Here is a 130,558-nt window from a genome sequence, read left to right on the forward strand (position 1 = left end):
CCAGTGCCGCCCCACGCCTCCCCCCGGCACGCACGGAGGCGAGCGAGAGGGGACGATCCCAGGCAGCGTCGCCGTGGCTGAAGCCGCGCTCTCCCCCAGTATCTTGCTGGAAAACCTCGTGCCAACCCACCAAGAAGGAGCCGGGAGCGCAGCCGTGAGATCACCAAAGCAAGAGGGATTTGGGGAGAAGACAAGAGCTGGCAAGAGACACCTTGGGGAGGTTGGCAGAGACAAGCCAGGGGTTCGGGGTGCGAGTCCAGCCAAGAAACTCGGTGGAAGAAGAGACCACTGGACCAGTTCCCATCTCCTCCCTGATGTTCAGGGTCATTTTGCGACGGGATGTGCTGTGCCCATCACCGCTGCGACTGAGCCCATGGCCAGCAGAGACCTCGCTGGCTTTTTTTCCTATGTGTCATTTCAGTAAACTGAAATAAAGCTGCTGCGAACGGCGAGTTCCTGCCTCGTGTTTTGCATTCGCGTGTGCTCGAGCGGGATGTCGGAGCACACGCAGCACCACGGGCTCCTCCCAGCAGATAATTTGGATCCAGCTCTTCCGTCGGGAACCACGGGCAAAACCTCTCCCCGAAGCACTCGTCTCTGCGTGGCTGTGCCTCTCTGGGGCTGGCAGCAGCACTTCGAATGAGAGGCACTGGAATTTTGACCCAAAAATGGGATTATGAAGGATTTAAATCCTCTCTGACGAGCCAAAGAACAAGCTGACTCTAACGCTTGCTGCAATCGTGGCAACATATGAAGGAGAAACAAACCTGTATCACCTCCAAAAGCAGCCAGGGATCTTGTATTTAAATAAAAAAAAGCTGATTTTCACTAACAAGTCCCTTCATCTGCCATCCTTTGAGCTGCAACCAAGCACCCTGCTCCCGCAGCAGCCTGGACGGTGGGATGAGGTCCTGACCCAGACCCCCAGACCCATCCAAGGGGCTGCTGGGTGCTGCAGACCCCACACGGCCACACATTCCCCCGAGCCCAGCACGCTCCAAGCCAGGATTCCCTCCAGCCCTCGGCCAGGAGCATCCCGGTGGTACCACGGGTCACACACAGGGACCCACCGCAGCCCCTTCCCCTGCTCCCTCGCTGACCCTCGGCTGTTTTCTCCTTGCAGAGGCCGGAGCAGAGTACACGACGGTGTATGCCCAGGTCGGCCCTTACCAGCAGGTGAGTTCGTGCAGGCTCATCCCCATCCTCCCAGTATGTGGCTGCGCGCCCAGGGTGGTCCCTGCATGGGACGGGGATGGTCTGGGGCCACGTGGTGGGATGGGGAGGAAGGACGGCAGCTGGACAGCCCCAGGGTTTGTCTCTTAGATCCTCCTGGGAAGTTGAAGGGGGACGTGGCAGCGCTGGGGCTTGCCCAAGAGCAGCTGGCACAGCCATCTGCCCGCGCTTCCCAGTGCATCACCAGGGTCTCTGTCCCCGCCCCTCCCAAACCTGGGTTCACAGAATCGCAGAATCAATGAGGTTGGAAGAGCCCTCTGGGCTCATCAAGTCCAATCATTGCCCTGACACCACCATGGCAACTAGACCAGGGCACTAAGGGCCATGTCCAGTCTTTTCTTAAACCCCTCCAGAGATGGTGACTCCACCACCTCCCTGGGCAGCCCCTTCCAATGGCTAATGACCCTTGCTGAGAAGAAATGCTTCCTAATGTCCAACCTGACCCTCCCCTGGTGAAGCTTGAGGCTGTGTCCTCTTGTCCTATCGCTGGTTGCCTGGGAGAAGAGGCCGACTCCCACTCCACTACAACCTCCCTTCACGTAGTTGTAGACTTCTTTGGCTCTCCCAGGCTTTGAGATCCCTTTGCCAGCTCCGAGCTCTGAAAACACACTTTAACCACCTTTTCCCCAGGTGCACCCGCAGAGTTTATTGGATGCCCAGCAAGACAAAGCAAAGAAGATGCTGACCCCCAGTGAGGACACCTCTAAAACCATCTATTTCACCATCCAGGCTGTGGCCCAGGTGAGTTGGTGCTCATGGCCACCTCGCCCGGAGGGAGACGAGCAAGACCCCAGGGTGAGAGATGTAACCCTGGAGCAAGGGGCACGGAGAGATGGGGCTTCACTGGCCTTTCTTGGGGTCCAGATCTTCCAGCCAAGCCCACGGGTCCCACTTTCTCACCAAAGGAGGGGTTGGCTCCCTCAAGCCCAAGCAAAGCTTTTGTCCCTTTGCAATTGCAGACGGATGATGAGAAGATGGGCAACTGCGTGCCAGGGCGCCAGGAGCAGGATGAGAAGAGCCTCTACCTGTCGGTCAGCTAGCCAGAGCCTGCTCTGCCCGGCTGTGGCCCGGGGGGCTGCAGCATCCCCCTTCCCTCCCCAGCGCTGCCTCCGGATCCCCGGCCACGGACGCGAGGATGGAAGCGCCCTTAAGCACAGGCTCGGCTGGCACAGGAGCTCTGCCCGTGTTTTGGCATCCACGTGGGGTTTGGACTCCTTTTTCTGCCCTCTCCCACCAGACCAAGGCCATGGGGCTGCAAGTCCAGCCCTCCCAGTGCAAGGACACAAGCTCCTGGGATTCCCCCTGCAGCACGTCCCAGTGTGGAGCCTCAGGATGAGAGGATGGGAAGACTTGAGCAGCCTCTTAAAACCCCCCTTTTTTTTTTTTTTTCTATACTTTTGAACTTGGCAAACCCTTTGCCTGCCTCACTTGGTTGCTAAATGAAGAAAAAGCAAAAAAATAACACTTGATTGTAGAAAGCTGAAGGAGGAAACACGTGCCTTCGCCCGGGTGCACACACCCAGCCTGCTGTGGTTTATGGTGCTGCCGGCTGCTCCCCCAGTGCTCGCTGCTCCCGGGGACCTTCCAAACCTGGCAGCACCCCAACACCGTGCCCAGCTCCGCTTTATGCCACCAGCGAGCTGCCCACGGTCCCCCGAGATGCTGCAGGGCTGTGCCGGGGGCAGGAGGGGGTCCAGGCTTGGGGGAAACCAGGACAAGGAACGTGACTGGTGCTGTTCTGCTCCCTCCTTTGATGTGTTTGTAGATGAACTATTTGTATGTGAAGTGTTGTGTTTCTGGAGTGTTTTTTTGTTTTCCACCAGAGCTTTAGGGAGGAGAGCGGCTCCCCGAGCCATGCAGGGGTGCTGCAGGGGAGGGTAGTGGCTGCATCCCACAGAATCCCAGAATCCCAGCCTGGGTGGGGTTGGAAGGGACCTTCTTCACGGAAAGGGTTGTCAAGCACTGGCACAGGCTGCCCAGGGCAGTGGTGGAGTCCCCATCCCTGGGGGGATTTAAAAGCCGTGTAGATGTGGTGCTGAGGGCCATGGTTAGTGGTGGCCTTGGCAGTGCTGGGTTAACGGTTGGACTCGATGATCTTAAAGGTCCTTCCCAACCAAAACCATTCTGTGATTCTGTGAGATTCCCCCAGCCCACCCCCTGCCCAAGCAGGGTCACCCAGAGCACGTTGCGCAGGGTCAGGCCAGGCGGGTTTGAATATCTCCAGAGAAGGAGACTCCCCCCCTCCCTGGGCAGCCTGTGCCCGGGCTCTGGCACCCTCAAAGTCAAGATGATTTTCCTCATAATCACACGGAACTTCCCATGTTTCAATTTGTGCCCGTTGCCCCTTGTCCTGGCGCTGGGCACCACTGAGAAGAGTCTGGCCCATCCCCTTGACACCCGCCCCGAAGGGATTTGTGAGCATTGAGAAGATCCCCCCTCAGTCTGCTCTTCTCCAGCTGAACAGCCCCAGCTCCCTCAGCCTCTCCTCGCAGCAGAGATGCTCCAGCCCTCTGACCATCTCCGTACCCTCCGCTGGACTCTCCCCAGTAGCTCCTTGTCTTTCTGGAACTGGGGGATGGCACACCGGCACCAATTTCCCGGTGCTGCCGGACGAGCAGCCGCCGCCGGCGCTGGGAAGCCCCTTCCCGTGCGTGCCGCTTCCCCCTGCGCTTTGTCTTGTCTGTGCGGTTAGTAAATTATTCAGGGATGGAACCGGAGAGAGCTTTGAAGTGCCTGGCACGGGGAGCCCTCCGGGAGCTACCGGAATAAAAATGCGAGACGCATCTGAGCTCCGTTTCTGTCTGTGTATTATTTTGGGTGAAAACAGGCCATTACTGAGGAGCCTGTGGAGTCATTTGTTTATTCTCTGCATTCTCACAGTATGTGACAAGCTTGTTTGCGAGTTCCTCAAATTCATGCTGATCAATTAAAAATATAGACCTCAGTGAGGCCACACATTTTATACCAAGGGATTCACAGAATCCCAGAATCAATCAGGTTGGAAGAGCCCTCTGGGATCATCGAGTCCAACCATTGCCCTCACACCACCATGGCAACTAGACCAGGGCACTAAGGGCCATGTCCAGTCTTGTCTTAAACCCCTCCAGAGATGGTGACTCCCCCACCTCCCTGGGCAGCCCCTTCCAATGGCTAATGACCCTTGCTGAGAAGAAATGCTTCCTAATGTCCAACCTGAACCTCCCCTGGCCAAGCTTGAGGCTGTGTCCTCTTGTCCTGTCGCTGGTTGCCTGGGAGAAGAGGCCAACTCCCACCCGCTACACCCTCCCTTCAGGTAGTTGTAGACTGCACTAAGGTCACCTCTGAGCCTCCTCTTCTCCAGGCTAAACACCCCCAGCTCCCTCAGCCGTTCCTCAGAGGTCAGACCCTCCAGACCCTTCACCAGCTTGGTCACCTTCCTCTGGACTCGCTCCAACACCTCAACATCTTCCTTGATGATGCCCAGAACTGGACACAGGATTCAAGGTGCGGCCTCACCAGTGCCGATTCATCTGGTTTTGGCACCAAATCTGTCCTTGTAACTCCAATCCTCAGCCTGGAGAGGGCTTGAAGCAGTGGTGATGGCACCAGGGACTGGCCCGAAGGGCAGTGCTGGAGCATCACCTCCTCCTTCGCCCACGCCGACGGCTGACGGGGCTCCATCCTCGAGGCACAGCCCCCGAAATGACCCCCCGGGAGGGTTTCTGCCCATTAATCACTCTATTTCAGTGCCAACACCTTGGAGCTCACAGGAAGCCGCTGGTAGGGCAGAAAGGGGAAGGAAGACGTTGCAAGAGGGGCAGCGGCGGCGGAAGGCTCGGTGGGGCAGAGGAGGATGGAGGCGAGGGGCGTCGGGACGGGGTGGCTCTGTGTCGCGGTGCTCTGCTCCGGAGCTGGTGAGTGGGGCTGGGTGAGGGGGTCCCTCCATCTGTGGGGCTGCAGGGAGGAGGAGGAAGGGGCGATGTGAAGGCAGTGGGTGCGAGGCCGAGGTGCCTTCCCGGGGGACCCTTTGAGCAGGGCAGGACGCTCCAGGGCTGTTTCACGGGGGACAAGGCTCAGGCCAGCTGCTTTATCTCTTGGCTCGGGGCTGGTTCGGGTGCGGGGGGAGGACTGGGGTTTCCTGGGCTCTCCCAGCACCGAGCTGAGCCACAAACCTGCACCCTGGGCTCCCCGGCTCCTGCGCAGCCCAAGCTGGCCACGCACAGGGATGCTCGCTGGCCACTGGCCCCCTCCCCAGCCGGGAGCGTGGCGGCTCTGGGCTGGTTTGCTCGGGGACCCCGGTTCACCAACGCCCGTCTGCGCTGGCACCGCTGCCCATTGCCCAAGCTCCACGGGGCCACGTCAGCGTGACACAGCGTGCGGCCGGGCACGACTTCCCCCGAGCCGCCTGCTCGGCGTCCCGGCACCCACCACGGCGCTGCCATTAGCACCTTCTTCGTTAGCGGGTGTTCGTCCCAGCAGGATGTGGGATGGCAGCGCCCGCTGTCCCGCTGGCATCCACCAGCCCCCTCAGGCGATGCCCCCCCCAGCCCCACACCTCTGCCCCACGTCACCCGAGGCTGGAGGGATGGGGGTTACCCATTCCTTGCTCCTACCTCACCTTTCCCCGTGCTGAGCTCCCAGTACAGGACCCTGGAGGGGCTGGCGCAGCCCCCAGCTCTGCCCCTCCATCCCCGATCCTGGGGAGCGGTTCTGCTTTGGGGAGGAATTAATTAACAGGAATTAATGACCCTCCTTCCCAGCTCTTGTCCTGGGAGAAGAGGAGCCAGCGCATCAAAGCACCGCGCAGCGTGATGGCATCCCGGAGCCCACGGGAGGCCCCACCACAACCGCTGGGGATGGGGACAAGCTGACGACGTGGCCAACGGCCACCCCAACCCCTCCTTGGACTGGGGACCCCGTCACCACCCCCGTGCTGACACAAGCAGGTGCCGGGGGAAACAAAACCCGTGAGTCCCATGGAGAAAGGATGTGCCACCATCCTTGGCGGGTCCTGCATCCCCCTCAGAGCCCCCCCCCAGTGCCCACCACCCCCTCCCAGTCTGCGGGCAGCACGCCCACCTCTCCTATCTCTTCCCATAGAAAAGGCCTCGGCTGTTCCCATCAGATACTGGTCCCCGGTCATTTTTGTGGTGGTCGCTCTGCTCGTGCTCTTCTTCACCTACCGGCGGACCAAGGGGGAAGGTGAGCTCCCCTCCAGGCACCAGCATCTCCCCGCTTCGCTCGACCACGCGCTGGGGTGGCAGGAAAGGGTGACAGCCATCTCACAGCCCACATCCTCAAAGCACCGAGAAGCGCCACAAAACATCAGTTAGTCTCGAGGTGGGGGGGTCTGGGTTCAAGCTGGGGCAGGGCGACAGGATCAGGCCCTCGCACCACCCAGGGGCTGTCCCCAGAAACCCCTTTGGCCACGGCTTAAACTCACCCCTTGCTCAGATCTTTAAACATCCACCAGTTTAACCCCTAATTCCCTTTTCTGCTCCATTTTGCATCTCTCGGGGCCAGCTCGGCCCTTTTCCCCCCCCACCCTGGGGCTTCTCCTCTGCTTTAACACAAACCTCAAGGATTTTTTTTCCTCCTGCAAAGCAAAACCCCAAAAAAAAAAACCCAAAAAAACAAAGCCAGCTCAGCCCCCCACCACCGCCCTCTCCCAGGGAGGGTTTTTCTCACCCCGCTGGTGTAACCCCTGTGTCTACCCTGGCCCGCAGGGAGCCGGGACCCAGTCGCCTCCACCAGTGACTCTTCAGGTGAGACACGGCCAGCCCGAGCCCTGGGCATCTCCTCGGACCACAGTTGAGCCGGGCTCAGCGCTGTGGCTCACAGCCCGGCTCGTTGCGTTGCAGATTTGGGAGCCCTGGACCACCTCCCCACCCAGGACACCACCCCCATCATCCCCGCTCCCCAGGTGAGCCCAGCTCATGGGGATCCTCATGATGAGCATGAGCTCAGAGCTGCCATCCAGCCCCTGCGTGGCTTTGGGCAAGGCCCAGCCCGTGCCTCAGTTTCCCCATCCCCTGCAGCCGGGGGGTGCAGCGGAGGCAGGTGATGCGGGTGCTCAGTGCAGCTCCTCTTGCAGGAGGAGAGGAAGGGGCCAGAGATGCCCCCAGCCCCGGAGCACACCGAGACCACCTTCTGCGAGCCGAACCCCCCACCCCAGGTATTTCACCCCAACACACTGAGCCCCAGTGCTGGGGGGGTGCTGCCAGCTGAGCCCCAGCCCCTCCAGCCCATGGGGGGCCCTGGGGAGGGTCTGTAGCCCCCCCCCAGCACCTGATTTTGCCTCTCCCCAGCCTAACAGCCCCACAGCCACCGGTGGTCCCCGCTGCTCCGGGGAGCCCGATGCCGACTGAGGGCTCTGGGGGAGCCCAGGGGCTTCCAGACACCCCCAGGCAGCACGAGGCCACGCCAGGGGACAGCGTGGGGACCGAGCCAGGACGATGCTCCTGGGAGGGGCCACACAGTGGCTGGGGGGCCACGAGCATCACGTGCCACCTCGGCCCTTCCTATGGATGCTCGAGCGTGACCCCAAATCCCCGTGGGAACGGGGACCCGCGTGGGACGTGGCCGCGCTGGACTGCTGTGCCCTGGGTGCAAGGACGGGGGCTCGGGGCACCCACGCCGGGCACGGCCGAGCCAATAAAGCAGGATTTCACCCCAAAACCCCTGGCCTTTCTCTGTGGGGACAGGCACCCCCCCTGTTCACCCCACAGCCATCACTTTTTCCCCCGTGGCTCGGAAGGGAGCAGAGGTGGCTCACAGCAGCCCACGGCCGGGGGAAAGAGTTTCTTGTGCTGCTCTGTTACTCACCGAGGGGAAAAAAAACCCCACAGAGGACTGAAATAACCCACCCCCAAAGCCAGCAGCTCGGCAGATGACTGATGAACTCATCACAGGGCAAAGCTGGGGCAAGGGCTGGAAATAAACCCGCCCCAGTGCCCCCGTGGGTTACCACTGGGAGCAGCAAGAATGTCACCAGGGCAACGGGGGGGACCCCGAGCCCCAGCTCAGCTTGGCAGGGGGGTCAGCAACCCCCCCCGGCTCCCCCCATGCAGGGCAGGGACCAGCTCCTGTCCCCGCTGCGGTGGCACTGCCCTGCCTCAGTTTCCCCTCGCCCTGCTCCCCCTGCTCCCAGGTGCACAGAGGGGGGGCACGGGAGGGGGGGGCAGGGCTGAGATGGGGGGAGAAAAGGTGCCAAAGCCAAAGGAAACGCTGACGCTGGGTCCCAGCGTGTCAGCGGGGCCGTTGCTGTGGGGGGGGCACCCACAAGCTGGGCTGTGGGGGGTGCAGGTGGGTGTCGGGGGGGGGGCACAGGTGACGGTGACCGCAGGCAGCAGCCTGGGGCAGGGGGGGAGCAGCCCCGCAGCCCCCCCGGGAGCTGTACGGGGGGGACTCAAACCCCCAGCGAAGGGTCGGGACTCGCCCCCCCCGTCTGCACCGAGGGGAGGCACCGACCCCCGCTGCCCTCTGCTCATGCCAAGTCCGTGGCCCCATAAAACCCCAACCCCTTTGTCCCATAGAGCCCAAATCTTTGGTCCCCATAAACTCCAAGCCTTTGGCCCTATAAACCCCAAAAGCTTGGCCCCACAAATCACAAAGCCTTGGCCCCATTAGACTCCAAGCTGTTCGTCCCATAAATCCCAAAACCTTGGCCCCACAAGCCCCAAACCCTTGGCCTCACAGATCCCAAACCCCTGGCCCTATTGACCCCAAATCCTTGGCCCCATAAACCACAAACTCTTAGCCCTCTAGACCCCAAACCCTTGTCCCGCATAAACCCCAAACCATTGGCCCTATAAAACCCGACTCCTTGACCCCTCAAACCCTAAGCCCTCACCGTTCCAACCCCAAACCCTTGTCCCCCATAAACCCCAACTCCTTGGCCCTATAAACCCCAAACCACTGGCCCCCTAAACCCCAAATCCTTGGCCCTATAAACCCCAAACCACTGGCCCCCTAAACCCCAAATCCTTGGCCTTCAAACCCCAAACCCTTGTCCCCCATAAACCCCAACTCCTTGGCCCCCATAAACCCCAAATCCTTGATCCCTCAACCCCCAAATCCTTGGCCCTATAAACCCCAACTCCTTGGCCCTATAAACCCCAAACCACTGGCCCGCTAAACCCCAAATCCTTGACCCCTCAACCCCCAAACCCTTGGCCCCACAGACCCTAAATCCACAGCCCCCCCACCAGCCCCGAGCCCCCTCCCAGGGCAGTTTCTCTCCGAGCGCTCCCTCGAGGCCGCATCCTGCCACTGCAGCCTCACCCCAGAGCCCCGGGTGTGGGAAGACGAAGGAGGGGGGGGAAAAAAAAAAAGTCAAAATGGGTTTATTTTATAAAAAAAATTTGTACAATTTTAGTTCTATGAAAAAAAAAAAAACAACCAACCAACCGACACAACTTCCTACCACGGCCTCGATCCACCGCAAACGGCCAAAACGAGCTTTTTATATATTAAAAAACAATTTTACACTTTACAGTTTTCTACACGCATGCACAAGGGCTCGGCTCTGCGGGGGGGGAAACAAAACAAAAATCAAAAAAATGAATGAAAAAGGGTTTATTCTTCTTAAACTCCAAGTGGCAAATCCCCCCTCCCCGGCCGACCCTCCGCTCGCCCTCGCCGAAGGCTTTTTTTTGCAGTAAATCACCCCAAAAATGGGCTCCCAGCAGCACTGATGGGGACGGGGGGGTGGAACCCAGGTCCTTCGGCCTCGAGAGGCTGGAAGAGGAGGGGAGCGGCGGGGAGGGGTTAGAAACTCCCCAAAAATGGGGATTTCACAGAAATGGGGAAAGCCGGCCCCGAGATGGGCACAGACCCCACAGGACCCCTCCACAGCATCTTCATTTGGCTACTGGTCCTTACTGGGGAAGCCCCCAGCCCCTGGCCCACGCGGCATCGTTGTCCCCCCACCCCAAACTCACACCCCGTTAGTGCTTAGCACAAAATAAACCCAAACCCGATCCAAACCCCGATGAAATCTTGGCAGCTCCCACGACCAAACCAACCCCACCCTGCCCAGCCACAACCCCCCCGGGCCCTCGGAGCCCCCCGACCCGGCACGGCGTGGCCGGACAACGGGATCCAGAGGGGGAAAAAAAATAATTAAAATAAATCCATGAGGTATTTGTGACCTTAAAACCAAGGGAAGGCAAAAGCTTTTGCGTCCCCGACGAGCCAGCCTGTTTGTGGGACCGCCATGGGCCACCACGGGACGTTAATTAAGGACCTCGCTGAGCCACCAGCCCTCAGCCCCTCGCTTCACTCACCCCGCTGGCTCCGGGTCCAGGATCGGACCCCGAGAGCTATTTGAAGCCGCTCTGCCCGCACGGGGAAGCCCCACGGGGACGAGGGACACGGGCTGCCTCGGGAGCAGGGAAACCACTGAAAAAACCCTTCTGCTTCTCTTAAAAAACAGATTTTTACTCGCTCTTAAGAGCTGAGCACGGAACCAGCAGCAGAGGTGAGGAGGACGTTCCTACAGCCGGGAGCTCGGATGCCGGGGGAGGTTTTCACAGCAGCCACGGATCGCTGAGGTGTTTGCAAAATATTCCTCCCCCCCCCCGCCAAAAAAAAAATCTCACGGATTAAAAACCAGCCCCAGAGGGTGGGCGGTGGTTTAAGGCCAGAGCCAGGACAGTTGCCAGGTAGAAAACGGGCGAGCGCAGAAGGCCCTTGGGACCCGACGGTGCTTGAAGACGCTGGTGAAGAACACGTAGAGTTTAGCCCTTGAGTTACGGCACCCAAACGCCGTCTCCTCTCTGGCCGTGCCGCTGTCCTCCATGGCTGGGAGGATGCTACACGCACCTGGGTTGAGGAGGAGGAGGAGGAGGAGGAAGGGGCTCAGCCCACCCCAACGGGAGCCAACCGAGGCGGAGGGCGAGTGATCACAGGCAGGTGATGGAGCCATGGGTCTGCCCCCCCTGACCCCTCTCCATCCCTCTTCAGCTCACACCGAGGTCTCCGACTGCAGCCTCATGACGAACTTGTGTGACTTGGGGTCCACGAACTCCTCCGAGAGCTTGAAGAAAGGGATCTTCTTGGTGCTCACCACGAGGCTGAAGTCCTGGCGCTTCAGCACAAAGACCACCCCGTCTTTGAGGCCGTTGGTCACCGGCTCCTCGCTCACCAACGTCCACTGCTTGGCCAGCCAGCGGTCCTTGTGGTACTGGATGGTGGGCCCGGCCGTCAGGTACCGCTCAAGGAACGCCTTGGAGGAGGGAAAGGACACGTGAACGTCACCTTCCCATGGCTCAGCCTAATTTTATTTGCAGCCTCAAGCTGCTCGGCAGGTCCTGCAGGAAAAACATCCCCGCGCGGCCGGTTCCCATCGCTGCGTGCAGGTTACACCCGCTTTTCTGGCTCTACCCCCCAACCCCTCATCCTCCCAGGTGGATGCTCTCACACGGTGGGGAAAAAAAACCCACCCAAGCCCTCGGGCCAACCTGAAGAATCCCAGAATCAATCAGGTTGGAAGAGCCCTCTGGGATCATCGAGTACAACCATTGCCCTCACACCACCATGGCAACTAGACCAGGGCACTAAGGGCCATGTCCAGGCTTTTCTTAAACCCCTCAGACATGGTGACTCCACCACCTCCCTGAGCAGCCCCTTCCAATGGCTAATGACCCTTGCTGAGAAGAAATGCTTCCTAATGTCCAACCTGAACCTCCCCTGGCCAAGCTTGAGGCTGTGTCCTCTTGTCCTATTGCTAGTTGCCTGGGAGAAGAGGCCGACTCCCACTGCACTACAACCTCCCTTCACGTAGTTGTAGACTGCACTAAGGTCACCTCTGAGCCTCCTCTTCTCCAGGCTAAACACCCCCAGCTCCCTCAGCCGTTCCTCGGAGGTCAGACCCTCCAGACCCTTCCCCAGCTTGGTCGCCCTCCTCTGCACTCGCTCCAACACCTCAACATCTCTCTTGAAGTGCGGGGCCCAGAACTGGACACAGGATTCAAGGTGCGGCCTCACCAGTGCCGAGTACAGAGGGATGATCCCTTCCCTAGACCAGCTGGCCACACTATTGCTAATAGAGGCCAGGATGCCACTGGCCTTCTTGGCCACCTGGGCACACTGCTGGCTCACGTTTAGCCGGCTGTCCCGTCCCACCTCGCCGTGCCCCCTGCGCACCTTGGGTGTCATGTCGTGGGTGATGCAGAACTCGAGGTGCTGCAGGATGCTCTCCATGGTGTGGTAGGGCTGCTGCTTGGTGGTGCGCAGGTACTTCTGCATGGCCCGGGCCATGGAGGCGAAGATGGCCTGAGCCGCCTCGCGTGGGTCCATGATCTCCCGGGGGTTCTTCTGGTCCTCCTCCTGCAGCCGCTTGATGTGGGTGAAGGCTTCTTCCACTGCCACCACCAGCCTGCCAGGAGGAAGCCATGGAGGAGAGCCTGGCCCTGGGCAGGAGACACCCCCGGAGCCACTCGCAGGAACCCACCTTCCACCCCAAGACAGCTTTGGGGGAGATCTGGCTGTGCCACGCAACAGCCGGGCTGGGGATGCGCCTTCCCAAGAGCAGGGACACCTGCTCTGGGGGGGCTGGAGGTGACCTCAGGAGCCCCCCACCCATCCTCACGGGGGTCCTGGGACAGGCACCCCATGGGGCACAGAGCATTGGGGCACCTGGTGCCCCGTCCCGCCGCCGGCCCCGTACCTGGCGCGGCGTTTCCGCACCCTGCGCTCGTGCTCGGCCTCCTCGTAGTAGTACTCGTTGTGGCTGTTGTCATGCCGGCGGGCGGCCGCCGCGATGACGGCCCGCGACTGGCTCGTGGAGTTGTTGGTGGTGTTTTCTGCGGGGGGGAAAAAGGGGGAGGTTAGAGAGGGGCTGGGGGGGGCCCGCTGCTGCCCCTGCCCCGTGGGGCAGCTCCGGGCTCTGCGGAGCCGAGAGGAGCCTCAACGCAGGGATGGGGAAGGGAAGGAGGAGGGAGAAGGAGAGAAGGGGAGGGCAGGGGGAGCTCACCCTCGCCGAGGGAATAGACCTTAAAGCCGGACATTTTCTTGGACAGGACGGACTTGGGCAGGTTGAGGAGAGCGGGGTTGTAGACCGGGAAATCGTGGTAGTAATTCTCCAGGATCCACACGGCCGCGCGCTGGATGCTGCGGGGAGACACAGGGGGGTACAGGGGGGCACAGGGGGTGGGTGAGCACCATGCCGAGGGCAGGGGGCACACACAGCCGGGTACGGGGTACAGGGGAGTTCAGGGGGGTTCAGGGGGGTGGTGAGCACCGTGCCAAGGGGGGGGGCACACACAGCCAGATACGGGGGTACAGGGGGGCACAGGGAGCCAGTGAGCACATATGCATGTGCACACACATGAATGCCCGTGCACATATGCCCACGCCTGAACGCCCATGCACATACGTACATGCACACGCATCACTGCATGTGCATATATGTGCGCATATGCCTGTGCACACACACAAATGCCCGTGCACATATGCACATGTACCACTGCATGTGCATACATGGATGTGCACATGTATGTGCATATATGTGCACATATACACATGCATGCACCTGAATGCTGTGCACTTATGCACACGCATCACTGTACGTGCATGTATGTGCACATATGCATGTGCACACACACGAATGCCCATGCACCTATGCACATGCACCACTGCATGTGTATATATGTATGTGCACGTGTGTGCACATATGTATGTGCATATATGTATGTGCAAATATGCACGTGCCCACACACGCATGACCATGCACCTATGCACGTGCACCACTGCATGTGCATATATGTATGTGTACGTGTGTGCACATATGTATGTGCATATAGGTATGTGCCTATAGGCATGTGCACATGTGCGGAGATGTATGTATATGCATATATGTATGTGCACGTGTGTATGTGCACGTGTGTGCACATATGCATGTATGTGCAGGTATGTATGCGCATATATGTATGTGCACGTGTGCAGATGTATGTATGTGCATGTATGCATGTGCATATATATGTGCACGTGTGCACGTATGCATGTGCATATATATGTGCACGTGTGTGCACGTATGCATGTGCATATATATGTGCACGTGTGTGCACATATGCATGTGCATATATGTATGTGCACATGTGTATGTGCACGTGTGTGCACATATGTATGTGTGTGCATGCATGTATGTGCACATATGTATGTGCATAGATGTACATGCATATATGTATGTGCTCACACGCACGTGCACACACGCCAATGCCAGCGCACACACGTACACGCACACACGCACACGCACGCCTCGCACACGCCCCCGGCCTGCCCCGTACCTGAGGTGCCCGACGTTGTAGAAGCGGCTGGCGCCGTCGGCCGAGCGCACGGCCTTGAGTGTGAACTGAGGCCGGAGCTGGCGCAGCTCCAGCAGCACCACGGCCAGGTAGTGCACGAAGAGCAGCGCGTCCACCAGCGACACCGCGTACTGCACCACCCCCTGGTAGTTGCGTTCCCGCGAGTCCAGGATCCGCACGCCGTAAAACAGCCAGTAGGAGACGACGAGGAGGAAGACGAGCACCATGAGCAACGCTCGGAAGACGAAGACGCGCGGGAAGAAGGCTTTGGGGCGGCGGAAGAAGAGAGCCCAGCTGCCCAGCAAGAGGATGAGGAGTTTGAAGGCCACCGAGATGAAAAGCCCTTCGCAGGGGGTCCCGCAGGGCTCCAGCTCCTCTCGCCACAGCAGCTGGGGCAGGAGCATGAAGGCGAGGGGGGTGAGGAAGGCGAGCAGGGCCAGCGCCCCGGCCAGCGCAACGCCCAGGTGCCGGGAGCAGTCCAGGTGGGCGCTGTCCTCCATGTCCTTGGTGATGCGGGTGATGTCATCGTGCGAGATGCTGTGCTCCGACGTCCCCGTCACCACCGTCGTGGTCTCGCCCCAGTTGTCATCCTAAGGAGGGTGGATGGGTTACGCAGGGGATGGTTCTGTGTCCCCCCACCCATCCCCAGCGCCCCGGGGGGCTGCCGACCACCCCAGCCCCCCACCCCACCTCCAGTATCTCCCATCCACCAAACCTCCAAGCCCGGCGTGCTGCCCGGCACCATCACCCCCATTTAGACGGCGAAAACCTCAGCCTGGGGTGGGGGAGGACGCAGCGATTTGGCCGGGACCCTCTAAGGAAACCCCCGTCGGCGGCTCCGTGCCGCGCTCCACCTCTCCGGCACCGGCGAGAGCAGCTTTGGAAGTGGGAAGCGTCCTGCTCCCAGGCAAACCCCCTCATTAGCGGGGCCAGAAGGAACATGCCCGGCTGCCGTCCCAACACACCCTCGCCGCCGCCGCTGCCTCCTCCAGCGCCGCGTGGGACAAAGTCCTCCGTGATTTGGCACCTCATTTGGTCTCCCATCACCTCTGAAAATCCCCCTCATCCAGCCAGAGGGGTGAGGAAACGACCCGTTTGATTCCTTCCCAGCTAAATGTGGGGTTTCAGTGGAATGACGTTGCACCAAAGTCTTTTTTTTACAGTAAATCACGCCAAAAATGGGCTCCCAGCAGCACTGATGGGGACGGGGGGGTGGAACCCGGGTCCTTCGGCCTCGAGAGGCTGGAAGAGGAGGGGAGCGGCGGGGAGGGGTTAGAAACTCCCCAAAAATGGGGATTTCACAGAAATGGGGAAAGCCGGCCCTGAGATGGGCACAGACCCCGCAGGACCCCTCCACAGCATCTTCATTTGGCTACTGGTCCTTACTGGGGAAGCCCCCAGCCCCTGGCCCACGTGGCTTCGTCGTCCCCCCACCCCAAACTCACACCCCGTTAGTGCTTAGCACAAAATAAACCCAAACCCGATCCAAACCCCGATGAAATCTGGCAGCTCCCACGACCAAACCAACCCCACCCTGCCCAGCCACAACCCCCCCGGATCCCCCGAGCCCCCCGACCCTGCATGGCCAGCAATGTCATTCCAAACAGCAAACTAAAGCCACAGCCTGGGGCTTTCCAGAGGGATGGGAAGAGGAGGAGGGTCCGGGAGGACCAGTCCATGTCCCAGCCTGTCCCCAGGTGAACCCACGCTGCCCTCGGCTCACTCCGGCCACGGCTGGACCGGGCAGGCTCAGCCGCAAACTCCAGCCTCTGCCGGCGCCGGCTTCTCGGTGGGGGAAGATGAAAAGAACCGGAGCCGCCTGCGTAGGTGGCTGGGAGATGACTAAAGCCAAGGCCCGGGCTCCGCGGCGGCCGGCGGAGCGCTGGCACCCAGAGTGGGGGGCACAGCACCAGGCCTCGGCCCTCACAGCTTTGGCCCTTACAGGCCTCGGCCTTCACAGGCTTCAGGAGCAGGCCTCGGCCCTCACAGGCTTTGGCCCTTACAGGCCTTGGCCCTCACAGGCCTCAGGAGCAGGCCTTGGCCCTCACAGGCTTCGGCCCTCACAGGCCTCAGGAGCAGGGGCTGGGGCAGCCGGCGGAGGGATGTGGCACAGGAGCCGCCGGGAGCCGGGCTGGGGTTATCGCGCCTTGGCACAGCCGAGCTGGCGTCGCCTGCTGGCGCTGATCCCCAGGGAGCGGATCCCCAGGGAGCGCATCCCCAGGGTGTTTTCCAGCCTGGGCACCCCGTGCCCACCCTGGCTGCTTCCCCAGGGTGCAGCGACAGCCGGTTCCCTTTCATTTGCCCCCCCCTCCCCGTGCCACCCGCCCTGCCCGCCGGCGCCGCAGGAGCCCGTCCGCCAGCCCAGGGCCAGCCCAACCGGCCCGACCGCTCCGCCGGGGAGCACCGGGCGTGCCGGGAGCCCCCGCGCTCCCACCATCGGCAGCATCCCGGCGGCGGGGCACAGCTGCCAACCCTCTTCCTCCCCCTGCCCAACTCACCCTCTCATCCCCCCGCGTCGACTCGTTGTCCAACAAGGGCTCGCCCGGCGCTTGGATCGTCACCGACTTGTCCCCACGGCTCCCGTCCCGGCTTTTGGAGCGATGTCGGTCCCGCCGGTCCCTAGAAGGAAAGAGAGAGGAGCAGGGTGGGTGCATTGGGTGGCAGCACCTACTGGGGCCAGGGAACCCCCCCAGGGAACGCACCGACCCCTCACCTGTGCTTGCGGGAGCTGCGGGAGTGCCCGGACTTGTAGGAATATCCCGAGTATTGCGACTCATTGTCCATGGTGTCGGAGCGCCGGGGCTTGTGCCGCTCCACGCCGAGGGGCTTGGCTCTCCCCGGCCCCGGGACAGCGGCCAGGGCCTCCTTCAGAGGGGGCTTCTTCAGGCCCAGGGGCACCTTCAAGAAGTCGACCGTCACCTTGAGGGACTCTATTTTGATCACCTGGTTGGGCTCGTCTCAGGAGAAAACAGCTCGCCCGCCTGCGGAGGCGAAGGGCAGGGTCAGCGGCAGCGGCCCGGCCATCGCCGGGGGGCCCGGCCATCCCCTCGCCCACCAGCCCTGCACCACCACAGCTCCAGCCCTGGTGGCAAACGGGGACGGGACTTCAGCAGCAAAAGGGAATTTGGGTCACTTTGGGGCATCTTCTGCCCTATCCCACAGCCGAGCCAGGTCTGGGACGGCCGCCTTCCCCTTTATTAACGATACTGCAGGATTAGCTTCTGTTTTGGGTGATTTACACTTTAATTAATATCACAATCGTTATTTTAACTGCCAAGAGAGTGCCTAGGGTGGGGGCCACAAAAAAAAAGGAATGAATAATTGGGCGCAGGCAACGTTTCAGGCCCATCTCGCAGCACGGGGCTCTGCCCGGACACGTTTCCCAGCGTGGAGCCGGGATCTCACACCCAGGAGATCGGCGCGGGAGTCCCGGTGTCTCGGGAAGCATCGCTTCGCTCCGGCTCCAGCTCTGAGCCGGGGAGAGCTCGGGGCTGCTGGGGGAATTGGGAGCTCCTGGGCTGCCAGGAGCCGCCACAGTGGCTCCGAGGATGGGACCACTGGCCCCAGAAGGGACCAGTCCACCACGGCAAGGCTGGCTCGGGGCAGATACCATCACCCCGCGTGCTGACTCACGGCTCTCACGTCGTTATTAGCCAACCCCAAACTCCCATTACAGCCATCCTGGTATATAAATATATCCACACCCCCACGTGATCCCCACCTACGCCTGCGTACGGGGTCGGATCTCTGCTGGGGTGGGAAAATAACGCCCAGATCCCAGCCGGGCAGCGCAAGGCACCGGTACATCAGGGAAAGGCTCGGGAGATGCGGGCAGGAGCCAGGGTCTGGTCGGTGGTCTGCCCAGGTCCCAGCCAGGGTCACCCCGCTGGCTTTGGGGACTCCCGAGCTGCTCACAGCCCCGATGCGGGCTCGGTGCTGGCTTGCCTGGCTCTGTGGTGGCACCAGGGAGGGGACCTGGGCACAGATGGGAGCCACTGGGGACATCGCGCTGCCTGACCCATGCCATAGGATGCTGGACCCCGTCAGAGGGGTCGTGCCAAATCCTCCTGCCCTCAACCTAAGGGTGCTGGGGGGCTGTGGGCATCAGGCACCCCGCAGAGCCCCCAAACCCCCAATCCCAGCCAGCATCCACGCACCGGCTGTGTTTGGGGGTGGGCCCGCGCCGGGTTACCACGGAAATGCCATTTCGACCAAATAAAACCCAAATGTCTTTTGGCCTCTTTTCCAAGGACTCGAGGAGGGGGAGATGGGGTCGAGGAGGCAAAAAGTGGGGGCGAGGGGGGGGATCCTTTTGTCCCAGATGCTGGATGCTCCCACATTTATCACTATGGAAACAAAAGCACCCCCCCCATGTCGGTTGTCTAGGAGATGGCAACAGGGCCCGGAGCTCGTCCCGGCATCCCCAGCGAGCGATGGGGGAAGGGGCCGGGAGAGAAAGGACCCCCCTGTGTCCCCCCCACCTCAACCTCCTGCCAGCCCCCCCCTCCCCATCTTCTGGGCTTTGTTTGCAGGCAGGGATCGGGTTTCTGCTGGGAACAATGGTGAGGCCTCGGCCACCGCCTCCACCAGCGCAGGGGGCTGAGGACTGGCTTGTCCCCAGTCTGGCCCATTAACACCATTAGGAGGTTGATAGTGGGGCAGGGGATGGACCCCAGGGACTCACCGGTGGGGCGGCGCGGGAGGTCGGGGCGAGGCGGCTGCAGGCGGACGCTGTCCCCCGTCCCGGCGGTCACCGAGGCACTTGGGGCATCCTGAGCCTCCGGCGGGGACGGCATCCAGCTGGCGGGCGCCGGAGGGGGGCTGCGCATGGGGGGCCGCTCACGGGACGGGCGCCCGTGCCGGGGGTCCGCGGTCGAGCTGGGGGAAGCAAGAGAGAAGGCAATGAGGAGCCAGGCACCCCCGCCGCACACGGATGCTTCACGGCATCCCCTCCCCGGGGAGCGGGACCACGCGTGTGCCGCGGCAGCCACCCGGCCACGTGTTTGGTGTGACGCGGCGCATCACGTCGGGCACCACCAGCCAAAGCCCTTGTCCTGCGGGGCACCCACCCTGGGCCCCTCTGGGGGCACCCACCCTGTGAGAGCTCCTCGCTTGGCCTTGACCCACCATGAGCACCCGAGAAGAGCAATGGGCAGGGGAGGAAAATGAGGGTGGGCTGGGCGTCCCCAGCCCAAAACCTGCCCGGCATCACCTCCACGCCGCATCACACCCTGCCCCGTCCCCCAGCACCGCACAGCTGCCTGCAGCTGGATGAGACCCTCCCCGAGGTACCCAGAGCCAGGCTGAGCACCGCTCCCGCACCTCCCCGCCCCAGCCAGAGCCCGGCGCTCCTGGAGAGGCAAAGCCGGTTTATCAGCCCAAATCAAGCTGGGGTTTTCCAACACATCTCAGCGACTCAAGGCACCAGCCCGTGGATTTAGTGCTCCTTGGCCACCACGGTCCCGTGGCCAGCAGCCACACTTCAGTGTCCCCCAGTCAGTGGTCCCCACGGCTGCACCGGTGGCATGGAGACCCCGGGGCCGTCCAGCTCCAGGAGAGCCGGGAGATGAAGGTGGATCCGTTCAGAGGGAGAACAAGGGGAGCGAGCAAGGAGCCCCGGGAAGGGCTGCAGCGAGCCCAGCCCTTCGGTCACAAGCCGGCGACGGGGCAGAGGGCACGGGCAGAGCCTTTGGGGCCCTTTCCCAGGGCAGAGGAGCGGTGTGGGATGGTTTGCTCCAGCATGATCCAGGGATGAACCACGGGCAATCTCCGCATCCAGACCAGGGTGACTGAGGACCCTCCGTCTTGTCTGTACCAAAACAGCCGAGCGAAGGCTGGTTGGGGGGGAAGAACCCCCAACCCGGCAGGTTTCCAAGGTTAATTTGTAAATCAAGCAGCCACCCCGCAGGTTGCTGGAGCCAGGAGCTCCTCGTCCTCGTGTCCCACGGCTGCTCCAGTGCTGGCGGAGCAACCTGGCTGCTCCAGCGGGGAAGAAAGGAATGATTTTTTTTTTGATGGTTTGCCCAGTAGAGTGGGGAAAGCCGGTTCAGCAGCACGAGGTGCTCAGGTGGAGAGGCTGGAATTGGCTGCCTCGTCTGCGGGAGGAGAAGCGGCTTCGCCTCACGGAGCCCACGGAGACGCCGAGCGAGCGCCAAGGGCTGGGAGCGAGAGCCAGCCGTATGCAAACGAGGAGGGAAACTCACATTTTTAATAGCGAGGTGATTAACCATCAGAACAAACTCCCCAGGGGAGGAGAGGATTTGCCATCTCTTGACATCTTCAAGTCCAGACTGGATGGCTTCTTGGGGTGATGCTGGAGCACATCACAGGGTTCAAAGCAGAGAGGAGCTCGGCTGGGGCTTCGGGGCGGTCAGAAACGCCGCTGCCGCCGTCTCTCCTGCCTTTGAGTCCGTGAACCTCAAACACGAACCACCTTTTGCATTCAAATGCTCAAAAAAACCTAGATCCAAGCATTTCTAGGTGAGAAACCTTTCTTATTTCAAACAGCTCCAGGGCAAATCCCAAGAGGGAAACCCTCTCCTCCCGTCCCCTCGGACCGGGCAGCACAAACCCACGCTGCATCACTCTCTCCCTGCTTTATTCACCTCCAAGAGCCCACGAGAGCCAGACACAACATTTGCTGGAGAAAAACCCGCTTCGAGCAAAGGGCAGAGGGAGAACTCGGCGGCTGAACAACTCCTCTCCTGGCCAAGAGGGCTGAGATGGACCCGGGTGCCTTTGCGTCTGCGCCCGCCTGCTCCCGCGCCACAGCTCAGCCATTTACGCCACCACTGCTCGTTATCCAGCATTTACAAATCAAGATCAATTAAATAAATACCAGCGTTAAGTCAGGATGCTCTAATGTGGTTATGAGAGGGGCGTGACGCAGCCCTTCGCACGCCGGCCATAGCTGGCTTCCCACCGCCGGGGCCAAGCGGGAGCAGAAGGAAACATCAGCCACATCTGGGCAGGTGTTTTCCTCCTAGACCCGACAAGCACCAGGGAAACTGAGTCACGGAGCGAGCCAGGAGGATCCTGGGGTCCTGGATTCCTGGCACATGACTCCACCACTGTTTATCCTCCCAATAAGCCTGGGAGGGTTGGAAGCACGGCTCTGTCTGTGACAGAGCTGGGGAAACTGAGGCACACCACAAGCCGGAGTCCGTAGCTGTTTATGGATGGGCAGAAAACATAACACAAGCCTCAGCCCTGCCTCACCCCATAACTTTTGGGCGGCCCCTCAGCACGCCATCACCAGGGGGGTTGGCCCAGGGACCCCCAAGCAGTGATGCCACCTCCAAAACCAGCCTGGGAACGGGAGGCACCTCCCTGCCCCGGCACACGGGCCTGCCAAGCTGAGCGGCCGGCACGTTCGCTTGCTTGGCTTCACACACACACGCCTTGTTGCCTCCGCACAATGGGCACTGGCCCCCGCTGGCCACCACCGCACTCCTTGGCTGGCCACCACCACGCTCCCCCGCCGGCCACCAGCCCCCCGAGCCCCGTGCTGCCGGGGAAGCAGGAGGTGACACGGAGGGGACAAAGCAATGACCCTATTTCACACACGCACCAAATGTTGGGGAGACGGAGGAGGCTGCCGGCACCAGGAGCAGGGTGCCCATGGGTGACCCGCGAAGAGCAGAAGGTGGGTGCGTGGCTCAGAAAACCCCTGTGGGTGCTGCTGCTTGGATGGGGCGAGACGGGCTCCCAGGCAGGAGCTGGGGGGTCAAAGCAGACCCCTCCCTGCCCCAAGCACTGGCCGTGCATCATGTACCGAGGAGCTGGGGAGAGGCTGCCAAGGCCAGTTGCTGCCCTCCCCCTGTTTGCACCCCCCCCTCCAGCACCACAAACACCAACAATTCTCCTTCCCTTCTCCCCGGGCCGCATCCAGCCCCGAACCTGAGGCCTCTCAGCTGCTCTGCTCCCTTCCACAGCCGTGTCCCCCCGCGTCGGGCTGGGAAAGCGGCCGCCCCAGCCCCAGCGATGCTGTCACTGGGAGGAATCCACAAACTTCCAGCTCTTCGGTCCGTTGGCACGACCGGGCGCTTCAGAGGGACGCGGGAAAGGCCCATGGGAAGCCCGAGTGGCTTAATCCAACTCCCCCGTGGGGTCTCATTCTGCTCTCAAATTGCTCAGCGTCAGCTTGGATGCAGAAGGTTTAATATCCCTTCCAAAGTGCCAGCTTTAATTAGGATCACTCAGGATTGTTACAATATCCACAGGAACGTCCAGTCCCTCCAGCGCTCCAGAGTGTCCTCCAGAGAAGTTCCCACCGTGTGACTACGGGACAAAGCCCAGCCTTTCACCCGGCATTTCAGTCCCGCTGCGACGGGGAGGTCACGGCCGCGTCGGGCGGTGAGGACGCACCAGTTGCCACGACTGCACCAAGATCTAGAACTAGAGGGAGAAAGAAAAAATCTCCGAACCCCAGGGATTTGCATGAGAACGGGGCTGGATGCATGGAGAAAGGCATTTGCATTGCAAAACCCGCCAGCACCGAGGGATCCTAACCCAGCCTAACCCAGCCCTACCCAGCTCCGCTCCCAGACGCCCGCTCACCTGCTCCATTGCTCCCTTCCCAGGGCTCAGCACCCAGCGGAGGGGCTCAGCCCGCACCCCACCTCCTTGCAGCCCCCATCCCAGCTCGCAGGGAGCACTCGGGGCTCCCCGGCAAGACTTTGCCCTCGTGCTTTCTGGTGTCGGGCCCCAGCAGAGGCAGGATGGCACCGTGATGCCCAGCACAGTGAGATGCTCCAGCTGCCAGATCGCCCTCCCGCTGCCCAAATCACACCTCCCCGTCCCCTCCTGCGCCCACCGCTGCCCCAGCCACACCGGTGGCACCTCCGGGTGGGATGTCAGCACGAAGCGACAAACCTACGCTCACCCCAGGGCACCAGAGGATGCAAATGCTGGAGTCCCAGGGCTGCTCCTCTGGCGACCACGAGCACGTGAGCGGTGCCACAGGACACTTGGGCAGGGCGAGCCGAGGAGGTGCAGGGTCTGCGCTCGTGGTTCGGGCCATTACTTTGATTTCAGTGCATTTTCCAAGAGCGTCGTCGGGAGCTCTGTCCCCAAAAGGCAATTTCCTACCCCAAAAGGCCACTTCCTACCCCAAAAAGGCCACTTCCTACCCCAAAAAGGCCACTTCCTACCCCAAACAACTGCGCTTCGAGATGGATTATAGCTCTGCTCCATCAGCTCCAGGTGCCCAGTACTTAACCTTACTAAATCCTGCCCAGCTGTGGTGGGCAGACAGCATTATCCGCACCTCGGAGCCTGGAAAAACAGCGCCGAGACGGGATCTGTCTGGGTCCCGGCAAGGAGCACGGCCACGGCATTCACCCACCGACCGCAGCGTTCACCCACCGACCGCGGCACTTGAGGCAGGGCCGTGCTCAGCCCAAGGCAGCAAACACCTTTGGAGGGCCCAAGGGAATAAAAACCCCTCGTGTGGGGTCCGGCTTTGGTCCTGCCGCCCCGGTGCCACGATGCCCGCGGGTCTGAGCACTCGCTGCTTCATCGCTGGCACGGGGACAGCCAGGGAAGGGCAGCGAAGGCCCCGTGGTTTTCTCCGAGGCTCCCTCCCAAGCATCCTGGCTGGACAATAAAGCCATAAAGCATCTGCCAGCTGCGCCGGCCCGCAGAAAACAGAACCAAAATTGAAAATTAACTCGGACCAAAGACCTGGGGCTGCTTCAGCTCTGCCTGACGCCGGGGTGATGGGCTCCCTGCCTCCCCCCCCCCCCGCCAAGCCCCCTCCGGCCCCATTGTCTGCGAGCTGATGAAAACAAGGAACCACATTTGATTGTTCAAATGGCTGAAGGGATGGCAGAGGAGCACGGGGACGGGCAGCCGGTGTCCCCAGCCCCGGGGCCGTGCCTCCAGGACGGGGGCTGCCCGTGACACCCGGCGACCCGCAACCCTCAACCACCCACCCCACAGTCCAACAGCCAGGCGAGGAGCCATGGCCGGCTCCAATGAAGTCGTCTGCTAATTAAATCACCCGATCTCATCCTGAGCTCGCCCCCCCCAGCACAAAGACGGCGTAAATACCCAGGAGAAGCCCGGCTGAGCAGAGATCGCATCTGACTCAGGCTGCCTCGGAGCCCAGCTCGGTCCCAACACAATCCCGAATTGCTGTGATTAAGCAACAGCCATCCCCAGAGGCTCCGTGGAAGATAATATTTAATTCTTCTTTTCTTTTTTTTTTTTTAAACCTCTGCCTGGGTTATTATACCAAGGCCTGGAGGCGGTGGAGGGGGGGGAACAGACTCTACGCCCTCTCCCAAGGAAATAAAGCCTCTCACCCCAGACAGAGCAGCAGGGCTGATGTCTGTAGCGCGGAGGGAACTCCCTGTTGGTTCAAGGCGCTGTGCCAGGACGGGACCAAGATAAACCGGATCAGAATCCGGCCGGGTCTCTCCCAGGAGCTGGCGAGGGTGCCAGCAGGGCCAGGCGCAGCGGGGCAGAGGGTCCCACATGTCGGGCAGGAGCATCAGCCCTTCTCAGAGGGGCCACCCAGACCTGGCACGGGGCAGGTACCGGGGCGCTCACCCCAGGGGTGCCCACCCACGTCCCCCTGCTCGCAGGGAGAAAGCCCTGCGCTGACACCCACGCCGGGCACAAAGGCCTCGGAGGCCAAGGGGTGGTTGACCGCAGCTTGGCCAGTAAACCCCAGTCCAAGCGTGCCCGCTGCGGAGCGGTGAAGCCCAGGGCAACCCATGCCAGGCTGCGTGCGGCTGGGGGGGGCCCAGCCCCGCTGCATCGCCCACCGGGGAGGATCCCTGCGAAAAGGGAGCGCCCAGCACCCTGGGAGCGGGGGCTCAGCACCCCCCGCATCCTCAGCACCCCCCGTACCCCGGCCCCTGCTCCAGGGCTGGGGGTGGAAATCTGGCAGCCCCGCATCTCCCCCTGCCACGCAGCGAGGCCGCCCCCCCCCCCCGCCCCGGAGCGGGGCTCGCCGAGCAGCCGCTCCCCACCCGGCCGCCGGCCCAGGAAAGTCCCCGGCTTCCCAGGCCCTTCCTGCGGGACGCGCCGAGCCCGGCCCCAGCCCCAGCCCCGCTCCGCACCCCGCTTCTCCCCCGCTTCTCCCCCGCACCCCGCACTCACCATCGCCGCCGCCGCACCTTTGTGCGCGTCGTCCCCCCCCCGCACCAAAATCCCGGGGCTGCTCCTGCTGCTGCTGCGGACGACGAGGAGGAGGAGGAAGAGGAGGAGGAGGAGGCGGAGGAAACCCCGAATCCCAGCGGAGCGGTGCCCCCCCCCCGCTCCGCCGCAGCCCCGCCGAGCCCCGGCCCCGGTCCCCCCCGCCCCGGCCCCGCCGCTCTTCCCGGCCGCTCCCCCCGCGCCCGCCCATTGTCTCCGCTCCGCGCTCCCGGCGCCCCCCGGGGCCATTGTGTGAATGGGGGGGTGAGGGGGGGGGCCCAGCCCTGGCTTCGTCCCCCCCCCCCGGCTTCCTTCCCCCGTACCTGCAGGTGGGCAGGGGGGTCCCGCCCCGGGGGGGTGGTGAGGAGGTCCCCCGGGGGGTCCCTGCTGCTTTGGGGGGGCTCAGGGTTAAGCCCCCCTGGAGCCCCTCTCTGCCCCCCCAGTCACGCAGAGCCCCCCCAGGTGCCCCTCTCTGCCCCCCCAGTGTGAGCGTGGCCAGGCCGGTGTGGGGGGACACGAGCCTTGGCCCTGGCAGAGGTGCCCCCGGAGGGGTCCCAGCTCCTTGGGGTCGTGCTTCTGCTCCCACCTTTGTGCCAGGATGTTTTTTGGGGTGGGGGCAAGGACGTGCGTGTGACTCCCCGTGGCCCTTGGATGCCCCCACCCAGGAAAGCTGGGTCCATTGCCCGGGTCTGTCCCTGTCCCCTCCGTGTGTCTGGGTGGAGGGTCCAGCTGTGACCCCGTGGTGAAGGTGTCCCGTCTTGGCCCAGGGACAGGTCACAGCTCTTGGGAGCCCCAACTCCAGCCAGGCTCCTGCTGCCCTGGGCTGGGGGGGGGGGGGGCACACCTGGGAGACCCCCACCCCAGCTCCGCAGGGCCAAGGGACACACAGGGAGCAAGGAGGGATGGGGGACAGGGGACAGCAGCTCAGCACACACCTGCAGAGCACCTGGTTGTGGAGAGGGAGCCGGGGGGGGCTGGAAAGGATGGAGCTGTGCCCTGTGTGAGCCCCCACACCAGGCGTGGGGGTCCCTTATGAGGGGGGGGTGTCTCATGGCCATCCCCTCACCCAGGGGTGCCCATGGGAAGGAGCCTGGGCACTCCCCAACCACTCGCACCCCCCAGCAGCAGGGGTGCCGTGGGGGACACACTGCTCATGGGGGGGCCCAGCACTCCCTCCTGCTCCAGAGGGAGGGACCCCCCCATCCCTGTCCTCCAGGGACCAGGGACCCCCACGCAGAGCGCCCGCAATGCCAGAGGCCAGCGGGGACCCCACGCGTGGGGGACCCCGCGGCGGGGGCGCGTCCCCTGCCCGGAACAGCCGGGCCGCGCCGCCGCGCGCTTTATATGAATGAGCGAGGCTGGGAGGGGGCGGGGCCCGCCCCGAGGCGCTGCCCAATGGCGAGCGGCGCTCTCCGCCCGGCGCACGCCATTGGCTGGATTTAAATGGCTTGTTTTGCCTTAATGCAGAGGAGGGAGTGGGGTGGGAGGGGGCGATGGGGCAGGGGCAGGGGCAGGGGCAGGGGCAGGGGCAGGGGCAGGGGCAGGGGCAGGGGCATTAGGCTTGGCTTGGCTTGGCTTGGCTTGGCTTGGCTTGGCTAGTCCCAGGCCAGGCTGGAGGGGTCCTGCCCTGTCTGAGCCCTGGCACAGCTCAGCCCATGTGTTTTGCGTCCCTCTGGGTCACCTTCCCCACCGGCATGTGCCCCACAAGCCGAGGCACCGGGCGGGTAGTGTCCGGCAACATCCTCTCCGCAGCATCCAGCAGTGCCCAGTCCAGGCTGAGCTGGGTGAGAGCTGCTGGGTCAGAGGGAAGGGAGGGCAAGGGCAGCCAGAGCTGTCAGCGGGAGGACGGAGCTTGGGGCACCTCGGGAGGGACCCCTGGGGCCTGGTCAGCTTGTCCCTCCTGTCTTGTCGAGGATCGTGGCTCTCATGGAGGAGCCCGTCCAGGAGCCACCACTGCGGCTCCCACCCCGGGGTGTCCCACCAGCTCAGCCGGTGACACCCACCCCACGGTGTATTTCCCACCTCTCCGCTGGGCTCCGCGCTGCAGGTGTCACGGGGAAGCCCAGCTCCAGCCTCTGAGCAGCCTCGGCGCTGCTCCAGGTCTCTTTCTGCCTCCACCTGTGAAATGGCAAGGAGACACGGTGCTGCGTCCTGCACTGGCCGTGGGGACTTGAGGGAGGTGGATCCCAGCCCGTGCTGGTTCCCCAGCTCCTGGCACAGAGCTGGGGGGTCAGTCCCCCCCTGCCTTTCCACATGGTTCAATGGGCTCTGTGAGTCACTGGAGCAGCCTTGAGGTGTAACCTTGGGGGTGCAGGAGCTGCGGCCACGTTTGGGGACCCAGCAGGGCTGGGGGATCGCTGCCGGTTGTGGGCCCCCTCTGGTCTCCCTTCCCCCTGCAGCCAGCTGCCCCGGGCTGTCCTCTCGCTCCCGCTCCGGCTCTGGGAGTGATTAATGGGCCCTTGGAGCTCATGCCTGGCGAGCTGGGGTTGCCGGAGCCTCCCTGCCATCTGGGAAGGGCCGCATTGTTCCACCTTGTGATTTACAGGGACTGTCCCCTCCCTCCGCACCCTGCTCTCAGGACAGAGGAGCCTGCCCGGCTCTGCGAGGTGCCCAGCAGTGCAGAGGGTGCTGGGTGCTTCCCACCCATCTCCTGGGCCGAAGGAGGCCCCAGAACCAGCTCTGTCTCACCTTGGTCTTGGAAATGACCTTCTGCAGAGCAGGGAAGAACCAGGGCCTTTGAGAAGTCCTCATACACACCCCTGAGCAGAGGGGGGGGCAGTTGTGTCCCCTCACACTCCCCAGACACCCCTCCTTGCCCAGAGCTGCCCCACACACGAACAACCGGACCCCAGACAGGTCCAACGCCCGTCGGTCCCAAGGCGTCAGGGCTGAGCTTTCCACCCCGCAGGGATGGGGACAGAGGCTCCAGGCAGGTGACTCCGGAGATTGGGAGTTGCGGAAAGCGGGGTGCAGGGTGGCTGCCCCCTCCCTGCCCCGGGCAGGATCAGCAGCATCTAACCCAGCCCCACAGAGGATTGTCTGACCTGGTTGCAAGTCCTGGGGCCGCAGGCTGCTGGGATCGGGATCGGGTCCCAAACCGCCCCCGCTGCCCCACCACGTGCCCTCGCGCCCGGCTCTTGCAAGCACGAAAGGAGCATTTCATAGAATGAATCATAGAATCACAGACTGGTTTGGGCTGGGAGGGACCTTAAAGCCCAGCCAGTTCCCACCCCCCTGCCACGGGCAGGGACACCTTCCACCAGCCCAGGTTGCTCCAAGCCCCATCCAACCTGGCCTTGAACACTGCCAGGGAGGGGGCAGCCACAGCTGCTCTGGGCAACCTGGGCCAGGCTCTCACCACCCTCACAGGGAAGAATTTACAGCGATGGGTCACGGAGGATGCTCTTGGGAAGGTCCCACACGTGCGTACAGGTGCCATTTGCCTTTGTCCCTTGCTCCAGTCCTGGTCCCAGCCCCTGTGGTGGGTCCCTTCACAGGGGACAGGGCTGCTCCGGGGGTCCCCAGCCTGGGGGGTGACAGGGGTGTGGTGTGAGGGTGCAGGGCCCCGCGGTGGGGACCCAGCAGATGGCAGTGCCGCCTCGCGCAGGCGAGCTGGGGACACAGCTGGGGCCCGCCGTGACATCCCCGAGGGGACCAGGGCACACGCAGGCAGCCTGGCTCTGGGGCAGCAGCCTGAGACAAGGGGCGTCCTTCCCCCTTCCCAAAGCGGGGTGTCACATCCCACCCCAGCTCCTCCTCTTGGGGAGAGGAAGGGATGTGGCCGGGGGCCAGAAGCTGTCCCCACCTCATCATCCCCAGGGCAGGGACACAGAAATGCTGCCGGGGAGAAGCAGCTGAGCAGTTTCATGGTGTTTATCTGCACCTTCAGGACTATTTTCGGGGGGGGGTTTTAAAATGAAAAACGATTGTGAAATGTTCCCCTGCGCACCGGGACCTGCGTCCTCTGGAGGCCGGGGAATGGATGGAGGGATGGAGACGTGTGTGGGGAAGATGGAGATGTGTATGAGGAAGAAGAGGGAAGGAAATAGCTGTGAGAATAGAGAAAGAGTTGGGAAGCATCTAGGAAAGCGCCCAGGGAGGTAGAGGAGGAGCGGAGCTGCCTGTCACCCCGCCTGCCCGCGAGCACAAAGAGCAGGCGAGGGACCCAAGCTGTTGGAGATGACAGCAAGGCCAGAACCAGCATCTGAATTAGCATGAAGTGTTTCCATTGTGCGAGGCACAATGAGGACCATATGTCAGGGCCGGGGCTGGCAGCCGGGAACACCGGGCCCCGCCGAGGTTTGGGAGCCGGTGCTGGAGCTCTCGCTGCCCTAACCCCACCACCACCTCCCGGGTGGGATGGAGACGGCCGTCCCACGTGAACCTCCACGTGTGGAGGCTGGTGCTGGAGAGGTTGGGAGAAGAGCTGGGTGTGGATGCCGGCGGTGGGGATATGGTGCATCCTCAGGGGTGAACGCTGGGGAGAAACCCCCGAGCTGGGACAAAAAGGGGCCCTGGGTGCACCGAGGTCCCCTCCAGTGCCCCACCAGCCGCTGTTGCCCCTGCAGCCCGATGCTGCAGAGTCTCCCCGCTCCCTCCCTCCCGTTTATTATTTCCCCTTTGACGCATCTCCGCCGAGCCGAGCTGCAGCCGAGGCCAATTGATTATATGAAGAAATTTGGAGCAAGGCGGCGAACAGCTGCAACCTGCCCCCGGGGACGCGCGGGATCGGCGCAGACAAAGGAGACGAGGCGCAAACTTGCTTCCCCGCGCAGCCTGGGGTGGGTGAAGGAAGCGGGGAGAGAGCTGGGGGTGAGTGGGACCGGGGAGAGGGGTGGGGGTGTGGGGCAGGGGACCGCGGGGGCTCTGCACGGTCAAGCGATGGGTGACGTTGGGGCCGGGGCCACACTGATTTCCCAGGGTACGCAGGAGAGAGGAGGTGGTTTATTGGGTGTGGTTGGAGATGCTGATGGCTGGACCAGCCGTCCTCATCCCTCTGCTGTCACCAGAGCTACTTGGGGTCTGCTTCTCCCAGCAAACCTGGGCTCAAACGGCGACTGCAGACCTTGGGAAAGCCCAAGACATGGTGTCCACCCCGGCTCCGAGCGAGCCCGAGCCCGGCCGGTGCTGGTAGGGCTCTTCAAGTGCCAAGAGGACACGTTGTGGTCCCTTGGCCGGGGCGGGGGGTGACGGCCACTCTCCCACCATCTCCTTCCCCAGGCACGGCCGCAGACACCAGCTCCTGCGTGGGGAATCTGCCACCACCCAACAGCACAAGGAAGGTTAAAAACAAGATTAAAAGAAAAAAAAAAAAGAAAGAAAAAGGGAAGCCGGGCACTCCAAGTTCAAGATCTCTCTTTTGCTGGCAGTTTAATTCATTTCCCCCTCCCCGACTTCCTTGTGAACTCATAAATAATAAATCCTTGCACAGCCTGAACAGCCAAGACAAACACACGCTGGGGCACACCGCGTACAAGGGTGGGTCGGTCGGTTTTCCGCCGTGGTCGTTATATTTTTCTGTTTGTTTTCTACTTTTCCTTTCCCAAAAGTGCACAACACAGCAAATAAATAATAACATTTATCAATAAATTAATTCAATAAATATCCTCGTGGCACAGAGACGTGGCTGGCGAGTGGAGGGGAAGGGTGGGCTGCCCTGATCTGCTTTGCTCTGCCGCTGCCCTGCTGAGAGCCGGCTGCGGGCTCCGCTGCTCCGGCCCTCGGGGATCCCACACTTACTGGTGAGTCTTTGCCAGACAGAGGTAGTTCTCCCTGCTTTTATGGGGAGGGGGAAAATGAGGTACGGAGCGAGGCGTCGCTGGGAGCTGAAGGCAGAGAGAGGGGTGGGATGGAACCGGGAGGTCTGCGAGGTCCCAGGAACCCTCGGACCCCTGGCACAGGCAGCGGGCACCACCTCGGGAGGGCACAAAGCGGAGGGTGGGACCCCGGAGGGCAGAAGGGGGCAGGTGCCGCTGGGACCCCCTGCTCCAGCTCTGGGGGGTTGCTGGTGTTCGCAGGACACGGCCCTGACCCTCTCACCACGAACGTTTCGTCCCTGGCACACCAAAGTCCATCTCCCCCAGCAGCTATCCCGTGGCGAGGCTCGAGGAGGAGCAGCCCCGACCCGTTCCCCCCGGCCCAGAGCGTCGGCTCTGAGCACAGCTCAGGGGTTTCTGCGCTGTCCTGGTCCTCAGCCTGGGCTCTGCTTGTGCTCTTGCCACTGCCAGTGCAAAATGAACTCTTAAAACAAACAAACACCCATAAAACAAGCTAAAACATTCACTCTTGCAACGAGTTTCCTCCAGCCTCAGCATGCCCTCAGCGTGCCCTCAGCTGCTCGGCTCTGCTTTCCCTTCCCGCTCCCCTCCCTCTCCCAAAGTGCTGATCCATTTTAGGGGGGGCTGGGGAGAGCCCCGGCTGCTGGAAGCTGCTTCCTCCCCTCTCCAACCCCGCTGCTCCGCACCCCGCAGGTAAAGTGCAGTTTACCCCAGCCGAGCGTGTGCTGCAAGAGGTCACGCTGCACCAGTGCCATACTGGTGTAAACGGGCGGGCCCGCAGCACCCCGGGGTGAAGCCTCTTTGCACTGGGACGTGGCCCTGGGGCAGCTGAGCGCTGGTGTCCCCCCGTGCTGGGGCACGTGCCACGCTTGGGACCCCACTCAGGCCTTTTTCCCGAGGGGGAGACAGAGGAAGAGTGGGGAGGGATGAAGTGCTGCATGGGGAGGGCTGGTGCCCCGGGGTGGTCGTGTCTGTCGGTGCAATGGGCCAGGCCAGGGGGGCTTCACGCTCATCCTAGTGCAAAGGAGGGTTGGGCAGCACAGCCCAGGCTGCACGGGTGTGAGGAGCAGAGGGCTGAGCTTTGGGGAGACCAGACGTGCAACGGAGGGGCTTGGAGAGACCCCGGGTGCTGCTCCAGCCTGGCACAGGAGCAGGGCCAGCGCTGCTCCGGGCACCGTGCGGGCAGCATAGCAAAGGAGCACACCTCTCTGCTCCGACTCGAGGGGAACCTGGTCTGCACCACGCTTTGTGCTTCCTTTTGGGGCGTGAAAAGCCAGGGCAAACACAGAGGAGCTGCTCCGTGCCCAAGGATGCTCCTGGGCTGTGCGCCCGCTGTGGAGAGGACGGTCCTGACGTGGGTCTTTAAGTGCCCAGCATGATGCCAGGGGCAGAGCAGCAGCAAACAGAGAAAATGCCCAGACTGGCCGTGCTGGTGGGGCAGCCGGTGGCAGAAGGCGCAGACAGACAGATGGACAAGCCCCCGGGGCTGCTTGGTGCTGCAGTGTTTCACAGGTCCATTTTCTGGTGGCTCTTCTAAACGAGGTGATGCACAGACAGACGTGGGCTCAGGATTGTGTGTGGTGGACAGACTGACAGACGTGGGTTCAGGATCGTGGATGTGGTGGACAGACTGACAGACGTGGGTTCAGGATCCCGTAGGCAGCACCGGTGGGATGTGCAGCAGAAGGACGGACAGAAGCTGGGAGCAGACGCGGCCAGCACAGGCTTCAGGCAGCAGATCCAGCGGGACAGACAGACGGCTGATGGACCAAACGTCCAGCCTGACTCAGGCAGGATGGAAAGACAGACAGACGTGGGCTTGGAGGTGGGGAAATAGAGAACATAGTTCAGACAGGGGGTAGAGCAGACAGCTGGGGACTTGGTCCTTGTAGACAGATGGATGAACACAGGCACAGCATTTTGAATGCCCAACATGTGGTTCAGGTCATAGATGGACAGACGGACTTGAGCCCAGCACGTGTTCAGGTAGGAGACGTGGCAGACAGACAGACGGACGCAGGCCGGGCGGCTCAGACATCCAGCACGTGGTTCAGGTAGGAGATGTAGCAGATGGCCAGGCGAAGGATCTCGATCTTGGAGAGCTTCTTGTCCGGCGGCAGCGTGGGCAGCAGCTTGCGCAGCTCGGCGAAGGCCATGTTGAAGGCTTCGACGCGGATGCGCTCCCGCGTGGCGTGGGCCGTGCGGTATTTGGCCGTGGCGCGCCGCCGGCGCCGCCGCTCCTCCCGGCTCAGGTGCTGCAGGTCTTTCTTCACGGCCTCGCCCGGCTCGGCTACCCGGGACTGAGCGCACAAGCCCACGCCGCCGGCGTCCTCCACGCTGCCCGCGCGGCCGCAGTCGCTGAAGACGGACTCGGACTCGGAGTGCGTCGGGGGCAGGTCGATCTCTGTCTGGTCCGAGTTGAGCATCATCTTCACAGAAGCAGGGTGGACAGACAGACGGATGCTTCAGAGGTGGGGTACGACAGGAGGACGGACTGACCCGGGCACGACTGTTGAAGCAAAACCGCTCTGCTTTAAGGAGAAGGTCTCTGGATCACAGCAAGCCCCTGGTGATTCTCTTCCTCTTCCTCCTCATCACACACCGTCTCCGCAAGGGAATTTCAAAATTTTCCCTTTTCCCCGGAGGACTCGTTGGGCGGGCGGCAGCTTTCACAATAAATAATGTAAGAAAGGTGGCAGGATGCATATAAATAAAAGAAATAAAGGAATATCCTCCGCGCGGGCGCAGAGACCGCGGGCTCTTGCGTGCGGCCGTGGCAGGACCCAGCTTCGGAGCCGTCAGGTGTCAGAGCCGAACTCCTCCCGCGGGCTCTAGAAAACACAAGCACAGGGGCTCTCAGCATCGCCCGGCTCGTGGTGGACACGAGAGACGGAGGGAGAGAGCACGGCTGTTTGCTCCACCCGCCCCGTGGCGTTGGCCCCAGCCGGAGCAGGGGACAGCCCGTCCCCACCGGGCTGGGATGGGGGTCACGGGCAGCGGCGCGGGAGCCGGTGGGGTGGCTCTGGGAGAAGGTGGAAGCCATTTCTCCTGGCTCTCCGAAGAGATGACAGGTGGTGGATGAGCGAAGGGGAAAAACAGACCGCGGGGGGTGAGAGGAAGGGGGGCTCATTGTATACTAAATGAGCCCGTATGTCATGGATCCTGGCACCCCCGACATATGGAACCCAACACAGCTGCTTTGCTTGATGTGTCCAAATAGACGCTGGCTCCCCGCTCCCTCCGGGACGCCGCCGGCCGGGAAAGCTGCCTCTCCTCTCCCTTCTCCCCCTGCTCCAGCCCCGCACAGATGCCTCCGGCACCCCGGGAGCAGGGCTGGGAAAGGCAGGTCTTGCCGCAGGCACTTCTTTCCCCCCCGCCAGGCAGGGACGGGCTGGGGTGGAGCAGGGGAAGGGGAACAAACTTCAGATGGTGCTGCTGGAAGAGCCGCAGCCCGGCCGGGAAGGCAGCCAGGCAGAGATGTACAACATATTACCTCTCTCAGGCCTGACAAGCTTGTAATGAGCCATATGACTGAGAAATGGAAACTAAATGAATATGGACAGGCGGTGACTGGGAAGAAATAGTCCACATCCCGTTATAAAAGCCTGGTGGGGAGCAGAGCCCTTGATGTGTGTTTCCACAAGAAACACAGGGAACCCCATAAGTGTGTCCAGAAATGTCTGCACAGCCCCTCTGCGCCCCCCCAAACCCATGTGGTTGCTTCTTTGCACGCTTATACATGTGCACACACATGTACATATACACACAGACACATTTCCCAGCACATACATGCAAATGCTCCCTGTCAAAAACTCCTCTGCGAGAATCCTACGTCCATTTATGCACAATATTTACACCCACGCTCATAAATCTACCCCAAGTCAGGCATCTCTGTGCACACACACACACACACACAGTGATATTCAGATTTCACTAAATAAATTAACCTGGACTTTTTTTTCTATAACACAAAACCTTTCAGCTATGTGTGAGGGTACAAGTAAACCACCCAAATCCTAAATAAAAAGTTACTCTTGCGAAGCCCTTAGCCTGGAGATGACAGAAGGGCTGATGGAAACGTGGCTTTTGGGATCCACGGAGATGCCCTCTCATGGCTTTGACCTTGCAATAAACTAGAGCACGGCTGAGTTTGGGTTTGGGTTTAACTTGCTCTCCCTGCCATCAGCTTCAGAGACAAACCAGCCCGGGACCAACGCAGCAGCGCGTACCCCAAGTTCCTGCATTAGCCAGGTCTGCCGTAGCCATCCACTACAGCCGCAACTCCTGCACCGTGTTTAACCTTCTCCATTCCCCTCCCACTTTAATTTCTTTTCTCCTTCTGCTCTTGTCCCCTTCTTGTAGACCCAGGACCTCTCTTCTGGTGCTGGGTGGTGGATGGAGCACTCCTGCCCTGCCCTCGGGAGCAGGGTGTCCGTGGGTGACCACCACCCCACGCAAGCCCGTGCCTGGCCACCGAGCAGCCCGCCGTGGCCAGCTCGAGGCTCGTCGCCACGGCCAGGTTTCCCTGCGTGCTGGCAGTGCCACCCGCTCCCACTCACAACAGCCGTCCCCGGAGCATCGCTCTCAGCCGCGGCGGCTCCAGCAGCGGGGCAGGGCGGCTGCTCCAGCCGTGAGTGCGAGCTCCGGAGGGGCTGGAGCCGGGCCGGGACAAGGAGGGAAGGTCGGCCCTGGGGTTGGACACGTGCCACGGCAGCTCTGCACTTACAGCTCCCGGGCCGTGGCAAGGAGTCGGTGCGGGGACATCCAGGATCACACCCACGTGTGCAGCTCCGCGCCTGTGTGCGCAGCTTCGCTTTAAATACTCTCTCCTCAGCTCTTGGGGACGGGGAACTGCACCTGATCTCTCGCACTAGCTTCACCGCTCTGCTGCCTCCCTCTTGCCCCACCGCTGCTGCTCTGAAAGCAACAGGCCTGTTTCTCCTCTTGCTCTGCAAACTCAGGTGCTGCCTCACCTGGAGGTGCAGCCCACATCCAGGTGAGCCACCCCAGCAAGAAACTGTGGAGAAGCCCACCTGCCTCCTGGCCCCATCTCTTCAGCACAGGGAAGGAGACAAACCGCCACCTCCTGTCCCCTCCTTGGACACCAGCACCAAGGCACGAGCGTGTCGCTTCATCCTGCAGTAGGGGAGGCTGCAAAACCTCCTTCTCCTCGGGCAGACAGGGATGACGACCTGGCCCAGGAGCAGCCCGGGAACAACTCACCGCTCCGCCGTGGCCCGCAGAGGGCACAGGCTGTGGGACACATTGTTGTCACTGTCTCAGCATCCTTGCAAGTGAATTTGAAGTGTGTCAAACATGGGAGGCAGGAGCCCTGCACGGGGATCTCGGTCGCAGAAGGATGTCAGCAGGAGACGCTGGACCATTTGCACGAAGACAGGTTTGAGTACTGGACCCAAATAAACTCCTTATCCCACTCCTCCTTCGCTGGGTTAATCCAGTCCTCAAGAACTTTTTTCACTCTTTCCTTCAGATGAACCGTAACTGCCATCTTCCTAAACTCACCTATTGCAAGAACCTCTTTTAAACCTACACTTGCCCCAGTCCTGCCTTCAGCAAAACCCCAGTAACGCTTAAACCCCCGACGGGAAGCAACGCTTCCCACCTCCTCGCTTGCCCTTTTCCTCGCTCTCCAGCCCAGCAGTGTAACAATTTTTGAAGGCTCCCCGGCCACGCAAAGTGTGTCTGGGACCCACCTTCAGGCCTGGAGGTTCCTTTTCTTTTTCCTGATCAGAAATCCCCCGTGCCACCGCCAAGCCCAAAGCAAAGGTGGGTTTGGACATTAAAACCTTGCAGCGAGGTCAAGCCCCCGTCCCGAGAGAGCCCGTGGCTTTGTGCCGAGGGCCACCTCCCCGCACAGCCCACGCTGCTTATCTGCTGTCCCTCTCCCCACCTGCCACGCTGCCATTTCAGCAGCACCAGACCTCACAGCAACATCCAGGAGTGCTCGTCCCCCACCCCAGGACAGCCTCCTTACCCCCAAGCCGATGACCATTCCCGAGCTCCAGCTTTTCTCTTCCAGCAGGACGAAGCTCAAAGTAATCCAGGGCTGGAGGAACCGCTTGGCTCATCCATCCATTGAGGAGGCAGAAAGTTTCCCTGCTCGGCGGGATGGACCTGGGGGGGTCAGGGGGACCCCCGGTAGCCTTGGGACCCAGGCATGCTACTCCTTGGGCAGGAGTGCGAGCGGGCCACCACGCCTTGAGATGGACACCCCGAGGAGGCATGTGCCCCAGACGCTATATATACACCCCAGCCTCGCACGCCGGGTCCGACCCCGGCCGCCTCATTGGCCGCTCCGGTGCTCCCCCCCTCATAAATATTAAAGTCAAGAGAGGGGATGCCATTGGCTGTGTGGGAGGTTGGAGCCCCCGGGAGAGGAGGGAGGTGGAGGTTGGATGTGGTCCTGGAGGGTGGATGGAGGTGGTGGGCTGGGAGGGAGGGAGGGAGGAGGGTGGGGGTGCTCCGGGAGAAGGCAACATCTGTTCTCCATGCATATTTCATAAAGGAGAAATAGAGAGATGGGAGCGAGCGTGGAAAGGGGAGAGGGAGAGAGAGCCAGGCAAGCAAGTCCCTGCGCCGGGGTGGGACGAGGAGCAGCGTCTGCAGAAGAAGCTGGACCACAGGCACAGCCTTCCCGGTGGCTCCCACCGGCGCGCAGCCCCCGCGGCGTGGGTGCGTGTGTGAGCTGGGCTGCGTGTCCGGGCCGTGTCCGTGTGCACGCAGCTGCGTGATGCACGGGTCTGGGGGTGCACGTGTGGGGCAGGCGATCACTGGTGGGTGCCTGGACCATGGACAGTCTCTCCCAGACAGGCTCTACCAGCAGCAACAACTACCCCACAGGTCCTGCCTGTGAGCTGCTGTAAAATTCACCTGTAGTAAAGTTTGGTGAGGAAAGAGAAAGAAAGTGAAAGAGGCACCCAGAACACCCAGGTATTGCTTTGAAACACTGATCCTCTAACCCTGAAACAATGATCTCTTTTGTGGGTTAGACTTGGTCTCTGCCTCTCACCCTTCTCCGATTTCAGATTCTCAAACTCTGCCTTGAGAAAATCTGCTCTAGTTCATCCTCATCATCAGGAAACTCCCTGCTCTGAAACCCCCGTGTCCCCCATCCCACACTTACACATCTGCGTGCGTTCTCCCATCTTCATCCTCTCCCTCCTCCAAGTGCTGAAGGTTACGGCCCCCCCTCGCCTCCCTCCCAGGCCCTGGGGGCTGGTGCCCCCTCCCCTGCCCGGCAGGCAAAGCCCAGGTGATGGGCACTGGCACCTGGGCAGCCTCCAGCCCGTGGCACGGATCAGCAGATGGTCTCGGGAGTTTGCAGGGCGAGCGGCGGCCGAGGCAGAGGGATCAGGTGGCAGCGAGGAGCTGCCTCCCCATTGCTATGGCACCGATTAGAAAACAATATTCGCCTAATGAGCTCATGGCAATCGCCACATCCGCCCCGAGACGAACACGCGCGGTGCACAGCGCGCGCGGGACGCGACGCACGCCGTGCAGCTCCCGCACGCTTCTCACACGCACCGATCGCTCCTCTCACGTGCGAACACACGAGCAGCACGTCCACAGGGGTGTGCACCCCTTTCACCAGCCCCATCGCACACCCCGTATCCCCCTGCACACGCGTCCCCCTCCTCTCCGCCTGGGCCCCCCATCTCCCCTGAGGAGCTGCTTGTGTTTATTCCTCGCTCTGTGCTCCCCGTCCCTCCTCTGTTCCCACCCCCGGGCCAGCTCCTCTCCCCCTGCCAGGACGCCAGCAGGGTCCCACCTCTCTGCGCAGCTGATGCCGGGCTGCTCCGGGCATCCTGCCGGGCTGGGCTCGGGGAGGAGGCGAGGGAAGGAGCGGAGCTGGCTGCCGCGGCCGCCCCGCTGGGGACGCCAGGCCCGGTCTGTGCTGGCCTTGTGGCCACCGCAGCGTGCAGCATCCAGGCGAGCGGGCAGGTTTCAGGCCCCGCTCAAGTTTTAATCCTAAATTGAGGCATTGGCAGACCCATCCTCCCACCCCAGATCCCCACGAGGGAGCGATGCACAGTGCTCTGTGGGGACACGGACTGCTCGTCTTGTCCCCAAGGCAGGTCACGCTAACCCGGGACAACCCTCTCTGCCTGGCTGCAGTGCCACAAGCACAGCGCCTGCTCCCAGCAGCCGAGGGCCCCTTCCCATAACGCAGTCACCTTAACTCTGCCCTGGGATGATGCAGAGTGAGAAACGCCAGACCTTTCTCCTGCAATCCAAGCCAATATTTCCCCCCCTCCATGGCTGAAATCCTCCCTGGTCCCTGCTCAGAACCTCCAGCCCATGGGAGCTGCCGTGGTCCCTGGGATTTTGGCTGCTGCCTCATTCTCTACCTCCTCAGCAAGAACTTCTGAGCTTCAAACATCCTAATGCTGGCCAAAACCTGATGAGATTTGGGGGAAGGAGAACAAGAGACCCTTGGCTTTGTTTTTCACTTCTGAGTTTCCCGACTTCCTGGCTGGCACAAACTGGTCTTCCTTGTCAAAACCAACCAGGTTTCTTAATCGCAGGAGCCCACAAGCCCGAGCCTGCAGAAACCCCTCGTTACCTCTGAATTCCTGGGCCTCCCTTTCAACACAGCTCTGGTGGGAGCACAGCCAGCTTTTAAAAATCTCTCCCTACCTTTGGCTTGACCTGTGAGGTTGATGGACCCAGATGGATCTATTGTGGTGTTTCCATCTGAGGGGATGAAGTCCTCCAGGACTTGCCCACCTCAACCCACAAGGTTCAGGGATCAGCTGCAGAGAGAGGAGCCGTGGATGGGGCCAGGGGGACCCGAGCTGGGCTCATTGCTCCAGGCCTCCTGCGTGCATGCAGGGAGGGCACGGTGAGGTAGGAAAAGGGAGTAGAAGAGGCAGTGTTTGGCAGGAGATGAGGCGACATATTGTACAAAGCCACTGGGGACCACACTGGCCTGGGCTTGTCAGGGAAAACAGGCAGCCTTAACCCTTGTGCTGCTGGAGCAGATCCAGCCCGAGTTTTGTAACTTTTATACAGCGAGGGGCTGCACGTCCAAACAACTAGTGGGAGACCTGGAAGGAGATCCCTGCCACAACTCACAGACACTGGGAAGACAGAGTCCCTGGGGGGCATTACTACTCCTGCTCATCAACTGGTACCTTCATGCACACGGTGGGACTGTGCTCCATCTCTCCAGCAAGGACCCTCTGCAGAAGAAAAGCTGCTGGGCTCCGCTGTGTGCCTGTGACCACCCAGCTGCTCATTCATGGTGAAGTCTTCTATGGCAGCCCTGTCTTTTTGGAGCCTTCCCTGCAGCCAAGCCACCAGAGATCCCGTAGCATCCACAGCATCATGTTTGATGCCGTTATACTTCATCCAGACATACACAAGTGCAGTTTGTGGAGGGGGAAGCTGCCAGCTCCATCACATCTGGCTTGCAGCACGCTCTTGCAACCATCAGCTGCAGCCTGCGCTGGCTGTGAAGGTTCAGACACTGCACAGACAGCGCAAGGCCTTGCTGACCACGCTGTGATGCTCATCTGGGTGATGCTCCAGCTACCAGACTCTTCACAGCGTGCGGGAAGTGAGTCCAGAGGAGGGCGACCAAGCTGGGGAAGGGTCTGGAGGGTCTGACCTACGAGGAACGGCTGAGGGAGCTGGGGGTGTTTAGCCTGGAGAAGAGGAGGCTCAGAGGTGACCTTAGTGCAGTCTACAACTACCTGAAGGGAGGTTGTAGCGCAGTGGGAGTCGGCCTCTCCTCCCAGGCAACTAGCGATAGGACAAGAGGACACAGCCTCAAGCTTGGCCAGGGGAGGTTCAGGTTGGACATTAGGAAGCATTTCTTCTCAGCAAGGGTCATTAGCCATTGGAAGGGGCTGCCCAGGGAGGTGGGGGAGTCACCATCTCTGGAGGGGTTTAAGAAAAGACTGGACATGGCCCTTAGTGCCCTGGTCTAGTTGCCATGGTGGTGTCAGGGCAATGGTTGGACTCGATGATCCCAGAGGGCTCTTCCAACCTCACTGATTCTGGGATTCTGTGAAGCAGAGCTGTTTGGCTCGACGCTGGAGAAGCACCTGGGCAGCCTGTTACTCTTCACTCAGGGTGACGATGACCTGCAAAGCCAGGGCTCAAGGCCTTTTTGGGCAAGTTTGTTAGAGCACACAGATGTGTGCGCATGTGCAGGCTGTCTGTTTGCACACACGTGCACACTTGGGCTGCAGAGCACACGTGGGCAGGTGGCTGAGCAAGGCCCAGCACCCCTCAGCACACGTGTCTGCGCGCACACCCGTGTTCACTTGTGCGTGTGCCTAACTAATAACAGAAGGCCCCTGATCTGCAGGGCTCTCCCCACGCCCTGGGCACGCTTGCCTGGCTAGTGACAGAAGCTCTCGGCTCCGATAGCCCCTCTCCTCTCCTCGCCTTTGTCTCCCTGGCTTTTATTGAGTGCAGGTTTTGTGAGCGGTCGGTGACAGACGGCCCCGGTGCTCGATAACTAGACAATCTGTCACCACCACCACTGACAGCTTTCACAAGGAGCCCCTTTCCTTTCATCCTTCCCGGTTCCCTTCGCCTCTGCTCGTCCCCCTTCCACACGTGCTCTCTGGCTTTGTTCCCCCCTAAAAGCCAAATAGCGACAGAAGCTCCTGATCATAATATTGCTCTAATCGAGTCTGTCATAATCGGATCCAATCTAATTACGTTCAGATCCCTCTCTTCTCCTGACTCTCTCTATTGCCTGTCCATCTGTCCCTCTCTTCCCTTCCAGTCTTTGTGTCCATCCATCTGTTATCTTCAGGCCTTTCTCCCTTCCCATCATCTCCCTGGGCCCCTGCCCCATTCGCAGCGTGGCCGCCCCGGCCCTTTCCTCCAGCGGCTCCCTCTCCAATCCATCTCTCTTAAAGGCCTCTCCATCAATCCATTTAGCAGCAGCTCCCTGCCTCCTCTAGCCCATCTGCTTCTCCCTTTCTGCTGGCTGCGAGATGCAGAGATGCTGTTTTGTTTGTGTGTCGATCTTGATTAGCCCCAGAAACCTCACTGTTAAAGCTGTGCTGGCACTGGGGAAAGATCACCTGGGTAGCAGAGAGCTGTAGGTCCTAAGCAGCATCCTGCATCCCTCATCCTCTACCTCCTCTGAGCAACTGCACCACACACAAGCGCTTGGGCTGGACACGCAGGCAAAAGAGGCTGGAGATAAAAGGACGGGGCCCCAGGAGCACAGGGCTGCACAAGGCAGGCTGGAGAAGAGCAAGCTTGAATCAGTAACTCCCTAAATTACCTTCCTTTTCCTCTAGCTCTGGTATTTTCCTCCAGGAATGCACACAACTGGCTGGATGACGGACAGACAGAAGAACAGACGTGGTGGTGGTGACATCTGACTGGATGTTCTCGCTGCACGCAGAGAGAGGACAAGGTAGAGCAGAGCCGGGGCGCATGGCTGCAATGGTACCCAGTGTGGGAAGGAGGTGCCCAGGTACCATCAGGGCGTCGTGGATTTGGGGCGCGGGGTCACTCCAGGGTCTTCTGTGCCTTTCCCAGCAGCAGTGGGTGCTGGTCGCTGTCGGAGACAGGGCAGCAGCAGAGACGGACCCTGGGCATGATCCAGTCTGGCAGTTCCTACACTCCTATTTGTAGTAGTCAGACCCTGATTTTAAACACATGCTGGACTCAGATGTCTGCTGGGTGCCAGCCAAAGGCCCTTGCTTCCTGCAATAGTTATCCTGAGCTACGCTGCCTTCGTTCCTTCAGCTGGAGCTCGTTGCTGCTCATGGGTAGGACACAGAAAGCAGTTGCCAATGATCATGGCAGCAGGACTACTGGGGAGTGACCATAGGATACTGGACAGAGCAACAGGACTTGATGTATCCTTTAGACAGCAGCATCACACAAAGGCTCCATGAAGTCTGTAGCTACCTTGTTGGTCCACGGACCAAAGACCTGCCAGTCTACGTTGGCAAAGGATGGGCTCAGGCCCACTTCAGAGAGACTCGAGGCACAGGCCACGCAGAGCTCAGAGGTCTTTAAAGTATTCAGCACAGACAGATCTAGAGCAGCTTCAAAGGCACGCAGAGGAGCAGCTCTTGTGGCAGGTAGCAGGTTTTCTCCATATATTTATTTGGAGTTAAAGCTAAATGCTCTCCTTTGAACAACCCATGCCTAAGCAGTTGTCACTTGTGAAAACTGGGTCTGGTTGTCTGTATATGCCTTCACAGAATCACAGAATCAACCAGGTTGGAAGAGCCCTCTGGGCTCATCGAGTCCAACCATTGCCCTCACACCACCATGGCAACTAGACCATGGCACTAAGGGCCATGTCCAGGCTTTTAAACACATCCAGAGATGGTGACTCCACCACCTCCCTGGGCAGCCCCTTCCAATGTCTAATGACCCTTTCTGTAAAGAAATTCTTCCTAATGTCCAACCTGAACCTCCCCTGGCGAAGCTTGAGGCTGTGTCCTTAAAGTGGTACACAGAGCAACACCTCAGCCTCTCTAAATCCTGAGCTAGATGTCAGGCAGGCAAGAGCCCAACTGGGAGCTGAACGCAGCCACACTGCAACACTGACCATCAGGGAAGAGTGAAGGGGGTGAAGGACAGTCCCAGCAAGGCCATCTGCGGGACAGCTCGACTCCAGCCAGCTGCAGCCACTGCTGCCCAAAGCACAGACGCTGGGCTCCAGCGCCGGGGACAGGAGAGGCAGCAGAAGCTGGGCAGACTGGAGAGGAAGGATGCTAAGAGAAATGGTGACTTCTTAGAGAAGTGACAGAGAGCACGGTCCTACGAAGACTGCTCTGCGACGTCCCAAGCTGTCTCCAGCTTGAACAAGGCAACACTAGCTGTTCCTATAGCTCACCCAGCAAACTCTCCTGCCCTTGGTCAGAACATCTCTCTCTTTGGTCTCCAAAAACGAATCCCTTCACCCCCGCAGTGGGCTTCATTTCTATTTTAGCTGCTGATAAAACAGAGAAAACAAATTATTTAAGAAGACACCAATTTTTTTCTTCCTGTCTCCACTGCTTCCTTCTCCCAGAAGCCAAACAGCTCCGGCTTTGTTCTGAGTATTAATTAACTTTCCTGCCTCTTAATATTCCAGAGCCATAAAGTTCCCAGGAGCTGGGAGGCCGGGCGCTAAGAAAACACACATTTCCTCTCCTTTCTCCTTGTCTCATTGACTGTCACCCCCATATGTCTCCCCCCTCAGGGCACAAGGGCAGCTGCAAACCCGCCTCGCTGGGCTCAGCCCCAGCCCTCTGCCTCCCGGGAGGCAGCTGAGTTCAGAGGTCAAGAGAGTCAGTGGCATCTTCTTTTTGTGCAGAAATCCCTGGTAGAGTTGCGTGGGGAGAGAGAGGAGAGGAAATTGATGCTTGCAAATGATGTGTGTGCATGAAGGGGGGAGTGTGTGGCTCAGCAAGATGCCTGGGGGCTCTATGGCAGAGCCAGCATGTGCCAGCTGCCCTCCTCAGCTGCCCAAAAAACCTAGTCTGGGCTTTGATGGAGCTGGAGGTGGTTTGGGGTAATCCAAGCACTATCTCATACCAGAGGCATGAGTGGGAGTTCCATGTGGTTATCAGGAAGGACAGGACTTCTCATGGATCCATGCAAGGCAAGGCACAGGGATGAAGCTAATTTTGGAGGACAGTCAGGAGAAAGGCGAGACAGAGAGATCCCTGGGTTTCTACTCCTGGCCTGGCACCTTGCAGCAAAAAGAGCTGGCAGCAGGTAGTGAATTACTTCTCTCCAAGTACCAACAGTGGTTCCCGTGGCCAGTTGCTCTTCTCCAGGGCTGTCCTGCCAGCACCAGACTCACTGGAGCTGGGTGCAGGGAGGAGATGGGAACAGGCGCAGAGCTGCAGCCTTTACCTTCAAGAGCAAAACAGAGCCCAAGGGGCAGACAGGGAACTGCCCCTGGGAGCAGCTGCCCCAGCCTTCGCTGGCATCAACAGCCTGTTTATTTTGAGGAGCAGTTCAGCAAGACTTGCTAGAAGTTGCATCACTTCTTTTTCCCCTGGTAGACGGCTGCAAAACTTGCTTCTTCCAGGCTCCATCTCTTGAGGGCGAATGTGCCCTTAGCTGCTCAGCTGCTCTCTCCTTAGTTCCCTGTTTCTTTGGTCAAGCATTGAGCAGGGCAGAGAGTTTGCAGACCCCCGTCCCACTAAACCAGAATAACTGAGCAGCTGAACTCAGTGCCTAAAAGATACCAAAGATGCCAAGTGCTTGGACAGAACTCAAAGCTGTCCAGCATCTGTAAGCATCAAGAAGAACCGGTTAGACCAGGAATGATGTAAAACCACCTCAAAATGTACTAGTTCTGGAAGAAATTCAAGTACTCATGCTTTGGAGCAACAAGCCAAAGTCTTCGGAGTCAGAGGAGAGCATTTTCCCAGTACCTGAACTTGATTGTGAGGCTGAACCGAAATCGAGTGAGCTTTTGTCTCCTTTGCTGACTGTGCTAGAGAGATGGTAACCTTTGTCAGCCGGGAGGATATCTTAAATCACTGCAGCAAGGTTTGCCAGGAGAAATCTGTCGAAGCCAGAAAACAGCTCGGTATCTCTAGAGCGTTCCTGTGAATCGTTTCCCAGCTGACTACGTCCTCCTGGACCAGCTATGACAGACGTGGTGGCCCTTGCTGCATCCCTCCCCTAGACCAAGAAGCAGCCAGGGGTACTCTGCTGTGAGCCGCTGCTTCAAAGACAACCACGGAGCAGGAAAGTTGTTTGCTTTCCATATGTTTTGCATAATTTCCCATGCAAACTTTTCTAATTATCAAAGCAAATAGGCTTTGAACGGGGGAATTATCTCGTTCACGTCAGCCCACCTCAAAGAAGGCCACACCACCAGCTTTGCACTGTGACCCAGCACAATTTAGACTCTACCTTATTTAACCAGCACACATCAAAATACACGTAGCTGCTCCTCCAAACTCAGCAATTTTGTTTCTATCGCAAAGATAAAAATAAATCTACGTATATGCCAGTACTGGAACTACTTTCCACATTAATTGACTGAGAGGGCACTTATTCCCCATTGCTTATTAGCATTAGGGATGCTCTAATTAATGCACATAATCTCAGGAGTGATGGTGAAAAGTCTATCAGGGGAGTTATCAAGTTTAAGGTTCGCGCAGCTGAGGACAGCTGCTGTTAGACCAGGGTGGGCAGGAGGAAGCAGAGACACAGCTCAGCCCCAAACCAAATTTGAACATTACAAAGGAAGACACACGAGGGGTCAAGCCTGTTTCATTTTTAACCTGGGGATGTGTATCTGCTGCAGATAACTGTACTCAGACTGAAGGCATGGAAAGGCTGGCTTAAGAGGGAGCCTTTCCAGGGCTAAGACACTAACTCCGGGCTTAAAGCAGCCGACAGCAATTCCCTACGGGGCAGCGATTTAGCAGCCGTACACAAAAGCAGCAAAGGCTTTCCAGGTCCCAGCGGAGGGGAATGAGCACTCCCAAATCCACTGGCAGCTCTTTGTTTGAAGATCAGGAGTGAGACTAAACGACTGAATAGGTCAGAGACATCGCAGTTCCTCCCACCTTGCCCCATTTACGATCTGGAGAGGGATGCAGGTGAACATGAGACCTTTTTGCATGGTCTTGTTTCCCTATACAAAGGGATTTAATTCTCCACGACACACAAAGCAGTTCCTTTCACCAACATTAGCTTTACTTTAACAAAACACCTTTGTATTTCAAGTACTGTCCGCCTCAAGGTCTCAAGAGCATCCCCTCACCCCTGTGAAACAGGGTCCGTGTCACCGGTGAGAGAAGGGCACTGCGAGGGGAAGGGACGCGGCCACAGCCAGTCTGGGGAAGGACAGGGAAGAGAAACCTCGCGACTAGGACTCACCCTCGTAGCTCATTTACTTCCTAGACGAATCCTGCCTATTTCTTCCCCACCCCCTTTCATCCACCACTCAGCCCAATTCCCCCGAGGAGGGAAGGCTCAGATCTGCACGGCGCAAACCTCATCATCTAAAGCCAGCTGAGCAAAACGCACTCACTGACCATGGCAAAACACAGCGAGGAGGGCTGGAAACACCCACGGCTACTGCCTTGCCTTTCACCCCTCCGCACAGCGACGCTGCTGGCACCAAGAGGGTTTGAGGGACGCGCAAAACCCCCAGCTCAGGGTAAATTTTGGGCTGACATTCAAGCGAAGACTTGTGGTGTTCTCCAGCGTTGGCAGAGGGAGGGAAAATGTGTCTCTGCTGCAGCGCCTGCCAGCCTAACCCCCTTGCTTCTCCCTTCCTTTTGTCAGCCACTGATAGGAGGGCTGCTCATCGCGCTGTCCGCAGGGGAGACCTGTTGGCCATCCAAGGAGCGGCGTAGGCACAGACAAGGGAGACAGCTGTTTGTTCCCCTTGCCAGAGAGCAGCTCTGAACAAAAAGCTGGGAGTGGAAAATGGGGCTGGGAGTGGTAAAAGGGTTTGTTTTCTGTTTGTGTGGGGAAAACAAGGAGGAAAAAAAAATTCCAACCAGAACCCTTTGGGGGGAAATAAGAAAAAAAGCCCAAAGCCAAGCACAGAAACTCCATTTGAAAGACAGGAGGGAGAGCAGTATGGGAAGGACGCATTTTTAATTTGAAAATTATCAAGAACCCTGTGTATATTCACCCAATTTGCTGATTAGCCATCACCGATTCCACCATCTCCCCACACAGCACTGCTCCACCATGAATTAAGCATTTGCATTTTGAGATGTAAAAATATACAATAAACTTACCTTAGGGAAGGAAAAATATTCTACAAAACTGTCTGCCAGACCACGTGCTATCTTGAGGTCCTCCATCTCACCCAAAATACTTTCCTGCACAGAAATAGCCTACTTGGCTAATTTTGGGGAACTGATTTTGTCCTGACAAAGTTGGAATGATTCCAAAGATTAGGAGCTGGAGGCTATGAAAATCCTTATTGTAAAAACAAGTATCTCCATGTAAATTGAGATATGAGTTTCTTCATCATTGCCAGGACAAATGAAATCAGGCACAGAAACATTCCACCAAGTATCAGGAGCAGTTTCCTGATTGCAGGATGCATGAGCAAGCGGAAGAAGTCTCCCTCAGGGTAGCACTGAAAATACAAGGTCTGAATTACTTTAGAACTCCAGAGTGTGTCTAGTTGAGAAAAAGACTTAAACACAATAAGCCTTCACTGTCCCCTAGGGAAGAGAAAGCGATGTCTGCTTTAGTGCTACTCAGCTCTGATTTCTGGAATTAATCCTCTCTACCTATTTTTGAGCTCCTCGCTTTGGACACCAGCACTATCGCACCTTCAAATCACAATTGCTGAAGAACAAGTGAATTTTCATACAAAAGAAACAACCAGGAATATCCAAGCGCCTGGTCAGTCACAGCCACTGACCCCGAGAGCCCAGTCTTGGTGGGCACTAAGCCAGAGCATCAAAGGAAACAAAGTGTGTGAGCACGCTCGTGAAAATCCACATTTATGATACGGGCGCCCAGAGATCGATCGAGATCAAGGTACCATGTACAAAGCCCTGTTTGGAGTGATCAGCCACCCCTGCCTTGGAGTTAATTCCCTGTCCTGTCTGAGAGCACAACGTCTTTGTTTTGTCCAGCTGTAGAAAGAATTCAAAGTTTCAATGCCAGTCAAAAACCAAATCAGACAAACTCTTTCTCCCCAGACCAAAACATTTTGCAACACCCAGTGGTTTGGGTCCTTTTGGCAGCAACTAAGACAAAACAGGCAATGGGTTGATTTGGAAGTGGAGATTTTTTTAATTAAACGGAACTATTTATATATATACAAACCCCAGAAAATATTGCACCATTAAAAAAAGGACATTTTACATCTAATCATGTTAAACACACCTTGAGCTCCCTGCGTTGTAGCATACACAGATTCACAGCAACTGTTGGACATGAACAGGCAACCTGTGCTGTCAGACACCACGGAAATCTGCTGGTCCACGGACATCCCAGAGATAACACCTTTACCCTTTCCACCCTTGCCTTCGTTTAGGGAACACATCCATTACATTGTTGTCTCAGTGGCATTCAGGACCAATCCTCTCAAGTCGCTCAGAAATAAGGACAAATTAAAAAGAAAGGCTTTGGGAACTTCTCAGTCAACAGTTTCTTTAGGGCTTGGTCGGCACAGTTTTCTGGGAAAGTCTCTTACGTTTTAGGGCTCAGTCCCCAGAACCTGAGCATGGAAGCTCTGGAGAGAGCCATCTGCGTCCCTATCCAGAGAGAGGGGCATTCCAGTGTAGTTTTCTCTTTGACAATTGTAATCCAAGGGCTAAGACTTCTCAATCCCCGAGAGCATCTTCAGTAAGCCACAGCCCCAGGGTCCCGCGGGGTGCTAAAAAGTATATCCGCTTTGGCGTTGATAAAATAGGTGGCGAGGAGAGAGAAGACCAGAATGGCAATGCCCACAACCAAAGTGATTATCTAGGAAGGGATGAGAAACACTCAGCATTGTTGTTACACACACAGACCTGCAGCACCTCACAGAGTTTGCATCGAACGGGGGGGTCTCTGCCAGAAAGCTACAGAGAGCAGCTCCCTGCTGAGGCACTATGTGCACTGAAATAAAAAGATGCTCTGAGGACCTTACAAAAGCGACTGCCAGGCAGGCTCAGGTCAGCTTTCATTATAATTATCAACAGCACCTTTTAAACATTGGTTTGTGTGTAAGAAAGTCCTATCACAGATAAAGAACATCGCGTTTCAGAGTGGTTGATGCAGTTCACAAAGATTTTTAGCAAGTATTTAAGGTAACACTGGCTACTCCTGCACGAACTGTCATCTCCTCCAGCAAGGAACTGTAAATGCTTTCAACAAGCACAGTTGCTGGCAGGATCAACATCTGTCAGTAGCCTTTGCATAACTGAGATTACCTCCTGCTCAGCACCTTTCCTGAAGCCCAAGAGCCAGACCAGTCTAAGGCCTTGTATAGATTCCTTCCTGCCAGCCCTTCTCCTTGCATGGCAGGACTGCAGCTCCCAGTCTCCCCTGGATACCTCAGAACATGGATACCTCAGTCCCCGTGCAGTGGCCAGACACTCATGCACCACTACAACTCTCTCAGTACGTTTTCTATCGGGTCAACGCTTCAGGGACAGCTGGGCTCAAACTGTGCATCTCCAGGGCACCAGTATCTCCCAGGCTGTGACAGGCTGAGAGACAGAGGCAGGGCATTGTGCTGCTTGACAGTGTTAAAAAGGCCCAGTGCCACACAAATAAATTGCTCAGATTTCAAACCACCATCTGAAAGATGCAACAATTGCCTGGGCTTGCATGGCCTTTGGGTGGCTTACCACTAGCACATGATGACGACAGTGCTGTGCACTCCTGAGTCTGTCCTGACAGGGTATGACATCATTAACAGCCAACCAGAGGGCATCAAGACAGCCACAGAGTCCCAAAGTGACTGGCCACTTAACCCTTATTCTGCTGGCACTTGAGCCACATCACAGCCAGCTCAGGGCTGCTTAGAATTGGAGACACTGAACCAACAGCAGCTTTTGTTTGTGAAGGTTTGTGCAAAAGTTACTTCTGCGCTGTTGGGAGGGGATTCAAACTGCAGAAGGAAGATCTGGGTTGTGCCATCAAGCAAAACACCTTAAGAGCCAGATTCACTGGTTTGGCTCCCTGTGCTTGGGGAAGGGGTTAAGACTCCTGTCACTTCTATCTTTTATTCACAGAGCTCAGCCTGCTCATGGGACTCTTGATTATTCTGCACTGTCTCGGCCTCAGCGACGAGGTTATTAACCCACAAATGGCTGGAGGTGGCAGGGTTATCACCAGGGATGCATTCTTGGTTACCTCACTCTCAGGGATCAAAGCCTGGCTGTTCTGAACTGGGGAGCTCACACAGGATGATGGCACAAGATCTTGTAACAAACTCTGAACTGTTTCTCCAGCTGTCAGGAGATGTTATTCAAAGCTAGCCACGTTTTTTTCTCTACTTGCTTCTTTAGACATGTACAAACTCACCTCTAGCTCCTTGCTGGCTACCAGAAATATTCGGGCACGGATCTCTTTCCACCGACTCTCTGTCCACGTGGAGTACTCTGTAGATCCCCACTGCCTCAGCTCAAAGGCAGGAGAGAGTGCTTTGCTTAGGTGAACAGTTGAGCGAACACAGTAGGGGACTCGTGATGTTGAGTTAGGGTCCAGGGAACCCTGCACCCAGGCATATTCATACATCTGCAAAGAAAATGGGACAGTAAGAGACAGCAAACAGCCACTAGCAAATACCCAGACTATCCCCTTGTTCTGGAACCTTACCCGTGTCTCTGGGAAGAAAGAGAGGGGCTTTACTGATTGTTCTAACCTTAAGGGGATCCTTTTGCCCACTCCTCCCCTGCCCTTGGGCATTAAGATGTCTCCCTGTTGGAGGAGTTCCCCAGTGCTCCCATGTGTTATTACGAGCAATAGAAAGCATTCCTAACCAGCCTTCCTCAAGAGCAGAAACCAGCAAAGTGGACACAGATCTGTCCTTACCCATCACCCCACTCTAATGGATACTTACCTCTTTCTCACTGTCGGGTGTTTTCTCAGGGTTCAGGCACTCTTCCTTGGTGAAGTTAACAACAGTGCCAGTGAGGTTGGCCAGAACATACTGCACAAGGTAGGTAGTGTTCACAGGGCTGGAAACAGCGACGTAGTGTTGGGGAACATCACCTGGAACAGTCAGAGAAATGGGATTGGCAGGGAGACAGCCAGAAGCAGACAATGTTAGTGTGGCACTTCAGAGAGCTGCCAGGGAACACACGGGGTCAAACCCATTCCTGGGCTCTTCTTCCCTATGTCGCTCTTACCCAGAATTCCTTTTATGTCTGGTTTAATGATGGACTGAAACCAGGAATTGTTCATTTTAATCAGAAACCCATACAGCATTCGAGTGACCTGGAAAGAGATGGAAATTGGTTTATACAAAGAGGAGAGAAAACAGCATCTTAACAGCTACACCTCTCAAGGGGCCAAGAGCACAGCAAAGGAGAGGTTATATGTCACAACTGTATATAACTCAGGAGCCAGCTGTGAAAATTTGGTTTAGATTCCAGCTCCACTGGACTCCTTAGCTGATCCCTGTGGCACACATTGCCATTTCACCTCAGCTTCCTCTTCTGCTTTGTGGAAAGAGGATAAAGGAGCTCTGTTTTGTAGAGGGCTCATGAATCGATCATGAAAGAGGGTCCTGAGATTGAGAGGCAAGGACCTCGAGAAGGGTGAAGGGTTTTTCATTCAGCTGTGGTGGGGAAAGAGAGAAGGGGAGGAGGCAAAGCCCTCACGGAGACAGACAGGACAGCATGCTGTGTAAACACATATAAACAGAGACAGAAGGGAAGTACGTGAGGGCTCATCAGAGATGCCAAGGACTCAATTCCATCTGCTCGTACCGTTTTTGGATCTGCCTGAATAGCAGAGGTGTTGTTGGCTCCCCCCGCAAGCCGGTAGAGAGCACGGGCGACCACTGTGGCAACTTCTGCCAGGGACTGCAAAAGAAGAGTGCTCCGTGTTAATCAAGATAGGCAGATCCAGCAAAACAAGCAAGGAGAGCAAGCCAGAATCTACACATCCATCAAAACGCTTACATCGTGCCAGCGTTTGAGCACCTATTGCCTTTGTCACAGTCCAAAGCACTCCCACCTTCTTTCTGCCCTTTTCAGAAACAGCTTTTCTCCTCTCCCCATGCCCCTGCTTCCTATCTGCCCCTACCCAAAGCCCCATCCACCCCACATACAGCAGCTAAAGAAAATGCAAAGCAGGAACCTTGGCTGTGTCTGTGACATACTCCAAGGTCTCCTCAGGGCTGAGCCCCTCAGGGTATTGCATCTGGATGTTCTCTGGAGTGTCGTACATGCTCTGGTAGTATCTGAAAAGAAGAAGGCAAATAGAGGTTGGGGAGAGGCAGAAAGAAACCACAGGGCATGGAATTCATTTCAGAGTGTGCCTAAAGCAAACAGTGGGAGCAGTCTCCTGGGAGCAGAGATGCAGCCCTGCCAAAGCACTGCCCTGCCACACGCTCCTTAAACCATTTAATGAGGCTTTATAATTAACTTGGCCCTTCCACAGCTTCTCCCATCTGAGGATCTCCAAGCAATTTACAAGCTGTGATTAGCTTTCAGGTGGGCAACAGCCCAATCTATTAAATGGGTAGAGAAACTGAGGCAAGGACAGCCCATGCAGAAGGTCTCCTGAGAAGAGGGTTTTTGATGCAAATCGTGCCAGTGGATTTTATTAATGCCTTATCTTGAAGGCAGCGAGGAATTCTGAGTGAACTCTATGACAGATTTACACCAAGGCATCTGCAGCACACGCAGCTGAACTGGGAATTGGGCTGAAAGCCCACTGCATGGTCTATGCACCTGACATTCCCAGTCAACCTGGGACTGATCCCCTCAGACTAAAGATGGGTCACAAGCAGTGAGTTGCACTTTCCTCCACCCCAGATCTTCCCACCCCTTTAGAGCAGTGCAGATTTAGAGGTGAAAGGGGAGCTACTTCCCCTTGATGGCTACAGAGATTCTTAGAAACAGCAGAGAAGGATAGAAGATGAAGGGACAATTTGAAGAGTTTAGGGGAGAGGCATCTGTCTGTCCTCTACCCCACACTTCCACTTCCAAATTTGAGGAGGAGCAAGGGATCCCCAAGGAACACACTGTCGTAGGGTCATGTGGGGTGAATGAAAGTGCCCTTTCCAACGCCTGGGGCTTTCTGCCATCACAAATAGAAAGCTATATTAAAAAAAAAAAAAAGGCAGCTAGCTTCTGGAAGAACAGATGAGGCTTAGGCACGCTCAGTTGCCATTTGCTCACCTCTGGCTTCCAGCCAGCTGTGGGGAACATTTTCTGTACAAAACTGGATTTCTTTCGGTTGTCAGAATAATTACGTTGCGCTCGTTCAACTACATGGCACATGTCTGCTCCTCCGCTCCCCCCGGGCTGCAGCTCTACATGTATGTTAGGCTGCACACCCCTGGCAGAGGCGTTGCAGGAGCTCAGATGCCCTCTGCCGGCTTTGCTGCCTCTGGCCCCGGGCCAGCCCGTGCCCATTGACCCCGGAGAGGCACCTGTTCTGGAAGGCAGTCCTGTGGTCAGTCAGGACCACTCCGGGGATGTGGCGGGCCCGAAGGAAGCGCTGGAAGGAAGATGGGGGAAGAGGCTGCGAAAATCCAGCTTCCTGCAAAGTCACGTTTGCTCCCACGCTGCTGTTACTCAGAATACCCAGCAAGTTGCTAACCTGAAAGAGGAGAAAACAGCACTATTCTGCTGTTCTCTGGATGTATAATTTCTCTGGAAAGGTTAATATACTGATCATCTGCAGTGTGCTAAAGATCCCACAGCATTTTGGTTAGATGAGTGACTACAGATTGCTTTTATTACCTGTGCTTCAACAGATTCATTCATCCGAGAGACGGGGTCTGTATGCATCCATAAAATGGAGTCATTCCTTAGAGCCACCTTCAAGAACAAAACAAACAAATCACCCTAAGTACATGATCAGACATCACTGAGTCCTGCAGAGCAGCGAAGTCCAGTCCAGGGAAAAAAATCAAAACCAATGAAAGGCTGGCTGAGAAAGCCACAGCTAAATTATCACGGATAAAGAGGGAATAAAAAGGTCCACTAACTTATCCCACACCTGATTCAACTCCACAAATGAATGAATGTTGTCCAAGCGGAGAGGGAACTTGTCTTTTTCCATATCATACACCATTCGTGAGCTGCCAATGTAATCAAAGGTCTCCTGCAACAGACAAAAAAAAAATCATACATGAATCACATACAGATAGCTGCCTGGCACAACTCACAGCAGTATTTGAGAGGCTGAGGTGGAACAAAACCAAGAGTTCGAGGGCCAACTACTACACCAAGTATTTCTGAAGGTGCACATAGCCTGGCACACATGAGAAGAACAAAGTAAATATTACATTGTGCCTGGCACAAGATACAAGATACTATCTAGCAAGATACTGTTACTGTGGGTAACAGCACAGAGGCATTAATACAGCCTTTACTCTGGCATAAGTCATCCTCTTTTTGTTTTTTGGTAAGGAGAACACCAAGTCAGGGAAAAGGGCAATTCTCCATTCCAGGAATTAAACATGTGAAGCTTTCCTGAAAGGAGGGGTGTCTGCTTCCCTAGAAAAAAAGGGAGAGAAGGCTAGATGACAGAAATGAGCTTGTCAAGGGAGCTGCAAGAAGCTGAGCGTTGCCTGGGGAAGGATAGGGGAGAAACCCCACCCCAGAGAAGGGCAATGAGATCAGCCAGCCACCAGACTTCCCCCTTGACTAATTTACAGCCAAGCCTTATCATTCCTCCTCCATCCCGGGAGCACGACAGAGAACACCCACTCCACAGCGCTGTACGCCTGTCTTCCCCAGGGAGATTCTGACTAGGGATGGATGTGCTGAGGGGGGTGAATGAAGGGAATCACATGGCTGCAGCATGGGGCTGTGGGAGCCAGCTTCATAAAGCTGCACAAAAGAAGCCATCGCTGTAGATGCCTTGAGGGGAACATCAGCTGTTGGCCATCAGTTCCTCCTCCACAAGCTTGTTCTGCTTTTCCACAGCTGCCAACTCCAGTGCTGGGCTCTCAGAAATGAGCTACATTTCACCGCTGTCAACACATATATTTTTAATCTAGCCCTTTCTGGGCTTCATGTCAGAATTTAAAGCTTGGCCATTGCAGTCCATCCTGAATGGGGGTGAGGCAGAGAACAGACATACAGACAGGCACATTGGGAGGAGACAGGAGGGAAAGCAAAGTTTGAGTCATTCATCCAGAATGAACTGTGGGGCAGAATATGGGTTGCCCCAGTGGAAGCTCCATCTGCTGTTGTTATCCCAGTGCAATTAAGATCCTGTTCTCACTGGGGGAGCAGAAAGAACCATGGTGTGGGGATGCAGACAAATGACTCCGCATAAAGAGTAGGGAAAAGGTTCATTTGCAGGGAGCCAAGGGCTGATTTGCTATCTTAGAACGAGCCAAATGGTGGAGCGATGCCGCTGCTCTTACCCCTTGGAAGAAGGTGAACATTATATTCCTTTGCAGCAAATGAACATCTGACGCTTTATGAAGGGCTTCAGCAGCAGCCAAGTGGGTGACAAAAGAAGAGACAGCACTCTCTGCCCCAGGTGCAATGTTCCAGAAGAAGGAATGGCTGTCAATCTGTACACACGAACAGGAGGGGTAAGAAATGTGCACACAGACAGAGGAATACTGCATTGGGAAAGCAAATCTATCACCTCTCTCCTATCTCACTCATCCTACTGATAAGGGAAGAACCAAACACTTCACCTAATGAAACTTAAAATACCAACTGCATTGCTGTGGCAGTCCTGAGGTCTCGGAGCCCTGACACTGCCACCACCCCTCAGCCCTCACCAGAGAACCAAGATTACCAAGCGTGCCATAATTTTAATGCCACCATCACTGCTCAGTGTGGGCCTCTGAGGTAGTGACAAAACAGTTTTGAACTTGCATCACTGGAGGGTGTAAAGTGACTCTAAACTAGACTGCTAGACAGGGAAGTGAACTTCTTTCTCAGCTCTGAAACCGACTCACTGCTTGACACACAACAAAATCTCCACGTGATTCAGTCTCCCCCCACCCCAAAAAATACAACCATGCTGTCTCCCCCTGCAACACATTTTAAGGATATGAAATAGCTTAGGAAAGCATAACAGACACACTAACTATTTCTACTTGTCTGGTTCCGTCAGTGAAGAAAATGCTGAAAAAAGTCTACTGTAACAAGACAGAAAAAGAAAATGCAGACTCCTTACATTGAAACAATAGATAAACCCACCAACTAAAAGGCTCATACTTGCAGAAACACAACAGCCAGTCAGATCTAAAAGGTTTGGAACATGGAAAGAAATGAAAATAGACGAGAAGTGTACTCCCATGGGACTCAAAGCCCACATCTTCCCAGAATCCTGCCAGTCCACGCTCTACAAAGCAAGACTAAGAGGTACCTACTCGTGTAGCGACAATAATAACTTCCTTCTCAGGATCGACTTTTCCAGAGGAATTGATCGGTTGCAAGGTGCTCCACACATTGTAATCAAGAAGAGGATCACATACAACCTCTAGGAAGCAGAAACAACATTGCTTGAGTTGAGACCACAGCAGTGACAAGCGAGAAATGAGCGTTCTGGTCAGCTGTAGCTCACCAGTGGGTCTACCACAGGAGCAAACTTCTGCTCAGCAGGGGTGAAGTCCTGGCCCCAGGAAATTCACTGGCAAAACATTCACCAGGACCAGGATTTCAATTCATGTACACAGAGTCTAATGGAGCAGTAACCTCAGAGCCATTCTTGATGACCTACGTAGCAGGTATTAGGTATTAGCAGCATCCCTTCTACATATTATTTTCTAAACTGATGACAAACATGGCCCAAAATTTCTTACCACTTCAACAATTTATTTGGAAAAGGCTCAGTTGGCAAGCAAGCCTTTAGGGAAACTCTAAAATCCTCCTTCTTTTGCACAACTGTATTCCACTGGGATTTTTACCACCAGCCTTATCCCACATCATGACAAGGAAAGAGCAACCTGCTCACCTGGGTTAATGCTGAAGGTGCTCTGGAGGGAGCTGCGTCTCATGCAGGTGACAGTGCTGGTGACAGCGTGCATGTGGGAAAAAAGCTGCATGGCACAGAGAGGGTACTCGGGGCCAGACCCATCACGAGGGACATTATGGTCTTGATAACACTGGATGGAAATAAAAATCATTATAAAACTTAGCCTTGCTGTAATAGCATTGTGTATAAAACCAGACCATATATTTTTACTGTAGATTTCAACATCTAAGGTGAGAGAAAACAAAACTTCTGCCCTCTTTCCTGAACTTTGCAGCAGTTCCCCTCTCCTGCTCATCGAGGAAGTGCAATACCTGCTTAATAACTTGTGTCTCGTTGGCATCTTCAAGGAGAAAAATAGGGAAGTCAAAATCCTCATAGGAAAGCCCACTCCCCACAGGATTCCACACAGTCTTATTGCAGTGCGCAAACTGCGGGCCATAATCTTTGGAATAGACACCTGGAAACAGAAAGAAATGGGCAAATTTGAGCCTGCAAGAGAGTAACAGGCTGCAGGAGAGGTAGGGCCTGCAGAGAAAATAGCAGCAAATACAGAATGAGCACCATTATGGGCTGAGGAACCGGCTGACAACAGCTTGGAGAGATGGAGCTGGTCACTGCGTGCGGCAGAGCGCTGTGCCACGCAGAGAGATGAGAAACATGCGTGCTCGAAGCCATCACATGCCAGGAGGCTGGCACGAGCACTCAGCGAGCATTTATCACATGCTGAGAGAGTGGAGGAGGCACACAGAGAAACATTATACTTCAAAATGAGGATCATACAAACCCACATTTTCTGAGCTCATCACATGCTGGAAGCACCCCTAAGACATCCGTAATGTGCCAGTCATTTTAACACCAAGATACTGAGCAAACAGCACGAAGGCAGAGACACAACAAATGCCAGCACCCCAAACTCATCTCAGGAGCCTACGTGGCATCCTTCAAAGCAGAAAGCTTTGTGCAAGCCACAGAAGGTGTAACAATTTCTCCCCTCAGAATGCAATACAGTAAATTTGCTGCATGAAAGGATAAAGACCTCACATTTCCTTACCAAACCCATCATTGGGGCACTTCAAACCAGGAGAGAATCCCTGGGGAGGGTTAGGTTTGGCAACGGCCACAGCAAGGCCTGACACTCGTGAGGTTCCTTTCAGCTGCAGCATTACCCCCCTGGAAGAGAGAAAATACCATTGAAATTATGAATAATGAAGAGTTACAACCCAAGACGTGCTGATGCTGACGTATTGCAGCCGAGCACGGGATGATGCTTTTGATCAAAATAACCAAAATGTCACTTTATCTTCTCAGAACTCCATAAGCTCACGCATACAGCAACAAGCAGAAAACTTCAGCCACTGCCCTGCCCAGGAAGAGACGTGACCAATCTTAATCACATTGTTTAATGAACTTTAGTAACTGCTACAGAACATGGCATGAGAATTCACACAGAGCAGAGCTCTTCTAACAGCAAAGCAGCCTATTTAAGAAGAAATAAATTCAGGCACTAAAACACAGTAAAACCACAAATGTTTCAACCTCTCTTAAACTTCAGTGAAGTCAGGGCTGATTCTGTCATCTGTTACTTGAAAAATGACATTGTCATCACCAGATTAGGGATCCATATTGGTCTTTGGGGCTCCAGACACCCTGGGAAGAGAAAAACTGATGATGACTGACCTGTTGAAGAGGTTCCCATCCAGCAGTATCATGTAGGGTGGGTGTGGGCCATCAGCAAGCACCCACTTCAGGTCCTCCTCCTTCTCAACCACATGGATCACCCCCGTGTCTCCGCTGATGGAGGCTGTGGAAAGAGAGTGTGCCCTTCACGTCTCACGGTGATCTACTCCATTCACACCCCTAAACCACCCTGGAACAGCAGGGCAGTATGGTACTGAGGGCTTCAGGGAAGAACAGCTCATGGGATTAGAGGGCTGGAGGAAGGAATTTGGTGAAGTGGCACCATTTAGCTACAGCAGGACGGAAAAGGGAACAGAGGCTTTCAGTAGGGGAAAAAAAAAAGCTGCACAGCATAGATTAAGAGATAAGCACTCATGCTTTGAAAGCATCTTTTGTTTAAGCACATGAAAGCACTTAAGGACCTTCAGCTAACTAAGCACTGTGAGTCTCCTGTGACTGAAGAGAATAAGGAAGGACAGCAGGAAACAGGCTCTGAGACAGAGGAGACAGGACCTGCCTCAAGGACCCCAGTCACAGAAGCAGTTTAGTGCTGCCCTTCAGCAAAGAGTAAAGATTGCAAACAGAGAGCTCAAAGACAGCTCAGCATGAGGCCTGGAGGAGCACAAGGGGCAAAAGATTGTGACAGCAAAGGGGACTAGCAACAAAGCAGGACCACAGCCTGTCATTTCACCCCATCCCAAAGAAAACAGACGACGGACAAAGCACTTTCACAAGAAGCTACTGATAAAAACAAGCACTTTGTTGACTCCAGTTACTAACTGCTGTCATTGTTGGACACAGCCTGGGACCGGGAAGGCAGGACTGTGTACGGCTGTCTGCCTGAACGCTGGGCTCACACAGAGGGTGGGAAAGGAGTCAGAGAACCTTGTACCCTCAGTTATCTGACAGACCAAGCGCAGCTGTGCTGCCCTGTAGTGGCAGCTGACAACCTCCCCTGCAGGGAGTGGCTCGCTGGGGAAGCGAAACTGAACTGGAAATGAGCAAAACACTGACTCACATTAACTTCAGGAATATTGCCTGAACGGGGTTCCCTTATCTATCTTTTAAGTCATGCAGTCCTACCTCCCGCATTTCAATATGAAAAAAAACCCTTATAACGTTAACAAGCACTGCAGAAGCAGCTCAGCCAAACACTTCGCTCCCTTCAGATGCCACCTTCTCACTTCTTCACTCCCTGCTCCCTCTCCCTCGTACCTTATTAACCCCTAACGCATTCTGCCACGCTCACAGCTCTGCCTTGTACCCCTAGAAGCTGTGGCTTGGTTTTGTCCTGTGCGTGCACTGACTGTACCAGCTCAAAATGCTGCTCTCTGCCTTGGCAGGGATTTTCGAGGTCTGTAGGAACAGTCTCTCTGAGGTCTCCACCCCTTAGTTTAGCAGAAAAAGGCTGGCTTATTCAGCACTACTAGAGCAGGATTGGAAAAGAGGGCAAACAGCGCTGAGAACAAGGGCAATACTGATCCAGGCAAGCGCAACAGGAGAGCTGCGTTACACCCCATCACCCAGGGCATGCCCAGCCCCAGGAGCTGCTGTGGGGCCCCGCGGCTGTACTCACACTGGCAGCCGATCTGGTGGGTGGCATTCAGGAGGCGAACGCACGGTGCCGTTTTGTTCAGGGGGATGTAGATCTTCCTCTCCACAGAGTTCCCCTGGCAGGAGCCTGGGGAGAAGACACAGCCCCACCTCAGAGAGGGACAAACTAGGGGCTCCCCGCGGCTCTCCCCACCTCGGGGAGGAAAGACGAGCTTCTCCCCGACTCAGAGTGGGCCAGGCGAGGGCTCCCAGTGCCGCCGTCTCGAAGCGGGCCAGGCGAGGCCCTCCCTACCTCCACCTCAGTCGCGGAGCGGCCCCAAACCGGGGCCCGCCGGGCCCGCCCCTCTCCCAACCAGCCTCACCCGCTGCCAGCACGGCGAGAAGCAGCCCCCGGAGCAGCCCCCACCAGGCCGGGAGCAGAGCCCAGCAGCTCCCCGCAGCGCCCTCCATCCCCGGGCTGCCGCAGGCTCTCCCCGCCGCCGCCATCTTCCCAACGCTTCCGCTTCCGCCGCCGCCGGAAGCCACTCTGCGCCGCCGGGAGGACCGACACTCTATGGTCGGGGCGGGGGCGGAAGCGGAAGTGAGCGGGGGGCACTTCCGGGGCGCCGACGTGGAGGGCCGGGGCGGCGGCGGAGGGCGATGCTGACCAAGTTCGAGACTAAGTCGGCCCGGGTGAAAGGTAATGGTGGGACCGCGCTGGGCCCGTGCCGGGAGCCTCTGGGGACCGGGGGAGGCCGTGCCGGGAGCTCCCACACCCGTCCCTGGGGTCCCTGAGCGGGGCCCCCCCAGGGCTGCTCCGGGCCTGTGGGCTCCCAGGGGCGCGGAGGCCCCGCTGTCACGTCTCTGTGTGCCTTGGCAGGGCTCAGCTTTCACCCCAAGCGGCCGTGGATCCTCACCAGCCTGCACAATGGCGTCATCCAGCTGTGGGATTATCGGATGTGCACCCTTATCGACAAATTCGATGAGCACGACGGTCAGTGGGGGGGGGGGGGGTGTTGGGACCTGCTTGTGGAGGGAGGCTGGGGTGCGAGAGGAGGAAGGGAGGCTCTGCTGAAGTGTTACTGAGGCCTCTGACTTCAGAGCCTCGCAGTTTTAGCCTGTGTCTCTTTGTGGTTAATTTGCTGGCTCTGAACGTTGCTTGCACGAGCGTAAAGCTGGGTCGTAGTTTTGTTTCTGGCATGAAAATGAGCCTGTAAATACAGATCTGAAGAGCCTGGGTGTTTTGTGATGGGTTGCTGCAGGCATCTGGATGGAAAGGAACAGGTTTGGGAATGGGATCTCAGCCTGTTACATGACTTTTTAGTGCTGCTTTGAAGCTTTTCATTTATCAATAGCAACAGGAGGGAGGAGGAATGCAAACTGGAGTGTTTAAGTGGTACAAGGGACTGCTCTAGCTGTCAGCCATCTCGCTGTGTCCAACCTGCTCTTCCTGTTCGCAGGACCCGTTCGAGGTATTGATTTCCACAAACAGCAGCCGCTGTTTGTTTCTGGAGGTGATGATTACAAAATAAAGGTAAAAATTTTATCCCTTTTAGCTCTTGTTCTCTAGAAGGTATCGTCCAGGGAAGAGAATATGCAAAGAAACTGATTAAAAGATGAGAGAGTGTGATAGGGTGGTGATCCTGTTTCGGGGACATGAGAGTTAACTGCAGCAAGTTGGAGTCTCTTTGTAGCTTGAGTTAGAAAAATATTTGAAAATGGAAGAGAGAGGCTTGTAGGTGAACTGACACATGAGAATGCACACAAAAAATCTAGCAGGTGGTGGAACATCATTGTTCTGCTTCTGTGTTGTGCAGGTCTGGAATTACAAATTGCGCCGTTGTCTCTTCACTCTGCTGGGGCACTTGGATTATATTCGCACGACCTTCTTCCACCACGTAAGCTCCTCTCGTACTTACCCCCGTGGTGGGTGCCTGCTCCCTTTGTGTGTGAAAGGGAATCTGCCTTTTACTTCCCTGGATGGGAATCTTTGCTAAAGAAATTGTGCTGGACTTGCTGATCTGAGGGTGCTCCAGACACGGTGGCCTTCTGTAGAGGTGTAAGAGGCATAAATTCTGCCTTCAAGCTCTTAAATAAGATTTAAAAGGGTTATTTCTGGGGATGGTTGGAAGATGCCGTGTGGGGAGGGAATGTCTGGGGTGTGTATTACTTCATGTACAGAATACTTTGTCTTTTTAGGAATATCCCTGGATCTTGAGTGCTTCTGATGACCAGACCATTCGGGTTTGGAACTGGCAGTCCAGAACCTGTGTTTGGTAAAATCAACGAGTGCTTTAAAAAATAACGGCACTGTTTGGGGGCGAGTTGTCTTCATTTGTTGTTTTCAAGTGGAAGCTGTGCTTAGTTGAAGGAATAGAACTGACAAAGAGAAGTGATCAGTTATGAATATTTTCATCAGTCTTGTCTTTTGCTCGTTTCTTCTGATGCTGCTAGACTTGTATTCGTAAATGCACATGACTGAAAATTTTTTGGGGGGTTAAAATAATACATTTTAGTGCTGAAGCCTGTGAAGTTATTGATATCAGAAAGTCAACCCTTGAATGCTCTCTGTGAGAACAGATGCGCTCAGTGTTCAGTCATGAGGAGTAGCATTTAGTGGTGCCATATCCCTCATCATCCCTCCTCAGACTGAGCTTATTGGTGTTGGTGCAAATTGGAATGTGTATTAATACATCTTATGTTTAAATGGTATTTTCTGTGCTTTTTGTTGTAGCGTGCTGACAGGACACAACCACTATGTGATGTGTGCCCAGTTTCACCCCTCTGAGGACCTGGTAGTGTCAGCCAGCTTGGATCAGACTGTGCGCGTGTGGGATATTTCTGGTGAGCTGCCCAGATCAAGGGGGTGCCCAGTGGTGAAGCCCACTTCAAAACTGCAATTGCTGAAAGCCACACGAGGCAGGAGAGAGTGGTTTGGATCTCAGAGCAGGAAGAGTAGCTTGTTGACTGCAGGAGCCTCAGGCAGAAAATTAAAAATTCTCTATTGATGGGGACCTGTTCCCCTCAGTTTCCATGAAGTCGTAGGACGTTGGCTGGAAGGGACCTCTGGGCATCATCTAGGCCACCCTTGTGCTTGAAAGCCTGTCTTCTGCGACAGTAGATGAGGTGAACTGTAGCTTTGTGCAGCCAAATAATACCTCTAAAGACAGAGATTCTGCAGCCTAATCTCCCAGTCTAATTTTATAGCCAATGTAGGCAACGAGTATTGGTGTCAGAAGGGACATAGTGCTGTCAGTTGATCTGCTTTGCAGACGTGCCAGACTTGGAGGAGGATTGTAGAAATTTTTTGGGTCACCTTTATCCCCTTGAAGAACTCTTGGAGGCAGCAATAAGTCATTCATTCAGAGAGAAAGATAAAAGGGCCTCTATGGATTGCAAAAAGGGTAGGATTTTGGGTTTTGGGTGGGTTTTTTTTCATAGCCTAGTTGTGGGTGGTGACAGGAAGGTAATATTATGAGGAATTCATCAACTTTTTCAGTCTGCTTGTCTGTTTTATAAAATGAAATGTGGCCTAAAGACCAGAGCAGGAGGTGCAAGTCAAAGCTCCAAAGTACTTTGCTGATATCTGAGCTGTTTCTTAGTTATGGGCCACAAGGTGACTTAATGGAATGAAAGATGATCCTTAAATGAAAAGCTAGAATAAAAGGAAATATTAGATGGAGATAAGGGGCTGGTGGGAGGTGGGTGGGGGCAGTGCTGGTGCTGTTACAACATAAACTACTCTAGAGACAGACTCCATCCCTCCTGCCGCTCTCGCCATTGCAGTTTTGGTTGGGCACGCTGCGTTGTTTGCAGTGCACGCTCAGACACGGCCAGCTGTGTCAACAGCAGGGGCGAGGGACAGGATATCCTGGTTATTTAAAACCTGTCCCCCTCTCTGTACTGCCAGCATGGGGAGTTTAACAGCTATTCTGCCAGTAAGCTTTGCTGCTGCATTCTCCCACAAACACTCTCTCTCAGCAGAGTTCCAGCTGCCAAATTGGTTTGGAGATAGTACAGACCTTTTTTTCTCGGCTGATCTGTGATGAGGGGTTTGAGAGACATGCTGAATTATTGACTCAGCTGTCGCTCCAGTCAGACACGACACTGCGAGAATACAAGTGCGTGGAAAAACCTACAGAGAGATGAGAAATGGATCCAAAATACAATTCAACTCCCCAATTTTTCCCCCAAATGACTTATGTCCTTAGCAGGATTCTGTTCTGGCTCCAGTCTCCTGGGAAGGGCTGTTTCCCCATTTTGTCTGATGTCTGTTGTGCACATAATCCTAGTCATAGAGACCATCGTTTGGTGTCGAGCTTTAACTCCACTTCTGAGTGCTGCTGTTAACTTGCAGCTTCTGCTGACATCAGTGGGAATCATTTTCAGCAGGTTTGGGGATTATGAGTTCGTTGATGCCATCAGCTAAATGAGTTTAAAGGTCACGTTCCAAAATCCTCCTCCCAAAACTGTCAGTCTCAGCAGAGAGTGTGAGGGACGAGGAGCATGACCCAGACTGGGCACCAGAAGGTGAAGGTGGCCCTGTTGTTTTGAATTCCTGTGCAGATAGTGCTCCTTGGTTTGAAACCTGCTGATAAAGGGTCTTCAGTGTGAGACGAGTAAGCTCAGGGTTAAAGGGTCTGTTAACTGCTGATCTCCTGAGAGAGACTGTGTGAATGCAGTCAGAGAAGCTTATTTATATATATTAAAATGCATGAACGTTTGTGTTGTATCATTCACCTGTGCTGTGGAATGAAGTCCTTGCTCATGACACTGATATTAACCTGCAGAAACTACAAAATAATCTTCTGTTTTTCTCTGTCTCTATAAGTATTAACCGCCAAGGAGGATGTTAGTGGTCTTACCCTGACCAGAGTGCTTTTGTGTGTGCTCTAACATCATGCACCAACTCTTATTTATATGGTTGGCAAATGGTGATGTCTGATGCTTGGCAGGAAACTTCCTTATTCTGTCAGGGCTCTGTTTTGTCAATCTGGTTGACCAGCTTCAGTGAGGATCCCTTGGGGGTTTGGGCTGGCAATGTTGAGAAGCCCTGGGACTGGGAGGACCTGAGCTAAGAGTCCCCAGATAGCGTCTGTAGACCTAGACTGCCTTTCCCTGAGCACCCTCAGTGGCTGTATGTTGATGGCTGGCAAAACCTTTGGTACAACTTCAGCCTCCACTGCACTTCTCTAATTGCTCACTGACTGTGGATGGATTACAGGGACAGGAAGGAACCTGAGCCCAGCAATGAAAGAATCTGTACCCAAGAGCCTTCCTTAGAGAATAGAGCAAAACAAATTTGCAAAGGACCATCTGTCTTCTTCCTTCTGTCCTAACTTGACTCATCATTCACAGTCAGCATGTTGCCCCTTTACTCTGGATATTTTAATACCTGTTCTCCTGAGTGCTTGTGTGCATGTTGAGCTGAGTCTCCTTCTCAGTTTTTTTTTTAGCAGCTCTCCTCAGAATGCCTAATATCTGCCTTTCTGCTGCGAGTCCCTTTTCTGTCCCTGCTCCCTCCCCAGAGCAACACAGGAGCTGGTGTGTTCTGCGAGTGTCCTGCCTTGCCTCTTGATTTGTGCAGTTACGCCAGAAATTTTCCACTTGTCTCCCAGTCCTGTTTCCCTGGCTCATCAAAGGCTCAAGTATTTCCTCTTCCAAAAGTCTTGTGTTTCTTCATTCATCTTTCTTGGATTATGTATGTTTTATTCCTCCTTTCTGGGGTACTTTGTGTCAGCTTTGTAGAAGTATCTACTCAGCCATTCGAGTCCTTCACTGTTACCTGGACCATCTGTGTGTGCACCTCAGTGTGCTGAGCATTTGTGCTTTGTCGTGAGACACCGCTTGACCTGTTGGTTTAAATAGACTAACTTTGCCAGAGAGGTTGTTGAGATGTTGAGCTCCATGAGGAGTTTGGGAATCAGAATTACAACCAGAAAATAATAATTCTTGTCTTCAGTATTGTTTGTTTTCTTCTTACACTTCCCTCTCTGTTGGCATCCATACCAGGGCAATTCTGCTTTTATCCTAGGCAGTTTTTTCTTATCCTTGGTAAATTTCACAATAGCATCCTTGGGCCAAGTACTTTTCCATGGAAAAGCATATTTTCTAAGCTTTAGAGTGTTATATGTACAGTCTTTTCCCTGTGCACTCTTCCAGGAGAAGCTTTTTTCCATTCTCAGTTTCCCTACTGTGTTCCGTTGGGTTTTAATGAAGGATGGCAGACACAGGTCTGTGTTAACGTGGGTGACTTTGGAATCGAGAACAGGCTTTATTTCATATAATTTTAGCTCCTGAAAATATTTTGTGTCCTGGCAGATTGTCCGAATCCATAACCAAGAGGTCATCAAAGTGGCGTGGGTGAAAGTCCCCTGAAAGGTGCCAAGCTCAGTTAGCAAAGGGGTGAGAGGGGGAGAAATCGGGATGTGTCAGTCCTTCTTTGCTGAGGTGCTGCTGTCTGCGTCCCAGTGAGCTGAGCTGATCCTGTACCATTTGCTGCATTGCAGACTTCCCTTTTGGTGTGTCTGAGCTGAGCTTGTGCTTTTGGAGCAAGTGGAAGGGAGTCCTGGGTGTTTCTCACCCTCTTTCAAGTTATCAGTTTCCACCTGAAGATGTGTGTAAACAGTGCAGGAGAGCGCTCAACTCGTTAAATTAGAAACATTGTCTTGATAATATAATTTTTGCTTTCTCCACCCCTGCCTCTCCTTCCTCTTTGTTCCACAAGGCCTAAGGAAGAAGAACCTGTCCCCTGGAGCTGTGGAATCGGATGTCAGGGGAATAACGGGGGTGGATTTGTTTGGGACAACAGATGCAGTTGTGAAGCACGTTCTTGAGGTACAGTGTCAACGTGTTTGTGCAGTAGAACCTTTTCAGATTTATTTAATGAAATCTCTGTGACTCAAATGATCCTCTAAAAGCCCAGAAGAATAGCAGAGGAAAAAGAGTTGAAATACCTGACTCAGCTCTATAGAGTTATATGCTCTTGTAGATTATGGCATTACTTTTTCTGAGTTTAAAATCTGAAATCTGGAGATGTTTGCGCTGTAACCAAACAGAGATGATTTTCTCTGTACAGCCAAAAGCTCAGTTAAATAGCAGATGGTATTGCCTTGTGTTTACTGGAAGCAACAAAGGAGATTAGGGTAGAGGCAACCTTCTGTAGTGGCTTGTTAAAGCTCGGAAGTGGTGCTGCTCTGCTGCTGAGCCCCAGAGCTTTGCTCTACTGGTGAAGAATGGCATCCACAAAGCTTATTATTGCGGGCATCTATAATCTTACTCTCTGTAAGCATTCAGTGTGAGCAGCATGGTGTATAAAAACAGTGAAAGCTGTGTCTTGGCAAGCCTGTCTGCAGTCTTTGTTGCTTCATCCTTCCTTTGCTTATTCCATTCAGTCACCAAATTGCTTCAAGTGCCTGTTTTCTTTTTGCCTGTAGGGCCACGATCGTGGGGTGAACTGGGCTGCCTTCCACCCCACAATGCCACTGATTGTGTCGGGAGCTGATGATCGGCAAGTGAAGATCTGGCGGATGAATGGTAAGAGGATTCTGCAGGGGGAGCCCGCAGGGAGAGGGGGGTTAAGAATTGAAATTTGCATTTGAACATCGAGATAATTTACACTTTGCAAACATCTGTATGATAGAGTGGTAAATAATCCCAAGCAGCTTTGGCTTTTGCAATTTGAGTGGAGCTCAGTTCTCTAGCAAACACTTCTGGCTTCTTTTGATTTGCACACGCTGCTGAGCAGAAGCTTGTAGGAGTAGAAAAACTTGACTCTGAAGCTTTTTGAATATGCACCGATGGAATAAGAAGGGGAGGTGATGTGAGAGGCAGAAGCCCTCCATCAGGAATGGTTGTGCTTTTGGCAGCTCAGTCCAGCTAAACTATATACAGTTCTTAGCACCTCTTTGGTAATCTGGCTTAGCTGTTTCTCTTAGGTGAGCCGTGCTAGTGGTTAGAGAGAGATCACAAATATAAATTGCAGAGAATGGTATAGTAACTAGTGGCCCATGCAGTTTGCTTTATACTAAAGTGCTTGCTGTGCTTCTGCTATGGCAGAGTTTAAGTGTTATTTTCCTCATTCCTTTCCACTTCTGGTTAGAATCAAAGGCCTGGGAGGTTGACACTTGCCGGGGGCATTACAACAACGTCTCGTGCGCTGTCTTTCACCCGCGGCAGGAGCTAATCCTCAGCAATTCGGAAGACAAGAGCATCCGTGTCTGGGATATGTCTAAACGGTTAGTGTTTGTCAAGCATCAGACTCAATCTTTCTTAGTACGAAAGTTTTTACACGTATGAAAGACCTACAGTTATTCTTAGAGCAACTGAACACTAGCAGTTCTTAAAACATCAGTGCTGGTGTTTGATAATCCTTGAGTGAGAAGTCATGTTTGTCACATTTGCTGTCCCTTTGAGACACACGTTAAAGGCAAGGCTTGTAATTGTCTGAAAACAAGTGGAAGAGGGCTGACTTGTCTGGTGATACTGCTGAAAAGATGTTAAATGAGAATATATTATTGAACAGAAGGCTTTAAATACAGTGTTTTGAACTCTCAGTGGGCTCCTCATGCAGAATGCTGGAGATGGTCTGTATGGCAAAGCTTAGGATCTTCATTTTGGGAACTGAAGTTTACACCAAGGTTTCCATTTTGTTTATATTCCTTCTTCCTTCTGTTGCACGTGTAGCACGGGTGTCCAGACCTTCCGGCGTGATCACGATCGCTTTTGGGTATTGGCTGCTCATCCCAACCTCAACCTCTTTGCTGCAGGTAAAAAAAGGACCTGTCAGTGTCTGACAGGTTGCTGTGAAGAGAAAATGTGTTCCATATAGGACATCCATACAGGATTTGCTTTTCTTTAGCAGACTTTGCAGAACATACTGACTTGCTGATGCTTTTATTAAATGTATTGTTGGGAAAAGATCCTTTCTTAACTTCCTGCAGCGTCTGAGAGCTGTGTGTGGAACACAGTCTCATCGTATCAGCTGCAGTTCAAAGCTAGAGCAAGACAGCCTCTGCATTAACTAGCTAAATGCTCTAAGGCTGAGAAGGGATGGGACAGATCCTAGGGGAACCCACGCTGGACTATTAGCACTTAAAGAAATGCGTGACAGCAAGGCGAAGTGTTTCTAGAAGAGTGTCAGATCTTAGAATTATTAGGAAACCTAAAGCAGGGTGGGCCCTTAGGAAAGAAGCAGAATCACTTAATTCAGTCAGGCTGAGGAGTAGCAGACGTGGCTGGTGGTCATTGGTTATGATTTTTGTTGGCTCTTTCTTGGTTTGAAGGGCTTGGTAGTGTCGTCTTCATAATGAGAAAAAACACAGGGTTTAATTCACCTGTTTGAATTCTCACATGCCTTTTCTCAGGCCATGACGGTGGCATGATTGTGTTCAAACTGGAGCGTGAGCGGCCTGCTTACGCCGTGCACGGGAACATGCTGTATTACGTGAAGGACCGTTTCCTCCGCCAGCTTGATTTCAACAGTTCAAAAGACGTTGCTGTCATGCAGCTGCGAAGGTAGGAGATGGGTGCTCAGCGTGTTGCAAGAGGTGTTGCCAGGATCCTGAGTCCCTTGTTAGTTTCTCGCTTATTGTTGTATTCACATACCTCAGTTTCAACTGACTCTTCTGTCAGATGAACTTAGAAAGCCTACAAGAAGGTTTTTAGGTCAATTTTTATCTGTGCATAGATATAATTTATTTTTTTTAACTAGTTTTATGTTTCATACTGAAATGCTAGCTCTTTCATTTATGAAACACTGATGTTCTTACAGTGTTTCCAAGTGGTTTTCATTCAGGAAATTCATCAAAACTGAGCTTTTCTGGTACTTGGTATCTTTCAGAAAATGCAGAGCATTTATCAGAAGGTGACTTTGGTAGAAATAATCTTGGTCCACTCTAACTTTCTCTTTTCTTCATGACTCTTCTTCAGTGGTTCCAAGTTCCCTGTGTTCAACATGTCGTACAACCCGGCTGAGAACGCCGTCCTTCTCTGCACAGTAAGTCAGTTTTGCTGCATAATGTGCTAAAGAACTTTCCACGAGGCTGTAACTGTCAGTTCTGTGAAATCCTATCTCAAAATGGGTTTCTCCCCCCCTCTCTGCAGAGAGCCAGCAACTTAGAGAACAGTACTTATGACCTGTACACCATTCCCAAGGACGCCGACTCCCAGAATCCGGATGGTAGGCATTTCTCATTTCACATTAATCCTTGTGAGTGTTTATTACTCTGTAGCTGTCCCCTCCTCCGCTCTCCAACTGTGTGTGTGTTATATATAAAAAAGCTTCATTTCTCTAAGCCTCTCTTGTTGGACTCTTTCTCCATATTTCCCAGTGTCCCTGCAGCACACATCGTTTGGCAGGCTTCCTGCTCACTATATCACGCTACACTGACTTGAAAAATTCATGTTCATCCCAAACTTTTACTGCTACAAATATATATTTTATAATTTTGTTATTAGGAACTTTCCATTTTCCCTTTCGACACAGCAGGCAGCCTTCCTGGCTTGTCAACAGAGATGGATTTTAACCAGATCTAAGAGGTTTTATACTCTGAAAAGTGGCTGTAAAAGTGACAGTGCCAGGGTGCCAGTAGTCATTCTTCCTCTCGGCAAAATCCAAATCAGTTTTGTGCAATTTACAAGTCAAAACATGATTTAGGGAAAAAAAAAAAAGAATACTTTCTCCTAACTATGAATTCCATTTAGGATCTGAAACTCCAGCTGGTTCCTCCTGCCTCTGTCGTCACGGCAGTAAAGATTTTGAAATGAGTGGGAGCGATGAATGAGTTAGACTGGAATCCGGCTCACTTGTTCATGGATTTATTGGTTTCTGCAGGTCTAATGAAGGGAGTTCTTTGCTGAGTGCAGTCAGCGGGTGTATTTGGAGAGAGAAAGAGAAACGGAGCTTTTTAGTAACTTTATATAGATTAAGTGTTACTGAATGTATATCAAATATTTAGTTTGAGATGTTCAAAGCTGGCTTGTCTAGGGATGCCCAGCTTGTGACCGTTTAAATGAGGAAAGGGGCTATTCTTCTAGAGAAATAAATGTCTAGGCCTCGTGGAAACGATGCACTTTTAATGCATTTTCAAGAATAGCTGAAAATTCTACTGGTTGATAAGTATCTTCTCCAACAAGCTGCTATATATGCAACCTATAGTCCCTACAAAACATGTAGGTATTTAACATGTGCCTTGGAGTTGTCATCCTCGTGTCCTTCAGCTAATTTACCTGAAGTACAAGGGAAGCTAAGCTTTCGTATCAGTCTTTAACAGTCTTCTGGGTAATATATTTCAATCCTTTTCTGCCTGATCTGCAGTCAGTGTTAAAGACTTAAAGCCAGTAAAAACGCTGAGTTGTGGAGATTGAGAAAAACAGGTGAAGTTGCCATCAGAAAACCCCAAGCGGAGCTGGGAATTGAATTTGGATGAGTCTTTCTTGTGCTGGGTAGTAAACAGGGGCTGAGGCAGTCAGGTTTAAGTCATCATTTGTGAGGATGTAGGTCTGCCTCAGATGGCACCACGCTTGGTGAGATAGCACTCCAGAAACGAGTCTCCAGAAACGCTCGTGTTGAGCAGCAGGACTGGTGAGAAAAGAGGCTGAGAACTAAAGAAAATTTTATTTTACCGCAACAGCAGCAGCTTTCTCACTTCTTCATTCCTTTCCACTGCTGCAAAAAGCCTTCTCCACATCTGAAGTGCATCCTGCAGTCCTTTCTGTGCGGTCTGACGTGCAGAGTGCTGTGTTTGTATTAGCGTTTTAAAACTGGGAGAACAGCTGCGTGCTGGGGAGAGCGCAGCCTTTCTCCTCCAGCTCGTTATATATCAGTTTGCAGGGGGGAGAGAGAGGGAGGCTTACACTGAAGCCGGGACCCTCGCTGCTCGGTTCGTTTGGCCAGCGAGGCTCTGCTCGTTAGCTTGACAGACGGTGCTGTCGCCCAGGATGGCCCGCCTCAGCGCCAAGCAGTGGTCCAGCCAGCCACTCGTCTTGTGCCTTGGCTGGAGAGAAGGGCTGGCGCTGGCCACGCTGAGATCTGAAAGGACATTGGGGGAGGAAATGAGTCTTGTGAATAGCCCCAGGTTAAACATGAATTAGTAGGAAGCAGCTACAACAGCCAAGATGGGATCAAACAAGACTGAGTAATGTGTTGCTGTAAGAGCCTGCCAGAGGTTTTATTCACTGCCTGCGTTTTGCTCTCCCTAGCCCCCGAAGGGAAGCGTTCCTCCGGGCTAACAGCTGTGTGGGTAGCTCGGAACCGCTTCGCCGTCCTGGATCGCATGCATTCGGTAAGGGGACAAGCTTAATAGGGTCATCTTTTTAACGGGGTATGTTGTCATTTGGAAGCGTGCAGATGGAGATTGGGTTAACAGAATTATGGGAGATCCAAGTACACTGGCAAAGCGTTGTCAGTAGAGAGCGGGCTGCAGATATACCCGAAAAAATATAGTGAAAATGTAATGAGCTGAAATATTATTTAACTTCTTTTGTGGTAAATGTTAGCCCAGTTGCTTGAAGCCTGCTAAAGCAGGTGAGCTCAGGAATGAAGGCTGACCAGAACAGGACTGCGAAGCCACACAGGTCGCTTTCATAGCATGAAAGTAATGGGGAGATGGTGAAAATATGGGTTAGATTTGTATAAAGCTCTTTATTCTCACTTGTGCAGTGCAATAGGGGAAAGAAAGGGGACAGTCATGGAGAGTTTTCCCTGGTTTAATTTACGTGATGTGAAGGCAAAGAAAATCGTTGCTCTTTGCCCCATGCAGGATATTGTATTTTTTCTTTTGTCTTTTTTTAAAAAATTCAAGGTGTTTTTTTGCTTAGTAAATTCAAGTTTATTTCATACCTCTTCTGTTACTCCTCCCTGCCTTCCCCTTCTCCACTTGCTGTTCTCCCCTCTCAACTTCCTCATTGCCTTTTTCTGTCTACACTTTGTTCTCTCTCACTTCCCTCTCATATTTCCTTTGCTCATATACTCATTGTAGAGAGGGCTTGCAAACTATCAGCCAGCTAGGGATGACAGCAGTGGGGCTGAAAAGAAAGGATACACCATGTCTGCACCCTGGCAAACTTGTGGTTGGGTTTTCTAGCAGGATAAAGTCTGATCCTGCTTCGAGAAAGGCTGCAGCTCTTATTTTGGCCTCTTGTCACTGAGGTTCAGCTGTACCAAAATTCTGAGTGAAAATAATCCTAAATTTCTTTGTAGAATCTACCTAATTGTCCTGTGCTGTTACATTTCCTCTCATCAAATGGCAGATCCTCATCAAAAACCTGAAGAATGAGATCACAAAGAAGGTGCAGGTGCCGAACTGTGATGAGATTTTCTATGCTGGCACAGGGAACCTGTTACTGAGGGATGCAGACTCCATCACCCTCTTTGACGTGCAGCAGAAGCGGTAAGATCCAGTCTGCTGGGAGAAGTTTGAATATTGTAATCCTGCTGGCGTGTGCCCTCTGGGGACAAGTAATAGCTATTAATGCACTCCAGAATTTAGCATCAGCTGCAGACTGCGTCAGACTGATCCAAACCACGGCTAACAACTGTTACGAAGAGCAGAGTGTAAACATAGCCAAGGTGCAATTTATGCTGCAGGCATCGTGCCATCGATCACAGGGAGATGTGTGCCATACCCTGGTAAATCCTGTGACTGCAGAATCGGGTGCTGTAAAAGAGGAGAGAAACCAAAAAACCCAAACTCAGTCAAGCTAAGCTTGTCCTTTAGGTTTTATATCATTTGGCAGCATGTTTGTGCTGGTATACGTGTTGCTAGCCACAAAGAAACAGGCAAGGAGTTAGTGCTTTTGGCCATCTTTGTAGACTTGAGAAGGTTCTGGATTATCTGCAGATAAATATGGTGTATGTTGATCACTTATGTCCCAGAACTTGCCTCATTTCCTTATTTGTGTGCCTTTTCTTTCTAGTATTGTTGGGAAAGTTACAAGTAAATTAAACAATATAAATCCTGCTTGGAAATACCTTATTTCCCTCGTTCTGTTAAGTGTCTCCCTAAAACACCCTCAGAAATCTGGGTTTTGAAGTCAATTGTTACTCAAATGCATTTGTTATTGCACAGGTATGGAGGGAGGTTTGTTTTGCTGTACTGGACTGCAGAGACACTCAGTTCTGCTGCATATTTTTATAGCTCCAGAATGGCAAAAAGGGGCTTCAGAGCATCTGCAAACTGGGTTCAGGCTGTGGGGTACTGGTAGTTATCCTACAGAGCTTGCTGTGGAGGGGTATTGTTCAACTCTCTGATGTCAGTGCTGTCCTTTCCCAGAACTCTGGCCTCAGTGAAGATCTCGAAGGTGAAATATGTCATCTGGTCAGCTGACATGTCCCATGTAGCTCTGCTGGCTAAGCATGGTAAGTGGCAGGGGGGGTGCAGTGTTTCACCTGGATCCTGGTGCCCACTAGCTCCTTCCTTGGTTGGGAGCAGAGCCCCTGCTGGCATGGCCTGCCAGAGAAACCATCCAGTGCCATGGCTAGCAGTGAAGGTGCAGCTGAAGACATTCACAAGTGTGAGCCCTGCCACTTTGTCTCTTCAGCAAAACCTTTCTGTAAGCTTGTAAAACAGAGGGCTTGGACTCCTTAAAATGATCCAGCTAATCTCTTTCATAAAACCAAGGCAGATGATGACAATTTAGTTGTGGTTGCCATCATCTCCTTAGTGTCTGACACTGAATGTAGTCTCTATTGCTGGGACTGTGGAAGAGAGAAGCCGTAATTCAGAGGCAGATTTTAACAGGAGAGGGTTCCCTAGCCTTACTTCTTTTGGCTTTCCTCTGCAGCCATCATGATCTGCAACAGAAAGCTGGAGTCGCTGTGTAATATCCATGAAAACATCCGTGTCAAGAGCGGTGCCTGGGATGAAAGCGGTGTTTTCATCTATACCACCAGCAATCACATCAAATACGCTGTCACCACAGGGTGAGTCTGCGAGTTGTGTGCTGAGTCCTGGAACTGGCAGGCCTTGTGCAGCCTACCATAGGGTTTTTTTGGCAGACACCAAAGGTGGTGCTTGTGAAACGGCACTTTTGTTACAGCATGGACCTACCCAAAGGCAGGTAGAGCTAAATATCCATGTTTGGTTGCTTACCCTGTACACTGGTGTTTTATCGCTGGGCTGGGTGGCTGCACTGTTCCTCTGACTGGGGCTTGCTTTGATAATGCAGCCTAAAATAACATGTTGAGCCTCATTTGAGGTAGGGAATGTGGTCATACAGATGTGTTGGCATGCACATCACGCGTGTGCTGTGTGTTGGCATAGGGATCATGGGATTATCCGCACCCTGGACCTGCCTATCTACGTTACCCGCGTGAAGGGGAACAATGTGTACTGCCTGGACAGAGAGTGCCGCCCCAGGGTCCTCACCATCGATCCCACAGAATTCAAATTCAAGCTGGCATTGATCAACAGAAAGTATGATGAGGTGAGGAGACATGAGAAACCCCACAGTCTTCCTTGACCTACACCTGAGGGTAAAGAGAAATCCCTCACAAGTGGTGTCGACAGCTTCAGTGCCTGGGCCTTCTGTTCGCAGGTGCTGCACATGGTGAGGAATGCTAAGCTTGTGGGCCAGTCCATCATTGCCTACCTGCAGAAAAAGGGCTACCCAGAGGTGGCCCTGCACTTTGTCAAGGATGAGAAGACCCGTTTCAGCCTGGCGCTGGAGTGTGGCAACATTGAGGTGAGGTGGGAGGTGGTGCTGTGAGAAAAGCACATCCTTTGGGGCATCGCTTGCAAGCCTTACTCCTCCTTGCAGCAAAAAGTATTGGGAAGAAGAAGTATTAGTTGAGAGTGATAAGAGTTGAGGATGCTGGTGGCCTTACTAAGGTGCAGGCCTTCAGCTAGGGCCGTGATTTAGTGCAGTGATCCTTGTAATCCCGTGCTTTCCATCATGGGCATTATCAACAGAAGCCTGCAGAGAAAACTGCTTTCTGCAGAGCCTTCGTAACCTGTCAGTTCTCTTGTTAGATTGCTCTGGAAGCAGCCAAAGCTCTGGATGACAAGAATTGCTGGGAGAAACTGGGAGAAGTGGCGTTGCTGCAGGGAAATCACCAGATTGTGGAGATGTGCTACCAGCGCACCAAGAACTTTGATAGGCTCTCTTTCCTCTATCTCATCACTGGCAATCTGGAGAAGCTTCGGAAGATGATGAAGATAGGTGAGTGCCAGGGTGGTGGCAAAGAAGAATGAGCTAAGAGTCCAAGAACAGCAAAGCTATCATGACTCTTTTTTTCTTTTGGTTTAGCTGAGATCCGTAAAGATATGAGTGGCCACTACCAGAATGCCTTGTACCTAGGAGACGTGGCAGAGAGAGTGAGGATCCTGAAGAACTGTGGGCAAAGTGAGTAATACCAGCCTAACATATGTCCTTGTGGGCTGGGGAGAAGCTGGAGAGGTTGTTGGGATGAACAGTAATTTTTGGAGGCAGATCAGCATAATCCCTTCCCTGAGAAACTGAATCAGATGAGCTGGAAGTAACCTGAGAGCTAGAATGTCACCCAGGAGACCTGGATCAACTGTAGAGCATGTTCAAATAGTCAATTGCCTTCACATTCTAGTCCTAAATCCAGTGACACCCCCAAAAGGGTGATTCTACGTCTTGGTATGCTGCTGATGTTTCCTTTGTGACAGTGTGGCCACGCGTGCTGGCGTGAGAAGTTTTCTTTCTCTAGGAAATGAAGGCCACACACTCATGCTAGTTACATCTCATTTCAGAGTCCCTGGCCTATCTCACAGCTGCAACTCATGGTCTGGATGAGGAAGCTGAAAGCCTGAAGGAAACATTTGATCCTGAAAAGGAGACGGTTAGCAAACTGACCAGTGCTTCCTGCTTCATTACAAGAGCGCTAGAGTTTGGGAAGAAGATGGCAGTGGGATTTGGTTTAGTGTGACTGGCTAGGCAGCTCCTTTCTGGGAGGGAGGAACCATTTCCAGCTTATCAGGCTTGAGACTGTCTGTGCTGCTTGGAGACAGGTAGGTCAAAGAATAGGATTTTCCTTATGTGGCCTTGAACTGTTTTCTGCTCCTCTCTGCTCAGATTCCAGACATCGATCACAATGCAAAGCTGCTGCAGCCTCCTGCTCCCGTCATGCCTCTGGATACCAACTGGCCGTTGCTGACTGTCTCCAAGGGGTTCTTTGAAGGAACAATTGCTAGCAAAGGTATTGCTTCGTGCTTGGAAAGCTGCATTAAGCTGGGATATGCAGAATGGAGATGTTTGTCTCTGTGGCTCCTGAACTGTTGCTGTTAACCTCAGATTTGTTGTGTGTTACTAGCAGAGGCCAATCCAGCTTGGCATTTACAGAGTCTTTGGCAAATCTCTCAAATCTTTGGTCTTTTAGCACAAGGTGGGACTTGACAATTGGAGGCGAAGGTGCTGGCCTAACATAATCCTTTGCTTAACACCTGACCTGCTCTGAGATGAGTAAATGAAGGATCCTGCCCTTTTTGTAGGCAAAGGGGGTGCCTTGGCTGCTGATATTGATATCGACACTGTTGGCACCGAAGGCTGGGGAGAAGATGCAGAGTTGCAGCTGGATGAAGGTGGGTGAATCCAAGAGTTTTTCTTGCAGAAGTGTAAGTATGGGCCTCTGTAAGAGCTCTGACTATTTCCCCCCTCTGTGCAGATGGCTTTGTGGATGCTGGAGAGGGCTTTGGAGAGGAAGCTCTAGGTAAAGGACAGGAAGAAGGAGGTGGATGGGAAGTCGAAGAAGATTTGGATCTTCCCCCTGAACTGGTAGGAGGCTTCTGGGAGACTTCTTAAGTAGCCCAGTGGTAGTTACTTGGGAAGGCAATGACAACTTGTGGTGGTGTGGGGGGGGAGATGTTTTCTGGGCTTCCTCAGAGACTGGTCACCATAGCTGTGGCCAGCTCTGTTTTTGTCTGGGTGCTGGAAACTTCCACACTAATCACTGCTCTGTGTGTTCTCCCAGGATGTTCCTGCTGGTGCAGCAGGAACAGCAGAGGATGGATTCTTTGTGCCACCCACCAAGGGCACCAGCCCAGCTCAGGTAGTGGCACAAGTCTTTGTCTTTCTCAGAAACTCTACTTTGGTGCTTGTTTTTTTGGGTTCATACACAATTCTTCTTGTATATGTTTCCTTCTGTTCTTGTAGGTGTGGTGTAACAATTCTCAGCTTCCTGTTGACCACATCCTGGCAGGCTCCTTTGAGACAGCAATGAGAGTAAGTTTCCCCTGGAGTTTTTAGGAAGAAGTTTGTGCCCTTGACCCTGTGTATTTTGTCTCTGATCCAGTCTGAAGCTTCCTTTTGTGTCCTTTTGTGAATCATTTTGTGCCTTGTTTTCTCTGGGTATAAAATAAGAGGTGCTGTGAGCCTGAGTGATACCTGTGCGGCCTTTGTACAGCCTTGGACAACTTTTACTCAACAGATCAATGTTTCTCTTTCAGCTGCTCCATGACCAGGTAGGAGTAACAAACTTTGGACCCTACAAGCAGCTTTTCCTGCAGACCTATGCCCGTGGCCGTACTACCTACCAAGCCCTGCCATGTCTCCCTACCATGTATGGTTACCCACATCGCAACTGGTAAGCAGTCGGGTTAGCTCCTCTTTCTGTGCTCTTTTCCTCTGTCTCCTGTTTTTACAGTGGTGTTTGAAAGCCATTGTAGAAAAATGAGCCAGACTTTCCAGTCTGTGCTAATGCAGAGAGAGCTGGGCATTGTGGGTGGCAGAATTATGGAAGCACAGATGTCTTCTGTGCTAAGCTAATGGCCAAGAACAGCGTGGCCCTGGGTCAAAACATTTCTGACGAGTTGCAGTCGAGCTGACAATGTGTGTTCCCGCTGGCCTCTGCAGTGGTCCCGTTTGTACCCCCAACCCCTCTTTGGTGCCCCCAGGAAAGAAGCTGGCTTGAAGAACGCCCTCCCTGCCGTTGGGCTGAAACTCAATGACCTGATCCAGCGCCTGCAGCTGTGCTACCAGCTCACTACGGCTGGCAAATTTGAAGAGGCCGTAGAGAAGTTCCGCTCCATCTTGCTCAGCGTGCCCTTGCTGGTGGTGGACAACAAGCAGGAGATTGCTGAGGTGAGAGGCAGACTCTTCTGTCTGTTATCTGCGTGCCGGTGGGGCAGGAGGCCAAAGGCCTGACTCTGTTTCCCTCTCTGAAAGGCCCAGCAGCTGATAGCCATTTGCCGGGAGTATATCGTAGGACTCTCCATGGAGATTGAGCGGAAGAAGCTGCCCAAAGAGACCCTGGAGCAGCAGAAGCGAATCTGTGAGGTACAGAAACTCTGTGAATTTTTTCAGTACGAGGGGGAAGTAGCCTTTGGGTTTAAAAAGGCATCGGGAGTCGTAAATTCTGCCATTTCCTCCTTTAAAGCAGATGTGGCAGTGATTGCTTGGGAGGGGTTTCTTGCAGCATTTTCAGGGCATCCAGTTATTCCCGTGGTTGGTAGTGATTGTACCCCTGCCTCCCCTCCTTCTCCCTCATGCAGATGGCTGCCTATTTCACCCACTCCAACCTGCAGCCCGTCCACATGATCTTGGTGCTGCGTACCGCTCTCAACCTCTTTTTCAAACTCAAAAACTTCAAGACAGCTGCTACTTTTGCCCGTCGGCTGCTGGAGCTCGGTCCAAAGCCTGAGGTGGCCCAGCAGGTACGTCTGTGAGGTGCACGGGCAGAAACCTCTGCTGTGGCAGACCCTGTTTGAACTGCTTCCTACCTGCCCCTCTGGTGAGTGTGGTTGCTCTTTGCAGACTCGCAAGATCCTGTCAGCGTGCGAGAAGAATCCCACTGACACCTACCAGCTCAACTATGACATGCACAACCCCTTTGACATCTGTGCCGCCTCTTACCGACCCATCTATCGTGGCAAACCCGTGGAGAAGTGTCCGCTCAGCGGAGCCTGCTACTGCCCTGAGTTCCATGGGCAGATCTGCCGTGTCACTACAGTAAGGGAGACTCAACATCTGTTACCACCCGCTCCCAACCCGTGAGGTTTCCCTTGAGAATCCCCTCCAGCAGCTTCCCCCATGCTTGCCCCTAACTTGGCAAAGGTTTTGGGTCAAGTTGAATGTCGGAGGACTTGGCATGTGAGGTGGAGCAGTTTGGGAATTGTGAAATAGTGTGTAGTTTAGGTGCTGCCTTCAGGGACCGACATTGCCATGGTCGAGAACCACCCAGGCTCTGAATGCTGCGCACGGGGTTGGGCAGTTGAGTTGCTTTTAAGCATTAATCATCTCCCTTTCCTTCCTCAGGTGACGGAGATCGGCAAAGATGTCATCGGGCTGCGGATCAGCCCGCTCCAGTTCCGCTAGGGCATGCCTGTCGTGGGAGGTGTGACATTGGAGGGACACGGTCCCGTTTCACAGCAGAGTGTGGAAACTTTCACCTCCCACCGTTCCAGCTTTTTTAGTCTAGTCTCTTCACCGTAGCCGTGCCTGTGCTGTCTTACCTGTCCTTCCCCACCCAGGAATGCTGTAGTGAGGCTCTTAGCTGCTTCCAAGTCGTAACAACGTGCGCTTCTGTTTCCACATCCAGCTGATGTGAAGTTTCTATGTACCGTTGTCATAAGGCAAACCTTTCCCAGAGGGTGAAGGGTGGCTCTTGCTGGGCCCTGGTTCCACACAGAGCACGCTGTAGAAACTGAGAGGCAGCAGCTGCCTCATGTCTTTTAGCTGAAAGAAGAGCTCCAAGACCCTGCTGCAGCCTGGACAGCAGGGCGAGCCGAGCCCAGCTCGCGCAGGAGTGCGGCACTGTCTGGAACCAGGGCTGGTGCAGAGCCTGTCCCAGCTCAGGGGCAGCTCTGCTCCCCTCGGCAGTGGCAGGAGAGCAGCTCAGCCTTCAAGTGTTAATGTTGACTTTTTCTTTTGTTGTCCTAGCAACATTTCTCAAAAGAATCAGCTTCTCTCATGAATAAATGACCATCTTGAGCTTCCTGTTTTGTAGCTGTTAGTCTTACTAAGATAGAAGAGAGATTAGATTTCATTTCCTCTTTTCACCTTCCACTCCTGCCTCTTTTTCACTCTTAAGCTACCAGACTTAAAGGGTTTTGAAGCTCCCAGAAAATGGAGGCTGTAGTCCTGAAATAATTTATCATGCCAGCAGGGGCTGCTTCCTCTAATTGTTAGTGTGTAATTGCTGTTGCCAGTGCTCAAATTACCCTTGTTGGGAATGCTCCTGTCTTTGCATTTGCCTTGTGTAGTTGTACCCTTTAGTATTACTATACCTTTCCCCGTGGTACTTAACAGGCTGGAGGATCCCCAAACTACAATCCAGGTGGATCGTAGTTTCCAGCAGTGACAAGGATGAGAACACGCGTGTTCTCGCATCAGTGGAGAAGCAGAGGGTAGGACCTAGAGATCCTGCTCCCTCCGTGGCTGGACTGCTTTCCTAGTGCTTTCTCCTCACCAGTGATGCTGAAATAAAACTATGCCTTACACTAGGATTTTAAACCTTTTATTTTATACATAAAAATGAGGAATGGGGATGTCCCTGTTTTAAGGGCATTGCTTCCAGCTTTGCATCGGTCTTGTTCGAGGAATGTTCACAGTGGTGGGGGAGACACAGGAGCCAGGGTTAGTGGGAAGGGGTTGTAACAACCAGGCTGTTGTGGCAGGCCACGGCAATGCCCCCGATGAGGTTCAGGAACTCCTGGAAGTCAAGCTGCCCGTCGCTGTTCAAATCGAGCTTCTTCATCATCCTGTCCACGACACTTGGGTCCTTCTGATTCTGCAAAAGACCAAAGAGATGGGAATTGATGTCTGCTTTGAGGCAAAAGTACCCCTTGCTGAACCCCCCCGCCCCAGGTAGGGAACTGCAGCTGCAGAGTTCATCGCCAGTGGAGAGGGATGGGGCGAGGGAGGCAGAATTCAGTCAGGCCAGCTCTTGTCAGGCCACGCTCTGGCTTCTGGTGGGAGCACGATGCTTGTGGGGACAGAGGCTTTAATTGCTGTCCAGGGGGCTGGAGCATATGCATGGGGAGACTTTTTTTGGCCTGGATTTCGCTCACCTTCGTGAAGGCAGCCAGCTCTGTGTTCATGAAGGCCACGAACTCTCTCTTGGAGAGCTTGCAGCTGTCCCCTTCGCGCCCCGCGTACCGCTGGAACACGGCGAGCAGGGACTCGATGCAGCGTTCGGTCTCCGTGGGCTGCAGGAGCAAGAGCAAGTTGAGGCGAGCGTTGCAGAGAGCTCGGGGCTTGCAGAAGAGCAACCTGGCCCCGTTCCTGGAGGAGGGCTGGGCTCAGGGGGGCCTCCTGCCATCGCTTTCCTTGAGGAGTCTCCTATGCCCAACCTGTCCAGCTGCATATTTCGTTGGTATTAATTTCTCTGATGCCTTGGCACAGCACCGTGGTGCAGAAAGGACCCAGAGGATTGGGGAGTGGTTCATGGAAAATCCCCCGGGGGAGATTTCAGCTCCCAGCAGAGGAGTGTCCTGGACTGGGAAGAGCTTGTGCTGCAACCACAGTGACGTGCTAGTTTTTTCCATGCTCTCCAGCACGGTTTGGCTGGAGCTGCTCTTCTGGAAAGATAAGCCTGTCTGCCCCTTTCCCTCCCCCTGCCCTGTTTGGACAGAGCAGAAACTCTGAGTCATGAGAGAAAAATGCGAGCGGAGTTGGCTCCCCAAACTGCTGCCTCCAGGCAGGGACGGAGCTGGGCTGGCCCGTGGGCGCCAGTGGGGATGGACAGGGCAGGGTGAGGGAGGTGGGGGGGACGTGGGGCTTTCCCCCCTTCTTTGGGGAAGAGCAGTGCAGGGAGAGCTGCGAGGAGTCCGCCCTTCGCTGCCGAACCTCAGCATCGTGGGGCCTCCCTGCCACATCCTGCCCTGCCTGAGGCTCAGTTCAGCCTTATTTTGGGTAATGTGAGAGGAGCTGAGTTACTTCCACCCTCGGCCGCAGGTTCTTGGCTCCTCTGCACCCCCCCCACCCTAGTGCTGGGGGGGGACGGGATGGTGGAGGCAGAGCTGCAGCCCCGAGGCTGGTGATGGGCATCCAGTGGGAAAAAGGGGAGGGGGTGGCAGGGAACAACACAAATGCCACCCCCTGGTCCCCACATCTGCAGGGACCCTCTGCCCTCCTTCTCTAGCTCTACACCCTCTTCCCACACCCCGGCCCCCTCCTCAGCAGAGATTTAGCTCAGCCCTTGGCACCATCTCCTCTTTCCTGTGCCAAAGCACGTCTCGCCTTCAGCTCTGGGGCCACTTGCAGGAAAAATCTCCTCTGCTGTCACCCTCCTGCCCTTACGGAGCCTCCTCTCCCTCCCCAGCCCGGGGTCCCCGCTCACTCACCATGGCTGGGGTGCGAGGAGAGGGCTTGGTCCTCGGCCTGGCTGCGGGGCGATGCGGCAGAGCGGGAGCCGGGGCGGTTATGAGCCTCACCCCGCAGCCACCGCCCTTCCCTGCGCAGCCCTGACTCAGCCCCCTGGGCCGCCTTGGGCAAGCGTCAGCTCTAACGGCAGATCCGGACACGTCTGCGGTCCCCAGCGCTGCCTCTGGAATGTGCTGGGTCCCTCCTCTAGTGTCCCTGTCCCTTTCCCTCACAAGTTTTATTCTTTACAGTTATCTACACTCACATTTTCTCCTTCTTATTCATTTTCTCCCCTCGGTCCTTTGCCACTCGTCCCTTTACGGGTCCCTTCATTTCATCCCCAGGGTCAGGGCTAAGCCTCGCTGCTACCTGGAGCATCCTCAGCGTTTCCTACGGTGAGATTTGGGCTTCCCCAACTTTTCCAATGAGGCTGGCAAAGGCAGATCAGGTACAGGGGCGCGGGGGCTGCCCACCTCCAGCCCTGGCCTGTCCCACCTGCTGATAACACCTTGTAACCTTCTCGTGTTGGCAAAGGGAGGAAGGCAGCCCCGTGGAGCTGGGGTGCTGTGCTGGGAGCTGCCTGCAGCCAGGATTTATCCCCAGCGGTGCTGGTCCGAGCTCCCTGCCAGGACTGGCCACCCTTGTGCTGCTGCAGAGACGCTGGAGGGCTGAAAACAGGGAGGCACAGAGGTGGAGGAAGGACAGGAGGCACCTAAAAGACACCCAGACAGGCAAGTGATGTGCCCAGATAGCTCTGAGCAGGGAGGATGGGGGCTGTGGGGCTTGTGCTGCTCAGAAACCAGCTCATGGGGCTGCGATTCCTGGCCACTTCCCGGGGAAGCTGCTGGGGCACGTACGGGGTGTTTACGGGTGTTTGCACAGCCGTGCCGTGGTTACGGCACCCGTCTCCACGCCTTCTCGACCGGTGCTGACGCGGAATCGCCCGCCCAGGGCCGGATTTCCCTGTGACACCCAGCCCTGGGCGCTGCTGCCTTTCCCCAAAAGCTTGAGGGGGAGCCGGGAGTGGAGAGGTGGGGGTGACACGGGCTGCCCTGGGGCTGGGATGTGCTCTGGGGTCTGGGATGGCTTCCAGGGATGGGGTCTTTGGGAAATCCTGCTGGAGACTGGGACCCAGCATAGAGCAGGGCAAAGGAAAGCCCTACATCAGGGGGGTGTCTGTCCCCACTATGTTTTCCTTTTTTTCCCCAATTTTCTGCCCCCAAACTCTCCTTTTTTCCCACGTATTGGGAAAAGAGTACTTCCCCTTGCCCCCCTCCAACCCCTCCCAAACTGCAAACAGTTCAGTGCTCATAAATCAAAAGGCTTTTCCAAACCCAGGAGCTTCTCTTTGCATTTTGCAAACTCCTCTTTGTGCTCCCTTAATGGTCAGAGGGACAAGGGTTAACTCCCCCTTGGCCAGAGCAAACCCCAGAGGGGTTGTGGCCCCGCATTTCAGGAGGTTTCTGTTTCATGCTGCCGCTGTCTGTGTGTGTTTGCAGACACACCATCTGTGCTGCCATATGTTTGTCACCAAGACGTGTGACTGTCACATGCGCGAAGGGACCATCGCTGAGAGCATCTGCCTGCTCCTGGCTGGGACAGACTCTTCCGAGTCCCTCTGGCACCACATTCAAAACATGACAGGATGGTGGCCGTGGCTATGTGAGAGAGAAGCCCTGGGTGCTGCCATCTGAGGCTGCACCAGGCTCTGGAGGACCTGAGATGCCCTTGTTCCTCCTGGGCAGCCCCGTTACCAGCCAGAGGGCTCTGGTGGTATTTAAGAGCAGGACACAGATGGTGCTGGGGTTGTCCTCACTTCTGTCTGCTGCTGAGGGTCTTGGTTCTCTCTTGCTAAAGGGGAAGAAAAGTGAATAAAATCTGTTTGTGTTTTTTTTCCAGGGAGGGTCACAAACATCTCCATGTCCAGCCTCGTGAACCACGTGTGGGATCCGGTGTGTTTTCCGTGCCGTGCTGCTGCCTCTCTCCTGCCCAAGGATCCAGGAGTGGACCCAGGTACGGGGCAGCCCAGGGGAAAAGGCAGATGGGTGCATGTGGCCAGGAAAATGCATCTGGATGGCTTTGGGCTGCTGGCTGTCCCCATAGTGCGTGTCTGCCCTGAAAGCCAGAGCGCACGGGCGCATCCGCATGTCCCTGTGTGGGTCTTGGACCACAGCATGTGCGGGCTGTGATGGGAGCCCCTGAAATCACGCAGGTCAGTAGTGAGGGCCAGAGTTTTAGAGGTATGTGGGCTCCTAGACACATAGTAGGGGGGATTTGGTGGGATTGTCAGCAACCCCTGTCTGGATTAAGTGCCTGGGATTAGGAGGAATGTGTTGTTTAGCCTGGAGAAGAGGAGGCTCAGAGGTGACCTTAGTGCAGGCTACAACTACGTGAAGGGAGGTTGTAGCGGGGTGGGAGTCGGCCTCTTCTCCCAGGCAACTAGCGATAGGACAAGAGGACACAGCCTCAAGCTTCGCCAGGGGACGGTCAGGTTGGACATTAGGAAGCATTTCTTCTCAGCAGGGGTCATTAGCCATTGGAAGGGGCTGCCCAGGGAGGTGGTGGAGTCACCATCTCTGGAGGGGTTTAAGAAAAGACTGGACATGGCCCTTAGTGCCCTGGTCTAGTTGACATGGTGGTGTCAGGGCAATGGTTGGACTCGATGATCCCAGAGGGCTCTTCCAACCTCATTGATTCTGTGATTCTGTGATCTGAACTGGGCCACCCTCCCACCAGGCTGATTAGATGCGAGGATGAAGGATGGCAGCAGTCTCAGTGCAGTCATCAGCTATTTATTTTGATTTTTCATGCAATACATCAGTGAGAAGAAGAAAGAGACCCCCCCCCACCCGCCACCATTACCCTGCAGTAACCACAGCATAACTCAGCTGCTTCAAAGCCTCCGTGAAGCTGGAGCTGGGGTTCTGCTCAGCTGTTAGAGAGCAGAAGGGTGTCACCAAAAGCAAAGAGTCTACAAAAGTGGGGTTTTTTTACCCCCTGGCCTCAAGGATTTTCAGGCCCCACAATTAGTACGACTGAGCTACTGGGATTTTTAATTTTTTTTGCATTGCACAGCAGAAGCTGACAGGAGAGCCGGTCACGGGGCTTGGGAGATGTGAGTGCAGTGAGATGCGGAACAGTCATGCCACAGGGTAGAAGAGATGACAGGGACATAGAGGACAGAGAGACCCAAGGAATCCAATTAGAGCAGAAAAGTGACTAAATACTGCGTTAAGGTGGATAGGCCTAACGCAGGAAGGCAGAAGCTGCAGATCCCGGGGTAACTCTCTGCCTACCCAGCTGCTGAGGAGTTGTTAGATGGAGAAACCCCAAACCCATTTGGCACCCTCGCAGAGCACCCCGTTAACCCTTCTGCGTCGAACACTTCTGTCCCACCACACGGTAACATCCTAAGCTGAAAGTAGAGAGCAGAAGTGAATCCTCCAAGAGACTTGGAGAAGCCTGACCAGCTCCAGGGAGAGGACTTCCCCTTAAGATGCCTTGGCTTCATCCCCAGCAGGACAGCTCGGTGCCTCCTGTGAGACCGGGGGGCCGCGGGGGGCCTGGCTCTGCTTGGTGTGAAGACATGCTTCCTCCTCCTGTTGAGTCTGGGCATCGCTCGCTTGCTGGGGCCTCCTCCTGCTGTTCTCCTCCTGCTGTGGCGGGCGGCTCTTCTCTGGTGGGGGAAGTTCTGCATCCTCATGGCAGTGGCTGTCTTCACCCCTCTGGGGAGGCTGGGGACGTCTCTCAGGAGCAGCTCGCTGGTCTGGCTCACAAGCTTCCCGTGGCTCTGGTGCCTGGGGCAGAGGTGGGCAGCTCTTGGCCTCCCTGGCCTCACGCTGGCTCACCTGGCAGCTGGATGTGGGCTCTCGTGGGACCTGCTCCCTGGCAGCTTTGGATCCATCTCCATGGGGCTGTTGCTCCTCTTGAGTGTCAGGCATCTTGGCGCATGGGCTGTCCCTCCTGTCCTCCTTGGGCTTCCCCCAGCAAGGGTCACCCTTAACACCATCCATCTCGGAGGCAGGTGCCTGGTGAACCCCTTCCTTCACCCCTGTTTCAGACCTTTCCTGTGGCTCATTGGGATCCTCTGTGTTTTCCTGGGAGGTAAAAGCTGGTGTGCCCCCTTGCCGTGGTGGTTCGGGCTCCTCTGTTTCTCGCTCATCCCTTTGGGGTCTTGGTTCTGGGTGGTTGGTCCTGCCACACGGAACTGCTGGTGGCTGGGCTGACACGTAGCACTTCTTCACATAGATGGGCTGCCCCGGGTTGTGGGGCTGGTGGCAGACGATCTCGTAGGTGGTAGCTTCAGGATCGTTCAAATTCTGGATCACGTGGATCAAATACGCAATGGTCTGAGGCTCGCAGGGCTGAGGGATGACCTGCACCTCTGGCCGTACATCGGGCTCAGCGGGGATATATCGGACCCTCACGTCAGTGACAGACGCCTGCTCTCCTGGGGTGCAGAGGTCTCTGTTATCCACCTCCACAGTTCGGTAGAGGCGGGTCTCTCTCTGGTTGATGGTGGCACCTCGCTCTTCCCTTTCACGTGTCTGGCGGCTGCGGCGCTCATAGACCTCGAGGTCCAGCTCCCGTTGACGATTGATCCTCCTCCTCTCCTGCACGGGTTCTTCTCTCTCTCGTTCCCAGCAAATCCTCCTCTCATCCTCAGGTTCTTCACACTGGCGGCGACGATCCCTCCTTTCCTCGTCCTCACGTGGCTCCAGTTCCTGGGACACGCGCTGAATCTTCACGTCAGCTTCTGCTGCTGCCACCTCGGTCTCTCGTGTCCTTTCATACCTCACCGAGTCACGTTGTCTCCTTCCATCGTCTTGGGGCTCTCGTGTTTGACCGTCACGTCTCTCACGTGTCTCTCTCTGGTTGGTGGTGGCACCTCGCTCTTCCCTTTCGCGTGTCTGGCGACTGCGGCTCTCATAGACCTCGAGGTCCAGCTCCCGTTGACGATCGATCCTCCTCCTCTCCTGCACGGGCTCTTCTCTTTCTCGTTCCTGGCAAACCCTCCTCTCATCCTCTGGTTCTTCACACGCGCGGAGACGGTCCCTCCTTGCCACATCCTCACGTGTCTCCAGTTCCTGGGACTCGCGCTGGATCTGCACATCGACTTCTGCTGCTGCCACCTCGGTCTCTCGTGTCCTTTCGTACCTCGCTGAGTCACGTTGTCTCCTTCCATCATCTTGGGGCTCTCGTGTTTGACTGTCACGTCTCTCGCGTGTCTCTCTCTGGTTGGTGGTGGCACCTCGCTCATCCCATTCACGGGTCTGGCAGCTGCGGCGCTCATAGACCTCGAGGTCCAGCTCCCGTTGACGATCGATCCTCCTCCTCTCCTGCACGGGCTCTTCTCTTTCTCGTTCCTGGCAAACCCTCCTCTCATCCTCTGGTTCTTCACACTCGCGGCGACGATCCCTCCTTGCCACGTCCTCACGTGGCTCCAGTTCCTGGGACTCGCGCTGGATCTGCACGTCGACTTGTGCTGCTGCCACCTCGATTTCTCGTGTCCTTTCGTACCTTGCTGAGTCACGTTGTCTCCTTCCATCATCTTGAGGGTCACGTGTTTGACCGTCACGTCTCTCACGTGTCTCTCTCTGGTTGGTCGTGGCACCTCGCTCATCCCATTCACGGGTCTGGCGGCTGCGGCGCTCATAGACCTCGAGGTCCAGCTCCCGTTGATGATCGATCCTCCTCCTCTCCTGCACGGGCTCTTCCCTGTCTTGTTCCCGGCAAATCCTCCTCTCATCCTGTGGTTCTTCACACTCACGGTGACGATCCCTCCTTTCCTTGTTCTCTCGTGGCTCCAGTTCCCGGGACACGCGGTTGATCTGCACGTCGACTTGTGCTGCTGCCACCTCGGTCTCTCGTGTCCTTTCGTACCTCACCGGGTCACGTTGTCTCCTTCCATCGTCTTGAGGGTCACGTGTTTGACCGTCACGTCTCTCGCATGTCTCTCTCTGGTTGGTGGTGGCACCTCGCTCATCCCTTTCGCGTGTCTGGCGACTGCAGCTCTCATAGACCTCGAGGTCCAGCTCCCGTTGACGATCGATCCTCCTCCTCTCCTGCACGGGTTCTTCTCTTTCTCGTTCCTGGCAAACCCTCCTCTCATCCTGTGGTTCTTCGCACTCACGGCGACGATCCCTCCTTGCCACGTCCTCACGTGGCTCCAGTTCCTGGGACACGCGCTGGATCTGCACGTCGACTTGTGCTGCTGCCACCTCGGTCTCTCGTGTCCTTTCGTACCTCACCGGGTCACGTTGTCTCCTTCCATCATCTTGAGGGTCACGTGTTTGACCGTCACGTCTCTCGCGTGTCTCTCTCTGGTTGGTGGTGGCACCTCGCCCTTCCCTTTCGCGTGTCTGGTGGCTGCGGCGCTCATAGACCTCGAGGTCCAGCTCCCGTTGACGATCGATCCTCCTCCTCTCCTGCACGGGTTCTTCTCTTTCTCGTTCCTGGCAAACCCTCCTCTCATCCTCTGGTTCTTCACACGCGCGGAGACGGTCCCTCCTTGCCACGTCCTCACGTGTCTCCAGTTCCTGGGACTCGCGCTGGATCTGCACATCAACTTCTGCTGCTGCCACCTCGATTTCTCGTGTCCTTTCGTACCTCGCTGAGTCACGTTGTCTCCTTCCATCATCTTGGGGCTCTCGTGTTTGACTGTCACGTCTCTCACGTGTCTCTCTCTGGTTGGTCGTGGCACCTCGCTCATCCCATTCACGGGTCTGGCAGCTGCGGCGCTCATAGACCTCGAGGTCCAGCTCCCGTTGACGATCGATCCTCCTCCTGTCCTGCACGGGCTCTTCCCTGTCTTGTTCCTGGCAAATCCTCCTCTCATCCTCAGGTTCTTCACACTCGCGGCGACGATCCCTCCTTGCCACGTCCTCACGTGGCTCCAGTTCCTGGGACTCGCGCTGGATCTGCACGTCGACTTGTGCTGCTGCCACCTCGATTTCTCGTGTCCTTTCGTACCGTGCTGAGTCACGTTGTCTCCTTCCATCATCTTGAGGGTCACGTGTTTGACCGTCACGTCTCTCGCGTGTCTCTCTCTGGTTTGTGGTGGCACCTCGCTCATCCCATTCACGGGTCTGGCGGCTGCGGCGCTCATAGACCTCGAGGTCCAGCTCCCGTTGATGATCGATCCTCCTCCTGTCCTGCACGGGCTCTTCCCTGTCTTGTTCCCGGCAAATCCTCCTCTCATCCTGTGGTTCTTCGCACTCACGGCGACGATCCCTCCTTTCCTTGTTCTCACGTGGCTCCAGTTCCCGGGACACGCGCTGGATCTGCACATCGACTTGTGCTGCTGCCACCTCAGTCTCTCGTGTCCTTTCGTACCTCACCGGGTCACGTTGTCTCCTTCCATCATCTTGAGGGTCACGTGTTTGACCGTCACGTCTCTCGCGTGTCTCTCTCTGGTTGGTGGTGGCACCTCGCTCTTCCCTTTCGCGTGTCTGGCGACTGCGGCTCTCATAGACCTCGAGGTCCAGCTCCCATTGACGATCGATCCTCCTCCTGTCCTGCACGGGCTCTTCCCTGTCTTGTTCCCGGCAAATCCTCCTCTCATCCTGTGGTTCTTCACACTCGCGGTGACGATCCCTCCTTTCCTTGTTCTCTCGTGGCTCCAGTTCCCGGGACACGCGGTTGATCTGCACATCGACTTCTGCTGCTGCCACCTCGGTCTCTCGTGTCCTTTCGTACCTCGCTGAGTCACGTTGTCTCCTTCCATCGTCTTGAGGGTCACGTGTTTGACCGTCACGTCTCTCGCGTGTCTCTCTCTGGTTGGTGGTGGCACCTCGCTCATCCCTTTCGCGTGTCTGGCGACTGCGGCTCTCATAGACCTCGAGGTCCAGCTCCCGTTGACGATCGATCCTCCTCCTCTCCTGCACGGGTTCTTCTCTTTCTCGTTCCTGGCAAACCCTCCTCTCATCCTCAGGTTCTTCGCACTCACGGCGACGATCCCTCCTTGCCACGTCCTCACGTGGCTCCAGTTCCTGGGACACGCGCTGGATCTGCACGTCGACTTGTGCTGCTGCCACCTCGGTCTCTCGTGTCCTTTCGTACCTCATCGGGTCACGTTGTCTCCTTCGATCATCTTGAGGGTCACGTGTTTGACCGTCACGTCTCTCACGTGTCTCTCTCTGGTTGGTGGTGGCACCTCGCTCTTCCCTTTCGCGTGTCTGGCGACTGCGGCGCTCATAAACCTCGAGGTCCAGCTCCCGTTGACGATCAGTCCTCCTCCTCTCCTGCACGGGCTCTTCCCTGTCTCGTTCCCGGCAAATCCTCCTCTCATCCTCTGGTTCTTCACACTGGCGGCGATGATCCGTCCTTGCTATGTCCTCACGTGGCTCCAGTTCCTGGGACACGTGCTGGATCTGCACGTCGACTTGTGCTGCTGCCACCTCGGTCTCTCGTGTCCTTTCGTACCTCACCGGGTCACGTTGTCTCCTTCCATCGTCTTGAGGGTCACGTGTTTGACCGTCACGTCTCTCACGTGTCTCTCTCTGGTTTGTGGTGGCACCTCGCTCATCCCATTCACGGGTCTGGCGGCTGCGGCGCTCATAGACCTCGAGGTCCAGCTCCCGTTGATGATCGATCCTCCTCCTGTCCTGCACGGGCTCTTCCCTGTCTTGTTCCCGGCAAATCCTCCTCTCATCCTGTGGTTCTTCGCACTCACGGCGACGATCCCTCCTTTCCTTGTTCTCACGTGGCTCCAGTTCCCGGGACACGCGCTGGATCTGCACATCGACTTGTGCTGCTGCCACCTCAGTCTCTCGTGTCCTTTCGTACCTCACCGGGTCACGTTGTCTCCTTCCATCATCTTGAGGGTCACGTGTTTGACCGTCACGTCTCTCGCGTGTCTCTCTCTGGTTGGTGGTGGCACCTCGCTCTTCCCTTTCGCGTGTCTGGCGACTGCGGCTCTCATAGACCTCGAGGTCCAGCTCCCGTTGACGATCGATCCTCCTCCTCTCCTGCACGGGTTCTTCTCTTTCTCGTTCCTGGCAAACCCTCCTCTCATCCTCAGGTTCTTCGCACTCACGGCGACGATCCCTCCTTGCCACGTCCTCACGTGGCTCCAGTTCCTGGGACACGCGCTGGATCTGCACGTCGACTTGTGCTGCTGCCACCTCGGTCTCTCGTGTCCTTTCGTACCTCATCGGGTCACGTTGTCTCCTTCGATCATCTTGAGGGTCACGTGTTTGACCGTCACGTCTCTCACGTGTCTCTCTCTGGTTGGTGGTGGCACCTCGCTCTTCCCTTTCGCGTGTCTGGCGACTGCGGCGCTCATAAACCTCGAGGTCCAGCTCCCGTTGACGATCAGTCCTCCTCCTCTCCTGCACGGGCTCTTCCCTGTCTCGTTCCCGGCAAATCCTCCTCTCATCCTCTGGTTCTTCACACTGGCGGCGATGATCCGTCCTTGCTATGTCCTCACGTGGCTCCAGTTCCTGGGACACGTGCTGGATCTGCACGTCGACTTGTGCTGCTGCCACCTCGGTCTCTCGTGTCCTTTCGTACCTCACCGGGTCACGTTGTCTCCTTCCATCGTCTTGAGGGTCACGTGTTTGACCGTCACGTCTCTCGCGTGTCTCTCTCTGGTTTGTGGTGGCACCTCGCTCATCCCATTCACGGGTCTGGCGGCTGCGGCGCTCATAGACCTCGAGGTCCAGCTCCCGTTGATGATCGATCCTCCTCCTGTCCTGCACGGGCTCTTCCCTGTCTTGTTCCCGGCAAATCCTCCTCTCATCCTGTGGTTCTTCGCACTCACGGCGACGATCCCTCCTTTCCTTGTTCTCACGTGGCTCCAGTTCCTGGGACACGCGCTGGATCTGCACATCGACTTGTGCTGCTGCCACCTCAGTCTCTCGTGTCCTTTCGTACCTCACCGGGTCACGTTGTCTCCTTCCATCGTCTTGAGGGTCACGTGTTTGACCGTCACGTCTCTCGCGTGTCTCTCTCTGGTTGGTGGTGGCACCTCGCTCTTCCCTTTCGCGTGTCTGGCGACTGCGGCTCTCATAGACCTCGAGGTCCAGCTCCCATTGACGATCGATCCTCCTCCTGTCCTGCACGGGCTCTTCCCTGTCTTGTTCCCGGCAAATCCTCCTCTCATCCTGTGGTTCTTCACACTCGCGGTGACGATCCCTCCTTTCCTTGTTCTCTCGTGGCTCCAGTTCCCGGGACACGCGGTTGATCTGCACATCGACTTCTGCTGCTGCCACCTCGGTCTCTCGTGTCCTTTCGTACCTCGCTGAGTCACGTTGTCTCCTTCCATCGTCTTGAGGGTCACGTGTTTGACCGTCACGTCTCTCGCGTGTCTCTCTCTGGTTGGTGGTGGCACCTCGCTCATCCCTTTCGCGTGTCTGGCGACTGCGGCTCTCATAGACCTCGAGGTCCAGCTCCCGTTGACGATCGATCCTCCTCCTCTCCTGCACGGGTTCTTCTCTTTCTCGTTCCTGGCAAACCCTCCTCTCATCCTCAGGTTCTTCGCACTCACGGCGACGATCCCTCCTTGCCACGTCCTCACGTGGCTCCAGTTCCTGGGACACGCGCTGGATCTGCACGTCGACTTGTGCTGCTGCCACCTCGGTCTCTCGTGTCCTTTCGTACCTCATCGGGTCACGTTGTCTCCTTCGATCATCTTGAGGGTCACGTGTTTGACCGTCACGTCTCTCACGTGTCTCTCTCTGGTTGGTGGTGGCACCTCGCTCTTCCCTTTCGCGTGTCTGGCGACTGCGGCGCTCATAAACCTCGAGGTCCAGCTCCCGTTGACGATCAGTCCTCCTCCTCTCCTGCACGGGCTCTTCCCTGTCTCGTTCCCGGCAAATCCTCCTCTCATCCTCTGGTTCTTCACACTGGCGGCGATGATCCGTCCTTGCTATGTCCTCACGTGGCTCCAGTTCCTGGGACACGTGCTGGATCTGCACGTCGACTTGTGCTGCTGCCACCTCGGTCTCTCGTGTCCTTTCGTACCTCACCAGGTCACGTTGTCTCCTTCCATCGTCTTGAGGGTCACGTGTTTGACCGTCACGTCTCTCACGTGTCTCTCTCTGGTTTGTGGTGGCACCTCGCTCTTCCCTTTCGCGTGTCTGGCGACTGCAGCTCTCATAGACCTCGAGGTCCAGCTCCCGTTGACGATCGATCCTCCTCCTGTCCTGCACGGGCTCTTCCCTGTCTTGTTCCCGGCAAATCCTCCTCTCATCCTGTGGTTCTTCACACTCGCGGCGACGATCCCTCCTTGCCACGTCCTCATGTGGCTCCAGTTCCCGGGACACGCGCTGGATCTGCACGTCGACTTGTGCTGCTGCCACCTCGGTCTCTCGTGTCCTTTCATACCTCACCGGGTCACGTTGTCTCCTTCCATCATCTTGGGGCTCTCGTGTTTGACCGTCACGTCTCTCGCGTGTCTCTCTCTGGTTGGTGGTGGCACCTCGCTCGTCCCTTTCTCGTGTCTGGTGGCTGCGGCGCTCATAGACCTCGAGGTCCAGCTCCCGTTGGTAATCAATTCTCCTCTTCTCCACGGGCTCTTTCCTCCTTGCATCATCTTTTGTTTCCCGCTCCTGAGGCTGATGGATGTCTCTCTCGCTTTCTGGATATTCAAGCTCACGTTCCTGGTTCTTCCCTTTTTCATAGACGGCTTTTTCCGGCTCACATGTTTCATAGTACCTGAGGTCAAGTTCTAGCGGTTCCTGTGTATATGACTCATGTGGGCGTCTTGTGTCTCGGCATTCAGGCCCACGTGTCTGGTGGCTGCTGTGTGTAAATGCTTTTTGTTCCAGCTCACGTAGGTGGTAGCGGCTTCTCTCTTCTGTGAGTAATTCAGGTTTACGTGGCTGATTGTAACTTTCTCTATCTCCTTCTTGTGGCCGCTGGTTTTTTTGATCACATGGTGGTAGCGCTGGCTCAGGTGGCTGTTGGCTACTCCACCGGTTTGGCAGTGGTTGAGGTTCATGGGTCTGGCTGCGACTCCTCACGTCTGCCAGTTGTTCTCGCTGAGGCCCCTCTTGATTTTGCCTCTCATCTACCTGCACTCTGGGCTCACGCGCTTGAAAGCTGCTGCGCTTGCAGATTTGTGCATCTCCTCGTCTCTCTGGCTCTGGTGGCTGCCGTCTTCTCTGGCTGTTCCATTGGTCACGTGGCTCTTGGCTTTGTTCCTCACATACCTGAGGGATGCGCTTCCCCAGCTCACTGCTTCGTTTTACATCATTTCTGCTTCGTGTGTTACGTTGCTGGTGGTGACTCCTGGTGTCCTCTAGTGTTTCAAGCTCATTGGCCCTGGTGGCTCGTTGGAGCTCAGGTTCACGGCGGGGATGATGGTCACTCTCACAGGTTTGTCGTTCCTCCTCCTCGAGCTGCCGACGGCGCTCTCTGTTCTTAATTTCAGGCTCTCGGAGTGACTCGCCACTGGTTGTCACCTTTGTTCTTTGCCGAAGGCATGGTCCCTTCGGCATGTACCAGTAGCAGGCCTTAGCCACTCTGAACACCAAAAGCAGGAACTCATTAAAATCTATTTTCCCATCACTATCCCACTCCAGAAACTGCAGAATCTTGTCAATCGTTTGAGGATCGTGTGGCTTCTGCAGGGAAAACACACACAGGGAAACAAAAAAAGGATTTTAGCCTTCCTGCTCCTTGTCAGAGAAATGCAAAGACAGGGACAATGGCAATCTTTTCTCCTTCCACCTCTCACACCTTCACTTCTCTAGCTCAGCGACAAGTCCATGTCTTTGTTCTCCTTTTTCCTGGTTGTTCCCTGGCTGCAGCTAACCAGCTCTCTTCTCTCTGGGATATGCTGTAACCCTCTACTGGATGCATTTCCTTCCAACCTTTGGAAGAAAACCATCCCTCCTCATGGTTCATTCTCCAGCTTATGGGTTGGAAGAGCTGTAGAAGCAGTCAGTGCGAAGGAACGCAACTGCTGCTTCCCTTTGGTGAACACCTCCCCATCCCACTGTCCTAAGTATCATCCCCTCTCCAGAAGGAGATTTTGCAGTCCCCGCACCCCAGTCGTTGCCTCAAACCCTTCCCCTCGCAGCAGCACTCACAGCTATGACATCTGCAAACTCCTCCTGGATGAACTCTTTCATCTCCCTTCCGCTGAGGTTGGGGCAGCCTCCATCTTCCTTCGCACGTTTGTGAAAGACGCTGATGATGGTGGAAACGCTCTCTAAGAAGTGAGACATCATCCTGCAGATTCAAGCAAGCCTGCAAGAAAAGGAGCAGACCTGAGGAGGGGAGATTCGCTTGTCTCTGGGCATGAAAAAAAGGGGGAGAATTACTGGGGTCAGTAATTAATGGGACGCTGGGTGCCGTGTGCTGTGTGTCCACTCCTGTGCCGTGGCGAGCTCTGTTTCACTAGAGCACTGGGAAGAAATTCAAATGCTTGGGGGTTTTAGTGGGATGGGGAGTGTCCTCCAACGTGTCTACTTACATATTTGAATGACGTTTGATAGGGGATGGCAGAATGCCTGCGTTTATGGATGGCAGGGAGGGGACTGGAGATGGTGAGTCAAGAGATGCCCCAGGAACCCGTCCCCATGGGGCTATACCAGGTACTTAAGTCTCCAGGACGCACACTGCTATCTCTGCCTGGCACTGAGATACACCATCTTCTCTGGAGCAGGTAGGGAATGTCTACCGCAGCGCTGGCATGGCCTGAGACAAGATCTAGGTGGGTCGGAGACAGGTAGAGTGCTTACAGGGAGTTAAAACAAGCCCTGTGGCTGATGCTCCTGCGACCAGCAGTAGCGCAAAACGATCGATAAAACTTTCTTTACAGCGTCGGTTCATTGGCCAATAGATTTTGGCCAGAGAGAAACTGTCAGATAACCTAAGTCAGAGCTACTTATTTAATTTTACTGAGATCTTCTTGGCAGAAGGCAGTGCTCCTGTTGGAGCTTTGTGTCTGGAAACCCCCAAAGCCACCGCTTCCCTTCTTCCTCACGGGATCCCTAAGCCTGCTATCAGGTACATCAGTGCTGAGATCTCAGCTTGCAGCTGGGGAAGCTGTGCCGTGTCTGCCTTGCTGCCTCTATAACATGCGTGTACGCATGAACACGGGCACTCCTCCGCATCCGAAATCCTGGGGTTTGGTATTTGGTTGACAAGAAGCTCACCATGAGCCAGCAGCGTGTGCTCGCAGCCCAGAAAGCCAACCGTGTCCTGGGCTGCATCCCCAGCAGCGTGGCCAGCAGGGCGAGGGAGGGGATTCTGCCCCTCTGCCCCGCTCTCCTGAGACCCCCCCTGCAGTGCTGCGTCCAGCTCTGGGGCCCCAACAGCAGAAGGACACGGAGCTGGTGGAGCGAGTCCAGAGGAGGCCACGGAGATGATCCGAGGGCTGGAGCCCCTCTGCTCTGGAGACAGGCTGAGAGAGTTGGGGCTGTTCAGCCTGGAGAAGAGAAGGCTCCGGGGAGACCTTCTAGCACCTTCCAGCACCTGAAGGGGCTACAGGAAAGCTGGAGAGGGGCTTTTGCCAAGGGCATGGAGTGACAGGATGAGGGGGAACAGTTTTAAACTGAAAGAGGGGAGATTGAGATGAGATCTGAGGAAGCAATTCTTTGGTGTGAGGGTGGTGAGACCCTGGCCCAGGTTGCCCAGAGAAGCTGTGGCTGCCCCCTCCCTGGCAGTGTTCAAGGCCAGGTTGGATGGGGCTTGGAGCAACCTGGTCTGGTGGAAGGTGTCCCTGCCCGTGGCAGGGGGTTGGAACTGGATGGGCTTTAAGGTCCCTTCCAACCCAAACCAGTCTGTGATTCTATGATTTCTGTAGAAAACAGAAAATTTCTCCAATCTGTTCATTCTGGTTGGGAGCTGACTCCAGACCAAAGAAAGGCACAGAACGGACACACGGCGACAGCATGCAAGTGTCCGGGTAACACAAAACAACGCTTCACTTGATATCAACGCAAAAGACTCTCAGAAAATACCGCGGCAGGAATGACGCCACCACCCACCATGAATCCCATAGAAATAACGTCCCCTTGCCCCGCAAAGGAGGAGTGACTTACCCAAATCGCCAACGGGAGCGAGCGGGATTCCTGTGAAGCCGTGCGGAGTGATCGGAGGACCTGGGTGCTTTTATAGGGTCCTTGACGGCGCTACAGAAAGGAGACACCCTTTGTGGATGTCGTCCTGATTCATCTTTGGCCAAGCCCAGTTGTACCTTCACGTCCTCAAACGGGTTATTTAACTTATCATCCCCGTACCTATCATTTTAACCCAGAAATAGCAGTTGCCATGTGGCAATTCAGGCACTGGCTGGTTCCACCTAATCCAGACTGTAAAGTTATTTTACGGGCTGATTGTATTTCAGATTTTAAAGAAATCCTACGAGTAGCTGTAAAGCAGATGTATGCATTAATGGGAGGGTGCATTTTTATATAAATGTGCATCTGCATAGGTATGAATTTGTAGGAGTATAATAGACACATAAAAATAGTACCGGAATGAAATTTTGAGGATGGGGAGAGAAGTGCTGATGGTAGCAGAGCTCACCATGAGCAGGTCGGCGACAGCTGAGATCCATATGGCCCATGAGCTTGGTACCGCAATACTGGAGATGATTTTTGTTTGGTTTTGTGCAGTTCCTTCAGCACCTTGAGCCTGAGGTCATGGGGGTTTGGGTCTGGCTTTTGCCAGAAGAAGACCTAAGTGCTATGAAAATGGTGAAATGCAGGTGGACAGCAGTGGGATCCCCAAATCCTCCAGATCTTGGCTTGTGTGCTGCAAAATGTGATTTATTTTTGGTAACTTCTTCTTAAGGAACCTTTTTGTTACGTTAGACAAGTTTTTGTTGGGGAAAAAAACCAGCCACAAACAGGACATTTTAAAATGAATTTTTGTACAAGAAAATGTCTGTTCAATAAGCAACAGCTTTTCATGGACAAAAATAATGATAAAACATTTTTGATATTAACTGTCTTCCATGAATGACTTTCATTTCAACTTTGCTTGATCTTTAATTAAAAATAAAAGCAGAAACCTCTCTGCTGAGAGGTCGGTTCATGTTGAATCTTCATCTGGTTGCCCCAGGCAGCTTTTGCTGTAATTACCTCTACAATCTTTTTTTTTTTAACGTCTTTTAACAGTAAAATTAATTAGAGACCAACTGATTCCTTTATTCACCCTGAATTCTCCCAGTACACAGAGCAAATAAGGACGATACCAGCCGTGCCACCTGGGCCCCTGCTGCTGGTTTTGGAGGTAGGATGCTGCTTTGAGGAGCATGACGGAGACATTGCAGAGAGCCTTCGGAGCATGAACTTGTCACGCAGCCTTGGGCGAGTGGCTCATCTTGGCCCATCTGTAAGGTAAGATCATACTGGGTGTAGGAGCCTAATTAATTAGTGCTGGTAACACCTTGGGGATACTCATACAAGTGCGTACGAAGGATTGTTACTAACCATACTTCATTTTTGAGCTTTTTTTCAAGATTAAATTATACTTGTGCAAATTATACCCCACCTGTGGGATAATAATACCCTTGGGAAACTGTAATTTTATGGTAGATTGGAGTTATTATTAAAATTAGAGTCTTAGAGCGCGGCTTGGTGTCCTGTAACAGTCTGTAATCCCCCCCGCAGGGGCTGGGGCAGTGCGGGATGGTCGGGTGGCACGTGAGCTGCTGGGCAGAGCTCGAGTATCGACGTAGGAAAAGGTATGTCGTGTTTCGGCCATGCGCACGCCGACACGCTCGCCTGCTCTCCCGGGCTTTGCTGCCGTTCCCGGGACAAAGCAATGAGTTTCAAAGCACGTTCTTGGCAGCACTGAAACCCCCTTTTCTCTGAGGGCTTGGTTTTCCCCAAAGATACTTTCATAAGATGGGACTTGGATAGGTTTTTAAGAGCTGTTACATAAGTAATAGCTATTAAAGTACATCAAGGAGGAAAAGGATGTACATCAAGTACATCACTTGCAAAAGGAAGACTAGGGAAAATGTGGGCCCGCTGCTGAATGAGGTGGGTGCCCTGGTGATGGAGGATACAGAGAAGACAGAGTTACTGAATGTCTTCTTTGCTTCTGTCTTTACTGCTAAGGCCGGCCCTCAGGAATCCCAGACCCCAGAGGTAAGTCTGGAGAAAGGAAGACTTTCCCTTTTTTGAGGAAGATCAGATTAGAGATCATGTAGGCAAACTGGACACCCACAAATCCTTGGGCCCCGATAGGATGCAGCCACGACTGCAGAAGGAGCTGGCAGATGTTATTGCTAAGCCAGTCTTCATCAGCTTTGAAATATCATGGAGAACAGGAGAGGTGCCTGAGGACTGGAGTGAAGCCAATGTCACTCCAGTCTTCAAAAAGGGCAAGAAGGAAGACCCAGGAAACTAAAGGCTAGTCAGCCTCACCTCCATCCTTGGAAAGGCGATGGAACAGCTCATTCTGGATGCTATCTCTAAGCATGTGGAGGAAAAGAAGGTTATCAGGAGTAGTCAACATGGATTCACCAAGGGGAAATCATGCTTGACCAATCTGATGGCCTTCTATAATGGCATGACTGGCTGGGTAGATGAGGGGAGAGCAGTGTGTTGTCTATCTTGAGCTCATGTTCCCCATGAGCCAGCAATATGCTCTTGTGACCAAGAAGGCCAATGGTGTCCTGGGGTGCACGAGGAAGAGTGTGACCAGCAGGCCAAGGAAGGTTCTCCTCCCGCTCTACACTGCCCTAGTGAGGCCACACCTGGAGTAACTGGGTCCAGTTCTGGGCCCCCCAGTTCAAGAAAGACTAGGAGCTACTGGAGAGGTCCAGCAGAGGGGTACAGAGTTGGTCAGAGGGCTGGAGCATCTCTGCTACGAGGAGAGGCTGAGGGAGCTGGGGCTGTTCAGCTGGAGAAGAGCAGACTGAGGGGGATCTTCTCAATGCTCACAAATACCTTCGGGGCGGGTGTCAAGGGGATGGGGCCAGACTCTTCTCAGTGGTGCCCAGCGCCAGGACAAGGGACAATGGGCACAGACTGAAACACGGGAAGTTCCATGTGAATGTGAGGAAAAACTTGTTTGCTGTGAGGGTGCCAGAGCCCGGGCACAGGCTGCCCAGGGAGGGGGGGAGTCTTCTTCTCTGGAGATATTCAAACCTGCCTGGACTGACGCTGTGCAACATGCTCTGGGTGACCCTGCTTGGGCAGGGGGTGGGCTGGGGGATCCCCAGAGGTGTCTTCCCACCCCAGCCAGGCTGGGATTTGGTGATCTGTGAGGAGGGTGGGCTCCGTCCTCCTGCTTCTTACCCAATTCTGTGCCCATCCCTGTCACCGTTTATACAGGGTGACCAAACTTCTATTGCATTTAATCTTAGAGGAACTGGGCTTCTTGTGTGGTGGGTAAATCTTCCAGCACCTCCCAGGCTTGCAGAGCTCTCGGACAGGTATTTGTCTCAGTGGGATAATTTTCATGTTCTCCATAAAATGAACAAAAAAACCCTCTTAACTTCACATATGACACTCCTGCTGGCAAAAGTAGTGTTATTCAGAATAGACTAACACGTCCCTAACAGGGCTCGATGCCTGCCTGAACTGGGAGGTCAGTTTTTTACTGGTGCTGCAAAAGCTGATGGACAGACAGACTACAGGGGGATGGTCGGGTCTGGTGCTTTTAGACCCTAAGCCAGAGCTAATAGAAGCAAAGAGCTATTGGACAAACCTCTGAGACCTATTTTACAAGAAAAAGGGAGTTCTCTGGAAAATGAAATGTTTTGAGGAATGTCTCAGGTGGAGTGAGGTTTGGACAGACAGGTGATGAAATTTAAGTCTTGACTCTCCCATTTCATGTCCACAGCTGTCATGAGGTAGGTCAGAACTTATTTTTCCTAATATATTTTACCAGTAGTAGAGCAGGCTGGTGTCCTTTGTGTCTAATACATTTAATTTTGCCATCAGCACTTTTAAACCAAATCATTTTTGTGATGGACATTCTGGAGATAGTTTTGAAGCGCTGGTTTTTCTGATTCAGCCCTTAGCGACTTGTGAAATTCTGGGGTGTCCCAGAGGAATGACGTTTTATTTTCCAGTGAGGTCTCTGCGTGCTGCTTGTCACCGGCCACAGAGCAGGAGGTGCGGGTGCATTTGTCATGCGCTGATTTTGCTGATAGGTCGTAAGTGAAAGATAGCACGGGGAAAAACAGGCTGAGCATCCCCCTCCCTGCGGGATGCCTGCGCCTGCCTGGTGGTCCAGCACGTCTGAACCCCCTAATAAACCCCACTGACTTCACCAGACTGCTCATGCCCTCAGTTACCCACATTCCTCTGTGCATGTCTGGACGAGTGCCCCAGGATCTGGTACCCTGAACTGAATCTGAGGTTGAGATTGGCTCCGTTTGTGCGTGGTTTCGTGTCAGCTTTTTATCTCTGGCCTCCCAGTTGTTGCTGGGACTGGGTGTATCTGAATAATCATTTTTTCTGTGTTTAATAGATCTCCACTCCTTCCTTTACAGAATCACAGAATCAATCAGGTTGGAAGAGCCCTCTGGGCTCATCGAGTCCAACCATTGCCCTGACACCACCATGGCAACTAGACCAGGGCACTAAGGGCCATGTCCAGTCTTTTCTTAAACCCCTCCAGAGATGGTGACTCCACCACCTCCCTGGGCAGCCCCTTCCAATGGCTAATGGCCCTTGCTGAGAAGAAATGCTTCCTAATGTCCAACCTGCCCCTACCCTGGCGCAGCTTGAGGCTGTGTCCTCTTGTCCTGTCGCTGGTTGCCTGGGAGAAGAGGCCGACTCCCACCCCGCTACAACCTCCCTTCAGGTAGTCCCTTTGGAGACTTCCATAGCTAATAGGGATTTTTGATCTTCATAGTATGCTCCGTATTCCCTTTGCTTCTGAGTTTATTAATAAAGTGAGGTTAAATAGGACAAATCCCTCCCCCTCAGTGTTAAGCAGCTGTTTATTCTTTTCACAGCAGACATGAAAAATGCCCGGAGCAGATGGATGCTGTGAGGAATCTGTTCAGGTCGGCCGTGCTGTTGTGTTAATCCAGACCTCTACCCCCTCTGAAGACATCTCTGGCAGGGTTGTCACATCCCTGCCTGCTGGGAGCAATCGATTCACCTCGGCTAAATTGCAAAGGCAGCTGAGCAGCAGCTCCTTTCGGCTGTCCACCCCCAGGACACACCTGCAGCCATCCCTCCCTCTGCACCCTGGAGCAGTGTGGCCGTATGTCGTCCGAGGGATGGATGCTCAGGTCACACCTACATTGTGTCAGCCCAGAGCCAGGCCAAGGGCACACTTGCAGCAACACACCAGGACACAATGCCCCTTTTGCCTTCAGTTTTATTGCTTTGCTTACACAGGCAGAGTGAGAGGGAAGGTCTCTAGTCGTGCACAGCTCAGTAGAAACCAGGGGAGCGAAGCCCAGGGTGAATAAGGGAAATGGACAAGACATAAGAAATAGAAATGCAAAAACCAGAGTGGGACTGGACAACAAGTACCTCCTCGCAGAGGGCAACAGCCCCGCTTAGACGGCGGCTTGGTTCAGCCTTTACTGCTGCAGCGGCCACTGGTACAGAGACTGCAGGAGCTGTTGCTCTAAAGCGGGTTGTCTTTGGTGGGGAGCGTCTTCTTGCTGTTGTGCTGGACAAGACGGAGCCTCTGCGCCGCTCTGCTCCTGCTCCAGCACTGGGGATTCGGGGAGCTGATGGAAAGCCGGGTTGTGGCATGTTCCCCAGGGCTTGGGATCCCAACAGGGGCTTGCACCCCGCTGTGGGGGCAGCAGCTTCTGGGTCTTGCCAGGGTTGGGGTCCTGCTGAGGAGCCTCGCAGACCTGGGTCTTGTTGTTTGGGTCTCTTCCTCGTGTTGCAGAGGGACAATTCAGGTCCTGCTCTGCTGACTCCATCTCTGGACTCTGATGGTGGTTTGAACCCTGTCCTGGTGCCTCAGTTTCTTTGGCGTGGTGGGTTTTTGGGTCCTGCTTTGGTGTCTCAGTCTCTTCAGTCTCATGGGTATTTCTGTCCTGCTCTGGGGTTGCAGTGTCCAGGATCTCACCTCTCTCTGGATCCCCTTCTGGTGCTTCAGTCCCATCATCCTGATGGGTGTCCTGGTCCTGCTCTTGTGTCTCACCCTCCTGGGTTTGACGGGTGTCTGGGTCCTGCTTTGATGTCTCACCCTCCTGGGTTTGATGGTTGTCCTGGTCCTGCTCTGGTGTTTTACCCTCCTGGGTTTGATGGGTGTCCTGGTCTTGCTCCTGTGTCTCACCCTCCTGGGTTTGATGGGTGCCTGGGTCCTGTGTCTCAGTGTCTTGGACCTGATTGTTCACACCTTGCTCGGGGACCTGCTGGTTGCTTGAGACCCTCCCTGCTGTACGCGGCCCTGGTGACTGCTCCCCACCTGCCTTCTCTTGCGCTGTCAGCTCTTGACCATCTTCTGGTGCCTGGTGCTGCTGGAGTGGCTTGTAACAAGCCTTGGCCATGCGGAAAACCAGGCTGAGCAACTCTCCGAAGTCAACCCTGCAGTAGCTGTCATCATCCAGGAAGCACAACACCTTCTTGATGGTTTTGGGGTCCTGGGGGTTCTGTAAAGAGACAAATGGTGTTGGCAAAGTCCATGAGCCATCTCTTTAGGAACACTTGAGTGCGTGGCTTTACCCGCAGCCCGAAAGCACACCAGCGGCAAGCTGGATCCTCACCTCCATCACATCCGCAAACTCCTGCTCCATGAGCTGCCTCAGCTCCATCCTGCTCAGGGGGCTGCAGTTGCCGTCGCTTTTGGCACACAGGTAGAAAGCAGCAACGATGCCGTTGGTGTTTTCCTGGAGCTGGGCCATCTCCCTGCAAAACTGAGGCAGCCTGCGAGGAAAAAACGCTGACAAAAAGGGGCTGCTTTGTTTTTGTTTGTTTGCTTGCTTTTCAGATAAGTTACTCTTAAACAACACAACTGGACAGAGAGAGAGAGAAAGAAGAGCCAGAGAAGGGCACAGGTAAAATTAAACTGTGTAAGGGAAGGGAAGGAGGGAGTAAGAAGGATCTCATAGAATCACAGACTGGTTTGGGTTGGAAGGGACCTTAAAGCCCATCCAGTTCCCACCCCCTGCCACGGGCAGGGACACCTTCCACCAGACCAGGTTGCTCCAAGCCCCATCCAACCTGGCCTTGAACACTGCCAGGGAGGGGGCAGCCACAGCTTCTCTGGGCAACCTGGGCCAGGCTCTCACCCCCCTCACAGCAAAGAATTTCTTCCTCAGATCTCATCTCAGTCTCCCCTTGTTCAGTTTAAAACCGTTCCCCCTCATCCTGTCACTCCATGCCCTTGTCAAAAGCCCCTCTCCAGCTTTCCTGTAGCCCCTTCAGGCACTGGAAGGTGCTAGAAGGTCTCCCCGGAGCCTTCTCTTCTCCAGGCTGAACAGCCCCAATTCTCCCAGCCTGTCTCCATAGCAGAGGGGCTCCAGCCCTCGGATCATCTCCGTGGCCTCCTCTGGACTCACTCCACCAGCTCCGTGTCCTTCTGACGCTGGGTTATCTCACAGGAAAACAAATCTGAAAAATGACACTCTGCTCCAGAGATGGCTGGGTGTGAGGACCAGCCGGTGATGGCTGGAGAGGTGAGGGACAGCGAAGCCGGAAGGCTGGGGCACACAGAGGAGAGAAAAAAATCCTGTTTGGCTTTCTGTGGAGCAGGGCAGAGCTGTGAGGGGAGCTCGGCTCTAACCAACCATGGAATAGTGTAATTCCAGGTGTCTCTTTTTTTTATTCCTTTAGGAGAGCTCAGCAGTGGCAGCTCCAGGGACATCCTCATGGCCAGAAGCTCCTGCTTTCCTGCTGGTTGCAAAGTCAGTGTAAAAAGTCTGTCCAGGCTTACCTGGGCGAGGAGCGCTGAGCTGCAGGAGCGCGGTCTGGAGCAGCTCAGCTCTCGTCTGGCTTATATACACCTCAGGATCCCAGCCTGCACCTTCCAGAGGAGACACCCCTTCAGCAGGGCGCCCCGAACCCTCTCTCACCCAATTACATTGTCATGCCCCTGTCTTCGTTTGTCTCTTTCTCATTAACTTCTGCTTTGATGCTTTTCTCTGGAGTTAATGCCCGATCCTGAGCTCGCCCCACCTGCAGACGCACTTCGAAGGAATTTAACAGAAAAGGCTATTTTTACCACTGGAGGATTTAGTTGAAGGTGATGCCTGAGCAACGCCCAGGACTCCTGTGTTTGGCAAACGTGTTTTGTGAGAAGAAAATCCCCAGAGACTGACACGCAGGGGAGGAGACACACGGGGGTGCTGGCAGGGTGAATAAAGAAAGAAGAAAGCAAAGGAAGAAAAATGAGGATATTGTGATGCCAAGATGAATGTGATTCCTTCCAGAAAGGAAGGAATGGATCCCAACGGGGAGGTAAGCGTCAAGCAAAGAAATCTTTTCCAACAGTGCCACCAAGTGGGACAGAGGGGTGACATGGTGTGTCCCAGAGCCAGCGAGCAGCTGGGGACTGTGGGCATGAGGGGCTGCAATCACCCATCTACCAGAAGGGGAAACTGAGGCACATGGCAAGGAAGGGACTTAAACTCCTCATGCTGTGTCCAGCACCAGTCCCCACTGCAACCCTGTGTCCTGGCAGTGAAGCCACCGTATTGGTGCCCAGTGGGTTAACTGGGAGCCCCACAGGTCTAAATGCAGTTATTGCTGTTCGCTCAGGAAAATAAATTTTATATCTTCTTGTGCTGTCTTATCGCTCCCTGGCTGCTCCAAATGCGGTGTGACATGGAAGTTGTTTGCTAGGCACTTTGAGTAAGACTTTAAGGTGTCCTCACTTCAGTTTTCTATTTTTTAAAGTCCTTTTCTTGGCCAATGCATGGTTAATAAGAAGGACTAGAAAAAAATTGTATCAGAAATCCATGTAGCTTTTAAAGTACAAGGTGTTTTGGGCACAGAAAATAAAACACATCCAGTTTTGCATTAAAACCAGCACTTTCAGGAAAATGCCCTGGCTTGCTCTGTGTCTGGCAGGGGGAAGGTTAATGGGTCCCACTTCGTTTGTGTGAAATCCTTACTGGGAAGGGATAAATGTGGGAGGCTGCAGGCTCAGGAGGGCTTTGCAGGCTGTCCTGGCCTTTGGTTGGATGCTGAGTCCTCTTGAGCTCAGGGGTCCTTTATCTCTGGTTGGTTCTCTCTGAAACGATGCCCTTTCTTTAAGCTGGGAGGTTTCTTATATATCACAGTTTTAATCCCAGGTGCCATCAAGCAGCTCTGCTGTCGGCTGGAGCAGGCAGTGCCTGGGGAGAAGCCAGGATCTCCTGGGCAGTGTGCTTTTATTTTTATCAATTTATCATACCTGCATGCAAACACACTACTTTCCTCTAACACGTGGCGTGTTTGCTGCTCATTAAGTGTGCAGCTTCTCATTAAGCTACAGTGAGGGTGGGAGGGCAATTACTGGGGCACCTTGGAGAGGCAGAAGCATGTAGGGTGTTCTTGCTGGAGTTATTTCTAGTCAAAACCACCCAGACCCTGAGCAGGGCGGTTTCTCCTCTTGTAGCCAACCGTAGACAATAACAGGTTTGTGTTGGACGGGATTTCATATGTGCTTTGTGAAGCAGAAAAGGTTGGAGGGTCAAATGGTGAAGAAGTTAAAAGTGCTGCAGAACAGAAAAGAGAAAAACATCACTTTTATAGCAGAGCTTGCAATAAATTACGTTGAATCCAGGTGCTCCTGAGGCTTGTGCTAACGAAATCCCATGAAACTGCAGTGGTGCTGCTTTGAGAGCTGTGAAATAGGAGGGGGGGCTTTGCACAGCTCCCACCTGGCTTGCAATGCTGCTGGGGGGGGTGTTGAGCAGGGTTGGGATGGCACTGGGAGGGGTTGCTCTCTGAAAAGGTCTGGAAGGAAGAGGATCTTCCTAGGAGCTTCCTCTACAAGAGAAGAGCAGCATTTGTGCTGCTTTTTTACCCTGAAAACTGCTCTTCCAGCAGAGCCAAATTACTTTGTACAATGAGCTTGGGATGCCTTTGGCTGAAGTAAAGCTCGAGCTCCAATTTCATAGAATCATCGAATGGTTTGGGTTGGGAGGGACCTTAAAGCCCATCCAGTTCCCACCCTGCTGCCACGGGCAGGGACACCTTCCATTAGACCAGGTTGCTCCAAGCCCCATCCAACCTGGCCTTGAACACTGCCAGGGAGGGGGCAGCCACAGCTTCTCTGGGCAACCTGGGCCAGGGTCTCACCACACTCACAGCAAAGAATTTCTTCCTCAGATCTCATCTCAATCTACCTAAATCTAATCTAAATTTCTCTGTTTTCACCCATTATCAACAGGAACCAGCAGCCTCCAAGGCTGTGCCCCATGTGGTGAGAGATCCTGGGCACCCTGAGGCCTTCAAGCCATGCTGGAAAGGCATCATTAGTACCCCGGCTCAAATTTTGGGGCAGGAGGGGCAACTCCTGCCCTTGTGATGCCACCTGCACTTCAGAGAAGAACAAACACTTCAGGAGCTTGTGTTCGAAGCAGCCAAGATGCACGTTGATCTGGGCTGGCTTTCCAAGGCGGGCTTACCCCAGGGGCGTGGAGGTAAGGTGTGTGGTGTGGCGGAGGAGGGAGCAACTCTGCAGCTCTGTGTTTACTTGGCAAACTCACTCTGTTGATACTCACAAGTTTTTGAGGTGTATTTGCTGAAGGAGCTCGGGTTTCTGAGCTCGCCTGTAGGAAATGCGTTGGGGCACTGGGTAAACCAGCTTCTCTGGACAGGCAGAGTGTGTGTTCGAGTTTAGACTCCTGGTAAAATGCTCTCTGCTTGCTTCCTTTAAGCAGTTTGATCACCTAATTTTATCCACATCTGTCCAAGTCTGCTTTTCTTTCTATTTCTTGGGCAAAAAGTCTAAGCAGGCTGGTCTGTGCATTCACGTGAGGGGTGGCCGTGGTTCCCCGCGCTGTGGACTGGGTTTGGAGGAGTGGAACTGGGTGAAGCTGGAGGTGACACCTGGCTCAGGGCAGCAAGAAAGGTGTGGAAAATCTACGTTGTGTATGGTTACACAAGAGCTTTAAAATAATTCAGTAGCTGTTACTACCACCGTGGTGATTGCTGAAGATCTCCAGTTTAGGTCATGCTTAAATTTCTCCTGCTGTATTTTAATGTGTAAAACTTCAGGTTAAACCAACCTCACCTAGAATTCTTTGCTTTGAAAATATAACTAGAAAACTGGTGCCTTCTCAGACAGCCCAGGTTATTTTCCTCTCTTCTGCCTGAAGACCTTGTGGATCTGGAAAATTGCTCCACTCCTTGGTTAATGGGGAGGAAAGGAAGGAGGAGATGAAGGGGGCAGAGAAAAAGCATTGCCAGCAGTCGGAGGTGTGTGGTGAGCGTGCGTCAGGCAGTAATGGCAGGGTCTGGTGTTGGGTGTTAGGACGTGGGGGTGTTTAAGGTCTTGAGGCTCATGGAGGGGTGGGAGTTATGTCAGAGCGGTCAGGTTTCCCAACAAAAAAAAATAAAGCAGGAAATTACTGTTTATTCCTGCGTGACTGTTCCTGCTCAGCAGGGAAGAGCAGAAGTGTAGGTTAGCGCTGATGGAGGAGGGAAAGTGCTGAGGGTTTAGGGTGAGAAAGCATTTAAATATGGGTTTGGAGAGCTGGAAGGCTTCGGGGCTCCAAGGGATGGGGCTGGCTTCGGGAGGCTAAAAGAAAAAGGAAATGCCTGGGTCGTGCCTGTTCTCTGAGCAGCCGTGGGACCCAGAGGGTCTGTCTGTGGTCGCTGCCTTCCAACGCGCCTCCTTTGCCTTTTCTTCTCATTGTTTCCTTCTTTCTTTTGCCTGCTGAGAGCTGAGGGCGGTTTACCCCGAGGTTCAGCCTTACCTCCCGTTTCACAGAATCCCAGAATCAATGAGGTTGGAAGAGCCCTCTGGGCTCATCGAGTCCAACCATTGCCCTGACACCACCATGGCAACTAGACCAGGGCACTAAGGGCCATGTCCAGTCTTTTCTTAAACCCCTCCAGAGATGGTGACTCCCCCACCTCCCTGGGCAGCCCCTTCCAATGGCTAATGACCCTTGCTGAGAAGAAATGCTTCCTAATGTCCAACCTGACCCTCCCCTGGTGAAACTTGAGGCTGTGTCCCCTTGTCCTATCGCTGGTTGCCTGGGAGGAGAGGCCGACTCCCACTTCACTACACCCTCCCTTCAGGTAGGTTGAGGTTTCTTGCCATGGAGCACGATTCCTAAACTTTCCCAGGGCTGGAGCCCATTATACAGAGAGTTTTATCACTACATCTATGTCATTATCAGGAATTAAGTTAATTGGAATAAAATGCTTTATTTTCCTGTGCTGCCTGGGCATTTCAGCAAGTTATTTCTGTTGCAACCTTCTTTATTGCTAATTCATTGTGACATTAAGAAGTGTAATCCATCAGCTTTGCTCTAATACGTTACCACTTTTTTACATGTTAATGAGCATATTTAACATATTTCTTCAGAGATAATTGGATTCTAAGACTCCCTGTGGTAATGCACTGAAAGCCAGCTAGCAATGCCTTTAATATCTAAAAGACTCTGCATGTGAATAATCCCACAATTAAAATTAGGAATTAATCTCTTGGTTGAAACATGGCTTTTGAAGATACTTTTCTTGGTTTGAGACACTTTTAATACATATGTTAAACACTTATGGAGAAGTTAATTAAACCCTTTCTTTGCATTTGCACCCCAGAACTCACAAAGGGGCACAGGTATCTCAGATTATTTTGTATCTCAGATTATCCTCCTTGTGAAGGCAGGATTTTTCTGTGCTTCATTTGCTCACAACTTCCCCAGCCGCCTGTTTTAATTCAAAACATAGAAGCTAAATTATTTTTTCTGAAAGTAAATTATTTTTTCTGAAGGTGCGAAGCAACTCACAAGTTTGCTTAAACAGCTCTAGCTCTGGAAAAGGGAAAATGATGATTTGTAGCTAGCCAGTGCATGGAGAGCACGTGTGAAATTCTGCGTCTCATTTTAAGCAAATCTTTAGCAATTAGAGACTAAAAATAAACTTAACATGGAAATAGGGCAGGGGGGAAGATGAGATGAGATTGTCCCACGTTTACTGATGTGAAGAATTATTTCACTCCCCTCCGAAGGCGCCTGCTTTTCGCTGTAAGGAGGAGGACCCTAGTATGGCAGCCCTTCATCCCTGATGGCTGGGAGTGCTGTTAACTGACAGATAATCAAGACAAAATTAATTGTGCAGCTGCTACTCGTTACCTCCAGCCTAGAAGACTCCGAGTCCTGCTTTTGATCTCTCATCACAAAACGAGCTTTGACGCTGTGCCTGGATGTTCCTCGCCTTCCCGCTTCTCCAGGCTCCAGCAGGAACCGTCCTCCTGCCTTCCCGTGCCACGCACCACCAGAGGACGCTGCCTGTGTGCATGCCCGGTCACGCGTGTGCGTGCACGGTGACACGCGTGCGCGCTTGCTGTGGGTGCCCGAGCCAAGGGTGTGCATGCACAGACACACCTGTGTGGTTTGGAGGGGGCAGGTGGGACGCCCTCCCTCCCGTCCAGTCTGCTGCCCGCACCCACACCTCGCTCGGACACGCTCCCTGAGCCAGCCACGGGGTTCAGCTTTGGAAAATCAGCTTCTGGGCAGAGCTCTGGCCACGCACCAGCTGTTTGTGGTGGTGCCCGGAGGCTGGGCAGGTGCAGCAGCCTGGCTGCGAGCGCTCCTCTTTGATTTTCTTCCCCTACTATATAATTCTGAGCTCAGAGCCGTTGCTCCTGCCATGTGCGGGGACCCCGGCTGGGGATGGAGGAGCTTTGCTGCCTCATCGCGGGGCTGCCAGCGGAGGAGATGATGGGCTGGGATGGGACAGGGCGGTTGGCTCGGTTGTGGTCTCTGCTGGCTTCCTCCCCTCGAAAGCTGAGGGTTTGGTGGAGACCTGAGTCACCTCTTGTGGTCGAGGTGGAAGTGAGTCATGGGCTGCACTCAGTTTGGCTGCTCCCCTTGATGGTGGGGACAATTTTGGTGCCTTTGCCCGTTAGCTTCCTCACTGCCCAGCGCATCAGCAGGAGGATTTCAGCGTGTTTTTGGAGGAAGATGCCATTTTGGGCAATGGCTTAAAGTCTCAGGTTTAGTGTCTTCTCCGGTTGGGGTGGAAAGCTGCTTTCTGCTGCCCTGAAAAGCAGCTCTGGCCACCAAGGAGTGATCAAAGGGGCATCAAGGGCAGGTGGGGAGGAAGCGACTAGGAAGTGCTCGGGGGTGGCTGTGCCGCAACAAGGGGAGTGTCGTCTGGAGCAGAGGGTGGAAGGGGGCAGAGGGAGCGTGTTGGGAAACACGACCTGATAGAAACCCCACCAAAGCCAGGCTGGCAGTGGTGGATCTGGCTGGGTGAGGTGCCGCTGGGGAGGAACAAGGTGTTGGGCTGGCAGCCGAGGAGCAGAGCAGGTGCTGTGGGGCAAGACGGAGCTTGCCTGGCAGGGACACGTACTGGGCGCGCAGTGCGGGTCTGGAAGCTGCTTGCCCAGGGCTGGTGGGGTGGCAGTAGGGGGGAAAGCGGCAGTGATCAGGCTGATGTGCCTTATCCTGCACTGGAATGCAAAGCCTGCCTGCTCCTCTTCTTTTTTTCCAGAGATGTACAGACAGGGAAATCACCTGCTTGCTTTTTTTCAAGAGGTTCATCTTTCTTTAGCCTGGCTTTCCCAAGAAGTAAAGCTTCTATGCTCCCAATTTTAATATCCTAACTTATTATTTGAAAGTGAATTTGACACAGTGGCATGGTTCAAGCAAATGCTAAATCTCTACTAGTTTCATGAAAATCAATCAATCAATCAGGTTGGAAGAGCCCTCTGGGATCATGGAGTCCAACCATTGCCCTGACACCACCATGGCAACTAGACCATGGCACTAAGTGCCATGTCCAGTCTTTTCTTAAACACCTTCAGAGATGGTGACTCCACCACCTCCCTGGGCAGCCCCTTCCAATGGCTAATGACCCTTGCTGAGAAGAAATGCTTCCTAATGTCTTCCTAAAATCAGTAGAGACTTGGTTAATGCTGCTGTAGTAGAAAGGACTAATCAGTTCTCCCTTCATCAGGCTGTTGGACACAGGACAGGTGGTGGAAACCAGGCTCCACCAGTTCTGCCTGTGGCCTGCCTTGTTTAAGAGCAACATCTCTGTTTGTTTACACTGGAAAGGGGAGCGCAGGGAAGGTGTGCTGGGCTCTGGCAGGCTCCCAGCCCTTCTCAGCAGCTTCGTGCCCGGGTGTACGTTTGTGCTGAAGTGTAGAGCTGTGCCCTGCTCGAAACGGAGCCAGTCGCAGCCCACGGGCAAAAGTCACCCAGTCCTGAACCCAGCAAGATGCTGGATGGGAGCCTGAAAACCAGAGGGGAAAAAATGGGATGAAGAAATAGGGAATTCGGAGCCAATGTGGCAATGGCTGAACTCACTATTTTTGTTAAATGCTTCACTTAGTGCAGCTCGTGTGTGTTTTGAAGAGTTACTTGGAAGTGCTAAGAGGTGCTGACCTCTCTGCTTTTAGTAAAGGGTGGGAGATGCTGGTTTTAACTGGACTTCTCGGTCTCCTCTCTGCACCTGGAAAACCCTCTGGAGCTGGTGACTCAGGCCAGGAGAATGTGGACTCCAGACTGGCACCACTTACAAGTGTAGACGTGCAGCAGTTGACCTGCTCCGAAGGATTGGCTTCCTAAAATGACTCACCCGGCTCCATGAAATCAGCAGTACCAGCTCTGGGAATACTGCTTATGGTCCTTCATCTCACTACCAGCCGAGATGTCCATATGCAAGATCTCAGCCTTGTTGGCTGTTGCCTGAGAAATGAGGTCCTCAACTTTGGTTTGCAAAGTTTGGCCAAACCCAGGTTGGATGGCGTTTTGTCCTTTCCTTCTTCTCTGGAGGAAAGGGATAACTAACACGTTAGGAATGCCACAATCGCACCCGATGCCTCTTTTCCAGCTGTACCAATTACACTCCACCCTGATGATGATGAGGTGTCACAAGGCAGGAATAATGACAGATGAGTGAGGGGAGGAGATCATGGCAAGGGGAACATGAGAACCGTCAAAGGAATGAAGAGCTGGGGGAAGGCAGTGAACAGGCTGCTCATGAGTTTTGAGATGGAAACACAGTACATCCCCGGGTAACACGGACCAGTGAAAGGATCTAGCTGGATCTGGTCCTTCTGCTGCTTTACCACCAGCACTGCAGGCCTGGGATGGGATCAGGGCACGGCAGCCTAGTCACAAAGACCACCTCTGTCCTAGATCACTTGAATGAAGAAACACTTGCTGCAGTTACACTCGATGCACCCAACAAAAAGGACAAGTTTTTCTAGGTTTAGTTTTCATATAAAACATGACATACTTATGGCCCTGGGTGGACTGTGGACTTATGGCCCTGGGTGGACTTTAAGGAGCTAAAGAAACCTTCACCTAGGTCTTGATGGACACCTCCAGTTTAATGACACATGAGGAAAGGAAACTTCCTCGCCTGCTGAGCGGCTGCTGTGCTGGAGGAAGCGGCTCAGTCTCCGGGTTTTGGTTTATAGCTGTTGGTAGGAACTCAGAAACACCCAGGAATGATGCCAACAAACTCTGAGCACCAGTAGATGGGTGTTTGAGTGTCAGATGGGCCGGGATGGAGCACACTGTGTTGGCATAACCACAAAAGTTGGATTTGCGAGGGGAAGCGCCAGCCAGGGCGATGCAAGTGTGTAAGAAGTTATTTTTGTAAGTGAGATGATGTGGGAGAGCACAACAGTTTGTAAAGGACAGGCGAGTAATAGGGTGTCAAAAGAGCATCTCGTAGCAATGAGCTGAGCTCATCTGACTTTGCAAGGGCAAATTTGGTGCTACAGTAAACAGAATTCCTCTGCTTATCATCTCTGCTGGTTCATCTTCTGTTGGCATTTTTACGTTACTATAGGCTGTCTTCACTGGAGTTTGATTTATAGGTGTTTCCTGCAGTCTAATGCTGCAGATCTAATCTAGCTCTCAGAAGAGTCTTATTACAACATAATGGGTGATATATGTAGTTTCAGGCACGGTAATCTGGCAGAGTGTCTTGAGAATGGGATCTGTTGATTTATTTACTGGGGAAAAAAAAGGAAACAGCTGTCAGACTTTTCAGATCCGTCAAGATTTATTCCCTCAATCCAATCAGCTGTGATTATTGCTATGCTATGAGGACTTGTTTCATCTCTTTGCAAACGCAGAGCACGCTAACACGCAGAGATATTTTATTTGATGTGTGTAGGGAGGCAGAAAAATCCTTTCTACCAGAGGATTTTAAAGACCCAGGCAACAAACTACCATAATCCAATAAAAATGGCTTTTGTTGAGCAGATGTTTGTGGATGCCTGGGCTGATTCTCATAATTCTCCAGGCTGCCCTGAGCTGCACTGGGCTCTTCTTGCAGCAGCAGCAAACGGCAGCTCCTGACCGAGTGCCACCGGGAGCACGGAGAGCCTTGGGTGCGAGCACCGAGGCTGATAGGGCTGTTGGGTGAGAAATGTCTGGTGATATATCGATTACACAGCGGGCAGCTGCAGGAATAATTGGGCTATCTTCTCCCCCTGGTCTTTCTATAGCTTTTCAAAAGCTTTGTCCATCTACTACACGAGGTTGCTGCAGGTATAACTCCGGGGAAAGCTGCTACGTGATGAAAACTTTTAATTATACAGAGTTTTACCCAGTCTTCACCTGGACGTTGTGCAACAAAACTCCCATTTCTCAGCATTATTCTTCTCCTGGTGTTTTCTGCAACTTCTTTCTATTCAGCGTTTGTTCTTTCTTCACCCTAAATGCCATCTGTCATTTTATATCTCCTTAAAAGACTTTTCTCAAGCTATGCTAAAATGATGCCTATGAGCTACTTTTCTCAATATTCTCATAATAATTTCAATCTAAAAGACCATTAAAAAAAGAGGCTAGAAAACCCAAAGGCAAAATCATAACTGAATTTAAGACAGACTATGAAAGTCGTTATTGGTATGTGGGAATTAAAAAGGTTGAAGATGATGAAACGGGTCTCTGCGAACGCAATTAATCCTTGCGTTGCACTTTTGCCATTATTATTGCAGTTAACATTAGGCAATAAAAATAAAAGCTGTAATTAACAGATGATTGAAAAGTATTTTTTTTATTTAACATGAAGCAATTTTCTCTCTCGTTGTTACACATGAGAAACCAAGAGACTCACCAGAGGAGGTCTCGTGCAGGGAAACCTCTTCTTTGCTGCGTGCCCGCTGATGCCACCCTTATTTCTTGCCTCGCAGCCAGTTTTGGCACCGGGAGAGGCACCGCTCCACGATGGTGGCGGTGCGGGTGTGGAGGCAGAAGGCTGCTCGTGGGGACGGGTGGGTGCTGGCACCCTTGGCCGTGCCCTTGGTAGAGCTGGTGGCCTGAGGTGTGCGTGTCCCCGTGGGTTCTGCGGCGCTCTGGGACACGCGTGGCTCCGTACAAATCACGCTTTGGGATGTGCAGGGATCCACGCATGTAACCGAGCACTGGTCAGGGCAGGGATCCCCAGTGATGACACCCTGCTCCTCCGGGCAGATCTGGAGCACCTCGAGGGTGCAGTGCTCCACAGCTGAGACTGGGTGCTGCGAGGGGATGTTTTCCGTGCAGGTCCCAACTGTCTGGGGGACGCAAGGCTCCGCTGGCGAGAGTGCTTGCTGGACGGGGAAGGTCTCCACACCCATCTCAGCTGTGTCAGGGGACCAGCGCTCCACTGTTGGGATTATGTGCTGGAGAGGGAAGGTCTTCCCGCAGGTCCCAGCTGTCTCGAGGGTGCAGGGATCCATGGCTGAGGTTGGGTGCTGCATGGGGAAGGTTTCCACACAGGTCCCAGCTGTCTCAGGGATGCAGGGATCCACTAGTGAGATTTCATGCTGGAGGGGGAAGGTTTCCACGCACGTCCCAACGGTCTCGGGGGCGCAGGGCTCCAGTGGTGAGGCTATGGGCTGGAACGGGAAGTTAATCCCTCCCTTGCTTTGAGGGGGGTCACAGGGCATCGCTGCTGGGCACACGGAGGTGGTGACCCAGGGAGAGGAGCAGGAGTCCTGGGCAGCTGTGTGCTCAGGGCAGCAGGCATCCCCGGGCAGGGGGCTAGCAGGAGGCGGGCAGGCGAGCCCACCCTGAGGGCAAGCAGCCAGGCAGGGTGCACCCTGACATGGGCAGGGGTCTACCTGGACAGCCTGCTCGGGACAGGGGGGCACGTCCTGCACGGGGCAGGCACCCAGGTCCACCACGGCAGCGGACAGGCAGGGCGGCTTGCACTGGGAGGACATCTCTGCACTGCAGGCGAGCCTGGAAGAAAAAGAGCAATCTGGTGTCTCCTGACCCAAAGCATCAGACATTTCATTTCCTTGGCTGCTGAATTCTTCAGCAAGACACAGTTTGTGCTGCAATTTGGTCATGAAATAAGGAATAGAGAGAAAAATTGCTGTTTGTTTTTTTTTTTTTAAGTGCTACAACCACTCCTTATGAAAAGAAGTTTGGTCCTTCTGTTTTCCTGTATAAACTTCCAAACTCCACTTCTCTTACTAAAATCTCTTTTCAGCCAAACATTTTCACCCTAGCAGCATTTTCTTGCGCAGACAGCAGTGCATTTGATTAACATTTTCAGCAGGTTTATAAACCTTAAGTTAATCCTCTCTCTTTTCCAGATGTTTTCTCCTTGTCCTGAAACTCCCGTGCAGGAGAATCCCCATCTCACAGGAGGTGCAGATATCGCTCTCCTACCTTTACCATGGCTAAAAACAGCAACAGGCTAGACAGGTAAAAGGAGGACGTAGTTGTTCGGGTTTAGCGTGAGGTTTAGGCTCTTACCTGGGACCTCGGCCGCTGCCGTACGCGATGCTGCAGTCGCTTCGCCGCGTAGACGATGCCTACATGCACGGCAGCTTCGGCTCCTGCCTGCCGTGTAGGTGCTCAGCGAGCAGGACGGTGTTTTAGCCCTCTAAACCCAGCGCTGAGACAACAGGAAGCGTTTTGTGGATTATCCGTGGGAATTACAGCAAAGCGCGTGCGAAGGAAAAGGATTATTACTCTTTCAAGCCCTTATCACCAAGGAGATAAGGGCTTGGTGATATCATGGTTGTATCTTGGTGATATCTTGGTGATATCTTGATGATATCTTGGTGATATCTTGGTGAGAGCCAATAAATAATTGCCCTTACACAGCTGGTAGCAGTAATCTATTTCAGCACGTAGTAGAAAATTAACATCTGCACAACTCCGAAGATACTTACCCAGCTCCGTATCAGCAAATGAAGATGGCAAGCACACACGGCAGCTTAAACCTGGGATCTGCCTTGTAGATTCAAGAGCCTGGCCTCCGGAGACGAGGTGCTCCAGGCACACAGCCAAGCTCCCCTTTGCTAACCCGGCCCTGCTCCGCCTCTGCCCTGTGGTGGGTTATTTGGCTAATTATTTTGAGTGGAAACCGGCTATTTCCGCGGCTGGAGCGTAACCTCGAGTGAGCCAAGGTGGCTTGTGAATTCACGTGTCCTTTCAGCGGGGCTGACGTCAGGGAAGAATTTGGGAAATGAGTGGACTCTGGGCTTGCTCTCAAATAGTCGGCCAGTCATGGGTCGGGTTTTCTGAGATGGGGAAACATCCTCCAGCCCAACACATCATGTGGGCCATTAGGGGCAGGATGGGATGTGGGATCTGGGGGATTCTTTTATTTTTAGCCGCGTCTGACCTCTTTCTGTCTCTGTGCTGTTCAGACGTGGTGGTAGCGTCCTGACATTCTTCTGGAAACTCTTGTATCATCACTCGTCTCGTGATGTTTTGCATTTTCTTCTAAAGCTCTGACTCAAATAACAACACTACTCCCTCGCCATGATGTTGCCTTTATCCTCATGCAGGCACACCCCTGAAGAGCAGAGGGGTGATAGGAGGAGCGACCACCACCCTTTTTTCCCTTCAACCCCCTGGTTTACCAAAGTCAGTCGAATTATACTAAGGGTTAATTCAAATCACTGTGATCAGCAGTGAACTGGCAACCCAAGTGGTCACGCATCCCAGATTTATTTATTTCAACTTAAGTAACCAAAAGCCACTACACTGGACACCGCTGTGCTCAGCAGCATGGACACGCACGTTTAAAGGGAGGATAGTGTGCAGACACAAGAGCTCACCTTCATCTCCGGATGATATATGCCCTCGTCTCTGCGTGCAAGTAGTACTGGTTCAAAGTTTGTATCACCTTAAGGCTAGTTTGAGGTGAGCAGAGAAGGAAGTTTCAGAGTCTTTGATCTCTCACAGGCGATGCACTTGGTGGCTCTCCCTTCTCTCTTCTAATGAAGGATTCTCGGACAAGAACATCTTGACCGTAATTGTGGGAGGCAGAAAGCGGCAACTCCATGCTGTGCACAGCTTGTGTCTTTCATGAACGGTGTATCTCAGTTGCTGTTTAGCCACCTGTACCATAGAAATGTGCCCAGAGAACCAAAAAAGGGCCGCTACCATGGACACTGTGCTCAGAGCACCAAACAGAGATGGTTCATCACCCTGGAGCGTCACTGCATAGACGTCACTTCTCCTTCCAGGAGAAGTCCTGGAAGGAGCCTAAGTGACATTGGAGATCTTAACACAGTGTGAAGACTTCCCTGGCTGCCTAACTGCCAAAATCATAACAAATTTTGGTTGTGCTGGCATACTGCACTTGGTTGAGGAGCAGAGATGTTATGAAGCTGCCCAGAAAACTTGGGTGCTCCCATGTAGTGGGCTGCACTCTGCAGTGTACACCAGCTGGGATGGGTGCTCCTGTCCGTCTGGCACATGTGAGACCACATCTGGACACTGTGTCCAATTTGGGGCCCACAGTGCAAGACAGTCTCCAACAAACTGGAGTGAGTCCAGTGGAGACCACCAAGATGGTCCAGGGGCCTTGAGGAGATGATGGGTGGGGAGAGGCTGAAGGACCTGCTCACCCTCGGAAGGAAAAGACTTAGGGGAGATCCTGAGGCCCCTTTCAGCTGTCTAAGAAGTATTAATGGAGAGGTTCTTCTCAGAGGTGCCCAGAGACAGGGTGAGAAGCAATGACTGCAAGCTGCAGCAAGCGAAATTCTGACCAAATTATCTGGAATAAAATTCTCAGTAGGAGGGATATTGTGTGCTAGTAAGAGCAAGCAAATTTGCATGGTGGAGCAGAGCAAAGCCACTTACAGAGTCCTCTCCCATCTGCCATCCTGGTCTGGATGGTTGTCTCAGATGAAGGTGCAAGAAAATGTACTGAATTAACTTTTATCTAAACAAAGTTTAATCCAGAGGGGGATTGTTTCCAGGCTGTATCATCCGTTCTTTGTTTTCCATCCCCCATAGGAAATACGTGGATCAGGAATTCAAGCTTGTAGGCAGCAGTCATAATGTCGTGGGTACCACCTCAGTGGCTAGGTTTCATTTAAAATTATAATGTGAGCAAGTAATTTTAGGATTGGAGGTGGAGCGGGAGCAGGTCTGGATTATTAAAAATTGTATTTCCATACTCCTGAGGTGTCTCACTTCCGGAGACATGGACACTGAAATCATATAAAAGGATTCATATTGTAGTGTTCCTCAAACCGTTTTGGGTTTCGTTTGCTAGTTGCTGGTGCTGAATTGGGTAAGTCTCTCTTGGCTTACTGGGAACTAAGGTGGTGGCTGAGGTGGTTTAATTTTTAAATATTGCCCGGAGAAGCAAGTTCGAAGACTTATGAGTGCTTTTGCTTAGCGAGATTTGTGTATTGTACTTGTCAAGCAGCTGAGCTGAGGGTAAATATTCGTTCCATCTTCTACCAGTCTTTCTTTGCTGTATGTTTTGCAACTGCTGTGCTTTCTCCCTCAAGATGCGTCTCAGGGTAGTTGAGAGAGGACTAACCTCTCTCTTTCCCCGATGACATTGCCACCCTGTTTTAACCAGGAAATTATTGGGTTTGAGAGAGATCAAAAGGCAAGGCTAGGACTTCAAAGGAAAAAAGTGGGAGGGAAGATAAGAAGTGGAGACTTGCAGGCTGCGAGGGTAAGCAATGCCTGGAAGGAAGTCTGGATGAGAAGAGCTGGGAGGACTTCTGTGGGAGAGGTGGGAAAGCAGCTGCGTTGTGAGAGTCAGAGCCTTCCCTTGTGGAAGTTTTCCAGCATGAACCTTCCACTCGTGTCCTCTAGCTGAGGGCCTGCGTGTGGACAGGGCACTAGCAGAAGCCTAGTAGTCTCCTTTTTGGGTGGAAATAGGGAAGTAATGTCAAAGTTAATCCCAAACCAAGGGGAGATGTGGAGAGGTGGGGGCTGTCATGACTTCAGACCCTGCAATATGATCTTGCTGAGTCCAAATAACACCACTTTTCTTTCCTGTTTTGAGAAGAACTTATTTGAAATGTACATGTGGCCAGTAGCTACAAAATTGTCTAAAATGCTTTCACGTGGAGCTGGTGTCCTGCTATGGGTTTCAGGCTGGTTCCCCAGTATGTTGTTCAGTGTTCCACTGGAAAAAGTATAGTTTAACTCCGTGTGTAAAACAGCCTCGTGAAAGCTGAGTGTCTCTGTTTTCCACACAGTATATTCCTTTCCTGCTTTCAGACATTACCCCTCCCTCAACAATGAGTTGCCAAAATGATTGCCAACTGAGACAGCTCTGCCTTCCACCTCCCACCGTCTTGGTGAAGAGTTTTCCAGTGAGAAAATATGTGGATCCCTGTGGCATTGTCCGTAACCTCCAGTGCTCGCCTCCGTGTGTGGATTCCTGCTGCTACGCTCTGATTCCTCCGGGCACCACCACTTACCTGAAGCTGGGTAGTCCTGGTGTGGCACAGGGTGCCAGGTGCGTGGATCCATGTTGCCTTGGAGTCACCACGTGTGTCGATCCGTGCTGTGAGAAAGTGACCAGGTGCACCACCAGATGTGTGGATCCGTGCTGTGAGGAAGTGACCAAGTGCACCACCAGATGTGTGGATCCCTGCTGTGAGGAGGTGAGCAAGTGCACCACCACATGCGTGGACCCGTGCTGTGAGCAAGCGACCAAGTGCACCACCACGTGTGTAGATCCCTGCTGCAAGGAGGTGACCCAGTGCACCACCAGATGTGTGGATCCGTGCTGTGAGCAAGTGACCAAGTGCACCACCAGATGTGTAGACCCATGCTGTGAGCAAGTGACCAAGTGCACCACCACGTGTGTGGATCCCTGCTGCAAGGAGGTGACCCAGTGCACCACCAGATGTGTAGATCCATGCTGTGAACCTGTGACCAGATGCACCACCAGATGTGTGGATCCCTGCTGTGAACAAGTGACCAAGTGCACCACCAGGTGCATAGATCCATGCTGTGGAGATGTCACCAGATGCATCACTAAGTGTGTGGATCCATGCTGTGACAGAGTGACCAAGTGCATCACCAGGTGTGTGGATCCATGCTGTGGACCTGTCACCAGATGCACCACCAGGTGCATAGATCCATGCTGCGGAGATGTCACCAGATGCACCACCAGGTGCATAGATCCATGCTGTGGAGATGTCACCAGGTGCATCACTAAGTGTGTGGATCCATGCTGTGACAGAGTGACCAAGTGCATCACCAGGTGTGTGGATCCGTGCTGTGGACCTGTCACCAGATGCACCACCAGGTGCATAGATCCATGCTGTGGAGATGTCACCAGATGCACCACCAGGTGCATAGATCCATGCTGTGGAGATGTCACCAGGTGTGTCACTAAGTGTGTGGATCCCTGCTGTGACAGAGTGACCAAGTGCATCACCAGGTGTGTGGATCCATGCTGTGGACCTGTGACCCAATGCACTACTAAGTGTGTGGATCCCTGCTGTGAGGAGGTGACCAAGTGTACCGCCACGTGCGTGGACCCGTGCTGTGAGCAAGTGACCAAGTGCACCACCACGTGCGTGGACCCATGCTGTGAGCAAGTGACCAAGTGCACCACCAGATGTGTAGACCCATGCTGTGAGCAAGTGACCAAGTGCACCACCAGATGTGTAGACCCATGCTGTGAGCAAGTGACCAAGTGCACCACCAGATGTGTAGACCCATGCTGTGACCAAGTGACCAAGTGCACCACCACGTGCGTAGATCCATGCTGTGGAGATGTCACCAGGTGTACCACTAGATGTGTGGATCCCTGCTGTGACAGAGTGACCAAGTGCACCACCACGTGCGTGGATCCGTGCTGTGGGGGCGTTCAGGCCGTTACGAGGTGCGTGGATTCCTGTCCCACCACCTGCGTTACACAAGCCATGCCCCTGTGTGCGGGTGTTTGCACCTCCGCCTGTGGCCGGCCCTACGCCATCAGATGTGCAGATATCTGCTGTCGTAAATACAGGGCTCCTTGAGGGGCTGCGCGTGGGGGCTCCTGCGGTGAGAGCTGCAAGGGGACCCCGCTCCGCAGTGCTGTTGCCCCGTGCGCTCTCAAAGGCTAAAGGAATGAAAACGGTTTGCAGATCCCTGAACGTGCCAACGTCTTCCTCACGTCTTTGCTCTCCTGGTGCCCTTCCTGTCCAAGGAACAGTAAATGCTCAAACGGTTTTCCTTATTTTCTGCGTCATTTCTGCTATGTTCACCTCAAGAACGATGCCTTTCCTTGTAACCTGTAACCAGTTGATTTTGTGCCCCCAGGAGTATTGCCTGGGAGAGAGAGTCTGTAGTTCTTCTTTGCACTGATGTGGATGGAGGAATTTCTTCGTTTGTTCTCTCTTGCCATCTTCTCCTTTTCTTGTATGAAGCAATAAAAAAAATGATCTTGGCATCAGCTGTCTGCAAGTGTTTCCTTCGCTTTTGCGTCCCCCCAGACTCACACTTTCTCCTATTAGTTTCTTCCTAAAAGCCCCATCTCTGTTGAGTGGCAGCTCCTGCTAGAATGCGTGGGAAGGTCTAAGGCAATAGCCGGAGATCTGGGGCTCATCTGGGATCATTCCTGGGAGGAAGGATGCTGTACGTCATGAGGAAGCACTGTTCTCCTGTGGTTTTGAAAAGACTTTGAAAACCCAACCATTTGCTGCAGTGCTCCTCTGAAGGTGGAGGAGCTCAGGGCCAGCCGTGTCTGCATCCTGCAGGCAGAAATTAAATGTTCCTTTACGAGCAATGGGTAAATAAGCCACTAACAAGGGGAAGATGAGCAGGTCTGGGAGGCTGTGCCTCGTGACTTTGTCACCAGTGTGTAAGAGGTCCTATGCTGGCCTTTTGCAATCGACTTCTGTTTCCTTGTCTCTGGTGGCAGCTGGGTAAGCCTCACAGTTAGGGAGATCAGCATCTCTGGGGCCCCCAACATCAGAAGGACATCCAGAGAAGGCCACGGAGATGCTCAGAGGGCTGGAGCCCCTCTGCTCTGGAGACAGGCTGAGAGAGCTGGGGCTGTTCAGCCTGGAGAAGAGAAGGCTCCGGGGAGAGCTTCTAGCACCTTCTAGTACCTGAAGGGGCTACAGGAAAGCTGGAGAGGGGCTTTTGCCAAGGGCATGGAGTTACAGGGTGAGGGGGAACAGTTTTAAACTGAAAGAGGGGAGATTGAGATGAGATCTGAGGAAGAAATTCTTTGGTGTGAGGGTGGTGAGAGCCTGGCCCAGGTTACCCAGAGAAGCTGTGGCTGCCCCCTCCCTGGCAGTGTTCAAGGCCATGTTGGATGGGGCTTGGAGCAACCTGGGCTGGTGGAAGGTGTCCCTGCCCGTGGCAGGGGGTTGGAACTGGGTGGTCTTTGAGGTCCCTTCCAACACAAACCATTCGATGATTCGATGATTCTGTAACATGGATTCACTCGTCACTGAGTTCTGCAGAGATGTTATTGGTATTAGCAAGGTGTCTCGGACAATTTTGGTAACCCTCCATGAATATCTGCTAACAGGATCCCAGTGCTTCCTCCTTAGCACCAGATCTGTTTGCAAATTGCTCGCCCAGGAGTCAGCAACATCCTCAGGGACTCAAAGTCACGCTGTTCCCCAGGCCAAGGGTAGTGCGCTGCGGGTTTCCAGAGCAGAGACGGTGCAGAGTGGGACTGTGGAAGGGAGGAGAGACGGGGAGGCAGACTGCGGGGGAAGCCAGCCCAGCCGTGGGCACAGCTCTGTCTGCGAGCGCCCACTAGCTCCTTATTTAAAGTTGCCCAAGGGCACGTGGCTGGTGACTAACCCGCAATTATCTCTGTCTCACTTTTTCTAGTAGAGGAGTCGGACCAATAGTGCGACACGGTAAATCATACCCGATGGATGTGGTGTTGCACGTGGGTTGGGGAGATCCAGCCTCGTGCAAATTGTTCCACCCTCACAGCCCTTCTGGTTCTGTCCTGCTCTCTCAGCAGGTTGTGGCAGCCACTGGCTCTCGCCACTGGTCGTATAGTGCTCACCACAGCGGGTGTCTGGACCTTGGCGAGTGCTCTAGGCATTACCTAAGCACAAATGCTGCACAACAAAAATACCAAACCAACTGAAGCTTCCTAATCACCTCTCAGTGGAGGTCTGATTCGACTCCAAAACTCCTTTGAAACTCATTAAAAGGTTCTGTGCAAGCAACGATTTCCTTTGCTCCTGCTCCCAAATGAAATGGAACGATCTTCTGGGAAATAAGAAACTGCAGGTGGAAGAAAAGGCATTCAGAGAAGATTTTTCCCTTAAGCTATTTCTCTGTAGCATCCTTCTGGTGGTGTGATTCTTGTGTTATATTTAATCCTTCATATGAACATAGAAATTCAGATTTTTTAAAGGCTGAGACCATTAGCAGAGAGCAGACACTTCATTTTCAGGTGAACATCACAAGATTGGGCTGGAGGAAGAGAAACAGAGCTCCTTCCTCCTTGAACACCTGGATGTTTATGCTACATCTATGAAACTGTTCTAACAGGGAGAAAATTGCTGTTCAGCATAAGCAAATGCAGTAGCTCCACAGTTCTTGCTCTGTCAGGCAACGTGCTCTGAGCTCTAAAATGTGTTCCTCAGAGATCAGGACACAGGTTTGTTTAGTAATGTCAAAAATCTTAAGGAAAGCTGGGTTCCCATTCTAAAAGACTGGGAAAATCAAAGCAAATATCTGCAATAGAAGGCAAAAGATAAACCAGATGAGGTTGGGTTTTTTTCCTAACCACAGCCAGTTCCTCTTTTTCCTATTTAATTGCATTCAGCTGCTCACTTATCATTCTTCACAGAGCACTCACCTTCCTGAGTAAACAGGAAAAGAGGCGGATAGTGCCGTATTTGGGTTCCTCTGAGCCCCAGAAGTGATGATCTAATTACTTGATCAAATAGTCCCTCAGGCATGGACTAGACAAGCCACTTGTTTTCACGGGAGGCTAATTGCATCCTGTACTCAGCCTTCCTGGCATCCCAGCTATGCGCCGATTGCCAAAGCTGGAGCCCAGCAGCCTGGAGCCCAGCCCCGCTTGGATGCTGCCCTCGGTGCTGGATCACACCCTCGCACCTTCCCCGGGTAGTTGTGGTAGGGAATGATGAGGGGGGAAAGTCGTGGGTAATGAAGCCCCAGATTTTAATATTTAATTGCAACAAAGTGCAGAAGAATGGGCTGGCAAGGAGAATGTGAGGAGAATCCTTGATTTCTATGAAAATTGTTAAAGAAAATTGGCAGAATCCGGGTCTCTGGGTTTGCTGATTCTTTATTGAAGCAACTCAGAGTTGGACCCACCACTGCAGTGAATGGTACCTGACTCAAATTCACTGTCAGTTTATATAGAAACTAATAAGTAGTTACATCACAAACTTCTCACGAGCTTCTGTTAAAATTCCACTGACTATTTCAATTCCTTTCTTCATTTGTGAAGAGTCCACAAAAGTCCATTGTCAGGAGTCCACAAAATTCCATTCTCTTCCATCGGTCAGCTGATCTTTATCTTGTGGTTCCACTCCAGCTCTGGTCAACACCCCATCTTTAATGTTCTTGCTGTGATCAGCATCCCATCTTGATCCAAGTTGACCACAGTCTGGTTTCCACTGCCAGCATCTCCTAAGTATTAACCTAAAATAGCTAAAGTCTGTTTAGAACCTTATTTCTATTAATGCTTATTTCTAAGTATCCTATATTTCTTTTAAGGTAAAGAAAAGGTTAACCATACATCCTTTTTACTAAAGGCATCAGAAAGTAATACTTCTAGTCCTACTCCTGCTTAGCTACTCATTAAGCTTTGATTGATGATTGGTTCAGTCATAGGTCAGGATTATACAAAGGAGCTTTGAGAACAATATTCATGGCTTGTGAAAGCCCACCTGTGTTTTATTAATTATTCTATTCTTAATTCTTTTTCATCTCTATTGATTCTTATCTGCTCAAGTCATGAGAACTTCTACAACAATTATGTGAACATTTCTACAACAAAAATGCTTTGCTCACCAAAATGTGGGCAGGGTACTATACGGGATGCTGCACGTAAGCAAATGAAATCCCTGATGCCAACCAGTGCTGGATGCCACAGAGGAAGAAAGTTTACTTAGGAGGCTTTTAGGTAAACCAAGGGATGCAAAAAAATCCAGAAGTATCATTTTTAAAGCAAAGTGGTCAGCAGTTTATGAAATAGTTTTGTTTTCTATCAGAAATCCAGCTGAACAGCCCCAAATGGTGCGTATCCAAACAGATGCACAGGGAAAAATTTCAGTTTGAGAGGTTTTCATCAAAAATCATGACATCTCACAGCCTGAAGTTTTGTATTTATGTTAACAATCGTGTCTTCGTGACCACGTGGTGTTTCATGTCTGCAGGGAAAATTTTTATAGCTGTAGGAAAATGGCTCCAATCTTGATGTGCCTCCATCTTTGGTAGCTCTTGGTGGTGCAGTATGAAGTCTCTCTTGGATTATTGGGAGCCAAAAGTGTTGACCGTGTTCTTTTTTACTGAGTTTTTCAGAAATATTCTCCTAAGCACCAGAATACAGTGCTCACAGAGGTCCTCTTCTATAACACCAGACAAACCTCTGGGTAGGGGGGTCTGTCTCCTCCTGGGCTCCAGGATCTCTTCTTCTGGTTCAGGTTTCATGCTCTTTTCATCAAAGTGCTACCCACCACACCAGCCTCTGGTTCTGCAAGACACCTTAACATGTGCCATTTAATTAAACAGATCCCAGAAGTGTCAGATTTGGAAAAAATCACACCTTTTCAGCTCTTTTGCCAAGGGAGGATGGCCACGAAAGGATGTTGCTGTGGGGTCCTGACTCACTGAAGTTAATGTGACCAGTCAAATGACCAAATTGCTCATAAATATAATAGGGATCCACAACTAAGTGTCAATTAAGAATAATAATCCAGCCTTCTGATGTTCCCCCATATTACAAATGCAGATCAATTTACATCTCCTAAAATGTCTATTTGCCTTAGAAGTCGTTACAATTTCTTGCTAATCAAATATAACAATAGGGTACACAATAACCCACTGTAGAAAGGGGGACGTAGGACCGGTCCTCAGCGTTGGTTTCAGAGGTGAGCCTGAAGCCCTAGGAAAGCCTGAAGAACTGTCCAGACCGGACTATGAGAAACTCCTAAGCAAGACAAGTGTTGGAGGCTGCAGCTGTGAGGGGACCTGAAAGTACTGGAGGACTATTGCTTGCTCAGCATCACCCAGCAGGATTAGCTCTAGGAGGAGAAGATGTGGAGAGATTAATCTGTCAAAATATTAGACACCTAAATCTGAGGTAGGTTCTGTTTGATGCAGTCATGAGTGTTTCTCCTCATCCTGAAGCAGATGGCCAAGACAAGCAAACTGCACTGTACAAGTCCCTGTTTCTTCCTATTATCTGTAAAAGCCGCCAGTGCAGCAGTTCGAGTCTCGGGGAGAGAAACCACACATGACGCACCGAGTCTCTCCAGCAAAGGCAGAGGAGTGGAAAGACTCAACGAACCACGAGGTGCTGCTGGGAGGATGTCAAGAGCAGTGCAAATGCATCAGCTCACATGGGCTTAGGGCACGAATTCCAGTTTCCTCGTGTAAACACTAGAAAGGAACCGGTGTCGATGCCTGCGATTCTCCAACGGGACTCCTGGTTTCCAGTGTAAAAAGGATGCGCTGCTCATGCTGAATGGGTTGGGGTTTTTTTTTTTGTGTGTGCCCATTTAGCATTTGTGTAAGCAATCTCGTTGGGGAATTTGGTCACCTATGTGTAGTCTGATGATCACATCCCGCCTTTGTGATTGGAATATCTCAGAGAAATAAAGATTTTCATAGAATCATAGAATGGTTTGGGTTGGAAGGGACCTTAAAGATCATCTAGTTCCAACTAGAGGAAGAGACCTTAAAGATTC

At 54.0% G+C, this 130,558-nt stretch overlaps 8 protein-coding genes across 9 annotated transcripts in view; 2 read left to right on the forward strand and 6 right to left on the reverse strand.

Annotated features, from left to right (window-relative positions):
• The window catches only part of LOC137671540 (SLAM family member 5-like), a 6,186-nt gene extending 3,913 nt beyond the window's left edge, over positions 1-2,273 (forward strand). The window contains exons 6-8 of the mRNA XM_068415136.1: positions 1,124-1,176; positions 1,864-1,974; positions 2,193-2,273. Coding sequence (XP_068271237.1) covers positions 1,124-1,176; positions 1,864-1,974; positions 2,193-2,273 — 245 coding nt within the window. The remainder of the gene's footprint in view (positions 1-1,123; positions 1,177-1,863; positions 1,975-2,192) is intronic.
• Positions 2,274-10,321: 8,048 nt separating this feature from the next.
• Positions 10,322-25,716, reverse strand: VANGL2 (VANGL planar cell polarity protein 2). Of its 2 annotated transcripts, XM_068414786.1 has the most exons (9): positions 25,629-25,716; positions 19,204-19,397; positions 17,233-17,500; positions 17,018-17,138; positions 14,502-15,109; positions 13,190-13,326; positions 12,884-13,019; positions 12,361-12,592; positions 10,322-11,440 (listed from the first exon to the last, which is right to left on the reverse strand). In XM_068414786.1, exons 3-9 carry the CDS (start codon positions 17,301-17,303, stop codon positions 11,180-11,182), a joined length of 1,566 nt encoding a protein of 521 aa, XP_068270887.1. In that variant the 5' UTR covers positions 17,304-17,500; positions 19,204-19,397; positions 25,629-25,716; the 3' UTR covers positions 10,322-11,179. The 2 variants fall into 2 exon arrangements, with proteins under 2 accessions (XP_068270887.1, XP_068270888.1); XM_068414787.1 differs by lacking the exon at positions 25,629-25,716 and having other exon boundaries at positions 19,204-19,428.
• Positions 25,717-33,471: 7,755 nt separating this feature from the next.
• Positions 33,472-33,870, reverse strand: NHLH1 (nescient helix-loop-helix 1). The gene has a single exon (XM_068415162.1). The coding sequence runs from the start codon at positions 33,868-33,870 to the stop codon at positions 33,472-33,474; it is 399 nt and encodes a 132-aa protein (XP_068271263.1).
• A 15,280-nt stretch (positions 33,871-49,150) lies between these two features.
• NCSTN (nicastrin) lies at positions 49,151-61,716 on the reverse strand. Its single transcript, XM_068414670.1, has 17 exons — positions 61,594-61,716; positions 61,254-61,358; positions 59,678-59,801; positions 59,052-59,170; positions 58,312-58,457; positions 57,980-58,130; positions 57,396-57,505; positions 56,430-56,582; positions 55,052-55,156; positions 54,793-54,870; positions 54,480-54,649; positions 53,180-53,282; positions 52,807-52,902; positions 52,225-52,312; positions 51,936-52,087; positions 51,398-51,610; positions 49,151-49,849 (listed from the first exon to the last, which is right to left on the reverse strand). Exons 1-17 carry the CDS (start codon positions 61,679-61,681, stop codon positions 49,727-49,729), a joined length of 2,124 nt encoding a protein of 707 aa, XP_068270771.1. The 5' UTR covers positions 61,682-61,716; the 3' UTR covers positions 49,151-49,726.
• Positions 61,717-61,824: 108 nt separating this feature from the next.
• COPA (COPI coat complex subunit alpha) lies at positions 61,825-82,614 on the forward strand. Its single transcript, XM_068414354.1, has 33 exons — positions 61,825-61,910; positions 62,091-62,204; positions 62,671-62,744; positions 63,028-63,108; positions 63,410-63,486; positions 63,945-64,054; positions 67,938-68,047; positions 68,647-68,746; positions 69,312-69,447; positions 69,896-69,978; positions 70,576-70,726; positions 71,141-71,207; positions 71,315-71,390; positions 73,412-73,494; positions 74,462-74,601; positions 75,484-75,569; positions 75,995-76,133; positions 76,474-76,636; positions 76,748-76,894; positions 77,182-77,371; positions 77,459-77,554; positions 77,929-78,017; positions 78,251-78,374; positions 78,667-78,756; positions 78,840-78,949; positions 79,146-79,223; positions 79,328-79,396; positions 79,621-79,757; positions 80,068-80,254; positions 80,339-80,449; positions 80,665-80,826; positions 80,927-81,121; positions 81,428-82,614. The coding sequence occupies exons 1-33, from the start codon at positions 61,871-61,873 to the stop codon at positions 81,485-81,487; spliced, it is 3,675 nt and encodes a 1,224-aa protein (XP_068270455.1). The 5' UTR covers positions 61,825-61,870; the 3' UTR covers positions 81,488-82,614.
• Positions 82,607-84,616, reverse strand: S100A11 (S100 calcium binding protein A11). Its single transcript, XM_068414356.1, has 3 exons — positions 84,457-84,616; positions 83,182-83,319; positions 82,607-82,901 (listed from the first exon to the last, which is right to left on the reverse strand). The coding sequence occupies exons 1-3, from the start codon at positions 84,457-84,459 to the stop codon at positions 82,749-82,751; spliced, it is 294 nt and encodes a 97-aa protein (XP_068270457.1). The 5' UTR covers positions 84,460-84,616; the 3' UTR covers positions 82,607-82,748.
• A 3,350-nt stretch (positions 84,617-87,966) lies between these two features.
• On the reverse strand, positions 87,967-97,650 carry LOC137671541 (trichohyalin-like). The gene is made up of 6 exons (XM_068415137.1): positions 97,513-97,650; positions 94,505-97,044; positions 92,725-93,802; positions 91,588-92,355; positions 90,136-90,861; positions 87,967-89,409 (listed from the first exon to the last, which is right to left on the reverse strand). The coding sequence occupies exons 1-6, from the start codon at positions 97,648-97,650 to the stop codon at positions 87,967-87,969; spliced, it is 6,693 nt and encodes a 2,230-aa protein (XP_068271238.1).
• A 7,283-nt stretch (positions 97,651-104,933) lies between these two features.
• On the reverse strand, positions 104,934-107,336 carry LOC137671084 (cornulin-like). The gene is made up of 3 exons (XM_068414355.1): positions 107,245-107,336; positions 106,077-106,224; positions 104,934-105,962 (listed from the first exon to the last, which is right to left on the reverse strand). The coding sequence occupies exons 2-3, from the start codon at positions 106,212-106,214 to the stop codon at positions 104,934-104,936; spliced, it is 1,167 nt and encodes a 388-aa protein (XP_068270456.1). The 5' UTR covers positions 106,215-106,224; positions 107,245-107,336.
• Positions 107,337-130,558: the final 23,222 nt, after the last annotated feature.

This window comes from Nyctibius grandis, chromosome 17 (genome assembly GCF_013368605.1).
Source record: "Nyctibius grandis isolate bNycGra1 chromosome 17, bNycGra1.pri, whole genome shotgun sequence".
NCBI classification, from domain to species: Eukaryota; Metazoa; Chordata; class Aves; order Nyctibiiformes; family Nyctibiidae; genus Nyctibius; species Nyctibius grandis.

What these genes read in the sequence shown, in the direction of transcription:
- VANGL2 (XM_068414786.1), bottom strand. Translation starts at nt 17,303, where the DNA reads ATGGACAATGAGTCGCAATACTCGGGATATTCCTACAAGTCCGGGCAC. An exon ending in CGACGCGGGGGGATGAGAGG is followed by an intron (nt 15,110 to 17,017) that starts GTGAGTTGGGCA and finishes CACCCTCCTTAG; the next exon opens with GATGACAACTGGGGCGAGAC. An exon ending in CCCACGACATGACACCCAAG is followed by an intron (nt 11,441 to 12,360) that starts GTGCGCAGGGGG and finishes CCCTCCTCCAAG; the next exon opens with GCGTTCCTTGAGCGGTACCT.
- NHLH1 (XM_068415162.1), bottom strand. Translation starts at nt 33,870, where the DNA reads ATGATGCTCAACTCGGACCAGACAGAGATCGACCTGCCCCCGACGCAC.
- NCSTN (XM_068414670.1), bottom strand. Translation starts at nt 61,681, where the DNA reads ATGGAGGGCGCTGCGGGGAGCTGCTGGGCTCTGCTCCCGGCCTGGTGG. An exon ending in CCACCAGATCGGCTGCCAGT is followed by an intron (nt 59,802 to 61,253) that starts GTGAGTACAGCC and finishes CTCTTTCCACAG; the next exon opens with CCTCCATCAGCGGAGACACG. An exon ending in AGGACTGCCTTCCAGAACAG is followed by an intron (nt 53,283 to 54,479) that starts GTGCCTCTCCGG and finishes TCTTCTTTTCAG; the next exon opens with ATACTACCAGAGCATGTACG.
- COPA (XM_068414354.1), top strand. Translation starts at nt 61,871, where the DNA reads ATGCTGACCAAGTTCGAGACTAAGTCGGCCCGGGTGAAAG. An exon ending in CGACTCCCAGAATCCGGATG is followed by an intron (nt 71,391 to 73,411) that starts GTAGGCATTTCT and finishes TGCTCTCCCTAG; the next exon opens with CCCCCGAAGGGAAGCGTTCC. An exon ending in TCGGAAGATGATGAAGATAG is followed by an intron (nt 77,372 to 77,458) that starts GTGAGTGCCAGG and finishes CTTTTGGTTTAG; the next exon opens with CTGAGATCCGTAAAGATATG.
- S100A11 (XM_068414356.1), bottom strand. An exon ending in AGCTGGCTGCCTTCACGAAG is followed by an intron (nt 82,902 to 83,181) that starts GTGAGCGAAATC and finishes GGTCTTTTGCAG; the next exon opens with AATCAGAAGGACCCAAGTGT.
- LOC137671541 (XM_068415137.1), bottom strand. Translation starts at nt 97,650, where the DNA reads ATGTCTCACTTCTTAGAGAGCGTTTCCACCATCATCAGCGTCTTTCAC. An exon ending in AGTTTGCAGATGTCATAGCT is followed by an intron (nt 97,045 to 97,512) that starts GTGAGTGCTGCT and finishes TTTTCCCTGCAG; the next exon opens with AAGCCACACGATCCTCAAAC. An exon ending in AGGATCGATCGTCAATGGGA is followed by an intron (nt 93,803 to 94,504) that starts GCTGGACCTCGA and finishes CGTGCAGGAGAG; the next exon opens with GAGGAGGACTGATCGTCAAC.
- LOC137671084 (XM_068414355.1), bottom strand. Translation starts at nt 106,214, where the DNA reads ATGGCCCAGCTCCAGGAAAACACCAACGGCATCGTTGCTGCTTTCTAC. An exon ending in AGTTTGCGGATGTGATGGAG is followed by an intron (nt 105,963 to 106,076) that starts GTGAGGATCCAG and finishes GTCTCTTTACAG; the next exon opens with AACCCCCAGGACCCCAAAAC.